General features: G+C 43.6%; 6 protein-coding genes across 11 annotated transcripts; 1 reads left to right on the forward strand and 5 right to left on the reverse strand.

Moving 5' to 3' along the window:
- Positions 1-29,687: 29,687 nt before the first annotated feature.
- SMC1A (structural maintenance of chromosomes 1A) lies at positions 29,688-68,500 on the reverse strand. The gene is made up of 25 exons (XM_032209967.1): positions 68,248-68,500; positions 65,275-65,463; positions 63,701-63,813; positions 62,155-62,358; positions 60,881-61,119; positions 58,949-59,207; positions 57,733-57,873; positions 56,303-56,385; positions 55,688-55,895; positions 55,371-55,556; positions 53,339-53,518; positions 51,135-51,281; positions 50,457-50,594; positions 44,451-44,567; positions 43,563-43,669; positions 43,299-43,440; positions 43,053-43,198; positions 40,547-40,700; positions 40,343-40,453; positions 36,482-36,638; positions 36,119-36,273; positions 33,363-33,514; positions 32,695-32,764; positions 32,482-32,592; positions 29,688-30,312 (listed from the first exon to the last, which is right to left on the reverse strand). The coding sequence occupies exons 1-25, from the start codon at positions 68,354-68,356 to the stop codon at positions 30,229-30,231; spliced, it is 3,702 nt and encodes a 1,233-aa protein (XP_032065858.1). The 5' UTR covers positions 68,357-68,500; the 3' UTR covers positions 29,688-30,228.
- Positions 68,501-68,774: 274 nt separating this feature from the next.
- On the forward strand, positions 68,775-83,328 carry RIBC1 (RIB43A domain with coiled-coils 1). The gene is made up of 8 exons (XM_032209561.1): positions 68,775-68,884; positions 69,133-69,267; positions 71,606-71,687; positions 77,789-78,133; positions 78,400-78,518; positions 79,119-79,346; positions 80,737-80,903; positions 81,741-83,328. Exons 2-8 carry the CDS (start codon positions 69,151-69,153, stop codon positions 81,820-81,822), a joined length of 1,140 nt encoding a protein of 379 aa, XP_032065452.1. The 5' UTR covers positions 68,775-68,884; positions 69,133-69,150; the 3' UTR covers positions 81,823-83,328.
- Positions 83,329-89,632: 6,304 nt separating this feature from the next.
- Positions 89,633-96,454, reverse strand: LOC116503271 (3-hydroxyacyl-CoA dehydrogenase type-2-like). Of its 5 annotated transcripts, none has more exons than XM_032209563.1 (6): positions 96,352-96,454; positions 95,033-95,152; positions 94,711-94,875; positions 92,383-92,511; positions 90,237-90,345; positions 89,633-89,861 (listed from the first exon to the last, which is right to left on the reverse strand). In XM_032209563.1, the coding sequence occupies exons 1-6, from the start codon at positions 96,385-96,387 to the stop codon at positions 89,668-89,670; spliced, it is 753 nt and encodes a 250-aa protein (XP_032065454.1). In that variant the 5' UTR covers positions 96,388-96,454; the 3' UTR covers positions 89,633-89,667. The 5 variants fall into 5 exon arrangements, with proteins under 5 accessions (XP_032065454.1, XP_032065453.1, XP_032065456.1 ...); XM_032209562.1 differs by having other exon boundaries at positions 94,988-95,152; XM_032209565.1 differs by lacking the exon at positions 96,352-96,454 and adding an exon at positions 96,122-96,250 and having other exon boundaries at positions 94,988-95,152.
- Positions 96,455-104,727: 8,273 nt separating this feature from the next.
- On the reverse strand, positions 104,728-109,100 carry LOC116503272 (3-hydroxyacyl-CoA dehydrogenase type-2-like). The gene is made up of 6 exons (XM_032209567.1): positions 109,010-109,100; positions 107,469-107,633; positions 107,191-107,355; positions 105,910-106,038; positions 105,549-105,657; positions 104,728-105,172 (listed from the first exon to the last, which is right to left on the reverse strand). Exons 1-6 carry the CDS (start codon positions 109,037-109,039, stop codon positions 104,982-104,984), a joined length of 789 nt encoding a protein of 262 aa, XP_032065458.1. The 5' UTR covers positions 109,040-109,100; the 3' UTR covers positions 104,728-104,981.
- Positions 109,101-110,165: 1,065 nt separating this feature from the next.
- TSPYL2 (TSPY like 2) lies at positions 110,166-118,802 on the reverse strand. Of its 2 annotated transcripts, XM_032209559.1 has the most exons (8): positions 118,712-118,788; positions 117,510-118,550; positions 116,828-116,905; positions 116,296-116,407; positions 116,058-116,203; positions 115,823-115,902; positions 115,451-115,563; positions 110,166-113,693 (listed from the first exon to the last, which is right to left on the reverse strand). In XM_032209559.1, exons 2-8 carry the CDS (start codon positions 118,290-118,292, stop codon positions 113,584-113,586), a joined length of 1,422 nt encoding a protein of 473 aa, XP_032065450.1. In that variant the 5' UTR covers positions 118,293-118,550; positions 118,712-118,788; the 3' UTR covers positions 110,166-113,583. The 2 variants fall into 2 exon arrangements, with proteins under 2 accessions (XP_032065450.1, XP_032065451.1); XM_032209560.1 differs by lacking the exon at positions 110,166-113,693 and having other exon boundaries at positions 115,473-115,724; positions 117,510-118,802.
- Positions 118,803-130,275: 11,473 nt separating this feature from the next.
- GPR173 (G protein-coupled receptor 173) lies at positions 130,276-136,714 on the reverse strand. Its single transcript, XM_032208651.1, has one exon. The coding sequence runs from the start codon at positions 136,635-136,637 to the stop codon at positions 135,525-135,527; it is 1,113 nt and encodes a 370-aa protein (XP_032064542.1). The 5' UTR covers positions 136,638-136,714; the 3' UTR covers positions 130,276-135,524.
- Between the last annotated feature and the right edge of the window lie 6,362 nt (positions 136,715-143,076).

Raw genomic sequence — 143,076 nt, forward strand, 5'->3', positions numbered from 1 at the left:
ATGGCTCATTCACACAGGCAAACCCCACATACACACTACAAAGTTGCACAAAACCAAGATGGGAACACAGCTGTATGACCTCCTTCCAACCCCGTCCTCACTTTTTAGTTAGGAGGGCCTTTCATGTTGCTAACCAAAATGCGTGACTTGGCAATTAATAAGATTTATTTTACTTATTGCACCCATCTGCGCCGCCCTACTGCCCGAATTCTAAGCAGCTCCCAAACACCACGTCAATGTTTGGTGAACTTAAATTGTGAGCGTTTCAGGTCAAACTAGACATTATGCTAAAACAGGTGGTGCTTGCTTGAAAAGAAGACAATCCTGGGTCCATTGCCTAGAATAGCTAGTGACAACTTGTGCCCATAACCTAATTTATTTAATTTAATTTAATAGATTTATAGGCCGCCAATCCCGGAGGAGTCCGGGCGGCTTACACAAAACAAGAAAAGAAAACAGACCAAAATAAAAATAAAGATTTAAAAATTCTCCAACACACATACGTTCAGAGTGGGGCTGGACCCTACATAATAAGGTCAACAGCCCCAGGCCTGCCGGAACAGCCAGGTTTTAAACAGCTTGTCTGAAGGCCATGAGGGTGGGTGAAGTCCGGACCGCTGGGGGTAGCTGATTCCACAGGGTTGGAGCAGCCACAGAGAAGGCTCTCCTCCGAGGCCCCGCCAGCCAACACTGTCTGGCTGACGGCGTCCTAAGGAGGCCCACCCTGTGGGATCTTATCGGCCGTTGGGAGGTATGCGGCAGTAGCGGTCTCGCAAATACGCTGGTCCTGAGCCATGTTATCTATCCCCTCTTTTTACCTTCTGTCCTTGACAGTGTGTATATGAGTGAGAAAGAATCCATTCATGGGGAGTCTTACGGGAGGGAGGGAGGGAGTTAGCAAGCTGGAGCACTTCTAGATACAGGCAGGTTTAATCAGCTCTTTGCCTACTCCTGTCAAATTATTACATGCACAAACATTGCAATACCAACAGTGGAGGAATGGTTTGTGAAGATGGTAGAATTAGCATTAAATTCTGATGGTTTGATGATTAGACATTTCAGGTATACACTATGGAAAGAAGGAAATTATGATGTAATCTTAGAGGAGGGGGGGGGAATATAATACAGTTATAATAAACATTGTTAAGATTGGAAGCCACTTCTTTTAAACCTTTTCCTTCCTTCTTTGCCTTCCTTATCTATTCATCATTTCATTTATTCTTTTGTTTCTTCTCTAAAATTTGTATTGTCTTTATATTGTTAAAAAACACTTCCATGAAAATTATTTTTTAAAAAAATAAAGCTGCTCTTTTCCTAATGTTAAGACTGGGTTAAAAAATGCCTGACTGGCCATATCTTCAACACCATGCTTACTATGTGACACATCCATTTTCTATTTTTATTGTGATCAAGGATTATACAAGCTGATTACTGGCATAGTGATTTTGCCTGAAATCCAAGCTCATATTTAATGTTAACAATGCGCCTACCTCACAATATATATTCTCTCCTAGAACAGAAGAAAGAAAGGAAACGGAAGTAACTGCTGTTTAAAAACAACATTCATATTATTTTGCCTGCTAAACCTAGCCATAAACTACCCGTATGGGTTGAGTTTGCAACATACACAAAGCCAACATGTATTTAGCTATGTTTTGATATGTTATGTGAGTAGGCTCTGTGTTTGAGAGCACAGAGAGCTACAGCACGCAACAGAGCCCGTGACCCGACAAAAGGGCAAACGACAAAACCGCGAAACGACCTACTAAACCGCATCGCTGACGTCATCAACGCGGCGACAACAGCCAGCGCGGAGAAAGAAGGGTGCTTAAATAGCGCGTCGAAAGAAAGCCGATTTAACAAGGTAAAGGTTAGGCTTAGCGTTAGCTTTAGGGTTAGGTTAAGGGTTAGGTTTAGGTTAAGGGTTAGGTTTAGGATTAGGTTAAGGGTTAGATTAAGGGTTAGGTTTAGGATTAGGTTTAGGGTTAGGGGTTAAGTTTAGGTTTAGGGTTTACAGCGTGCTTCTGTCTCCACACTGTTGTCACCCTGTTGATGTCAGCGACGCGGTTTAGTCGGGCGCGGTTTTGTCGTTTGCCCTTTTGTCGGTGAACCACAGAGCCCACAAACAGATGAACCCCAATACAACTGCAGCACTAACCCAATTTATAAACTCATTGTATTAGACAGGGCCTCAGCCTCCCACATTTCTTGCTATAAAGGATGCCTAATTCCCTTCGCCTTTTATCTCATGGTCTTGGAGTCAATGATCCTGTGATTCTCCAGCATTACATAGAGAACTCCTCAGAGTTCTGATAAGCTACGCACAACGGCAGCAGGGTTCCCAGGCAGAGAGCCTATTTTCCATTCATGTATTTGCAAGCCATAGCAGGAGAGTATCGCATCCAATTGATTGCTCCTCCCATGTCCCAAATCCAGCAAGGTGTGTTTTATGATGAACAGTTAGTTTCCTCAATTAGGTTTAGGTTTAGGTTTATTAACATTTATAGGCCGCCCTTTTCCCTGAGGGGACTCAGGGCGGCTTACATAAAATCAAGGGAGGGATATACAAACAGTAACGTAGACAAACATAGAATAAAATAATGAGCAACATTCATTCATCATTCGGGAGGGGCAATTATCTGAGCCAAGGTGGCGCAGTGGTTAAATGCAGCACTGCAGGCTACTGCTAGATCAGCAGGTCAGCGGTTCAAATCTCACCGGCTCAGGGTTGACTCAGCCTTCCATCCTTCCGAGGTGGGTAAAATGAGGACCCAGATTGTTGGGGGCAATATGCTGACTCTCTGTAAACCGCTTAGAGAGGCCTGAAAGGCCTATGAAGCGGTATATAAGTCTACTGCTATTGCTATTGCTATTGCTATTTGTCCCCAGGCCTGACGGGCTAGCCAGGTCTTAAGGGCTATGCGGAAGGCCTGGACGGTGGTGAGAGTACGAATCTCCACGGGGAGATCGTTCCAAAGGGTCAGAGCTACTACTGAGAAGGCTCTCCTCCTTGTAATTGCCAGCCGGCACTGGCTGGCAGATGGAACTCGGAGGAGGCCCAATCTATGAGATCTAATTGGTCGCAGGGAGGTAATTGGCAGAAGGCGGTCTCTCAAGTACGCAGACCCATTACCATGGAGGGCTTTGTGGGTGACTAGTAGCACCTTGAAGCGCACCCGGAGATCAACAGGTAGCCAGCGCAGCTCGCGGAGGATAGGTGTTATGTGGGTGAACCGAGGTGCACCCACGATCACTCGCGCGGCCGCGTTCTGGACTAGCTGGAGTCGCCGGATGCTCTTCAAGGGCAGCCCCATGTAGAGCACATTGCAGTAGTCCAGTCTAGAGGTCACAAGGGCCCGAGTGACTGTTGTGAGGGCCTCCCGATTCAGGTAGGGTCGCAACTGGCGCACCAGGCGAACCTGGGCAAATGCCCCCCTGGTCACAGCCGTCAGATGGTGGTCAAAGGACAGCTGTGGATCCAGGAGGACTCCCAAGTTGCAAACCCTCTCTGAGGGGTGTAGAATTTGACCCCCCCAGCCTGAGCGATGGAATACTGGTCGAATTGTTGGGAGGGAAGCACAACAGCCACTCGGTCTTTTCCGGGTTGAGTACAAGCTTGTTAGCCCTCATCCAGCCCATAACGGCCTCAAGGCCTCGGTTCATCACGTCCGCCGCTTCATTGAGTTAGCATTAACTGACTCTGGAACACAGGCTATCCACCCCATGCTCCTAGCAGATTACCCAGATTTGTCTACAAAAAGTTTATAAAAAGCTGTTTGTTAAAAAGAAAAAAAGAAAAACTGGGAGAGAAGATTTGAACCACATGTTTGTCACAGGCGGCAATCACAACAGACCAGTGAAAACGAATTTCCCTTGCAAGCCCTTCAACCCTGGGGATAAGATTCTAATTAGCCCCACCCGAATGTTGAATGAGAGTTGTGTTTTACTGTTTTATTTTTATTTATGCACTGTCTTGTGTTTTTGTTCTGCACCCCCCTTCCCATGTATTGTAAGCCGCCCTGAGTCCCCTCAGGGAAAAGGGCGGCCTATAAATCATAATAAACATAACAAACATAAACATAAACATAAACAAACATTTGTATGAAGCAGTGTAAGAGGCAGTAGAGAAAGACAGAACACCCTCACCCCAACCCCCACTGAGGTTGATAAGGACTGGGGCACTGGAAGACCTCCACTGCTCTCTGCATGCTGTAGGAAGCTATTATTTACAACACTAAGCAACCACCGATGAATGAATATTTATCAAAGCAAGTATTTTCTCCCTCTTCCCTTGGCCTTTTAAGATAAACTGGGGTTAAATATCTCCCTATTGCAAATGGAGACCCCCCAAAAAAATGAATATTAGTTTAAGACCACGGGAACGAGTTTAGAGCTGAAATGAAACAGGAAAGAGTTTTCAGGTAAGTCACGCTTTTAACTATTAAGCTAAACTAACCGCAGTCACTAACTAGACCTTAGAAGACTGAATCCTTTTCCCTGCTCGGAATAAAAACAGAAAGGAAAGTGATAGTTATTAGTGAGATTGAGGAAAGACAGGACTATCTCTAGTCATTTCTAGCTTTCTGCTAGCATGGAGAAAAGGATCAGTCATTCCCCCCCACCCCACTCGCATTGCTACTTCAGGCTTTTAAAAAAAAAAAAATCTCCCCAGTGTTGGTAGGGAGTGGGCAGGAATAGCAAGACACATTTGTGCTGATTTTAAGTCATTTGCAGCATCAAACCACTTTGCTAATTTCTAACCAGAGAAAGGAGGCGGCAGTGAGGGGAGAGAACAGGAATGGCTGGATCCATCAATTCCTACTCCACAAAGCCAGCCCTATCCTTCCATTCTTTCTGAGGAAAAGATGCTTAATTGTTCAGGCCTAGCTGCTTCTTATCTTTCAATCCAAGCTTGTGGACCACGAGAGTCGACCCTGTTCTGGAATCAAGGTCCCAGATGCAGTGCTGCTAGGAATTCAAACTCTTATGATTCTCCAGCTAGGAATTCATGGAGCACAGAATCTGGTGGCATGGCGTTAAATCAGACACCTTAGTGCAGCATTCCCCATACCGGTGGGCCTCTGGATGGGTCTGGCTGCAATCCCCATAATCCTCAACCAATCCTATATACATAGCAATGTGGTTGTGTCATTCGTCTCAAAGCTGGGCCTCTGATCTTCAGCAACAGATTGCCAAAGTTTCAGCTACACAGAGAGAGCTTAAATGAAGTTTAAGGAGGTGTACATGGCTTTGGAGTTTGTTCATTTCATCCCAGAGAGAAGCATGGACAAAACAAAAACCGATCTTTTTGTAAGGAGGTATAAGAAGATCATAGGTGCGAATGCTACCTCTGACAACAGCTCATTTTGAAGGCTTCAGGCACGTCACTGTTCTCCTACAAATGTTCATTAAGAATGTAGTGCTGCTGGCCTATCTTACATGGCTGTAGCTATTCCAGTAATAATGTAGATAGTGCCAAATGTGTGATTATTATAATTGATTCTCACACACTAGCAACTAGACTCGTTTTTTTTCAAAGCTGCTTCCCCCCCAGAATAGATATATTATAATTCCCAACACTTTGTGGCTGCATTGATATGGATGATGAGAGTGCAATTCAACACATCTGAAGGACAGCAAGATTTCTTGGCTCTGCTCTTTTCTAAAACTCAATAAAAAAAACGTTTTCAGTTGCACCTTAAATCAACTACATCTCTTCCCCACCCTGTGACCATATTTTGAACTCAATCCTCAGCACATGCCATGAACTACACAGCCCTTACAGAACCATCCCACGCCCACATCTCATGCATGCCTAGTCCCTTGTGCCTTAGTTCAACACCAACTGTCTCTGCTGGAGCTAACTGAAGTCACGTCCCACCAGGCCCAGTTCAATGTCCAGATTGGGAGTTATCCCATTAGAGCAGTGTTTCTCAACCTTGGGGACTTGAAGTCCTGTGGATCTCAACTCCCAGAATCCCCCAGCCAGCATAGCTGGCTGGGGAATTCTGGGAGTTGAAGTCCACAGGACTTCAAGTCCCCAAGGTTGAGAAACACTGCGTTAGAGGAAGCTCTGGAGAAAGACTAGCCGCTAAGGATTGGCAAGACAAAAAGGGACATGGATACAAGTGCGTAGGGCTACTGCAAACCGGGTGCGAAGCAGCAGGCCTGACTAAACATGTCCCAAACGGAAAAAAAAAGAAAGAAAGAACACAGTACTTAGCAGAAGAAGAGGATTTTACTCCACTGAAAGCTTCTTCCCTCTTGATTTCCCCCAGTATTGCCATTGCAATTAAAAAGAAGAATTCATCTCAGGATTCAATAAACAGAAGGTAGCTGGGGGTTGCTATGTGCTTTTCATTTAAGAATAACTCTGTGCCCTCTGTGGGTTTCTATGGGGAGGAAGGGAAGAGCCGTACAAGGTGTGGAGGGAAATATTTAGGCGCACCAATATGAAAAGAAAGGAATTCAGAGGTTTTTTTTAAAGAAGGTACGAATGTGGAATTTAAATTTGGGGTTTTAGAAGGGGGTGAACGCTGTCAGGCTGGCAAGAGAGAGCACTCCCCGGAGTGGCCCACTGCAGCGAGAAGACCTTTGGTGCGTCTTCCCTTTCTCTGCAGAAAAATAAGAAAGAAGCCCCAGGAAGGTATTGAAGGGAAAGAATCCAGGTTGGCAAGTTAGGAAAGAAAGAAAGAAAGAAAGAAAGAAAGAAAGAAAGAAAGACAGACAGACAGACAGACAGACAGACAGACAGAAAGAAAGAAAGAAAGAAAGAAAGAAAGAAAGAAAGAAAAAGACATGTGCTGAATCAGGGAAAGTGGTGCTTGAAAGTAAGTTTGAAGGGCCAAAGAAGGAGAATGGGCCACAGGAGCTTTTGGGCAACTAGCCAAGGAGCAGCCTGCAGTGGGGGGGAGGGAGGGAGGGGGGTCCCACGCCGGGTCCAATGCAGAGATCTAGTAAGGAAAATCAGACCCCACTGTGAGGGTGGCATAGCAGAAGACCCTCCACCTAATTATGGATGATGGAGGCAGTTGACGTGTGTCCATGTATCTATGGGGGGGGGGGCAGGGTTTAGTTGTTAACTGTGACCAGATCCAAATTCTAGACAGGAGGGAACAACATAGGGCAGAAAGGGGACAAGAGGGGGGATCTATCATGGTTTGATTCCCCCTCCCGCAAGCACTGCACCGCACCATCCTCCAAAGGGTTCCCCGTGGTCCCTTGTGATGTTGCACACACAGATTCTCTGACTGTACACGGCTCAGCGTTCACCAATGGTGGCCTCAACCCCAAAGAGCTCCTGGGATTTGCCTGCCCTGGGCCGGAAAGCTACCGGGAAGGAGAGGGAGGAGGAGGCAGGGCACTTGGGTCAGGGGGTTTGCCAAGGCTCGGGCCAGCTTCTTACTTTCTCTGCAGCGTGGTGGCTGGGCTGGTGCTGGCGCTGGTGCTGTGGCCTCCGCCCGCCCCAGGGCTGGAGCTCCGCGACGCCCCGCGGTTCAGCTGCCCCCTCTCCCTTTCCCGGGGTGGCCGAGGGTACTCGTGCTCCTTCTCCCGAGCCTGATGGCACTGCGGCGCCCGGTCTCGATGCAACTGGCAGGGCTCCCTGTAGTGGCTCTCCCGGTTCTGGTACTGCCCCTCGCGGTTTCCATAGTGCGGTAGGTCTCGTTCCTTGTCCCGGTGCTGCTGATACTGGTTCTGCCCTTCCCGTTCGGCTCTGCTTTGGTATTGACTCTCGCGCTCGGCTCGGTTCGAGTACGGAGCTTCGCGCTCCGTCCGGTTCTCGCGGTTGGGATACTGGCCTTCCCGGTTCTGGTACTGCCCATCTCGGTCGGTGCGGTTGGGATAGTGGCTCTCCCTCTCCTTGTGGTGATACTGCCCGTCCCGGTCCCGGTCCCGGTCTCGGTGTCGTTCCCGTTCTCGGTCTCCTTCCCGCAGGTCCCGGTTCTCTTGGCTCAGTTGCTCCAGCTGCCCTTCGAGCTCCTCGATCCGGCGCCGCTGGGTTTCCAACAGCTTCTGCTGGCTCTCGATGATGTTATTGAGCTCGAGCAGATACTCCACGGCGCGGTTGGGGTTTTCCGAACCGGGCAGCCCGGGGCCACCTCCCGCTCCCCCGTCCATGGAGAGCGAGAGGAGAAGGGGCGCGCGGGCGCTTTGCGCTGCGCCCGGCGCCCGGCGCCTTCGGCTCCCGATTGCTGCAAAGGGCACCACCCCACGCCAGCTACAGACCCGCCCCGCGGCCCGCAGAGGGCTGCAGGGCTACGGCCACCATCCTGCCGCCGGCGGGAGTCCGAGGGGGAGAGCAGGGAGAGGGCGAGGGGAGGAGTCGCCGCCGCCGCCAGCCGCCGCCGCCGCTGCTGCTTTTACTGCCGCCGCTGCTGCTGCTGCTGCCCCCGCCGCCTGCCTCCTCCAGCCCCGAGCGAACCGCTTGTCCCTTCGGCTCTTGCCGTCGTTGCAGAGGCACTGCGCACTCCGAGCGAGCCTCAGCCCGGCGGGAGGGGGCAGAGACGGCGTGGAACCTGAGGCCTGCTGGGCTTTTTGCCGGCGGACCCGCGGCGTGGCGAGCTTTTCTGGGATGTGGAGGAGGAGGAGGAGGAGGAGGAGGAGGAGGAGTGGTGGTTGGGGGGGGGGGCGGGGAGGAAGAAGAGGCGTCGCGGCGGTGGCTGACTTGGAAGAGACGCGCGCGGCGCGGCAAACTAAGTGCGGCCGAAGTGGGTGGGAAGGTCAGCTCCTGCCTCCACCTCCGCCTGACGAGCTTTGGGAGAAGGGGTCAAGCGACCCCAGACTATAGGATTGGGGAGGAAGGGAGCCCTCCCTGCGCGCGCTGCCTTTGGGAAGCCTCGCGGCGCGCTCCCCGCCAACTCCGGTTCCTTCCGCCAAGGTACGTGACAAAAGAATCCGAGTCTCCTTGCCCGCCTCCCGCCCCGCACTTTTCAACAGAGCCCGCAGCCAATCAAACCGCGTCTTGCTGGACTGTTACCTGCGGGGGGGGGGGACCCTCTTGTTGGGGAAGACGTTCAGTGCGTGGGCACTTTGTGGTAGGTTAGATGTCATAGGATGGGAGGCTAAGCCTTCTCCAAAGTCTGCACCTTCCAGATGCAACTCCCAGGACTTTCCACTCAGCACTGTCCCTTGGGAGGGTAGCCCAACACATTATGTTGTGCAAGAGACGCCGTTCTCATAGAAGAGAATATTTGAAGCTGGGGGTTGAGCTTGGTGTTCCCAAGGCTTGGCTGTTGGCTTGGGGACGTTTCATTACCACACTAGGTGACATTACTAAGCTTTAGCAATAGCAGTAGACTTATATACCGCTTCATAGGGCTTTCAGCCCTCTCTAAGTGGTTTACAGAGAGTCAGCATATCGCCCCCAACAATCTGGGTCCTCATTTTACCCACCTCGGAAGGATGGAAGGCTGAGTCAACCCTGAGCCCGGTGGGATTTGAACCGCTGAACTGCTGATCTAGCAGTAGCCTGCAGTGCTGCATTTAACCACTGCGCCACCTCGCCTTACCTTGGTAAGGATGAAATGTCTGCAAGTCAATAATCGAAGCCAGGAAGCGCCAAGGACTTCGCTGACTTCTTCATTTCATTTTTTTCATTTCCCTTTATTTGTATGCCGCCCTTTTCCCTGGGGGGGACTCAGGGCGGCTCACAGTTCAAAAAAAAGGGGGTGGGGGAAGGACAAACAATTTCCAACATAAAACAATACAACATATTAAGAAAACACAACAGTCACACAATTCGAGTGGGGTTAGAATCTTAACCCCAGGCCAGCCGGGACAGCCAGATCTTTAAAGCGGCGCGGAAGGACTGGAGGGTGGTGAGGGTCCGAATCTCCACGGGGAGTTCGTTCCAGAGGGTCGGAGCAGCCACCGAGAAGGCTCTCCTCCGGGTAGTTGCCAGTCTACACTGGCTGGATGATGGAATTCGGAGGAGGCCTAATCGATGCGATCGTATCGGTCTGGTGGAGGTAATTGGCAGTAGGCGGTCTCTCAAGTACAACTTAAATGTACAACTGCAAATATGCGACTCAACTTCAGTACAGTCCACCAGTCCACCTTAATATAATTTGAATCCCGTTGCCTTCAGTGGGATTCAATTAACTACGGCTTGTTGGACGGAGGAATATATCAAACATTTCGGAACTGAACGGTCACCATTTCAATATGCCTCATTTTGACGTCCCCCAAAAGCTGCTTCAAAATTAAAATCCCACTCACAACTGAATGGAATTGAATTGAATTTATTATATTTCTATGCCGCCCTATTCCCAGAAGGGACTCAGGGCGGCTCACAACCAGGTCAGCAATAGCAATAGTTAGACTTATATACCGCTTCATAGGACTTTCATCCCTCTCTAAGCGGTTTACAGAGTCAGCATATTGCCCCCAACAACAATCCGGGTCCTCATTTTACCCACCTCGGAAGGATGGAAGGCTGAGTCAACCTTGAGCCTGGTGGGATTTGAACAGCCGAACTGCTGAACTGCAGTCAGCTGAAGGAGCCTGCAGTGCTGCATATAACCACTGCGCCAGGGGGAGGGGAGGGGATACAAATAGGAAAAAAGGGACATGGACAAAGCAATACCACAATTTAAAAACAATCAACAGCCACACCATTCGAGCGGGGACAAGAACTCATCAGCCCCAGGCTGCTTCAGTCATTTTTGGAAGGGTTTTCAAGTTTGGAAAACAGTTTTGTACACGGGGATATACAAAGTCACCTTATTTGTATGGTTTTGTTGACATGGTTGGCATAGTGAGGCATTTGTCTCAACAGACTTCCGGGTCATGAAGATATAGCAAATTGTTTGCTATTTCATTAATCACATTTTTACCACCTAAGAGGGGGAAGAAAAATATATGGGCAGGTGCGCCACCATTAACAGAAACAAAACTCCTGGTTGTGATACAGTTCAATTAAAAGAAAAAAATCAAAGGAAGCCACATTAAACAATTCACATATTATTCATCAACAACCTGTCGTTTTCTAAGAGGAAAGCAACCTTATCTACAGCTTTTTGCCACATATGCATATCCATATATGTATTTTATGGTACCGATATTGATAAAAAGCTATTTCTATTTTTAGATGCATACATTTCCATTTGAATCATAGATATACATCTTTACAAATGTAAGATACGAGATGGTACAGAACAGATATACCCGCCCTATGTTACTGTGAAATACTGTGTTCATCAGCTTTACAATTATCAGGGCAAATATGCATGCAGAAGAATCACATAAGAGAGAGAGTGGTGGTGGGGGGGGGGGGGAGAGAGAGATTTAAAATATACACATCTATTACAAACATCTTAGGACATCTTGAAGTCCATTGCTTTCATCATTGTTTTTGAGGATCAAAATATAGTAGTTACATTTGTTGGCTTTTAAGGAGTATGTGTAGCTTTTTTAAAATATATATTCAATACTTTTTTGCCATGAAAGATTAGCACAGATACTCCCCTGGAACTGGAAAGTGTTTTTGATGTCAGAAGTGCACACATTTCATATATGGTGGACCTGCCAAAAGGTTAAGGCATTTTGGATAAAAATATGGTGGATTATGCAAAATATTTTTAAAAGAAGGATAAAGTTTACTCCTCAGCTATTCTTACTAGGTATAGGTACTGACTTTACAGTGGTAGAGACTAACTTGATTCTGCATCTAATAACGGCAGCAAGACTGTTGGTGGCGCAACACTGGAAGAAGGAAGACTTGCCTACAACTCAAGAATGGACATTGAAAGTTACAAACCTAGCCGAGATGGCTAAAATATCGGCATATCTTAAAGATCACTCAAATGAGAGATATAAACGAGACTGGAAAAAATGGATTGACTATATACAAAATAAATATGGGATCAAGAAATTCCAGTTAGCCTATGCTTAAGATCAGAAATGATTTAAATTGTTTAAAGTTGGTTCAGCAAGAAGAAGCTAAGGTCAATGTAGAATGTTATTAATTTTTTTTATTTCTTTTTTTTCTCAATAGATTTTAGACTGTGTTTGTTAAAAACCCATACCGTGTACAGGTTCTGGGAAGTCCGGGGGGGAAGGTGGAGGGGGGTTGGGGGAGAAGGTGGAGGGAGGGAGGGGTATATATTAGGCTAGACAAGAATTTGGTGGTAAACTAGAATTATTTTGATATACAAGAAATTGTACTTCGATGTCTTACTGATTGAGGAGTGATGAAATGTTTGCCTTAAAAGAAATAAAACTTTTGGAATATAAAAAAAAAGAAGTGCACACATACTGACTGTACAAAACTTTATTGATTCTGATTTTCCTGCATAGGTGTATACAAAAAAAAAAAAATCTGCAATTTTTCTTAAATATAGTCGTGTCCAACTTTGATACAAGATGATCTCTAAAGGGGCACCATGGCTCCGTGGTTAAAAACATTGAGTTTGTCAGCTGATAGCCCAGGTTCGAGACCTGACCAACATGCAATGGGTCAGTGGTGGGTTATGACCGGTATACCCCGGTACGGGCGTACCAGTGCCTGCTGGGAGCACCAGGTACCGTTCTGATATGGTGCTCCGGAGGGCCCACTCACCCACCCGTGCTCCTTACCGGTATTTGAAGTTTTGGGGGCTTCTGCGCACAAGCACGGAGTGTATGCGGCCTGTGCAACGCTCTGCTGAATAGCTGGAGCATATTAAGAGCCGAGGTGGCGCAGTGGTTAGAGTGCAGCACTGCAGGCCACTTTAGCTGACTGCAGTTCTGCAGTTCAGCGGTTCAAATCTCACCGGCTCAAGGTTGACTCAGCCTTCCATCCTTCCGAGGTGAGTGAAATGAGGACCCAGACTGTGGGGGCAATGTGCTGACTCTGTAAACCGCTTAGAGAGGGCTGAAAGCCCTATGAAGCGGTATATAAGTCTAATTGCTATTGCGGAGCGTCGCGGGTGGTAAGTACACATGCATGCGCTGCGCACATATACATGTGGTTGGCGGCTGGCCCCGTTGCAACACACCATTGAACAGGGTGAACTCCCATTGCTTGCCCCCAGCTCCTGCCCACCAAGAAGTTCGAAAGCATGTAAATGCAAGTAGATAAATAGGTACCGTTTTGGTGGGAGGATAATAGCATTTTGTGCACTTTGGCATATACTCATGCTGGCCACCTGATCGTCAAATTGTTTTTGGACAACGTTGGCTAATAAACAGAGATGAGCACTCCCTCCTAGAGCCAGACAGGACTGGATAAGGGAAACCGTTATCTTTTCTGATCTTCACATAAGTGTAGGGCAAGATCAGCTCCTTCAAACAAGACCATTTGTCTTAGTTGACATTGACAGTGAAAGGTTCAAAATGATGATATTTTTGCCTATTTCCTAGAGCTATCATACAAGAATGTCTTGGAGATGACACCATGTCTGGTTACTTAAAATTTACTATAGCACTTGCTGGAAGGAATTAGAGAGCAAGAAACCACATTCTAGCCCTAGCAAAACTATGGGTACAGAATAAAGGAAAGGTAAAGGTTTCCCTCCCACATATGTGCTAGTCATTCCCGACTCTGGGGCAGTGTTCATCTCTTTTTCAAAGCCAAAGAGCCAGTGCTGTCCGAAGACCTCTCCGTGGTCATGTGGCTGGCGTGACTCAATGCCGAAGGCGCACGGAACACTGTTACCTTCCCACCAAAGGTGGTTCCTATTTTTCTACTTGCATTTTTACATGCTTTTGAACTGCTAGGTTGGCAGAAGCTGGGACAAGTAACAGGAGCTCACTCCATTACGCAGTGCTAGGGATTCGAACCGCCAAACTGCCGACCTTTCTGATTGACAAGCTCTGCATCTTAGCCACTGAGCCACCGCATCCCTCTGGGTACAGAATACTGAACTCCTAATAATGGTTAGAATGTTTATAGGGAAACTTCAGATTTCCAAAATTCTTCACGAAGTTTCCTGCAACACTTTTCTAAAGTAACCCAATATTATTATTCCGGTATTACCACATATGGTGAATTGAGGCTGAAAGAAACACCGCTTATCTATAAATACCTGATTTAGTGTTGGCTGAAAGGACATTGGAAATGCCAACAAATTATATTATGCAAAGAAGGAAGCTGTCAAGAGTGAAAGAATCAGGTTAGATTTGTTTGTTTGACTGATTGATTTATATGGCTGCCCAACTCACAAATTGAGATTGGGTAATTAACGTAAGATTGAAACAGAACAACTGACAAAAATGAAAACAACAGACAACATTGCACAACTGAGGCCAAAGCACAATAATATTTCCAAATGATAATACATTGTAGAGGCTGTAGGCAGACTTGAGTTTAATTGTGTGTTTGCTTGTTTATTGGGTTCCACCACAAAACCGCGGATGACAAAATCGCGGTCGACGAAAGCACGTATGTGACATCATCACAGCGTGACGAAAAAGATAGAAAAATGTAAAAATAAAGCTAAAACCTTACCCTAACCCCCCAAACCTAACCCTAAACCTAACCCTAAACCTAACCCTTAACCTAACCCTAAACCTAACCCTAAACCTAACCCTTAACGTAACGAAAAACCTAACGCTAAACCTTAACCTAACGCTAAACGTAACGCTAATGCTCTAAACCTAACCCTTAACCTAACCCTAACCCTTAACCTAACCCTTAGCTTTATGTGAATCGGCTTGCTGTAATTTAATTTTTATTTCAATTTTTCGATCTTTTTCATCGCGTTGTGATGACGTCACATACGTGATTTCGTCGACCGCGCTTTTGTGGAACGCGGTTTTGACGGGTCACGGTTTATTGAATCTACATGGCTGCCCATCACACTTGCATGTAACTCTGGGTAGCATACACAATTAAAACACAGCTAACAATCAAAATATCCAACCCTTAAAACGATAGTTAATCAAAGTAAAACAACAAAAAGAGAAGGATACTGCAGTCTGAACTTACACACAGTGCAACAATTTAATAGATTCCATACCCACACGTTAAACAAGTTGAATTGTTGGCTCTTGATATTCTATAAGCTTGGTTGTCTTCCTGCAGATGTTTCATTAACAGGCCAGGTGACATCAGTGATGCAACTGCCAGAAAATGGCTAAGTTCAGGGAACACCAAGATCTTACAAAATGTTACAACAGGCCCAACACCTGGCCCTACATTTAGGGGCAAAGGTAAGTTTTCAAGGCTTATTATAGGGGTAACAAGATTAGTTTCATCCAAATCGCAGGGTGTTTGCTGTTCCATATGGCAGGAAGACATGCCTCCTGGATATGTTAGTATGTGTTGTTTGTTTGTCTGACTGTCATACATACATACATACATACATACATACATACATACATACATACCAGTGGTGGGTTTCAAAAATTGTTCGAACCTACTCTGTGGGTGTGGCCTCCTTTGTGGGAGTGGCTTGCTGCCCATGTGACCGGATGGGAGTGGCTTGCCGCCCATGTGACCGGATATGAAGATGCCGACGACACTTGTCAGAACCACCTTAAATTACCTCACACACAGCACTGGCATGCATAAGAATATGATGCAAACTTGTTTTTTAAAAGGCATCTTTGGTTTGCGTTAAAACAACTTCAACACACGCAATGTTCTGATTGCACCACAAACGCAGTCGTCATCCTTACCTTTCACAGAGGCACTGAGTTTTATAAATATGAGCTTCATAGTGTAGAATAATCCTATCCAAGGACCAGTGGTGGGTTTCAAAAAATTTTGGAGCCTCTTCTGTAGGTGTGGCCTGCTTTCCGGGTCCACTGGTGGAACCTCTTCTACCCGGTTTGGTAGATTTGACGAACCGGTTCTACCGAATAGGTGCAAACTGGTAGGAACCCACCTCTGATACATACATACAATCTGTATGCTGCCCATATCCCTTTCCAAAGCAGTTCTGGGTGGTTCTACCAAATGGCACGGTTTCATACAGGAGGGGGGACGTGAAGCATGCTCACCCTGTTGGATCTTGTAGAATGGGCAGAAACATGCAAGAGCCGAGGTGGCGCAGTGGTTAGGGTGCAGTACTGCCGGCCACTTCAGCTGACTGTTATCTGCAGTTCAGCGGTTCTAATCTCACCGGCTCAAGGTTGACTCAGCCTTCCATCCTTCCGAGGTGGGTGAAATGAGGACCCAGACTGTGGGGGCGATATGCTGACTCTGTAAACTGCTTAGGGAGGGCTGAAAGCCCTAGGAAGCGGTATATAAGTCTAACTGCTATTGCTATTGCTATTGCTATTAGAAACACAGATTCTTATTTGAACATATACCTGTAAACTGATTTGAAAAATGGATTAGATTACATTTGAGTATTTGAATCCACTTAGAAAACTGGAATAGAAAAATCAGTCAGAATCTCCACATTCAGATCTAGGAGGACTTGAACTACTAATCATCATGCATGTATGCAAAAAGCATCCAGGTCAGAATGGCTCCTTTGGCTCAATTGGTTGAATCATTATGCTCTGGATTGACTCTGAATCAACTACTTATACAAACTCAGTAAAAATAAACACTGATTCTGACTGGCAGTCACAAATCAAAGGCTTGTCTATAATTTATTATGCGTCTTTCCAATGATCTGAGGGCATTTTACAAAATATCTACACAATAGGCATATGTCTGGGAAGGCTTATTGCCCAGGGATAATATCTGAAGGCAAGATAAACAGGTAAACAGTATATGTTTTCTTCTTCACTCATTATATATTACCATTGTATAAACCAAAGCTCGCATTTTCAATAGTCCTCTCTCTTCCCCTGTTAGTCTCAGTAATCTGAAAATTGAATAAATTGAATATTGCATGGGCCACTTGTTTATAGCATTTAAATTGACTGGATTTATGTCTGTGTGCATTTCTATGTGGGAGATGGATAATCCCATTTCCAAGGCAGCAGGGGAAGCACCCAACTAGTTAATCCAATGGATGTCATAGTATTATAATTATGGTTTAGAAGAAAGAGATACTTGTTAGAATCAAAGGCTTCTAACACCTTTGCTATCAAGTTAAAGAGGCCATTTGAAGATTCCACACACCTCCAGCTATTTGTGAATACAGACCGATAGATGTTTCCTTCCATTTCTGAGAAGACAGCAGAAATCAAAGCCCACTCAGTGTTACCCACATTTGTTTATGCAGAAGAAGTGAGAAGCATCAGAAAACTCAAACTCACTGACAAATGTAAGTACAGGACAACAAGCTGGAAAGTTTTCTACTGTTGCATAAATGACCCACTTGCCAAGAGAAATCAGTAACAGACAGATTCAAGCCTTGATGATGTGCGGACGGGAGTGGGGAGGGAGCTGGAATCGGTTCTAAGCAGCATTGTAGAAGAGGTTAGAACTGGCAGGAACCCACCTCTGATTCTATGACTCCTCCTGATGCTGAAAAACAGTCCTTAGAAGAACGTAAGAATAGTTTTCTAACAGGATTCTGAGAGGCTCACACTGTAAATATGTACTTGAACCTGGTACTGGAAGAGGTGGATCTGTATCACTGAATCTTTAAAACTGCAGGGGGCATATATCCCCTCCTTCATTGTTTGGCTTCTTCCACATGTGGGGATGACATGTGACAGAGGTGGGTTCCTACCAGTTCGCACCTATTCGGTAGAACCGGTTCGTCAAATCTACTGAACCGGTTAGAAGAGGTTCCACCAGTGGACCCGGACAGCAGGCCACACCTACAGAAGAGGTTCCAAAATGTTTTGAAACCCACCACTGGCAAGGATCTTGTAACTTGACAGCTTTAAGACTTGCATGCTTCAATGCCAGAGTTTCTGAATAGCTACTTGGACCGACCTAAGTACTAATTCATAATTTCATATCCGGTCACATGGGTGGCAAGCCACTCCCATCCGGCCACATCCCACTCCCACAAAGGAGGCCACACCCACAGAGTAGGTTCCAACAATTTTTGAAACCCACCACTGACATACGAGTATAATTAATGAGAAAGTTGTGACTGGTAGGTTTTGACGTTGCTCACAGGATATTATGCGGTATCTGCTATTCCTACACCTAACTTTTCTGTGGCCTTTCCACTCTTTTAGTGTTGATGTGCCTCCTTGGTGTTCGGAAAAGCTGCATTCATAGAACAACCTATTTTTGATTTGGTATAAGATATTGCAAAATAAACAATAGAGGCTGTATTTGTGCAATACGCTAAGCCATGCACATACATGCATAGACACAAGGCAAAGTCAAAACTAACTAATTTTAGCATATTGTGCCTACGCAGCAGTGGTGGGATTCAGCCAGTTTGCACTTACTTGAGAGAACCAGTTCTTAACTTTCTAAGAGGTTCAGAGACCTGGTTGTTGGAAGAAATCTCCTTTTCGTTTTTTTCTGCTTTACAGGGCTAATCCTGTAAGGAAGACAGGAAGGAAACATTCTGGAGTTGTTTCTAGCCTAATCTTGATTCCCCTGTTTATAGAAACTGCCTCTCCGGTTAACCCTTATGACATTGCAACAGCTAAGGCAAAGTGCCCATCGACCTGAGGAGTGTTGAGTTGGCCACGCCCGCACAGTCACATGACCACTAAGCCACGCCTACCCACCTGGTCCTTACGACAGAGAACCGGTTGTTAAATTATTTGAATCCCACCACTGCTATGCAGCCATTGGTTGTAGTATGTTTTGGAAATTCAAACACTGAACCTGTCTCACCAGAGTTCCAGATTTAAGTGTGAGCGGGAAAGAATTCTTCATCAACACCCTTGTCATTCTTGGAGGTCTTTTTCCTCCTTGAACTGGTTAGAAGTACATGAACGGGGAGATATACTGTATGTACTCTGCAAGGCACCAGCCTAGAAAGCAAGAGTCCATGAGTTCAAGTCTCGCCTCAGTCACGACAGTCAGCTGAGTAACCTTAGGCCAGTTGTTATTGTGGGGAAAATAGGAGGAGGAAGGTATGTTGGATTTGTTCACTGCCTTGGGTTATTTGTAAAAACAATAAAAGGTGGGATATCAATAAACAAAAATTAGATCGATGTTTTTCATATATGTTGGTTGGGGAATTTTGGGAGTTAAAATCCATATATTTTAAATTTGCATTGTTTGAGAAACACCGTATTGGTGGTCTTTCCCCACAGATGTTAAAAAACAAACCAATATTTCCAACATGTCAAGTTCCAGTCAAATTATACATACATCCACATGGATATTTTTTGATCTGCTTAAAAGCAACCTGTGAATCCTAGTTTCCTTGGGGTTATTATGCCCTTTTGCTAAAGCGATAAACAAATCAGCCTACGGGTATCATTTCTTTATTTCCACTTGCCATGAAAACACCACCAATAACTCTGTAAACCCTACAATTGCCAGGTAAAGAGTTACCTCTAGATTGGAATGAGCTGCCCTGAGGCTGAAAGAATAGTGATTTATGTAAGGTAACTCTGGAGTTCACAGCTGAAATGAGATCTGAACAGGAGTCTATTTGATTCACAATTTAGCCTTCTAATTAAAACGCTACATAATCAATCTTTTATCAATTAGTCTTGGGCCATTTCCATGATAGCATATCACAGTATACTAGAATTACTTCATGAAGCCAAAATAAATTGCACTGTAACTCAGTGTGATTTGCAAACTCGGTTCATGTTGCCTTAATTACCAAACCATGGTTAAAATGGTTTATCACAATAAATGGATTAGGTGAGTGTATATGTAAATTATGCAAGACTATATTTGATAATCTTAGACTATTTGGCATAATCTGGGTGAAGATGCCCTTTGTAACCAGTTTATACAGTATAGGAGCACTTTCCTAAAAACAAAATATGCATTTCAAAATTGCAAGCAATTTAGACCTAAAATATCAGATTAGGATGGAGGTCAGGGCATTTTTCTGTTTCAGGCAAAAAATCCAAGCAATTATGTTCTTTCGCTAGACCTTCCATAACACCTTAGCAGTGCCACAGGCTGATAGCTTCCATGCCATGCCACATTGATTGATTGATTTGATTGATTGATTACATTTATATGCTGCCCTTTTCCCCGAAGGGGACTCAGGGCGGCTCACAATTCAATCAGGGAAGGAGGTACAGACAGGGGGATAAAAAAGACGAGACATAACAATACAAAATTTAAAAACACACAACAACCATACCATTCGAGAAGGGGGGCAAAAACTCTTTAGCCCCAGGCCTGTCGGGACAGCCAGGTTTTAAGGGCTTTGCGGAAGGCCTGGAGGGTGGTGAGGATTTGAATCTCCACGGGGAGCTCGTTCCAGAGGGTCAGAGCAGCCACAGAGAAGGCTCTCCTCCGGGTAGTCGCCAGTCGACACTGGCCGGCGGATGGAATTCGGAGGAGGCCTAATCTGTGGGATCTGATCGGTCTATTGGAGGTAATTGGCAGCAGGCGGTCTCTCAAGTACCCAGGTCCAATACCATGAAGGGCTTTATAAGTGACGACTAGCGCCTTGAAGCGTATCCGAAGATACATTGAGGCAGTAACTGCTGCAAAAGGGGCCCAAACCAAGGACTGAGTACATATGCATGCTTATATTTTTCAGACGTCTGATATTGTTCTATGTACAATCCTTGTTTTATTGATTGCATGTAATGTTCTAATTTTCTGAGATGGTGGATTTGGGGTTTTCATGAGCTGTACACCATAATCATCACAATTATGACAAATCATGGCTTGAACTACCTTGCTTTGCATCAGAGGTGGGTTCCTACCAGTTCGCACCTATTCGGTGGAACCAGTTCGTCAAATTTACCAAACCGGTTAGAAGAGGTTCCACCAGTGGACCCGGAAAGCAGGCCACACCTACAGAAGAGGTTCCAAAAATTTTTGAAACCCACCACTGGTGGGTGTGTAATGTCCCGCAGTTATCTACGCATTAATAATGATCTAGTAATATTTCCTTATACATTTTAGGGACCTTTCCTTACATAATTGGTGTTTTCTTTCATACTTTTGGATTTCTAATTTCTGTTTCCGTTAGTTGGCAATTGCTAAAACCAATCCCACGCGAAAAAGTATTCAAAGCCTCCTTGATTTTAATTGTCAATTTATTTATTCCTGCACATTGTAATATTTATTCATTTACATATCTCTGTTTTTCCACTGTTGTGCAAACACAATTCCAGCAGCTGCTAACATGTGTTAAATTAAATATATATTATACTCCCTTTCAAATAGCCAACAAAATATTTCTGGTTTTAATTCCATATCTTGCTTTACGATTGCTTCCAACTATTAACTTCTGAATAGCTACTTGGACCGACCTAAGTACTAATTCATAATTTCATATCTGGTCACATCGGCAGCAAGCCACTCCCATCCGGTCACATCGGCAGCAAGCCACTCCCACAAAGGAGGCCACACCCACAGAGTAGGTTCCAACAATTTTTGAAACCCATCACTGCCACAAGTACTACATGCCAGAAATCACGGTGAGCACAAGATAACATATCCCCAAAGAGATACGTTGCAAAAAAAAAAAGTCCATCTTTTGCCCCATTTTTATTTCCAAGGACACTTCCATGTCCCCCAGAAGCATTTTTAAAAATAAAAATAGCAGGTGGCTACAGCCAAATGCTTTGTTTTGGAAGGTGCTTCCCCCACACAATTTTCAGAAGAAAAGAGAACGGTAAGTTCAGAGCTTCTGATACAGAAGCTAAAGAAGGTGGCAGGGATCAAACCCACTAGTTTCGCCTTTGGATAATTTAGTGTTTTGTGACTGCTCATACAATCCACCCTCGTGCTCGCGTTTTTGTGAATAGGAGAGCCTGCCCATGGCAATCATTTTGTTAGAGTGCACGTCACTTTTGAGATGTGTTCACCAGCAAAGAGAGGTTTACCCCCATGGCCTAAAAAAAGAGCTCTCTCCAAGAGAATTTCTTACTGCCTCATTTTTAACCCTTGAGCCAATTGCTTCTCCTGTCCTCCAAAATCTAAAGGATGCCAAATTTATTACGTCTAGGAAAGTAGGGTAGAAAAGGTAGACTAAAAAAGGCCTTTAAATTATGGATTTTGCTACTTATTTACTGTATTTTGGCCTGGTTTTTTGAAATGTACGCACCGTGTTACCCTGAAAATAAGACAGGGTCTTATTTTCTTCTGCCCCCCAAAATGAGCACTTGGCCTTATTTTCAGGGAGTTCTTATTATTTTTGAGGTGCAGGAGGCTGCGAGTGTAGTCACTTCATGGGTGCTGCTGGGTTGCAATATTTTCGGGGAGGGCTTATTTTCAGGGGAGGGCTTATTTGAGCACATGCCTAAAATCCTAATTAAGGTAAGTCCCTCAAGAATCCATATTGGAAAGAAAAGTAAATGAATAGATTTCATTATAATGCTGATGCATACACTGTTTGAAAAGTCAGGTTGGGGACAGATTTTCAAGAGGTTCCACCTCTCTGGTTGCTATAAGTTGATCTTGAACTGACAGCAAGAGTTATGGTAATACCTACTTATTGCCACAATCATGTCTATGCAGCAGCTGGAACTGACCAGCTCTCATGTATCTTGCATCCTTGGTAACTTTTAGTTAAATTATTCAAAATATTTTGTGTGTGTGTGATCACAACAGAGGTGGGTTCCTACCAGTTCGCACCTATTCGGTAGAACCGGTTCGTCAAATCTACCGAACCAGTTAGAAAAAGTTCCACCAGTGGACCCGGAAAGCAGGCCACACCTACAGAAGAGGTTCCAGAATTTTTTGAAACCCACCACTGGTCCTTGGATATGATTATTCTACACTATCATGCTCCTATTTATAAAACTCAGTGCCTCTGTGAAAGGTAAGGATGACTACTGCGTTTGTGGTGCAATCAGAACATTGCGTGTGTTGAAGTTGTTTTAACGCAAACCAAAGATGCCTTTTAAAAAACAAGTGTACATCATATTCTTATGCATGCCAGGGCTGTGTGTGAGGTCATTTAAGGTGGTTCTGACAAGTGTCGTCGGCATCTTCATATCCGGTCACATGGGTGGCAAGCCACTCCCATCCGGTCACATGGGTGGCAAGCCACTCCCCCAAAGGAGGCCACACCCACAGAGTAGGTTCAAACAATTTTTGAAACCCACCACTGGATCACAACTTCATCTCTGTAGCACTGACTAATGCAAGGGAAGAGAGTTTATCAAGAACTATCTGTGGCCCAGAACATTTAAGTTTCTTGTCGGCACATTCTCCGTCACAAATTTAGTTCGGATATTTTCCCATTCTGTCAGCCTTGGCAAATACATATTCGGAGGTGGTCCTCTCGTCTTGCCTCGCGTTACTGTTAACGCTGCTGCCCTTCTTTCGTAAAAGTCATTGCAAAAAAAATAATAATGGTCAAGCCGTCTTAAAAGTCTGGCAGAATGGGAAGCTGAGTGGAGAGAATCAAATTAAGCAAAGCAGCAGGCGAGGAAAGTGGGCCGGGCCTGGGATGACTCAGAGCCTAGTAAGCTATAATCAGTGTCAGGAACCATGTTCCAGTAAGGCATATTTGCGGAGGCCCTCACCCTCACTCTCACTCAAAGGATGAGTAACAGAAACAGGGAAGGATCAAAGACCAGGTCGATAGCCATTTTGATTTCCCGAGTTTGGCAGCCAGCAAATCTCTCGGGGCCCCATTGAGTTTTTCGGAACCTGGAGAAGTTCCTAAGGAACTTCTATTCACTTTACTTGGGAATTTACTTGATTGGATTTTTGGGACAGTTGGTAAGAGGAGGAGCGGGATGATGCTTTCTGGATCATTCTCATCTCAAAAAAAAAACCAAAACGCTTTGACAAGGATAGCCTTTCTGCTTAATCAATACAATCTTGTGTTTTGTCATTGTGTCGAAAGGTCAGATTTCACACACACACACACACACACACACCCCACACACATCTCCTCCTGATAGCAGAGTTGTTCCGTCGTTATGGAAACAAGGCACACAGAATATTTTAGAAACATCAAATGTGCTAAAATATAATGAGTGGGAAGCCAGAAGATAATCAAGTCTCACCCAACACGAAGGTGTGTATGCATATTGGATGGTAGGGAGAAAAACTATTTTCCCCTAAATATGATAGGTAGTCCTGCTGAACTATCTTTTCAAGCACTTATCAGGTGAATTGAATTGAATTGAATTGAATTTATTTCATTTATATGCCGCCCTTTTCCCCGAAGGGGACTCAGGGCGGCTCACAATCCAAGTCAAGGGAAGGGGTACAAATAAAGAATAAAAAGACGAACAAAACAATACACAATTTAAAAAGCACACAACAACCATACCATTCGAGGGTGGGGGCAAAGGCTCTTTAGCCCCAGGCCTGTCGGAATAGCCAGGTTTTAACAGCTTTGCGGAAGGCCTGGAGGGTGGTGAGGGTTCGAATCTCCACGGGGAGTTCGTTCCAAAGGGTCGGAGCAGCCACAGAGAAGGCTCTCCTCCGGGTAGTCGCCAGTCGACACTGGCCGGCGGATGGAATTCGGAGGAGGCCTAATCTGTGGGATCTAATCGGTCTATTGGAGGTAATTGGCAGCAGGCGGGCTCTCAAGTACCCAGGTCCAATACCATGAAGGGCTTTATAAGTGACGACTAGCACCTTGAAGCGTATCCGAAGACCAATAGGCAGCCAGTGCAGCTCACGGAGGATAGGTGTTACGTGGGTGAACCGAGGTGCACCCACGATTGCTCACGCGGCTGCATTCTGGACAAGCTGAAGTCTCCGAATGCTCTTCAAGGGCTGCCCCATGTAGAGCACGTTGCAGTAGTCCAGTCTAGAGGTCACAAGGGCACAAGGTGGCCATTAGGATACCTGAGAAGCCACTTGAGAACTGAGAAGCCTGGGACCCACTGGTCTAAAGTTGAGAATGCTGCTGACTCTTAAATCTTACAAGGGGCTTACAACCATTCAATAAGCAACCGAAGTTATAATTAGGGTACTGAAAAAAAGTGACTTAGGACTGGTCCTCAGACTTATGGCTGCCAAGTCGTGACTGCATCCTTACAGTCAAGTGATCAAAATTGGGTGCTTGGCATCTGGCGTAAATTTATGACAGATGCAGCATCGCGCAGTCAAGTGATTGCCATGTATGACTTCCCAGCCAGCTTCTGACAATAGCAATAGCAGTTAGACTTATATACCGCTTCATAGGGCTTTCAGCCCTCTCTAAGCGGTTTACAGAGTCAGCATACTGCCCCCAACAACAATCCGGGCCCTCATTTTACCCACCTCGGAAGGATGGAAGGCTGAGTCAACCTTGAGCCAGTGAGATTTGAACCGCCGAACTGCAGCTAACAGTCGGCTGCAGTACTGCACTCTAACCACTGCGCCGCCTCGGCTCGACAAGCAAAGTCAATGCCCTCTTAGCTTTCTGAAAACAAATCCTCAGAATATAACTCTCTGGTGAAAATATATGAATGCTGCTGCTGAGCAGCCAGTGACTTAATTAAGAATTCATAAAGTCATTAATCTCCAGTGCCTGTTTCCACTTTTATTACCCAAATAACAAGCCTGTGCCAATGTAGTCTGTTACTTCTGCAAAGGGAATCTTATTTACAGTCCAGAGAAAAAAATATTAATGTTTAAATTTGCAGAATTTATGAAATAATCATCCTTTGACTATCCTGAGGAACACCTGAAAATTCCTTAAAGTGTTTTTAAAAATTGCATAATATGCTACATGTAACAAAGACAAATTAATGGGAATATTGCTTCAGTAAGCGTAGTTACATAATCTGCAAATTTTTGATGCTTTGGTACATATTACTTGGGAAGGATGGGGAAGTCTTGAGACACATCATCATGTTAGGACTTACTGAATCTCCAGTAATTCAGCCAAATTTTGTGATTTACTTTAGTGAGTGAAAAAAATAATGTAACTCTGCAATGTGCATTGAAAGATCCCATATTTTTTATATTCTTTAACATCTTCCTTGAACACAGTACATTTAGATCTTATTGGTGTAACACACAACACGATCATATTGTTCCTATAGTTTATCTGGTATGTGATGTCTCTTGGGAACAAAATCATGAATTACCTGCGAGACCGCCTATTGCCGCACACCTCCCAACGGCCGATAAGATCGCACAGGGTGGGCCTTCTTCAGGTGCCGTCAACCAGACAATGTCAGCTGGCGGCTCCCGGGAGGAGGGCCTTCTCTGTAGCCGCTCCGACCCTATGGAACGAACTACCCCCAGAGATCTGGACCCTCCCCACTCTCATGGCCTTCCGAAAGGCTATTAAAACCTGGCTATTCCGGCAGGCCTGGGGCTGTTGACCTCATGACTGAGGTCCAGCCCCGACCAGATTGGGTGCATGATGAGGTATTAATCTGTCTTCTATGTTTTTTAATTCTTTATTCTTTTTTGTAATTTACTTTCTGTAAGCCGCCCGGAGTCCCCCGGGATTGGGCGGCCTATAAATCTATTAAATACAAATACAAATTGCCAAATATAAATTTGTATTTAATAGATTTATAAGCCGCCCAATCCGGGGGGACTCCGGGCGGCTTATAAATCTATTAAATACAAATACAAATTGCCATAGCCAGTTATATTGCATCATATAGCCCTGTGGGCAAGAAAGAAGAAGACAGACCCTTTACGGGGGGGGGGGGGGGAAGAAATTAGAAATTAAGAGCAACAGGAAACATGTCATTATTGAAATGATTTGAATGCTAAGTGGGACTTATTTTATTTTGAATCAGATATTCCTATTTTAGACAAACACCGAAACAGAGCAGTTAGCACAAGTTCTAACCTCTGGCTACAGAAATTGGCAAATGCAATTTTAGGCTACATCAGTAGAAGTATAGTTTCAAATCACAGAATATTTGAATTTGAAAGTTTATTTATAGGCCGCCCTTTTCCCTGGGGGGGACTCAGGGCGGCTTACAACTCATGGGGAAGGGGATACCAACAATGACACATAAGAACAATACATAATTAAAAAGAGCACAACATTCATACCATTCGGGTGGGGGTGGGTTAAATCTTTAGCCCCAGACCTGACGGGATAGCCAGATTTTAAGGGCTGTGCGGAAGGTCTGGAGGGTGGTGAGGGTACGAATCTCCACGGGGAGATCGTTCCAAAGGGTCGGAGCTACTACCGAGAAGGCTCTCCTCCGCGTGGTTGCCAGTCGACACTGACTGGCAGATGGGATTCGGAGGAGGCCTAATCTGTGTGATCTAATTGGTCGCGAGGAGGTAATTGGCAGGAGGCGGTCTCTCAAGAATAGTTCCATTTGTACTGTTTTATCAGATCTCGTTCCAAATACTACCTTAAGTTCTGGGCATCGCATTTCAACAACGTTCAGAGGCCTAGAAAACTAAGTCATATAAAGAACCCAGAAGCATTTAGCCTTGAGAAATCTTGAGGCGTGATATGGTAATTCTTCACTTGCCTGAAACAATGACGCACAGGTCAGAACCTGTTCTTCAGCATTCTAGTGCTGTTGTTGGAATAATACATCTAAGTTACATGATAATAGATCACAAATGAGAGTGACCAAAAAAAGTTCCTAACACTGAAAGCAGCTGGAGAGTACTGTAGTTACTCAGCAAGAAAGCCAGTTTCTCTTTACTGCATGTCTTCTTCACCGGAAGGCGCTGGTAATGGTAGCTTTTCTGGACTAAGCAAGGAGTTGGATCCCATAGATTAGGCCTCCTCCGAGTCCCATCTGCCGGTCAATGTCGACTGGCAACCACGCAGAGGAGAGCCTTCTCGGTGGCAGCTCCGACCCTATGGAACGATCTCCCCGTGGAGATTCGTACCCTCACCGCCCTCCAGACCTTCCGCACAGCCCTCAAAATCTGGTTATCCCGTCAGGCCTGGGGCTAAATAGCAGTAATAGCAGTTAGACTTATATACCGCTAAATAGGGCTTCCAGCCCTCTCTAAGCGGTTTACAGAGTCAGCATATTGCCCCCAACAACAATCCGGGTCCTCATTTTACCCACCTCGGAAGGATGGAAGGCTGAGTCAACCCTGAGCCGGTGAGATTTGAACCGCCGAACTGCAGTCAGCTGAAGTAGCCTGCAGTGCTGCATTTAACCACTGCGCCACCTCGGCTAAAGACTGTAACCCACCCGAATGGTATGAATGCTGTGTTTTTTTAATGACGTACTGTCCTACGTGTTAAATGTTTGTTTCCCCCCCCTTTCGAGTTGTAAGCCGCCCTGAGTCCCCCCAGAGAAAAGGGCGGCATATAAATAAACTTCTAAGTAACTAAGTAAGGATTCTATTGTATAAGAAAATGCAAAGAATGACGGAAACAACTGAACCTCCCTCCTCCTGGCTTCTATAATGGCAGCAGGAAAGTGGAGATCAATCTCCAAGCTTAATGCCTCATTCCTAAGGGCTGGAAACCTGATGGGTTTTAAAATAAAAAGGGGAAGTGGCAACACCTGCCTTTTGCAAGAGGAAAATCACTATAAGCCACACAGGTTTTACATAGCATAAGAATATTTTTTATCCCAGATCATTTTATTACAATCCAACAGTTCTCAAAAGGATCCACATACAGATCTGCTGTACGGCATGGAGCAATGTTGGCAGACTTTCTCCTCTTTCACCTGACCAAAATAGCTTCTACCAGTAGTAATTAAGGTGCCATAATTTCATAAGAAGTGAAGGGTTTCTTTTAATTGAGCTTGATTTCTGGTATTTTCAGAGACCTGACCATGTTATTTTCTTAGGAAAAATACAAAGGTGATTTTCCATTACCCTTTAATATCCTTCGATTTTCTGGTGTTAAATGTTAGCCAGATTTAATTTTATTTAACTTTTCAAGATTGGCTTGGTAGGCTGATTGCTATATTTACTGTTATAAATATATGTGCTGTGAAGTGGCATAATTCCACAGAAGTTCAGAAAAAGTACTAAAAGTATTACCAAGGGGCACAGTTCAACTGAGAAGCTCAATTTTAAGTTTTGTTAAAAGAACGAATTTCAATCCTTTTGCCAGGAAAATATATCTGAAAAATATTCTACCTCAACCACAGGGCTGAGTAAATACGGTTTCCTATGGTTAGGAATAAGGCTTCAACAGACCCAAAAATTCCTTTCCCCTCCCAATTATTAGCAAAGTCAGGATAAATTAACAATGGGATTGGGGGGGTGGGGTGGGGGAGCAGAAAATAATACAGCTACGATCATTGTGAATCTGGAATTTCGCTTTGCTAGGAACATCACTGTCTTGCTAGGTAAAAAGCATTTGTTTTTGGAAAAGAAAAACTTGGAATAAAAATACAATATGATAATCCCTTTGATTACCAGGTCACATCAGAGATTGCAGTTTAGACCATCAGTGCTGCTGTTATTGGCAAAAACATATTAATAGTAAGTTGCAAGGCCGCTCAGTTTCTAACAGAAAAGAAAGAAAGAAACACGTGCATGTTTTCGTAGATTTTCACAGGTGTAGGTATGCTGGTCTTGTTGTATTCGGGTCTTTTACTCAATCTTACACGGGAAAAGACCCGAATACAACAAGACCAGCATGCATGTATACCTACATCCGTGTACACACACACACACACACCCCTTCCAGCACTGTTCGCAGAAGGACCCTGTTAGTAAATTGCTTCTGGCCCCAAAAGACTCATCAGCACCCACTCAAGATCTGACACTTGCGGGATTTATGGGGGCCACTGGGGCTGGAGGAGAATGTTCAAGAAGCTCGGTGACCTTGGCACCTCCTAGTGGAAAGAATTAATGCATTGCGCCAAGCCCCAACCTCACCAATGTTCCCTTCTCATTGCACCTTTGGCAAGGAAAAACCAGAACACGAAACGGAAGTGAAATATTTTAATTTCAATCGCACACAAAAACACACACATGATATCAGGCTAAAAAACGAACAAAATCCGGAGCCACGCTTTAGGCGACAGCTTGGCACGAGAAGAGTTCTCATGAAACCACCATTATTTTGGTCCTATAAAGAGTTTTATAAAGAACAGAGTAGGTTACACTGGAGAAACAAGATTCCTCCTTTCTTCTTCTCCTGTACAGCAATGAGACGCTGCCTTTGAAAAAAGAGGGATGGGGCAGAACGTAGCTTTGCGGCTACAGTTGTAGAGAGAAGGGAAAATACGTCATTGCAGATACAAAGATGACGGCCCCCAGTTTAAAAGTGGTGCCGCTTTGTCTTTCAACATTTAGGTTATTTTCACCCCCCTGCCCAGCACACACACACCTGCTAGCAGTTCCATAGGAGAAATAAAGGGCAGGCAATGGTTTAAGGCCTTGGTAGGAGGGGAAACGACAACAGCAACATGGGACTAGTAGAAGGTAAAGTTGGGAGAAGATAAGCAGAGGTTCAGTTTCTTCTACGTCTACTGATCATTGGGATTTGGGTTGGCATCAGGGTACTTGGTGAGATCGAAGGTCAAGACTTTGCTGATGACACAGTCTCCTTGCTATTGGGGGGGAAAAGAAAAATGGCACAATATGTCACCCTGTCCTTGTTCTGCTACAGCAGCTAGATTCAAAATCAAATATGAAGATTAAAAAAAATAAGTAGTCCTTGAATTGCAACTTTAATTGGGATGGAATGTCCATTACTAAGTGATGGTTGAGCAAAATATCATGTGACCACACCACTTAGCAACAGCAGGTATAGCTGTCCTGCTTGTGGTCTTTAGGCAAGGACCAAGACGGTTCCCCTGCCTGGGGCACCAAGTGCCCATATTTTGATCATGTGACTATAGAGGCCCTGGAATGGATGGAGCTTGAGGACTAGTGGTAGTTACCATTTTTTCTTTTATCATTCTACCTTTTTTTTTTAAACAAATACAACATCCTTCTTTACATGCTATAGAAAGTGTATCAGTTGGTTACAAATAGACTTTTGCGCATCTCTTCCACAGTCAAGAAACACAGTTCATGTTAACTCGAGCATTTTAACTCAAATATTCATACATGTCACCATCATCATATATCCATTTTCATTTGACTATAATTACTATTAAAAAAAATAGATAATGATAATAATAATTTTTGTTTCTTAAACAATACATGCCCACACCAGTGGGGGAAAGAAAAAATCGAAGGAAAAAAAAAAGACAAAAAGAACAAAACAAAAAACAAAAGAAAAACAAAAAACAAAAAAAAGGTAACACAGGTATATATATATATATAAAAAAAAGTATATCAGCTGGTTACGACATGTTTTGGTGCATCTCTTCCATTGATTCATATTATAATTAATTCATATCATAATTCATATTAATTCAAATATCTTAACTCATATGTTTACCATATTGACGTCATTATACCTCCACTTTTAGTTGACTACAGTTATTTAAACATCCTTCATCCTTAACTATGCCAAAGGTTTAGTCCATAACCACATGCTCACATCTCATTTACTTGTTTGTAAAATCCTCTATTAACATTACCATTTTTTCTTTGATGTCATGACTTTGAATGGAAAGGACTTTCATCCTTAATGAAAGGATGTAACTCAAGGATTACCTGTACATTCATTTTACATAAGGTTTTCTTGAACCAATACACGCTCGGCTTTTAAGATTTGTTCTTATCTTTAATTTAGGAAAAAGCCTCTGGAGAGACAGGAAAGTGTTGTGGCCTGGCAGGAGCCGTTGGAGCTGCTGCCAGACTCCGACAACGAGGGGTCTTATGAGTCAGCCCTGGAGGAGGTAGAGGACCCCGGACAGGGTGCTGACTCCGAGCAGGGCGAGGAGAGACTGGTTGGCCACCAGGTGGTGTCTGAGCCTTGGATCAGTGGGGAGGAGACAAGGGAGAGTGATCCAGAAAACACCTGTGAGTTGTTCCGGGATGCACGCCGTCAAAGGGCTACTCGGCGTCAAGAACGGCGTAATTACAAGAGGTGATTACGCTCAGTGATGCTCATTAAGATCCTCTCTTGATTATAAAAGAGACTGCTGGTGCCACGCCTTTCTGCAGAAGTCAACGTTAAGGACTAACAAGAAACAAACTTGGCAGGCTGGATTGCTGCCAGAGTTTGTTTGCATTGCTGCCAAGTTTTGTAGGACTTGCTGCCAGAGTGCTTATCTCTTTGTTTATGTGGCCTGCAGCCAACGAGAGTCTTGACTGATTAAAAGAAACCTTCTCATTTACGTTGGTTTCGGCTTTCGTTCCTGGACGGAGGAGGGGGGGGTCAGAACAGGAAAGCAATAGGGTTGACCGTCCCCCCCTCCATAAAAAAATTCTTGTTGGAAGTGTCATATTTGTTTTTATATCCCACCAAGTTTTTTTTTCCCTCAAGAAGAAAGAAAAGAAAATCTCACTCCTTCTTATTTTGGTCATCACTGATTTGCCTCAATGCTCACAGCTTCCTTGAAAGGGTATTACTGAGGAGGAAATCTCTATGCAAATTAGAATCCCAGCATTCTCTTGAAGGGAGGGTTTGTCTATAAGAGATTCCCAATACAACGTCCTTAAGCATTGCCTTTGGGTTCCCAAAATGCTTTCATCCTGCTCTCTAGTGGGGCTGCCTTAATAGGAGATCTTAGAAGTCCCAATTTCATTCAAGAGGGGGAGAAGCATAATATTGAAAGTAACACTATCTGAGATATACCTTCATCCACTATCCTCATTCTTACCTCAGGGTAAACACCAATGAGACTCTCAGCCTTGGTGTAGAACTCCTCCTTCAGGGAAATAACAATGGCTTGGAAGTTGCAAGTCGATTGTTCCTTGATGTAATTGGCTACCTGTTTGGAGAACAGGGGTGGGGAGAAAAAGGTGAATTGGCAGCCGTCCAAATCTTTCCCATGGAGGTAGTAAAATTTGCTTGTCCATTCAATCCTACCAACCTTTCCAATGTTGGTATTATCCAACGCAGCATCAATCTCATCCAAGACAAAAAATGGAGCAGGCTTGTAGCTGGGGACAGAAATGGCAAACGATCACATGAACACATAAGAGTTGCTTCAATGGAGATAAGCCTTTTTTCCCCCAACTACCTCTATGCCAGTGGCTCCCAAACTTGGCAACTTTAAGACTTGTGGACTTCAACTCCCAGAATTCTCCAGCCAGCTCCAGAGCTGGAGCTGGCTGGAGAATTCTGGGAGTTGAAGTCCACAAGTCTTAAAGTTGCCAAGTTTGGGAACCACTGCTCTATGCTATCCACATTCACCTGCACTAGAACAGGATGACATGTCACTTATGTTTGTGACTGGACACCTCATCTAGGCAGGGCAACATTCCATGGCACCTGTAAGATTCACAACCCGTGACCTCTGCATCTATCTGACCTTTCGAAGCACCGTCTCCAGGCTTCTACTCTTCCAGATCAGAAAACAATTTAGGCTAAAATGTAGACCCACACCAGAAAATGTAGACCCTTCAAAGTGTTTAAAGAACGAGTCGTCTCTACTATTCTGCTCTCCTCACCACCCACCCCTCTACTAATGTTCCAAATCTCAACTCTGGATAATTCCAACTCTAACCAGATCTTCCTTTGGAGCAAGTTTGGCCTCACCTGTGGATAGCAAAGAGCAGAGCTAAAGCTGCCACTGTCTTCTCCCCACCAGACAGATTATCCATTGGCCTGAAGCGTTTGCCTGGGGCTACGCAATTGTAATTGATGCCATCCAGGTAAGGCTCTTCTGGGTTCTCGGGACCTAAAAAGGCCTGCAGAAAAGAAAAAGAAAAAGAATGGAAGATAGCGAGGGAGACCACCAAATACCTTAATAACAAAATATTTATCATTTAAAGTATTATGAAATTACAACCATATCCAGGAGGGAAAAGGCAAGAACGCATATATGTGGTCTATTTCCAGGAATAGAGGGTGTCAGTGGGGTTCCATGTTCAGAAGATCAAGAATTGTGGCATTAGTTTTTTCAAGGAAGGCATTAACATTTGTAGTCATTACAGTTGGGAAAAAAAACCCCCACCCCTTCATTGATTGGAGGGCAAGAATGAGAGCTGCACTTATTTCCTTCTCTTCGCAAACAGGGGTGCTATTTCAATATAACCATTTATGTAGTTCTTCAGGCAGCAAAAGTTACAGGCAAACGTAATTAGTTCTGCGCAATTAGGACTCTGAGAGGGGATCAGACTGTTGCCAGGTGCAAAAACTGGGGCAACGGCAGCACAGGGGGCAGCAAATCAAAGCCTCACTCTTGGATAAATATTATACTTTGCATATGAATGAAAGAACATCCACTGGCCTTTGATCTGTTTTCTGTATGCTGAATGGCATTTTTGCAGACAATTCTGTTTGCAACTGGAAAGCAAATTTGCATGAATCCAATTTTTACCTGACTCCCATGAGAATCAAATTTTGAGGTCCAATTTGCAGCAAGCTGGCTCTCAATTACACTCTTTCCCAATCGAAAATTGGCTAATTAGGGAAAGAAAACAGAGTGCTTGCACGAACACAAATGAGCAAGCACACACACACACTTGCTATTTGTTGAAAGTTTCGTTCCATTTTAAGACACAGCATTCATTATAATGACTCATGAAATCTTGAGCCATAATAGACCTAAGGCAGAAATGTATACCTGAGGCCTCAGGATCATATGAGGTCCCTGAAATCCTTAGATGTAGCCCTCACTTAACACAAAAAAATCTTTGAGCAATGGGAGGAACTATTACATAACTAAATAATGGAGAGTAATCTTATCATCCGCATTTAATTTAGTTATACTAAAATGAATAACATCACTTTTAGAGCCGAGGTGGCGCAGTGATTAAATGCAGCACTGCAGGCTACTTCAGCTGACTGCAGTTCTGCAGTTCGGCTGTTCAAATCTCACCGGCTCAGGGTTGACTCAGCCTTCCATCCTTCCGAGGTGGGTAAAATGAGGACCCGGATTGTTTTTGGGGGCAATATGCTGACTCTGTAAACCGCTTAGAGAGGGCTGAAAGCCCTATGAAGCGGTATATAAGTCTAACTGCTATTGCTATTGCTATTACTTTTACATTTTTCCCCGTCCCACCTACTCACATGTCAAGACCCACAAAAGTATGCACTCTCCTTCATTAAGGTACTGGATTGGTGTGTATACTTTGATTCTGAAGAAGTGCTGAACTGTATATTTGATGTGGAGCTCAGCTTCTTCAGAATCCCTCACTTGCAATAAAAAAAAAAGATGCAGTGGTTAATAGTTTTATGGCTGAAAGGATCTGCCTTAGTGTCTGTACATTGTCTGCAAACGCACAAAAGAAAAAAGTTCCTCTGTAAAAGAGTGGGTGTATGAAGCATCAGGGCCTTACTTGCCTCTCCCCAGAAGTAACAAGACCAGAATAGTGCAAAAGAACATCTGTTGAAAAACATGATGCAACTTAAACAATTATGCAAAATCTCCCCAATTCACTTAAGTCACAGAATCCTGCTTTTTCTTGATTCAGTCATTAGATGTGCCGGCATGCAGCCTTCTTCCAAATTGTTTGTTTGCTTCTTTGTTTATTGGATTTATATGCCGCCCTTCTCCCAAAGGACTCAGGGCGGCGTACAACATTAAAAAAACACACATATTACAAAAGTTAAAAAAAATTAGATAAGAGTATCCAAAAAACAAACCCAATTAAGATTAACAATAACATTTAAAAAATACTCTGGTTTCTCTTCAGAGCCTATAAATCTTTCGCCTTTTACCTAAACATTTTTAAAAAATCGATTAAAATTAACAATAATCAATCATTTATTTTATTTTGTTCAGGCCAGGCTGGCTTGCTGGAAAAGCCAACTTTTTAGGGCGCGTCGGAAGGACCGGAGGTCGGGGATTATATGAAGCTCCAGGGGCAGCTCATTCCAGAGGGAAGGCGCTCCCACAGAGAAGGCTCTCCCCCCTGGGGGTGGCTAGCCGACACTGTTTGGCCGACGGCACCCTGAGGAGGCCAACTCTGTGGGATCGCACTGGACGGTGGGAGGCTACCGGTGGCAGTAGGGGGTCTCGCAGGTACCCTGGGCCTAAGCCATGGAGCGCTTTAAAGGTCATAATTAGTACCTTTAATCGCACCCGGAAGACAACCGGCAACCAGTGCAGGCCGCCTAAAAGGGGCGCAACATGGGAGCACATAGATACCCCCATGATCACCCGCGCAGCCACATTCTGGACCAGTTGAAGCCTCCGGGTGCTCTTCAAGGGCAGCCCCATGTAGAGAGCGTTACAGTAGTCCAGGCGAGAAAGGGCGAGGGCATGAGTGACTGTGCACAGAGCATCCCGATCCAGGAAGGGGCGCAACTGACGTACCAGGCGAACTGAACAAATATGGCATCCTCACCTGGGCGCTGCTATTTCGTGACAAAGCCTTGTAGATCTCATCGATGTTGGTAGCTACTGATTCGAAGCAGAAGTTGAAGCGGTCAAAGCGTTCCTTTTTTATCTGTTCGAAGGCCTGTTTGGCTTTCTTTGCACGTTTTCGGGCAGCCTCAAATTCTGGTAGAAAAAGGAGCAAGCATAAATCATCCCATCCTGTCAGCAGAAGGCCCACCATAAAGCTGGCCATTCCCCAAGCCGATGCCCTTCTGAAGCACTGGATATTAAGATGCTTTCTATAAATTACATGAAGTTGGAATCCAAAACCAGGAGGGCATCTGTTTGGGGAAAAGCTGAGATAGCCGAGAGTACAAAAGTGATTTGGTACCGTCGGAGGTCTCCTGGAACTTGTCCCTCACACTTTCCAGCTTCTCCATGGCCTTCATGTTTGGGGCAGCAATTCGCTGTAATATGCTCTGTTGCTCATTCAATTTCTGTTGTAGTTGATTCATCTCCTGTTTGATCTCATCATCAGACTGAACGTCCTTCAAGGAGGATTAAGAGAAAGTAGTATTGGGAGTCAGAGAACCAGCTTTTGCAAAAGAACACAGCACCGATCTTTCACTCCCAGAATGTAAGCGTGTTCAAGCAATTCTCCCAACCCCAGAGCAAAAGACATCGTAACCTTATCTGAACTCTTTAGGAACGTGGCACGACAAAACTGCGCTCGACTAAAGCGCGCCCGATTAAACCGCGTTGCTGATGTCATCAACAGGGCGACAACAGCGAGCGCGGAGAAAGAAGGGCGCTTTAATAGCGCTTTGAAAGCAAGCCGATTCAACTTAAGGTAAGGGTTAGGTTTAGGGTTAGGTTTAGGGTTAGGTTAAGGGTTAGGGTTAGGTTTAGGGTTAGGTTAAGGGTTAGGGTTAGGCTTAGGTTTAGGTTAAGGGTTAGGTTAAGGGTTAGGGTTAGGTTTAGGGTTAGGTTAAGGGTTAGGTTTAGGGTTAGGTTTAGGGTTAGGTTAAGGGTTAGGATTAGGTTTAGGGTTAGGTTTAGGGGGGTTAGGTTTAGATGTTAATTTTAGGTTTAGCGTTTACAGCGTGCTTGTCTCCGCACTGTTGTCACCCTGTGATGATGTCAGCTACGCGGTTTCGTCGAGTGCGCTTTAGTCGAACGCGGTTTTGTGGTGGAACCCTTTAGGAAAAGTGAATTACTAGTGAGACTTACAAATTGCGAACTCATCTTTCCTTTCTCTCAAGCACTCAAACACGGATTTCTGAGTAAGTTCACTCTCGAGTTTTAAGCCATGGCGTTAAGAAAATGATAACTGAGACTCTACATTTCGAAGTAAACAAGCAGTTACGTACGCGGTAAAAATCCTTTTTTTAAAAAAAATTAAACTCTCTTAAATTTATCTTTTAACTATTCTTTTCAAAAAATTTTGAAAAGCTCTAATCAAATGCCAATACCTTCACAAAACCTAACAAATACAAGGAGATGTCAGGAGCAATGAAAAAGTGGACTCAATTTGTAGCTGCTTTGATATCCGAAGGCCTTTGAGGTCCGATCCCTTTATCCCCTCAATAGTCCAAGATGCAGTATATCCTCTTCTTCTGACTACTCATCTTCTATGGACACCTAAAATCCATGACCCTTGATTGATCTTCTGCCTTCAACCTATTATCTAATGTAGCTATCTCTGTCATGTATCAGATATCTTATGGTCAAATCCAACCATATTTCAGCCCAACCCCTGTATCCAGATGAGGCAGCATATTTCTTTTGCTCCCTCAAGATGATAATCCTGTTTCTTGCCTTCCTGGTAAACCGTGACCCGACAAATGCGCGCACGACAAAAGCGCACCGACAAAACCGCAGCGCTAAAACTGCGACGTCATCACGCGACGTCATCAACGCGCCGACAGAAGCGCGATTTAAGGTAAGGGTTAGGTTTAGGTTTACAGCGCGCTTCTGTTGGGCGCTGTTATCGGCGCACTTCAGCGCTCATTCGTCGGTGCGGTTTAGAACTCGCGGTTTTGTCACCGCGGTTTAGTCGGGCGTGCTTTTGTCATTCGCCCTTTTGTCGGTGAACCTTGGTAAACATCTTAACAAACAAGTTCTAATGTTTAAGTCAGCCTGGAACAACACTCTTTGGCCTTTTGCATACATAAATCTATAGCATTCCCATAAGTGCTATTAATATGATATGCATCAGTTATCAAAAATCCTACAGATGACAGGCAACATAGGATGAACCTTACAGTCTTCCAAGTAGGCTAAGGTTTACATGTTGTGATTGTGGATCAGCCTCCATGATTCCCAGCCAGCATTTGGAAGGGATTATGAAAGGCTGAAGCCCAACACATTTAAAAGGCACCAGGCTGGAGAAGGTCACTCTAATCCTTTGGGCTAGACAAATAGATTCTTAGGGAGACAAACATTACATGCTCCACAATACTTTTCTTTAATCAACTCTAAAGCTTTGTAAGAAACTGTAAATCAGCGGCAATAAACATCCTTTCTTCTGGCCATTTAATAAATTATAGAGCCTAACGTTCTGATCAGATTTTAAATCAAAGGGTAGCAATAAAAAGAGATTTGAGAGAGGCTACATAATCTTATAAAGCTGGATTTCTTGTTTTGTATGCAACTTCTATTTTAAGTACTCAACAACGCATTAACCAAGTCTGCTTGAGCAAAGAGCCTTTCTCCTACTTTCTCTCTAATCATTAGGCCCTTAAGACTTGCTCTAGAGCAGTGTTTCTCAACCTTGGCAACTTGGAGATGTCCAGACTTCAACTCCCAGAATTCCCCAGCCAGCATTCGCTGGCTGGGGAATTCTGGGAGTTGAAGTCCGGACATCTTCAAGTTGCCAAGGTTGAGAAACACTGCTCTAGACGGTCTTGTACTTCTGTTCTAGATCCAAAGAGTGTCAACTGCCACTCCATGCTTGCCTTTTGATATCGCTCAGTGCAAGGCTGCCGTGATATCTAGGGGGACTGGATGGGAAGAGGGGGGGAGGATTCAAGGAAAATGAAAAGTTCATTGTATCTCCCTAAAACATGGTTTCAAGGCTGGAACGGAGTACAGCTCCATACCAACCCACGCTTGAACCTACCATTCTGAAAACATCATTGAATTCGATTGGACACTGTGGGGGGGGGGCGTATGGGGAGGTATCTAAGGGAAGAGAAGATTTGGGGATTTTGGTGTGCGAATTTCAGTTCTGGCTTTGCACTACTATATATTTCACTTGATCTCTAATAAACTATATACCTTTCTCAACAAATGGAGTTAGGGATCGTTCTTTCTTAAGAGGCTCAAGCTGAGGCAGGTCTGACAAAGAATTTTTATGGGAATGGAAGTAACGGGATTTCTCCAAAACTGGGGAACTATTCCTTCCAAAGTCTCAGAATGATTTGGGCCCGTCATCCTTACCTTTCACAGAGGCACTGAGTTTTATAACTACGAGCATGATAGTGTAGAATAATCATATCCAAGGACCAGCGGTGGGTTTCAAAAAATTTTGGAACCTCTTCTGTAGGTGTGGCCTGCTTTCCGGGTCCACTGGTGGAACCTCTTCTAACCGGTTCGGTAGATTTGACGAACCGGTTCTACCGAATAGATGCGAACTGGTAGGAACTCACCTCTGCTCTCTTCCCCTTGTTGCCCAAGGTCCCCCACATATTCTATTACAGTGGTCCCCAACCTTTTTATCGCCGCGGACCAGTCAGCCTTTGATAATTTTACCGTGGCCCGCTGAGCGCGCGCAGGGGTGGGGGGGCGTTGTTCGCGACGACACATTGATTGTTTATATATCAGATTGTTTTGATTAAAGGCGCAGGAACACCGGGGAGACGTCTTCTGAGCGAGGCGTTTTCTGTAGAGCCGCAGGGAGACTGGGGAGACGTCTGCAGGGACGCAGGTACACGTCAGCTTTGGGCCACACGTGCGTACCTGCGCGGGGCTCTCTTCCCTGGAGCCTTTGCGCACGGCCCAGGAGCTTTTGCGCACGGCCCAGGAGCCTTTGCACTGCAGCGATCATGTCCCCCGGCCGCTGCAGCGATCATGTCCCCCGGCCGCTGCAGCGATCATGTCCCCCGGCCGCTGCAGCGATCATGGCCCCCGGCCGCTGTGCGGCCCGGTGCCAGGTACTCCACGGCCCGGCACCGGTCCGCGGACCGGGGGTTGGGGACCACTGTTCTATTACACCTCCACAAAATGGCCAAACCCAGAGAGTTCTCCTTACCTTCAAATCCTCAGAGAGGTCACTGTAGTCCATCTCAATCAGAGCTTCTCGCGCATACATGTTGGAAGTCCTCTGTGAACTGCTGGTTGGCTCCTCCCCTTGGGAGCTGCCCTGAAATCAACCAAAAGGCAGACAGGAAGCTCACTTAACCCATACGTCCTGGCTCAGGATTCTTTCCTGTTCTCCCTGTAGTTATTCTATTACCTCCTCCTGGCTGATATCATCCATGGTGCCTTTGGAGAGGGGTAGCTTAATGTCTTGCATCTTGCAGGCTTGCAGTAAATTGTGGCGGTCGCTACGCTTCTGCTCCAGCTTAGTCTCAATGGCGGTGACCTCCTTCTGCAAGTGAGTCATCTCTCTGTAGAAAATGGCGCAGAGTAAAAGGACAATCCAGACAAAGCAGCTTCCACCTCTGTAAAGATCTTGAACTAGGCAACGCCAAGAGAATGATTAGAAATAGACATAGCAGACATTCTCCTTATGAGTCTTTTGGGACTGGAGACAGCAAACACCTTTGATTTTACTAGAATAAGATTCTTATAAACTCTTCTGATAGTTGAAAAGATGTCCGAGCGTAACCTTTGGCAGGGATTCCTAACCAATGGGGCCATCGCGTTTGTGCTCCCCTGAGTTCTCTCTCTGAGTGGACAATTATTATTATTATTTATTTGTCTTGTATGCCGCCCACTCCCGAAGAACTCCGGGCGGCTCACAGTAGACAAGGGAAGGGGGAAGACTAGACAAAGACAACACTTTAAAAACAAAACCACAACATTCACAATTTCCGCAGGGCTGGATGTTTCACAGGCCCCCCGGCCTGCTGGAGCAGCCAGGACTTGGTGGCTTCGCGGAAAGCTGGGAGGGTCGTAAGGGTCCGGATCTCAACAGGGAGATCATTCCAGAGGGCTGGAGCTGCGACAGAGAAGGCTCTCCCCCGGGGGGGTCGCCAGCCGACATTGGCTGGCGGATGGAATCCGGAGGAGACCTAACCTGTGAGATCTGATCGGTCTATGGGAGGTAATCGGCAGGAGGCGGTCTCTCAGGTACCCAGGTTGATGCCCAACATTTCAGATGGTTTGGGATGCTTTTGTGGAAGGAGGCGAAGAAGTGAAATGAGTGTAATTAGCTTATGGCATCCATAGCTTCACTCAAAAATGCAAGGTTCATTGATACATATAGTCATGTGATCACTGGGTATCTTTTCAGAATAAAATGTTAAGATATATACATGTGGGTGGGGGGGATATATGGGAAAATCTTATAATGTTAATGAAGTCCATGTAATGTTAATGTATTGTGATATACCAAAGCTTTGGAATATTTCGGCATTTCAGAAATTAAGCCACGATGTCTGTGTGTGTGTGTTTGTGTGTGTGACTGAAATAATTATACTGGAAAAAGTGATATTACAGGTTTATAAAATGGTTATTGCAAATAGGTGATATTTTGGAAAAAGCAGTTATTTTCTAACCAGAGGATGTGGCAATACAGGTTACTATGGCAGAGATTTTGTGATATTTTACATTAACATTCTGTACTGTATTGTGACTATTAATGCTATGATATACAAATAATATGTGCATCCACCCCTCTGTGTTTTTCCTCTTTGTTTACATTTAAAGTCTATTTTGATAATTATGTTAACAGTGTCAAATGAATTTAAAAACATAAAAAAATATACCATATATCAGTGGTTCTCAACCTTTTCATCACTACGGACACAGTTTTAATACCTTTTGTGGCGATGGATTATGGCCACGGACCCGCAAGACTTAAGTCAAGATTTAAATCATATTATTTCTTCAAGCCTTCATGAACCCCCTGTGAAGACATCATTGTCCCCCCTTCCTCCAAGGTTGAGAACCACTGCCATACATACTTCCTTTTCTCTCCAAACATTGTGAATACCAGGCCCTCACTGTTTCTGGTGATTCAGGAATGGAGTAGCACCTAGCTACTAATTCAAACCAAGCTCCATGGACCTTGGGTTAAAATGAAGGACTTGCAGTTAACCTCCATCAACGGCTATTGTGGGAGCAAAATAGAACCTTCCATTTTCAGCAGCAGTATATTCTTGATTGCTGGCGTGACCCGACAAAAGCGCGCACGACAAAAGCGCGCCGACAAAACCGTGTCGCTAAAACCGCGATGTCATCAATGCGGCGACAACAGCGTGGAGACAGAAGGGCGCTTTACAACAGCGCGTCGACAGAAAGCCGATTTAACTTAAGGTAAGGGTTAGGTTTAGGGTTAGGTTTAGCGTTACGTTTAGTGTTAGGGTTACGTTTAGGGTTAGCGTTACATTTAGGGTTAGGTTTAGGTTTAGTTTTACAGCGCACTTCTGTCGCCGCGCTGTTGTCGCCGCGATTCAGCGCTCATTCATCGGAGCACTTTAGAACTCGCGGTTTAGTCGGGCGCAGTTTTGTCGTTCGTCCTTTTGTCGGTGAACCGATTGCTGGATGTTGGGACAAGGGGGAAAAATTGTGATCATCTAATTAGGTTTCCCAGAAACATCAGGCTGGTGTTGGGGCTACCTGATACAGAACGCCGAGTGAGTCTTGCCTTTGCATCTTTAAAAATTCCCTCCCAAACATAAGACATCTTCAATTCATTAAAATCATAGGCCGAAATTAGTCATCAGATGAAGCAGGGGCAACGGTAGATATCTCTACCTTCCTGCTTAGATCTTGCCCTCGTAGGTCAGACTTACTTATTGGCTCCTCCCAGCTTCTTACGAATCTCCTCCATCTCATGGTTCTTATCATTCACCTCAGATTTCTTGGCCAGGTGCTGGTTCTTCAGGTCCTGCAGCTGTGCCATGGTCTCATCTATGATCTTCATATGCCGCTGTTCCTCCTGTGTGATCATCAACAGGGAAAGCACAGATGTTAAGTCGGTGGTGGTTTTTTTGTCACTCTAAATCATGGATGCTACATAGCGCTAGTCCCCAACGCACCTTCTTGAGTTTTTCTATCTCAGCTTCATCTTTCTTGACGGTCTGCTCCCACATGTGCACTTTGTCCTGATCTTCTTTCAGTTGGTTCTTTTCAAAGTCCAGCTGGATGCCTAGGCGGGTCTTTTGATTTTCAAATTCCAGCCTGGGAAGGGAAAAGGGAGAAACTTTGGCATCATCCAAGCCTCCCTCCCCATATTAAAAGTTAGCAAAAATCTAGCATCCTTGAATCTGGAAGTGCCAGGGTGACAGAAATGGGACCGATACCTTTTTTTGGCAATCTCGTTCTGGCGTTTCACCTTCTCTTCCTCAAACTCCCGGATATTTCTTACTCCGATTTCTCGGCAGAATTCCTCAAATACTTCATCTTCTACCTGCAATGATGGGGAAAGACTTATATAGGACTGGTCTTAAGTATAAAATGAAGGTGTGGGTATGTTAAAATGAATAAATGAACACTTTTTACCTTGATATAAGATGCCAAGCATCCTTAACCAACAAAGAATGTGTTAAAAATATGGTTGCACCCCCCCCCCCCCCCGTTTTTAAAAAATTGCTGCTATTTCTGCAATTTTCTAGGTTATCAACTTTTCAGGTTTCTATCCTATTATATACCCTGCAGTTGTAGGGTTTTTACAGTGAATCATCTGAATGGTCCTAGGAACTGAGGTTACACGTGTAAGCAAAAACTGCAGAAAATATTTGCCTGTCACTATTCTTTGCTTGCAGTGTTCCCCGGCATGGTTCGAGGGGACGGGATGATGAAACAAAGTATACCCTGCAACATTTTATTCACTCATTTGATAACACTTGGTTTATTCAGCTATTACAACGTGAAAGTTCTCACGTATGCCAATGATGTAAGGACTAACCAATTATTGTGCCTATTATTGGAGACTTGTTAACCAATAATGATATAACACGTAAAGTAGGTAGAACTCAAAGGAGCTGAAAACACTATAAGAATGATGTTTCATGATTAATAATTTTGCTGTTGATTCTCGTGTCAATTCTGGTTGCTCAATAAACTTCTGTTGGTTCAGCTATCCATGGATTGGAGTATTTCTTTCATCTCCAGCCTCGGGGACCCTAAACGCTACATGCCTTTCCCGTTCTAAGCCCTCTTTGGCTGCTCTTGCCCTGGATCCGCCATACCTGGTTCATCTTTTCCTTCAGCTCCTTCATCTCACGGTCTCGCCCCTGTATGATGTGCTTGATGTCGTTTATGCGGGGTCCAAAATTGGCAAGCTCACTTTCCAACTTGGACTTCTCCTGTTGGGAATAATACTGAATCAGGACAGAGCTCAGAAGAAATAAAGAGCAATAGCAGTTAGACTTATATACCGCTTCATAGGGCTTTCAGCCCTCTCTAAGCAGTTTACAGAGTCAGTATATCGCCCCCACAGTCTGGGTCCTCATTTCACCCACCTCGGAAGGATGGAAGGCTGAGTCAACCTTGAGCCGGTGAGATTAGAACCGCTGAACTGCAGATAACAGTCAGCCGAAGTGGCCTGCAGTACTGCACCCTAACCACTGCGCCACCTCCCTTTTCTACATGGAAAAAGTAACCTTTTGATAATCTGGAAAAATGGCATCCTATATCTTTTGAACATATATGCATAATATGCATTTCATCATTGGCATTTCTTCAGCTTAGCATTTTCCTGCAGGCTCTGTTTTTCAGATTAGTGAACGCCCTTTTACAGGAGCATTCCATCACTTGCAATACAGAATCTAATATACTTGCTAACCTTTTAAAACTTTGGCTATAGCTAATAGAACTCTTATTTTTGCACCACTGTCCATTTTTTTCAGCCATGAAACTATTTCACCTAATTTAAGGCTTGCAAAATTAAAAAAGGACATCACAGGATGCAAATAATTATTTTATTAAATGTAATCTCAAAAGCCTCTGTAGAGAAGAGGAGGCGAAGCAAGGGGTGGAGTTAAGCAGCCATCAGCTAATTAATGTCAGGCACAAAAAAAAAAGGATACCGTATATACTCGAGTATAAGCCGAGTTTTTCAGCCCACTTTTTGGGCTGAAAAAAGCCGCCTCGGCTTATACTCGAGTCTACAACTGGATCCGGCAGTGCTGTTGCCTGTTGGAGGAGGAGGAGGCGAACCAGCCTGCCATCGCCGGCCACCGCTAGCCCCGCCGCTCTTCCTGACCCCTTCCAAGCCCCACAGTCCAGCGGATGGAGCAGCGAAGCCCCGGGGCTTCGCTGCTGCTCCCCGCATTTTCTGCACGGGGATCCCTTGGAGAGGGGATTCCAGCCTGCCATCGCCAGCCACCGCCACTGTTCCCTCTAAGGTGCGCGCGTGCGCGGCCGCGCACATGGAAAGAAATCCCCGCGCAGAAGTTTCTAACTGCCGCGCAGAGATTTCTACCAAAGCAAACGTGGGAAGTCCTTTGCAGGCGGCTGGAACTGGCCTCCCGCAAAGGACCTCCCCAGAGGAATCTCATGTCCTGCAGCCCAAACTTTCTCCTCCCAGCAACTTGGCCTGTTGGATACAGTTGTGGCGGGGGAAGAATGGGCTGGGTGGGCTGGCTGGCTGGGGAGGAGGGAGCCCTTTAAAGCCCTGCTGCCGCGTCTTCCCAGCAAGACTTCCTTTCGGCTCGCGGTTTCCCTTGCCTGCCTTAACCAAAGCTTGGCGCCCCGCCTCTGCTTTCGCTCTCCCTCCCTCAGCTGTGCAGCAGCAGCAGCTCTCAGCCTAGGGCATCACGCAGGCTGTGGAAGGAGGGGGAGGAGGAGGGAACCAAAGAGAGGCTTTTAGGGGCCTGCGCCCCACAGCCAGGACCGTCCTTGCGCCTCAAGCCGCGTTTCTTCGTGCAAAGCCCTTCGGGCGTCAGGCAGAGCTCTCGGGTTGCCCAAACCAGTTCCTCCCAGGTTCAAAACTACGGAGGGAGGAACTGGATTGGGCAACTCGCGCTCACACACACACACATACACACAGAGAGAGATTCGGCTGCGTCCGGCTCATTTGCAAAAAGCCCAGAAAAGGAAGTCGGTCGGGGGCAGAGGAGGGGGGGGGAGACCCGTCGGAGAAACCGACGGTCCCGAGGCCGGAGGAGGGGGGTTCTTCCCCAGACAGGGCTCCCCAGGAGAGGGCGAGGCACCCCTCCCCCATCTCCCTACTGTCAATGTCGCACAGGAGGGCTGTTTCTATCTCGGTGCTTTCATGGAGAGTCAGCGAGAGATCCAAGCCATCCAGCGAAGGCAGACTGCTGTTTAGTAAGAATGTTTTAAATATTGCATTTCAGCTTATTTGTCATGGATTGGTGATCAACCTACTTGCAAATACAAATTCTTTTTCATATGGCGTGCTGGTGCTCTGCAGATTTTATTTGATTTTAGAAAAAGAAAATAAAGGCTTCTTGGTCCACCTGGACCGGAAAGTCAAAATCCAGAAAATTAACCTTGTTTAGGAAAGTTTTGCACTGATGGAAAAATAGTGTTTTCCAGTGAAAGTTTTTTCCCTACTTTTCCTTGTTTGCTTTTTTGGCCTCTATTCCTTCTCTACTCTCCTCTTTTCTTTCTTCCTTTTTTCTTCCTTTTTTCTTTCCTTCCTTCCTTCCTTCCTTCTTTCTTCCTTTCCTCTTTCTCTCTTTCTTTTTTCTGCCTCTTTTTCTTATCCTCCCACCCTCCTCTCCCCTTTCTTTTTCTCTTTCTCCTCTTTCCTTTTTTGTCTCTCCCTCTGTCTCTGTTTCTCTCTCCCTCTCCCTTCTTTCCTTCCTCCCTCCCTTCCTCTCCCCTCTTTGTTTGCTTCTTTAAGTGCTCCAATTGCTAATCTACATCAGTTGGTAATTTATTCATAACTTGCTAAATCACTGCAGACTATTGGATAGTAAGGGGGAAAGTATAGTCCTCAACTTACAACAGTTCACTTAATGACTAAAGCTACATCAGCACTGAAAAAAGTGAATTACAGCTGTTCTTCACACATGATCATTGCAGCATCCCCATGGTCATAGGATCAAAATTTGGATCTTTGGCAACTGCCTCATATTTATGACGGTTGCAGTGTCCTGGGGTCACCTTTTGCAACCATCTGCCAAGGAAAGTCAGTAGGAAAGTCAGACTGACTTAACAACCAGGTTACTGATTCAACCGCAGTGATTCACTTAACTGTAGCAAGAAAGGTTGTAAAATGGGGCAAAACTCACTTAACAAATGTCTCATTTAGCAATAGAAACTTTGTGCTCAATTATGGTTGTAGATTGAGGATTACCTGTATAGGGAGATTTTTTTACTTAATGGATATTTACATGGTAGAATTGAGTTTCAAATAACACTAATTTCGTTGTCTTGGGTGACATCTATGAAAAAAATCCAGGTGCTCAGGTATGAAAATGTGCTGCTCAAACACTATACTTTTCCGCTCACACTGAAAAAAAATTAGAGGGAACATTGGCCACCGCTAGCCCTGCCGCTCTTCCCACCCCCTTCCAAGCCCACTGGGGCTTGGAAGGGGGTGGGAAGAGCGGCAGGGCTAGCGGTGGCTGGCGATGGCAGGCTGGAATCCCCTCTCCAAGGGATCCCCGTGCAGAAAATGCGGGGAGCAGTAGCGAAGCCCCGGGGCTTCGCTGCTCCATCCGCTGGACTGTGGGGCTTGGAAGGGGGTGGGAAGAGCGGCGGGGCTGGCAGTGGCCGGCGATGGCAGGCTGGTTCGCCTCCTCCTCCTCCAACAGCACTGCCGGATATCCGCCCAACGCTGCGGGGGCGCCAGCGGGAGCTTTGGCGGCTTCACCTCAGCCGCAGCGCTGGGCAGCAAATGTGCTGGTGCTGTTGGAGGAGGAGGAGGCGGCGGCAGCAATAGCACCTGAGGACAGGACAAGAAGCAATGGAAACTTGTCAGAAGGAGACTCAAGCTGGAAATAACGAGAAATCTGACAGTAAGAACAATTAAAATCCTAGGAAAATGTCCTTTCATGAAAAATTACTTTTTCAGTTAACTCTGCCTGACATTAGTTGGGTGAACAGAAATATTAGTTAGCCAATTCTAAAAGGGAGCACCAGAAAGAACTTAAAATATTTTTTAAGAGAGCTGGGTTTTTCATTTATATTATATGTATGAACAGAATTAACACAAATTGCAGATACCAATCAAACATAAAGAAAAAAAGGATGAAATAATGCTCATTTTAAAAAACTCAGTGAAAATAAAAACAATATACCAAGAAGGTGGCATACTGGTTGTGATTTGATCTCTTCGGGGGATCCCGGGGATCCCCTATACAAGTATTTTAATATTGCAGACTTGCAGTATTATAAGTCATACTGATATTATAGAACACTTTAATTAAGCGGGTCCCTTGAATAAACATAACTTTGAGTTTCAAATAACACTGATTTTTTATTTTTGAAATTTACCGTAGCTGCTGCATTTCCCACCCTAGGCTTATACTCGAGTCAATAACTTTTCCAGCTTTTGGGGGTAAAATTAGGTGCCTCGGCTTATATTCGGGTCGGCTTATACTCGAGTATATACGGTAATTCGATTATAGCTCACGGAAATTTATTCAACTATGTCAACTAAAGTTCAACACTAAATTGGCGTCAGCGATAGCACCCAGACTTATATACCGCTTCACGGTGCTTTACAGCCCTCTCCAAGTGGTTTAGAGAGTCAGCATATTGTCCCCAACAATCTGGATTGTCATTTTACTCGGAAGGATGGAAAGTTAAGTCAACCTTGAGCTGATTGGGATCGAACTGGCAATGAGCAGAGTCAGCCTACAAAACTGCATTCTAACCACTGCACCATCATGGCTCAGATAAGGGTCAATGGAAGTCAGGAAGGATTGTACTTGGACCATTTGTGGGAACACAAAGACTCAAATCTGATGACCTGCTTAACTGTGCCCCCTAGCTCTGCCTGCTCTTTTGCTACATGTAAAGGTTCTGATTAACGAACCCAAGCAAATCAGAACTCTGAGATCAGCAGGCACTTCCTCAAAGAAATTATTTATTGGCTACATCGTATCGGCACACTTTGAAGGAAAGCCAACTTTGATATTTTTCCTGTGGTTACAATATAATTAAAACCATAATGACCCCTCCCCCCCAGTGTCATTAATTACATTGGCCAATTAGATTAATTGGTGGGTTTCTCCTGCAAATCATCTCCTCTTTCCTCCATCACCCAGGAGATGACCTTGGTAAGATGACGACCTTGGGTCTCGTGAGAAAGCTCCGTGTTATGTCTAGCAATACATTCCAACCAGTGGTGGGATTCAGCCAGTCTGCACCTATTCGGGTGAACCGGTTCTTAATTTTCTAAGAGGTTCAGAGAACCGGTTGTTGGAAGAAATCTTCTTTTGTTTTTTCCCCGCTTTACAGGGCTAATCCTGTAAGGAAGGCAGGAAGGAAACATTCTGGTGTTGTTTCTAGCTTAATTTTTATTGCCCTGCTTACAGAAACTGCCCCTCCGGTTAACCCTTATTCCATTGTAAAAGCTAAGGCAAAGTGCCCATGGACCTGAGTAGTGTTGAGTTGGCCACGCCCGCACGGTCACATGACCACTAAGCCCCGCCTACCTAGTCATTAGGACAGAGAACCGGTTGTCAAATTATTTGAATCCCACCACTTATTCCAACTCCCTCCCCCCTCCTATACAGTGTGGCAACATTCAACCAGGAAAATGGCTTCGGCCAGGTTCAGTTCACTGTTGACACTACATTAGGCGGCATAAATCAAATTAAACAGAGTGGTTGTGAAGAATCCTACTGATTTGTTTTTTTCTTATCAGTTCCTTCCAAATGATTTAAGGCTTCCATGCCAACTTCCTCCATCCTGTTCTCCCTCATTTGCCATTTGCTGCAAATGTTTTATGTTTCTCACGTAATTCATGGAATGGAATGGATTGGAGCAAGCAAGCAAACAAGCAAGCAATAGTTAGACTTATATACTGCTTCATAGGGCTTTCAGCCCTCTCTAAGCAGTTTACAGAGTCAGCATATTGCCCCCAACAACCATCCGGGTCCTCATTTTACCCACCTCGGAAGGATGGAAGGCTGAGCCAACCCTGAGCCGGTGAGATTTGAACAGCTGAATTGCAGAACTGCAGTCAGCTGAAGTAGCCTGCAGTGCTGCCTTTAACCACTGCGCCACCTCGGCTCATCTAAACAGAATCTAGTTCCAGCAAGTACTTGTCATACCTGAAGATTGAGAGCCAGGTGACGGGTCTTGGTTTGTTCTAAATCACTCTGGGAGTATTTCAAGCGCATCTGCAAGCCATGGGCCTGTGACTGGACCTGACGAAGCTCTGCCTCTTTACGCTTAGCCTTCATTTGTTCCTGGCGTAGAGAGATTTAATGACCCAAATTATACACATCCAAAACAAAAATGAAATGCAAAGACTGAGCTAAGGCAAAGAAGCGGTTAGACGTCAGGAATAATATCTGGACAATTAATAATGAATCATATAATAAATCATAATCAAAATCAAAACCAGATTTCTTTTTTCTTGCAGTTGCATGGCAAGAGGAAGTGCACGGGGCCTCTAAGCCACAATGATGGTTTACTGTTAACAATACAGAGTCAAAATTTTCTACAGTTAATATTTTTAACTGACTACAAAAAGGCACTGCACCCAATTACCATCAGAAGGAATAAAAATGCATCTAATGTTGGCTGCAGACTTTGAGGCCAACCTTTCCATTGAAAACACTTTCCATGGAAAGCAACGTTTCTTGAATAATCTGTCATATACCAAGATTCAGTTCAAAACCTTCAGAAGTCCACTACCCCCCCCCCCCCCGTCAAATTCTGCCCATTTGATGTTATGACACAAGCAGCCAGCCTGACGTCTTCTGCAACTCAAAAGCAGGTCCAACCTTAAGTTCCTCTGTCAGTCTCTCTTTCTTCTCCTTCAATTTATCCACAGCTTTTTCATCCCAGCGCCTGGCTTTGGCTTTCAGATCACTGGCCCCTCCTGAGATCACCCCCGACTTCTGGAACAGGGTTCCATCTAGTGCCACTGTCTGCAACAGAAGCAAGGAAACGAAAGTGAGAGAATGGAAAGCATACGGTAGCACTTCGCAACAAGGAAACAAAAAATGAGGTATTGGCTGACAGAGACCCAGGTAGCAAAGGCTGAAGACCCAAATTTCTCTAAAGATACTCATCAAAGGACCTGGCAAAAATGATTCTGCATCTCTGTACAAACACAAAATAGGGAACAGAGAACAGGATTCATCATCCTGTTTTACGTGTATGGACACTCACACATTCATAGCCCTGGAGAACAGCTACACTCAAATCACGTTCAACCATACACTGAGGCACAATCATTTCTTTAGAATACATGGGAATTTAAAATAACTGGTTACAATATATACTCTCTCCCTCTCTCTCTCTCTCTCCCACACACACACACACTCATTCTCACTTACCGACATCCTTCTCAACTAGACTGGGAGGGACTAGCCAGAGGGATGAAAGCTGCCAAATCTGGATTCAAAAAGGACTCCAAGAGTGGACAGACTTCAGAACTCTTTTACCTCCCAAAGTCCTTCTTCCTTTGTTGATTCTCAAGTCTGATAGCTGCTGATGGGACATGGGGAGGGCTGGTTGCATGTGCTCGGGCCCAATTTCTTTTGTCTGGCTCAGATGAGTTTTCTTTGATTCCTTAAGGACTGGATATCTTCCTAACTATTTCCCCTATTTCCTGCCTTTAATTCCACCGTGCTTACATGCTTGCTTCATCTTAAGTATGGCAGCTTCAGTCCAGTCTCCCAATTCTAAGTGCTTTGTTTTTAATTCTTTTGAATAAGAACAGCTTTCCAGAATGTTTAGCTGCAAAGGAAGAGAGCTGCAAATATATGGCAAACACAAGTATTTTCACTGGAGGTGATCTGCTTCATCTGCAGCTAAAAGTAAAAACATCGAGACTCCCTTGAGGTGAACTTTACTCTTGGAGGCCTTATAGATTTGTCTATTTAATCTTCTTGGCCATTGCTTTCTTACCAATTTATGCTGAAGCCCTGGGATTTTCAAGTGGTCCCTCACACAAGTATTAACCAGGTCTGCAAAAGTCAGCAAGGTGTGGACCCAGTGGATGATACAAAATAAACTCAAGCACATCTTCTAAGCATATATTCCTACAAGTCACAGAAACACACATATTTGAAGAAATAGAATATAAAGTTCGGGGAGAGGATTACGATCTTGTTGTGGCCCAGCAGCAGCTGTTGGAGCTGCCACCAGACTCCGACAGCGAAGAGCCCTATGAGTCGGCCCTGGAGGATGTGGAGGACGCTGGACAGGGTTCCGACTCTGAGCAGGGCGCAGAGAGGCTGGTTGGCCACCAGGAGGCGCCTGAGCCTTGGACCAGAGGGGAGGAGACAAGGGAGAGTGATCCGGACACCAACAGTGAGTTGTTCCTGGATGCCCGGCACCGAAGAGCTAATAGGCGTCAGGAACAGTTGCGCAGTTACAGGAGGTAATTGCACTCAGCTGGTGGTCATTAGGCTCTCTCCAGACTATAAAAGGACGGCTTGTGCACACGCCCTTTTTGCAGAAGTCAACGCATTAACTAATGTTTGATGAACAGTATTGTGAGCTTGGCAGGCTGCCGCGGCTTATCTATCCTAGTTTGCTGCCAAGGACCTGTCTGTCTGTGAATAAATTCCGTAAATTCCTCCCCTCGGGGGAGGACCTTCTCTGTTGCTGCTCCAGCCCTATGGAACGATCTCCCCGTTGAGATCCGGACCCTCACTACCCTTCCGGCCTTCCGCAAAGCGACCAAGACCTGGCTGTTCCGGCAGGTCTGGGGCTGTTGAATTATCCAGCCCCATCTTATGTTATGAATGTTGTTGAATTTTTAACTGTTGTTTTTTTATTTTTTATATCCCCCTTTCCCTTCTTATTTGTAAGCCACCCTGAGTCTTCCGAGAGTGGGTGGCATACAAGTTAATTAATTAATTAAATAAATAAATAAATAAATAAATAAAGTATCTTTGGCTTGGAGTGTTTTGGTGTGGGACGAGGGGGGTCAGAACAGATCTACCTACAGCAAGTTGGGTAAATTTGCTCTCACCTTGTGCCGCTGGTGGCCACCAAAGGCAATGCGACGGGCATCTTCCACATTGTCACACACAAGGGCGTTGCCACAGGCATACTGAAGGGCCTTCTTGATATGAGGCGGCTCATATCGAATCACGTCAATCACAAGCTTGGCTCCCTTCAGTTCTCGGAGCTTTTCATCTGTGGGTTTCACCTGGGAGTGTGTGAGATAGAAAAGGCATTCTTAGGCTGACCCCAATATACTGCATGGACAATCTAGGCTGGAGAAGGTCAAGGAGACAGAAGGAAGGAATTCATGCTCACTTATTGACTCCAAATAAATTTAGTTCAGCTGGAGAACTCAGAAGGGAGAGGCAGAATGCCAGTCTTTTATTGCTCCTTCCTTTTATTAAAGGATCTTTACTAAAACAATAGCATCAACCTATATATTTAAATTAAGACTGTCTGGGGAAGCATTTAGATTTCCATCTGCAGGTAGCAAAAGAGAAATGAGAAAAAATGTACTTTGCCAAAAATAAAAAAGTCAAATGCTTGTGCGAATTTATTTGTCAATAATCTCACCATTCTTTTATTGATAAACTGTGATTTTAAAAAAACGGAGCTTACTTCTTGTCCTCACCAACTCTTTTAAGCAAATTATGCTGAGAAATCAAGAATGTACCTCAGGTTGACCCCTAGGCTTTCAGTGTGAACACAAATTCTAATTCAATTTTTCCCATCCTGAAGCACCCAGGGTATGTTGGTAACTTCCACCAGGGGTGGGTTCCTGCCAGTTCTAATCTCTTCTATAGAAGAGGTTCCACAAATCTATAGTGACGTTTAGAACCGGTTCCAGCTCCCTCCCCTCCTGCCCATCCACACATCATCAAGATGAAGAGCGAGAGGAGGAATTCTGGGAGTTGAAGTCCACAAATTTTAAAGCTGTCAAATTTGAACACCCATGGTTTTTTCTTCTAAAGGGTTAGGGGTGCGAGGGTCTTGTAACTTGACAGCTTTAAGACTTGCACACTTCAATGCCAGAGTTCCTGAGCCAACAAGACTGGAGGAGGAATTCTGGGAGTTGAAGTCCACAAGTCTTAAAGCTGTCACGTTTGAACACCCCTGGGGTTTTTTTCCCTAAAGGGTTAGGGGTGCAAGGGTCTTGTAACCTGACAGCTTTAAGACTTGCGTGCTTCAAATGCCAGATTTTCTGAGCCAACATTTTGGTTGCAAAGCAAGAGCGCTGTTAAATGAGTTTCACCACATTTTAAAGTTGGCCACGCCCACCCAGTCACATGGCCGACAAGCCACTCCCACCCAGTCACATGGCCAGCAAGCCACTCCCACAAAGCAGGCCACACCTACAGAAGAGGTTCTAAAAAATTTTGAAACCTACTACTGTCTTCCACCCACTTTTTGCTAGGATTATGGAACTAAGAACTCCAATTAGTCCAGAATGCAGCCGCGCGAGCGATTGTGGGTGCACCAAGGTACACCCACGTTACACCTATCCTCCGCAAGCTGCACTGGCTACCTATTAGTCTCCGGATCCGCTTCAAGGTGCTGGTCACTACCTATAAAGCCCTACATGGCATCGGACCTGGGTACCTGAGAGACTGCCTCCTGCTGATTACCTCTCTCAGACCAATTAGATCGCACAGGTTAGGTCTCCTCCGGATTCCATCTGCCAGCCAATGTCGGCTGGCAACTCCCCGGGGGAGAGCCTTCTCTGTTGCAGCTCCGGCCCTCTGGAACGAGCTCCCTATTGAGATCCGGACCCTTACTACCCTCCCGGCCTTCCGCAAAGCCACCAAGTCCTGGCTGTTCCAGCAGGCTGGGGGGAGCTGAGAAGCATCTACCTCCACGGAAATTGTGAATGTTGGTTTTGTTTTTAATATGTTGTCTTTGTCTCGTTTTCCCCCTTTCCCTTGTCTTCTGTGAGCCGCCCGGAGTCCTCCGGGAGTGGGTGGCATACAAGACAAATAAATAAATAAATAAAATAAATAAATAAACTGGGTGCCTCAGTTGGGAAAAGCTCTAATCCAATCAGCCAAAGTTTGCCTCACCTCAAGATAATCAAGAGGCAGGAAGGTCTCAGGCTCTCCTCGCTGCTCTTTGATGTACTGGATACAGTCCCGGCCAGTTTTCTCTGAATCAACAATGATGGCGTCCATATTCTTGCCCAGCACCTTTGTGACAGCTATCTGGTATTTTTTCTGGGTGGGCTGGCAGAGGTCGATTAGTCGTCCGTACTGGGGAAAACAAGGAAAGGAAATGAGGAGATAGGCAGAGGAAATCACTCCAACCTCATTTTTATCCCGGAACGCGAAGCCCACACCCAACCCAAGGAGCTTTGGGGCTTTGGTTCTGAAGCATTGCCTACCACAGAGCCCGGGTAGAGACGTTTGATGCTTTCCATAATCTCTGCTTTGCGCTGCTGCCGACTGTTTTCCTGCCGGTCGATCCGGGCATCCCCCAGCTGCTCCATCACCTGATTTAACTCCTTATTGATCTCATCAATGCGGCGTTTAGCCAGTTCAACTTCCTCTGTCAATTCTCCCTCCAGCTTCTTTTGCTCTTCCAAGGACTGCCTAAAGGAGAAGGAAAAAGCAGCGGAGTTACTGAGTTCTAGGCACTCTTAAGCTCCTCTTTACCAAAGCGACCCTTTTAAGTCAGCTTAAGGTGGCGCAGTGGTTGGGGTGCAGTACTGCAGGTCACTTCAGCTGACTGTTATCTGCAGTTTAGCAGTTCTAATCTCACCGGCTCAAGGTTGACTCAGCCTTCCATCCTTCCAAGATGGGTAAAATGAGGACCCAGACTGTGCGGGGCAATATGCTGACTCTGTAAACCGCTTAGAGAGGGATGAAAGCCCTAAGAAGCGATATATAAGTCTAACTGCTATTGCTATTGCTAAGTCAAACTCCTCATTCCTTTCCATGCTGGGATTCAAACGCCTGCCCATATTATTACAAGGATTTTGGCTCTTCCTGACGCTTACTTGCTAGTGGCAATGTACTCCTCCAGCTTCTCAATCCGCTTCTGGTTTTCCTCAATTTCTCGCAATTTCTGCTTTATCTTGGCCTATGGAAAAGATTGAGTATGAAACACATTAGCAAATACCAGGACAATATCCATTAGTATCTACATGGGGTTTTGACCCCTTTGGATGAGAACTATCATTATAAGCTACATCAAAAGAATAAGAGGAGAATCAAGAATATTTAATCCTGTCTTTCTCAACCTAGTACCTCTAATTGTTTTAGACTACTGGGCCCTTCAATATGCTCCATGTGCCTTGGATTACAACTCCTTAGCCAGATCATAGTATGATGCTCCCTGATGGTGATAGGAATCGTATTCCAATCTACTTGGGCAGCACCAGATTGGGCAGTTACAATTAAAGTGGGTCCTATCAAAGGTATTATTTTATCCTTTTATGTTGGCAAGAAATAAATGGAACAAAAGGATGGAGCAAATAAGGACAACAATGGAGAAAATGTCATAAAAGGTATATATTATATCGTATTACAAGATACTGTCAAACATCCTTGGGAATCTGCTCAAGCCAATTCATCATTCTTGCAAAAACTGGGACACTGTTCTCAACAGATGCTGCCACAGCATGATGTGGATTCTCTTCATGCTTCCTCAGCAACAGCCCAGTCGTATATCTACTTTTGGTACTTTCCTCCAAAGCCTACGGGTTCTGCAGAACATTTAAGGCTGGAATGTTCGAAACTGGACATCAAATTCTTTTAAGAGCTAGCCACAACCCTACAAATCACTATGTGCTCAGCTGCTCTATTAACAGTGCCTCAATGACATTGGCCTAATTAAGACTGACCTACATTCAGCCTTTTCATGCTCTCAAGGTGGGCTGTCACTCTCATTTTTACCTACCATTTCAAATTATGTGTAGTACATATGCAAGTATAAGCAATTCATCGAACTTGTCGTTTTTGGAACACCTGGAAAGTTCGCACAACTTGGAAAACCACAGAAAGCAGATTTTAGGGCAACAATATATGAGTAGATTCCATGGAGCATTTTATGGGGATGTAGGAGAGAGATAATAAAATAAGGCACTTGGGAGGCATTCAGTTCCCTTTCTTCCCTTACTCTCCTAATTGTGAAGCTAGACTTCAGGCCTCAGAAATAATGCTATGGCTGGGGGCGGGCGGGCGGGGGGGGGGGGGAATCCCAATGATCTGGGGATGGGCTTCAGGGTCCTACTGTGGTTTGTTTTCTTCTCTGTTGGAATAAGAAAACAAATGTAAATTCAAATAAATGTGACTCAGTTTGTATAAAATAAATTCAGTACATCTGAGGCACTGAAACGGATGAACTGGGTGCAAAGTTTGTTTAATTTCAGGAAGAGTGCTTGCTACAGCAAGAAGGAAAGCTCAGGAAAAACACAAGAGGGCTGACCTCTGTTTCTACTTTCTTCCTCTCTTCTAGATCCAGGCGGTCTTGATCTGCCTTCTGATCGCGGTTGAACTTCTCCAATTCCTGAGCCAAGGTGGCCGCCCTTTTGCTGGCCTCCTCCTTCAGGCGATGGTATTTTTTTACCTGTTCAATATAGGATGAAAACAAGCAAAATGATTTATTTAGATCTCTTTCTTTCATAATTTATTTCACCCCACCCAATCTACAAAGAATATGAAAAGGCATCTTATTCTACAGTGAAACATACAAAGGGTATGTGCAAAATTCTGATTCAGTTTAAACTGCCTCTCAACCAATCTCCAAGATCCTTCTCTTATCCCCGAACTTGGAGATGCTGTCTCTGGGGCAGGAGTGGGGAGGGAGGATTAAAAACTTCATTTTATTGATAGCAATGGGGCCCAGAACGGCTGATCAAGGAAGAAACACCTCTTCTCTTCATTGCTGGATTTTAGGTAGGATTTAACAGCATTATTTCACAGCGTTTTGTTCTTCCCAACCAATTATGACTTTTTCTGCTTTTTGAAATCCAAATCACTCTTCTTTTCTTAGCTAATTAGTTAGGCATCATTGAGTTCAATTCAAACTCTTGAGATTCTGTTATAGTGGATTTTAATCCCTGAGTGTAAGATATATAGAAATACATACATTATTTTAAGTGGTTGGGTTTCCAAATATCATGGTCAAAAAAATTCTCAGAAAATCAAAGTACTTTCATCACAATCGCACATAACTAGCTCTTTACATCCCAGTTCAATATTAGGCACCGTTAGGCACCATTTCTCCAGGGACATTTCATCTCATTGTTCCAACATTAAATTAATTTTAGCCTGCTTCTGACTTGGACTGATTTTTTTCCCAGTCTGCATAAAATCATATGCTTTTTTCTAAGCAGAAAGAGAAACCTATTTTTTTTTCATGCTATGTGTTCTCTTGGGAGATAAGTGCAGGGTTTACTGATATCAACACATGCATAGAACCAATTTCCTCTCCCTCCACCTGAAAACATTAGAAATCACAATTCTACAGGCTCAAATTACACACACGCACACAAAATAAACCAATGTTTTTTTTTAATTAACAATCCTTTATTTCTGACTACTGGATTTGTAAGAAATCAAAACCAAAGGCTCTAAACCCTCTCCAGCAATAATATCATAGCGGGATCTCATTCAGTGGGTCCACAGGCCTTTGGCCGTACCTGATTTTCTTCTAGAGTGAGATCACGGCCTTGACTCTGGCTCTCCTCTTCCATGCGCTCTTCAAACTCCTGTCGGGCTTTCTCCACTGACAGCATCTCCTTCTCCAGCTCATCCATGTCACCCTTACGCTTTTTGTACTGCTTCTGTGCATTCTGCAGGGACTTTTTGGCAGCTTCCAGTTTCTTGATCTTATGAGAAGTATTTTCTTTGGCCTTGATATATTGGGGCCGCTTCTGATTCAATTCAGAATCCTTTTCCCTGTCAAAAACAAACAAACAAACCCTCTTTTCTTTAAAAAAAAAACACCCAATCTTGATAATTCTGTCTAATTTTGTGCATACACACATCACCACACTAAATTGTCACTCTAAACTAAATCTAGGCTATCCGTTTGTACCAGATGTGCTACCACACAAGCCATTGATTTAGAATACCTCCTCCATGTAAAAGCATTAGATATCATATTCTACAGGTCCAATTCTGTTATAATTTGTTTATTTCTAATTACTGGCTTTGTAAGCAATCAAAACCAAATATATATTTAAGAGGGTAGGTAAGTTCAGTGATCCCCAACCCCCGGTCCGCGGACCGGTGCCGGGCCGTGGAGTACCTGGCACCGGGCCGCGCAGCGGCCGGGGGCCATGATCGCTGCAGTGGCCGGGGGCCATGATTGCTGCAGCGGCCGGGGGCCATAGTTTCTTTCTGTATGCAAATTAGGGCTAACTGGCACAAGGGGTGTTACTGGACCGCTGGTGGCACTCTGACGTCACCAGCGGCCCACCGCCCCCCTGTGTCCAGCGCCGCCCTTCTCATTCCTTTTCAGCGCTTCAGCGCTGGCCGATTCCTGAAAAAAACCTAAGAGCGCCTGCGCAGCTACGTAGGGCTAGCGTAGACAGCGCTAGTAGCGTAGCCTTGCACTTTATATTTATGTAATTGTATTTTATTTTGTAAGGCATGTTTAAATACAATAAAATAAAAGTTGTTTAATCAAAACAATCTGATATATAAACAATCAATGTGTCGTCGCGAACAACGCCCCCCCACCCCTGCGCGCGCTCAGCGGGCCACGGTAAAATTATCAAAGGCTGACTGGTCCGCGGCGATAAAAAGGTTGGGGACCACTGGGTAAGTTGATATTCTCCAGATGTTTTGATCAGTTTCCATCATTGCCAGGCACCCTGGCCAATACAAGAAACAGAAACATCTGCTGCTATCTTTCCCAGGCAGGATCAGCAAGAGCTATCCACGCCTCCAAAACATAAAAATGCATCCATTTTTATTCTTCTTTTAAAATCAAAAACTGTTGCCATAGCTCTCCCCTAGTTATCGAAATCATACCAGCATAATACTAAACACACTTACAAAATTCAGCAGAGGACAAACTCAGGGTAACATGCAAAGATAACTGAAGTCTTAAGTCAACCACAATCATTTATGTATTGACTGGTCAATCAGCATAAACAGCAGTTCTAAACACATGCTTGTTAATACTCTTCTATGATAACTATAATACAACAGGCACTGCCTAAGAAATAGAAATGAAACGTTACCTTGGGATAAGATGGCCAGCAAATAAATTCAATAAATAAAACAAAATAAAGTTTCATTTTTTAAAAAATAACCACTCATAAACACTATAGAATTCTCTCAAACATACAGATGTCACTTTAGTTTCAGATCTGAACTATCCAATTTAGTAGATAATTTAGCTCAGTTTCTGGAGCTACTTATTCTGCACACTAACTAGTCTTTAAGTGTTTTGATTCTGCGCCACAGACAAAGACAAGCACAGACTGCAAATGGCTCAGAGTTCCCTGACCTGTAGATGAACTGAGCCAAAGTGACTTCTTATTCTATGAAGGGACCCAGAGTTGTAATATAAAAAGATGCAGATCCCGTGAGCCTGAATTCCGATGCCCCCTAAAGCTTACTTGATCTCCTTTTCGATTTGCTGTTGCTCTCTCATGACTTTGCCCAGCTCTTTCTTCCTGTCCTTGAGTTCATCCTCCACCTTGTCCATGCGCTTCTTATCCTTATCAATCTCTTTGTTCTTGGATCCCAGTTCCTTGTTTAGCTTTTCAATTTCAGCCTCATTGTGGTACAGCTTGAAGAGTTGGAGCTGGACTTGAGCTCGCACAACTTCATCCTTTAGACGCTGGTATCGATCCGCCTGGTTCCCCAAAAAGGAAAGCATTGAATATACCACATAGTCTAAATAAGATCAAATTACATTTAAAACAGCCTTCAAAAGAACCCTTAGCAATAGTAACCTCATACGCTTTAGACTGGGTCCACGTGTTACATTAAGCCACATTTTATTACTCCTTGGTAAGCCTTATGCTAAGCCATATCCCATAATTGTAACCTGCAGTGCCCAAATACTGCACTCATATCATATACTAGAGCAAATCCACCACCACAAACCAAAGAAGAAACCACAAACAGGAAAGAAGATGGAAACAGAAGGATAGTATAACATGGAACTAAGTTTCTACTTTAATCAAATGCAATGTAAACAGAGGGGATTCGCCACCCATCCACCAAGCACCATGGAAGTATGGGTAGTATGGTGCAATGGTTAAGATATCAGACTGGATCAGAGTCATGTTCCCACAGGCAGAGTGTCAGGCCTGCAGTTATATTCCTTTTAGAATTTTGGCCCGCCACACTTTCTCTTAATTCGTTATGCTGTTTCATTAGTATAGTTGATGGGAGGGGGGGATAGACAGGAGTAGGATTGTGGAATGTATTGTTTTTCATTCTTTTCTAGAAGACCAAGGTCATCTTTTGTCTCCGCACTTTTACACCTGACCGGAAGCAGCTGGGTGTGGATGCCAGCATGGAAGAAGAAGATTGGACCATGTGATGGATTTGTGGGTGTGGGGACAAGATCATGAACATTTAACTGGGTGGGATTCTGATGTCATTTCCAGAATTGGGATTAACACAGATGCGCTAGGATGTCTGCTTTATTAAATTGGAACTTTAAGGATCGTTTTGCCTTGGACTCTGATTTAATTCTACATGATACTTGGAAGGCTGACACAGAGCTCATTAGGTAATGTGAGCTAGTGATTTGGTTTTAGTCCACAAAGCTGCTGTAACGGCACCTAAAATGAGGAAGGAGCCTCCATGTGCACCTCTGTGAATTCCTAGATAAAATGTGGAATTTCACTCTAGTAACAAAGGCAGCTTATGACGTCACCTCCTCTTTCTCCTGCTTGGCCTCCTTACGCTCCGCAGCAATATTCTTCTTGCGATGGTAATTGAATTGGGTGTCTTCCTCTGCCTTGACCATCTCCTTCTTGCGCTTGTCGTACTCCTGAGCCAGCTCACCCGAGCGACTGATTTCTTCAAAGAGGGCCGTGCGTTCCTTGGGATTCTTCATTGCGATGGACTCCACCGCACCCTGGAATTTATTTAATTTATGAATATAATTGCCCATCTCATATATGTGACTCAGCTAAGAATATTTTAACAATGAAACACAATATTAGCAAAGTAGAAAAAAATGGGCATTGGTCACTGAAAATGAATCCTACAAAACAACCTGTAGGACAGTTGGTGTACACAATGATTAAGATGCTGGCCTAGAAAACAGAAGACTGTGAATTCTAGTCTCGCCTTAAATAGACACCTCTTGACAGGCCATCTAACCTTCCAATCTCCGGGCCCTGAAAAACATCCAAGTCTTCAGTATTATATGAAAGACCAGCAAAGTTAGAATCAATCTAAACTTAGTATGCGTAGGCTATTCCAGAAGGGCAGGAACGATGAGAGAAAAAACAGGCTTCTGAGATCCCATCAAATGACATTCTTTGATTGAAGAGACCTGGAACGAACCCTTCTGGCAGACCCTGTGGGGAGATAGGGAAGGCTGGCAGACCCTGTGGGGAGACAGGGAAGGCTGTCTCACAAATAACCCAGCCTTATGTCATGTTCTATATATTTTTATTTATTTGTGTCCTGCCTTTATTCTTTTTATGAATAACTCAAGGTGGTGAATATATCCAATGTAATTTCCTCCTCCTATTTTCACCACAAAACCATACTGTGAAATAGGTTGGAGAGAGTGTGACTTGTCAAGGTCACCTAGATGGTTTTCACGATTAAAAGCTAGAAGTTATAGTCTCCCACTTTCTAGCCTGGTGCCTTAATGATTAGACAATACTGGCTCTTTAGAGATGGCAATTAACCAGCATCTTGACTTGTACTCAGAAGTACATTGGGTGCCAAAGCAGCTTGTAAAACAGAAGTATAACACTGATTTACTGGGGTGCATTCATAACTGCTTCTACCGCTGGCATTCCACATTAGCTGCAGCTTCCAGCCTTCAATAATCCAAAATGATAAGATCAGACAATATAATGTCCTCCACATTCAGACTCATATTTATGACGATTGCACCAGTTGCAGTGCTGATCATGTGATCAACTTTGGCAATCTTTTGCTAAGCAAAGTCAATGGGACAGCTAGGTTCACTTAACAACTTACTAACTTAACAACTACAGCAATTCAACTTAACAAATGTGGCAAGAAAAGCCATAAAATAGGGCAAACTTCACTTAATAATGGTCTCGCTTACCAATAGGAATTTTGGTTGTAAGTGGTTGTAAGTTGAGGAATACCTATACAGTTCAGTTGCCATTGTTAAATCAGTAGGAGAGAAGTGTCAGTGAATTGGATTCTGTTCGATTGACGCTGAGAGACCAAGCAATTCAGTTGAACTCTAAATTCAAAAATACACCTACCTGGAAGACTAGGAAGTTCCTAGCTTTGATCAGAATGCCCAGCTTTTCCAACTCCTCACTGTATTCACTCAACTGTACCACTTTGTTGTTTATTTTGTACTCCGATGAGCTTCCTAAAAGATAAAGCTTTTATTTACCTTTGAACAAAAATATACTTATTTTGTTTGAATGTATGATGTACAAGGACAATAATGAACATAAGCAAACTCAATGGTTGATTGGTGGGATTATAGCTAATTGAAAACAGTGATATACAAATATAAATGGTTGGTAAATCTCTTTCATATCGGGATCTGTGATTATATAAAGGTATATTGTTATTAAACAGACAATCAAGAATGTAAGGGAATTAGGTTTATTGAAAAAATAATAATATTAATTGTAATTGAATATACACTGTACAATGAAAGTGAGGTATTTAGTTATACTAGAAGAAAAATCTGTGATTGTAAATGTATTTGAGAATATGGATGCAAAAACACTTGTAACCAAACGACATGCTGTATGTAATGGATGAGATCATTTTTTATATTGTTTTTTTTTAATGTTTAAAAAAAAGAGATTGCATATATATATATATATGTTTGTGTGTGTGTGTGTGTGTTATTTGTGCTGATAAATAAATAAAGGGAGACTAGTATAGATCTATTTCAAGCTATTTAGCTCTCATCAGCTAGCCATACCCTTACTGGGATGGCTGGCTGATAAGGAGTCGTTCTCTGTAGCTCAAATGGTTAACTCCCTGCCTGGGAGGCAATGGAGCATAGGTTCGATTCCCAAACTTGGGTATGGCTAGCTGATGAGAGCTAAATAGCTTGAAATAGATCTATACTAGTCTCCCTTTATTTATTTATCAGCATAAATATAACAAATATAACAAAAAAGGCAACAGTAAAAAATATTGGGTTTCTGTCTGGATGGTCTCTTGTGACGAGCCTAATGACAGAGAGTGGAAGTGTGACCTTCCTCCCATACTTGGGCATACCAGGGGTTGTGACTTTAAGTATATACCTCCCACCCTGGCTGGCTGATAAGGAGTCGTTCTCTGTAGCTCAAATGGTTAACTCCCTGCCTGGGAGGCAATGGAGCACAGGTTCGATTCCCAAACTTGGGTATGGCTAGCTGATGAGAGCTAAATAGCTTGAAATAGATCTATACTAGTCTCCCTTTATTTATTTATCAGCATAAATATAACATATATATATATATGTGTGTGTGTGTGTGTGTGTGTATGCATATGCATATATACTTATTTTTTTTACATTAAAATGTATATTTTACACTACATTTGGGGCTGTATTGAATAGAGGATTATAATGAACATTCCTCTATTCAATACAGTGGGACTCACTTCAGATCCCATATTCCATGGAATTGGCTTTCAATATCCTATTCCCCTTGAAACTGTAAATATTTCTCCGAGGTAAGTAACCTCCCTCCACCACTCCTTTAAAACAGGCCAGCCCTACCAATCCTTGAAATCCAACCACCAACGTTTTGCAACATGGGATAACGGATTCCCCCATCCATTCTAGATCTCCCAAGAATTTCTCCAACCTGTATTTAATGCTTACCCACAATGACTCTTGCAAAGGTGCGATCTTCGATACCATCTTCAGAATAGACCATGCTGACAAATGCCCGGTTGGCGGCTGGTTTCCCAACAGGAGCTCCATGAATCAAGTCTCTCAAAGTCTTTACTCTCAAGTTACTAGTCTTTTCACCAAGCACAAAGCTGATGGCATCCATGAGGTTTGACTTGCCTAGATGAAAGAGAGCAAAGAGAGAGATATTTTAATATAAATGTGTTTTGTAAAATAATGGACTGTGATTTGAATCAGCACTTGCCAAGCCTTGGTATTATAATTTTATTTGATGCTCATCATTTCAGAGTATTGTTTCTGAGCATGTGCAAATTATGAATTTCTCTCATGTAAAAAAAAATCTCCATTGATTGAAAAGTAGGTATTTTTCCAAACTCTCCATGATTTCTTCATGTTTTACTGATATGAGTTGCTCAATCCAGCCAATAATTATTACCTCCACCAGGGTGAAGTGACTTTTTTTTCTTCAGCATCAGATGCAACTGATATTTTCCTCTTTGCTCCTACGCAATGATTGAAATCTTATAGTAAAAAATTAAATTTGCAATATTTGGGTGAATCCTCCATACACATACTGTATACACACACAAGAAAAAAACTTAAGTACTTTTCACCAATGTCAATACCACATTATGATAAATCTCATCCTTTTTTTCTTTATTGTCCTAGTTATAAGACGCCATCTGATAAAGTTCAACTCCTAATGACTCCATAAACAAACAATTGCCAGTTCATCTTTTCTTCAGACCTATACTATCACGTTTTAAATCCCAAGAAAGCTAAACATTTCCCACAGCTGCACAACAGGCAGAATCGCAGCAGGGACAACTTTATGCAATTAAATACACCACCTCCTGGGACTTGGTCCAACACACAATTAAAAAAAACCCCTCAATCCGATATTTTATGAATGTTCCCGTTACTTCTGAATCCCAAAATTCTTTTAATGTATACATTTGCTCACATCACATCCCTTGTTACTATAGCTATCTATTTGCCCAGTACCTGAAACAGGTAGACAACTCCGTAAACAAGCAAGGATGAGCAATACTTTTAGCACATCTGAAACAGCATTAAGTAAATTCATAAGCAGAGATTTCAAAGGTGTTTCCTAGGGCATCTTCACATGAGCATCTTTCAAATATAAACATGTGCTCACAACTAAGACATATGCAAAAACAGAGGAGTGAGGTCTTGTGGAAGTGGAACATAAGGATAAAATTTACATTCAGATGAAAACCCAACCACTTTTTGACTCTATTACAGTGTATTTGTATACAGGTGAGTCATACAATACTGCTTCCTATTTAAAAGAAAAACACATCCCTACACAGATATTGTCACTCAGATTTTATCCTAAGCCGTCACCCTGCAATGCTAATTTTCTAAATTGTATGATGGATCATATGCTGGAGAGAAGTATTTAATCATACCTACTCCCTATCCCACAAAGGTTCATTACCAGTCCTTTTATACCCCAAATAATACTTCATTGAACTTGTACGCCACTGAACTCTCAGATTCTGGGTGGCACCGAACAATGAAATTACTAGGTATAAAATCAAAAAAGCAAAAAACCAAGATAGAAAGTAGCATGCCAGTTTTATTTACATATTATTAGTGTTTATATGGTAACGCTGCGCAGTCAGTTGGGGTTAGGTTATAACAAATAATGTTGCCAAATTCCAGACCTTTTTAACCATGGAACACATAATTTATCATGTCGTGTGAATTGAGAGTGTGCAAATATAAAAATATACAGTTCAAATATACAAATCAAATGTATACATAGGTAGCCCAAATACACAACTCACTGATCAAAGGGCTACACAGTAGTTATTATCCGTGTTCACTGGAAATTCTTCCCTTGCCCCCTTTTTCTGCAGCAAATCCCAACCAGGATAAACCATGCAATTTAGTGTAAGAAGCAGGCACCTCTCTGTGGCACACACACAGTGTGTGTGGTGTGTGTGTGTGTGTGTGTGTGTGTGTATCCAGGAGCTGACCATCTCTCTATATCAGGCATCTCCAACCTTGTCAACTTTAAGCCTGGCGGACTTCAACTCCCAGAATTCCGCAGCCTGCTTGTCAACTTTAAGCCTGGCGGACTTCAACTCCCAGAATTCCGCAGCCTGCTTGTCAACTTTAAGCCTGGCGGACTTCAACTCCCAGAATTCCGCAGCCTGCTTGTCAACTTTAAGCCTGGCGGACTTCAACTCCCATAATTCCGCAGCCTGCTTGTCAACTTTAAGCCTGGCGGACTTCAACTCCCAGAATTCCGCAGCCTGCTTGTCAACTTTAAGCCTGGCGGACTTCAACTCCCAGAATTCCGCAGCCTGCTTGTCAACTTTAAGCCTGGCGGACTTCAACTCCCAGAATTCCGCAGCCTGCTTGTCAACTTTAAGCCTGGCGGACTTCAACTCCCAGAATTCCCCAGCCTGCTTGTCAACTTTAAGCCTGGCGGACTTCAACTCCCAGAATTCCGCAGCCTGCTTGTCAACTTTAAGCCTGGCAGACTTCAACTCCCAGAATTCCGCAGCCTGCTTGTCAACTTTAAGCCTGGCGGACTTCAACTCCCAGAATTCCCCAGCCTGCTTGTCAACTTTAAGCCTGGCGGACTTCAACTCCCAGAATTCCCTAGCCAGCTTGTCTGAATTCTGGGAGTTGAAGTCTGCCAGGCTTAAAGTTGCCAAGGTTGGAGATCCCTGCTCTATATCGTTCTCACTGATGCCAGCCAACTGCCTTCAACCCGGGTCAAGCAGAACAGCGATTCATTCAGACATGCAAACACGCATCGCAGCCAGGCTTTGCTCTCGCCGAAGCCCACCGACCATAGATTGTGCTGGGCAAAATTAAACGGGGTGTTTGCTTTCCCCTCACCCACCCAGCTTCCCACCCGCGATACGGGCTTCCTTGTCCCGCCCCAGCCGAGGTTTGCCTCACCAGATCCATTGGGCCCGATGATGGCCGTGAAGCGCCGGAAGGGCCCGATAATTTGCCGCCCCTTGTACGATTTGAAGTTCTCGATCTCGATCAGTTTGAGGAACCCCATGTCGCGAAGGCCAGGAAGCGGGCAGGAGAGGCGAAGGGGCGGCAAGCCCCGACACGCGAACCCGGGGCGACCTCGGCTGCCCGCTCGGATAAACCCCCCCGCCACCCCGGGCCCCGTCCGCTCGAATCCCGCTTCCCACAAGGGCGGGCGAAAATCTCGCGAGACCTCGCCGCTACGTTCTCAACCCCGCAAACCCGGGAGCGCTCCCGCTTCAGCCACGCCTCCTTCGAAACACCAGAGATTTGATTGGCTGTCCCCTCCTCGAGGCGTTAGTATACACCAAGCTGTTCTCGCCTACCCCCTAGCGGTGGTCTCCGCCCAAAGGCGCGCTCGCTTTGCCGCTCGCTGATAGGCTTTTCACTTCTAAATTTGCATAAACCGACCTTCCGGTAGATCGACTACATCCGCTTGAAAAAGGGAGAGGAGGCGAAGCGGTTGCCATAGAAACGGGACATCAACACAACCTGCCGAAAGAAGATCGCGGGAGGCGGTTATATTTCAGTCCGTGCTCCCGGCTCCTAATTGCAGGTTATTTGAATTCGCAAACCGTCAGTTCGAAAGGATCGCAGACAGGCCTCCCCAGTGATCTTGTATTACTAGGGATCCGCCTAACTCTGAACTTCTGCGGGTTTTCTCATAAGCAAAGGAAATCTCCCCCCTCCTTCTCCCCCCCCCCCAAATCGATCGATTTGTCACTGGCACAGAATCCAGAGAAGTCGCTCGGTCGTTAGGGGATCTCCGAACGGCCGGTCAGACGTTTCTAACGTTTCTCGCAGCCTGTCCCGGGTGCCACGATGTATAAGGTGGACCTTCAGGCCGACCTGAGAGAGGCGGCTGCTGTTGAAGCCCGACGGAACCGGGAGAAGCAGAGACAGAGCCGCATCTTCAATGCCCGTTACCGTACAATAGGGGTAAGACACCCTGAGTGGGGTATGGGGAGACGGAATGGGACAACTGGCCGCGGCCAACTCGTTCTGGTCACCTCAACACAGCAAACTCGCCCAGGGACAATTTATCAATTCAATTTCATGATTTAAAATAATTTTTTATAGCAATAGCAGTTAAGACTTATATACCGCTTCATAGGGCTTTCAGCCCTCTCTAAGCGGTTTACAGAGTCAGCATATCGCCCCCAACAACAATCCGGGTCCTCATTTCACCCACCTCGGAAAGGATGGAAGCCTGAGTCAACCTTGAGCCGGTGAGATTTGAACCGCTGAACTAGCAATAGCAGTTAGACACATATACCGCTTCATAGGGCTTTCAGCCCTCTCTAAGCGGTTTACAGAGTCAGCATATCGCCCCCAACAACAATCCGGGTCCTCATTTTACCCACTCGGAAGGATGGAAGGCTGAGTCAACCTTGAGCTGGTGAGATTTGAACCGACGAACTGCAGTCAGCTGAAGTGCAGGTTTTTTTTTAAAAAAAAAATGTTTTCATTTTTGTCATTCAGATTTCATTTGGTCCCTCCTTTGGCATCCTTTCTTTAATGATCCTATTCCATCGTTAGTCCTTCGATATAAGTGTGTAACTCTTGTCTTGTAGTGAGTTGGCCGTGGCAAATTGGCCACAGTAAGTTAGCCGTGGCGACTTGGCTGTGGTGAGTTGACCCATAGTGAGTTGGCCACAGCAAATTGTCATAGACCAGTGTTTCTCAACCTTGGCGACTTTAAGTCCTGTGGACTTCAATTCCCAGAATCCCCCAGCCAGCACAGCTTAAAGTCGCCAAGGTTGAGAAACACTGTCATAGACTCATTGGGAAAAGGGGTGCCTCCACTGGAAGCCCCAGGAAAGGAGCTCACCAGGGATAGGAATTCATCTGCTTGCTAACCTTCCTGAATATGAACGTGGCTTTGTAGACAAATTAATGTTCAGTCGATGATGTGCAACGGGAAGCCACTGACTACATATATGCTTTGTTGGGATTGATATCTGAAAAGAACCCAGAAAGCAGTGTTTAATGTGCACCTTGCAAGCCAAGCAAACATGATTTGAAATGGGTTTCTGATTCTACCCTATACATGCCAACCTTGGTTTACTGATTTAAATACAGCATTGTGGAAAGCTGAAAAAAGGGGTTAAGAAACTCCATTTAAACTTAGATGTAAAGGCAGTGTATGGAAATCTATGATTCACTTTGGGCTGGAGATCTCTAAAACTGAATAAATGTACAGGATTACCATGAATTGGATTTTGAATGGAGAAAATGGGTTTCTTTGTGGCATGCCATTTGGATTTTGTTAGCGTTGAACTCATTGAAATAATATAAGAAGGAAATAGGGCTCCAATTTCACCTTCAGCATCATGAAAATTTAATGCAAAATTGAATTGCTTGAACTACATCTCCACAAAAAAGTGTAATAAAAAGAGATTGGGTTGATACACAGCATAAAGCCATTGTTTAATCAAGGTTTACTTATCTAAAACATTTATGTAACTGCCCATCTTGTAACCAGTTCTGGCTGGCTCTCAATCCAAAGTTAAAACAGTATAGAAAACTCTGTTAAAATTATAAAACTAAACACCTTACAAATGTTAAACCACAATTGGTTTGGTTCCTGCAATTCTTAAGTCAAAATCATTTTCTACTTTTAATTTACATTGCAAAATTGGCAGTTAAAGGCATTTCATCAGAAAAGTAAAGAGACTTGGAATTTTGAAATGCACTAAAGCAAGATATTGAAACGTAACTCACCACCAGCTGCAAAAAAAAAAAAAGTTAAAAATCAGGTCCAATGTGTTCTTGCCAAGCAAAATTCTAATGATGAGAGACCTAACAGGGCCTTTTAGGTGATCTGAAAGAGTAAGGCAAATCATGAAAGGAGGTGAAAAGTACTATTTTTTTAACTGCCAGATTCGTCTTTAACAAACTTTTGCACTGTAAACAAAAACACAATACAATGAAACAATTTAAAATAAAGTTAAACCCCAATCACCATTTCACAATCACCCTCTGAAAGTTCTGTCAACATCTTGGCCCAGGTACTTGGGGGAAAAGCCAGGTCTTCAGTGCTTTCCTGAAGACCAACCCAACTGTTCATTGCTGCCATGTAGTGGTTGTTCAGATTTTTTTAGATATGATGGCCCTAGATAAAGCAGGTCTTGTTATTTTGCCATAATATACAGTCTTTAAAATTGCTTTTACAGCAGTTGGATGAAGTGGGAGGGGAGCATCCTATTTGCTGAGGAGTTTCCTCACCTTATTTTGCTATTAAGCTGCATGGTCATTTATGTCCCTTGCCGTCAAGGTGGACACAGAAGGCTTGAAGAGGCAAGTGGAAGAGCGCAAACTGAGAGAGAATACAGAGAAGCGAAGAGAGGAAGCTTTTGGTAAGCCTGTCTGGTCCACTGTATTGAACCTGCCCTGGATTCTTGGTTAATTTTATGGAAAAACATGTTGGCAAAGTGAAATTTGTTTAACTCATTAAGAGCAGTGAGAAGAATCTTAAAGACTGACATCCTCGCTGACTGACTGAGTCTATGAGCGTTGCATTTAACTTGTGAGAATTATTTTGGAGTAGCCATACATAGAATTGTATAGTTTTAATTATATTTTTTTTTAAAGAAAAGAAGATTCTAGTGATAGCTATGAGAAACCGGTACAATAGGACCAGTCTACCATTTTGGCAAATGAAGCTGGGGAAAAATCTCCTGGCATGGTCTGCTGGAGAAAAAAACAGCAGAACTTTCCCCACATCCCACTTCTCTGTCCATCCATTAAGATTTGAAAGCAGGTTCTCTCTCTCGATCCAGACCAGTGGTGGGTTTCAAAAATTGTTTAAACCTATTCTGTGGGTGTGGCCTCCTTTGTGGGAGTGGCTTTCCGCCCATGTGACCGGATGGGAGTGGCTTGCCGCCCATGTGACCGGATATGAAGATGCCAACGACACTTGTCAGAACCACCTTAAATTACCTCACACACAGCACTGGCATGCATAAGAATATGATGTAAACTTGTTTTTTAAAAGGCATCTTTGGTTTGCGTTAAAACAACTTCAACACACGCAAAGTTCTGATTGCACCACAAACGCAGTAGTCATCCTTACCTTTCACAGAGGCACCGAGTTTTATAAATATGAGCATGATAGTGTAGAATAATCATATCCAAGGACCAGTGGTGGGTTTCAAAAAAATTTGGAACCTCTTCTGTAGGTGTGGCCTGCTTTCCGGGTCCACTGGTGGAACCTCTTCTAACCGGTTCAGTAGATTTAACGAACCGGTTCTACCGAATAGGTGCGAACTGGTAGGAACCCACCTCTGATCGAGACCCTTTGTGACAACTGCAGGGATCTCAAGGTGGTCCCTGGTACCAAGCAGACTCCAACTCTTTCAGCTTTCTCCAAAGCTGTTAAGACCTGTCTTTTTCAGTAGGCACTTGAGGCCTGAGAAGTTATATTTGTTCCCCCGTGATAGATGAATGTCTTATACGTGTGGCTAATTCCTTGATGTTGGGAAATTTGTGATGATAAGATTGTATGTTGTTTTAACCTAATTATTGGTTATAGGCCTGTAAAATGCTCGGAGCCACTTAGAACCAGAGCAGAATATCAGCCAAATAAATAGATAAACTCACTTCACTGTCTTCTGAGTTTTAACCAGAATTTTTCTAAGCTCAGCATCTGCATTTGAGGGTTTAATTTTAAAAACTAGTCAGCCTAACAAGAAAAATGTAGTTGGGCCTCACAATATTTCTTTGTTGTGCCTTACCATGTGAAATATGCAGTAAAAGCTGGTGGATGGTATCATAATGAACTAGTACTGAAATAGTTCCCAGAAAGAAGGAAGCTTTACGTCATATCAAAGGTGTATCACAGTTCTCAGGCAGAAGGATTTATTGGCAGTGAAACTTTGAAATAGCTTCCATGGAAGGTCTGGGGTCTCACTGTATATACTCAAGTATAAGCCTAGTTTTTCAGCCCACTTTTTGGGCTGAAAAAAGCCGCCTCGGCTTATACTCGAGTCAGTGAAAAATTTGCCCGAAATGGAGGAGAAAAAGGGGCGGGGCCATGCCGCTGGGTGACGCTCGTGAATGGCCCAGCGCCCCTGAGTTTCCCCTCCCTCTGTGTCAGTTTGCCACGCAGCGCGCACTGCACCATCCCCCCTCCTCACGTTCTAATGTAATGCAGGGCTGTCTTACGATTCCCCTTCCTCCCCCTCCTGCCGCTCTGCAACGATGTCCCACCTCCTCCTTGTTATGGCAAGCAGCCACATAGCGATGTCCCACCTCCTCTGGTACAGTGATCCAATGATAGGAATCACTGTGCCGTGTGTCATAGGAGGCGGGACATCATCATCACAGCGGGACATCAGCATCATGAGGTGAGTGAAGTATTTCATTGAATGCACCGGTATTGTGTGATAATAATTTGTTATGCAGAGCAAATTTTTACAATGGCTACTGTATATTTAATGGGCACAGGCAGGCTGTATATGTTATTCAATGGGCAATGGCATTATTGGTATCTATTTTTATTTTTGAAATTTATCGGTAGCTGCTGCATTTCCCACCCTAGGCTTATACTCGAGTCAATAACTTTTCCAGTTTTTTTGTGGTAAAATTAGGTGCCTCGGCTTATATTCGGGTCGGCTTATACTCGAGTATATACGGTACTTTCATTGTATATTGATAAAATAAGAAGGAATAAAGGCCTGCATTGTGGTAAGTTATGAACAACGAAAGTCACAACCAAAGTTCTTTGTGATGAGGTACATCTGAAGCATTTAATAAGAAAGCCATGACTTCTTGGGTTGTAGCCAAGCTGTGATGCCCTTCCACAGCAGCAAGTGCAGGGCTTCCTCCAAATATCTTAAAATACAGAGTACATCCCGGCAGAAAATTTTTCAACAGGTGTTTCCGCTTCAAACCTTTAGAGCCTTAAGTTTACAATAGTTCCATAAAGTATGCTTATTATTGAGGAAGCGGAGTTGAGACAGAGCAGCAGCTTCCCTGCTGAGCTCCTTATATTTTATTTCTTCTATCCATTATAAAAACAACCTAACTGCACTGTATTACCGAGCCATGCATTTGGGAAGTAATAAATAGATAAAATTCACTCGAGTTAGTTGAACATTTATGTTACCCTCGGGTATCATCATTGTTTTTTTCTAGGAGACACTTTTGGCATCTCCTGTGTTGGAGACAGCCTGAGTTAACTGATAATGGCTTTAGAATCATATTCTATGGGGAGGTGGTTGAATGAAATAAGGTTGAAGTGTGCTTCAAATCTATACATCTGTCTTTACAAAGCAGGGCGGTACCTCTGCTAACATTTTGCAGAAGTGCAGAAAGGTTGTAAATCTCCATTCTTATTTTGGAGACTATAAAATAACCTTGGCTTCTTACTCATTATAATTACAGAGACTTGGAAGTACAGTATGTAAGTACTTAGCTGGGACTATGTGAGCATCGTATCATCAAAATGCTCCAAATTAGAATAGTTCAGAAACGTCTGTGAGGTAGCTTCTTGGAAGGGACCATCAAGAAAATTCGGGCTCTTTTAAAATAGCAGTATACACAGCATTTCATATAGCTTTACATTATCTATACTGATTATTTCCTATGGATAAGCTCCATCTCTAATGTTTATTCAACAATACCCTAAGTAAAGCTCCTTTGCAGCATTGATAGCTTTCTCCTTTAGCTTCTGTTGCTTATTCGCTCAATAGAGCAGTGTTATTGTAGCCTGTAGCCCTATGGCAAACATAATTCTTCGTGAATTATAAATTAAGAGACAATAAAATGCAATAATTAGCACAGAGAAGGAAGGCACTAGGCCAGTGTTTCTCAACCTTGGCAACTTGAAGTCCTGTGGACTTCAACTCCCAGAATCCCCCAGCCAGCATAGCTATGCTGGCTGGGGAATTCTGGGAGTTGAAGTCCACAGGACTTCAAGTTGTCAAGGTTGAGAAACACTGCACTAGGCAATGAAAGGGTGGAGGAGCCTGCTTAAAGTGAGAATTCCTCATGTGAGGTGCCATAAGATGAAGTGCCCTTTCTTACACAACCTCCCTACCTTCATTTATCAGGAAACACAGTGCCCTGAACAAGTAGACAAAAGGAAAACTATCCCTTAAATATTTGGGCCTCAACCGTTCAAAACTGTAAAGATCAGCAAGGCCAAATAAGGTTGTCTGAATATTCACATAACACATAACCCATCAGCCTCAATTAACAGAACTATACTTAATTGTCTAAATCAGCATACGAAATCAAAACAAACCACATTATGACTTAATGTGAGGGCCCAGTTAATTCATCACTGTGATTTGTAAATGTAGGAATGAGCAATTCCTGGGTGGATGTAGTTAGCATCCCTATTTTTTAGAGCTTCTTGGGAAATCTTGTTGATAGTGTCATGTTGAATCGGCGTGGGTGAAATGTTCTGCCATTTGGGGAGGGGGGGGGAATGAGGTTAGGTGTGGGAGAGGGATAGAAATCTTTCTCAGCATTAACACCCACATACTGCAAAAGGTCAGCCGGGAAAAATGCAATCAGAATTCAGCCATGCAATCTCAGAATTGCAGCTTTAGTATGATATTCTGATTTAGTGCAATTTAATGTGTTTTCTGATCCCATCATTCCAATTATGGTTGAAAATCAACGGGGGGGGTCAGTGCAGATGACAAAACTACAGGTAGTTCTCAACTTGTAGCAGTTTGTTTCGTGGCCATTTGAAGTTACAGCAGCCCTGAAAAAAGTGACTTACGACCGCTTTCCACACTTACAACTGGTATAGCATCCCCATGGTCATGGGATCAGAATTCAGATGCTTGGCAACTGATTCACGTGTATGTTGGTTTCCGTGTCCCCAGGGTCATCATGTGATCCCCTTTTGCAACCTTCTGACAAGCAAAGTCAAGGGGGAAACTAGATTCACTTCACAACCGCGGTACTAATTTAAAAGCTTCAGTGATTCACTTAACAACTGTGGCAAGGAAGGTCATAAAATGGTACAAAACTCACTTAATGTCTCACTTAGCAACAAATTTTGGGCTCAATTGTGGTCGTAAGTCGAGGACTGCCTGTAATAAGGAGAAAATAAGTCACTTTTTGCATGGAAACAGGAAGTCATTAACGAAAGATCAATCAGTAACACCATTATTGCATTGAAAAGGAAGCAATTAGAAACAGACACTGTATAAAGAAAGCTTCTAATGATGGAGGACAGTAGCCCTTCAATACCTAAACCAGGGGTGTCAAATTCGATTTTATTGAGGGCTGCATCAGGATTGTGTTTGACCTGGGGGGGGGGGAGCTGGGAGGGCATGGCCAGCTCGACGTCACTTGTAGTGGCAGCCAGAGAGCTCTGCCAGCGAAAATAGGCTCCTGAGCTCCATTTTCCTTGGCAGAGGATTGCAGGAGGCCGTGGCAGCTGAAAACAGAGTTTGGGAGCCCGTTTTCGCTGGCAGAAGCACCACGGGCCGGTCCTTCGGTTTTCAGGGCTGCCCCGCAGGCCAGATTTAAGTACTCCGCTGGCCAGATCTTCTGTTGGAGAGCCTTTTCTGTTGCAGCTCCGACCCTGTGGAACGATCTCCCCGTTGAGATCCGTACCCTCACCACCATCCAGACCTTCCGCACAGCCCTCAAGACCTGGCTCTCCCAGCAGGCCTGGGGATAGGTTCTAATTTACCCGCCCGAGTGCTGACTGTTGAATGCATGTTGTGGTTTTACTATCTTATTTTTGGTCACTTATTGTTTGTCCCTTGTCGCTGCACACCCTTCCCTTATGATTGTAAGCCTCCCTGAGTCCCCTCAGGGAGAAGGGCGGCCTATAAGTCTTAATAAAAGCATTTAAAAAAAAAAAAAGGCCCCTGGGCCTTGAATTTGACACCCTGACCTAAGCTGTGACTGCATTTATATAACATCGTAAACTTTGTAAAAGGTGTGTATCTGGCTTACTGTTGTGTGAATCAAGCCGTGATTTATTTACATTGTTGGGCTAATTGGATAGTTAGTTTATCCAATATATTAACCTATTGATAAATTAACCGTAGTTAAGTATAATATATGGAGACTTGACAGTTCAAACTCAATAGACAGTTGCTATAATTGCAGTATAAGCCCCAAATTTCTACAGATCAATAAAGGTCATAGAAAACTGGATGCAATAATTTTGACAATGGGATCAACTGTATATTATTAAAACATATTTACAAGGGATGCAATACTCAAAGAAAAAGATAGAAGCCAAAGATAGCAGCTGCTGAATTATTTAAAATGAGCCCTCGGGCAAACAGCGTTGGTGTGCTTGGGAATTTGTTAGGTTTTCATTTCCATACAGTTTGGATTTTCTGCAGGTTAATTTTTTATTAATTTTGGTGCAGAATATCCACCCCACCTCTTCACTCAGAAGGCCCATCCTATTTTATTCCAGAGGGGCACATGGCACAAATTGTGCACTGCGTAGCACTGTCCTAACTTGTTTGTACAGATGCAGACAGGGTGCAGTGTGACAAGGTTGCCCAGATGTTAGAGGAAGAGGAGCAGCGGCGGAAGAAGCTGTTATGCCAGCATGTGGTGGAGTTCCGTGAGCGGGAGCAGCAGCCTTCTATGCGGCGGGAATGGGATATCCACGACCCTGAGGCGGTACGCAAAGGTCAGCCGGCCCGTGTGCGTGATGACGACCCACGCTGTGGCCCTTCTAGCTTGCAGTGCTTTGCTGGTGAGGATCTGAATGCAGTTGCCCGCGAAAAACTGCAGAAGGAGCAGAACAAGCAGGCGCTGGAGGAGCAGAGAAATGAACGGAATAAGGAACTTGCTGATCAACGATATGCGGGTACGTGTGAATTGGGAATGAGTAGCAGAGTTGTTCTTGGGAGGAACTGCCCGTCCATGAGGCCAACAAAAGGAAAGTTGCTCTGCAGCTGCCACTATGGAAAATAACATCCAGCTGCTCCCTCTGCTGGCTCTGCCACAAACCATTTGGGTATAGGCAAAGAACAATATCCACAGCTGTAATTTGATCATCTGTAATCCAACGGGATATGTTTTGTAGGGATTGTCTTTGCATTGCACGTGTTTTACACCCTCCCAACCTTGCAGATAATCTGGAAGGCAAGAAAAGAATCGAGCTGGATTTGCGAGCCTGGGAGCTGGCGCAATTGGAGGAAGAATGTCGCAGGGCTAAAGCCATGGCATTAGCAGACTTTAACCGAGCCCAGGTACTTTTGGGTTCTCCCAGCCGTTCCTCTATGCCCTGTCCCAGGACACTGCCTCGAGGAAGGTGAAAGTTGGAAGATTTCGTGTCCCTGCTGTCTCCCGACAGCTCACTAAGGGGGTGGGTGGGTGAAGGGAATGCGTGACCCGTCAAAACCGCATTCCACAAAAGCGCGGCTGACGAAAGCGCGTATGTGACGTCATCACAACGCGACGAAAAAGATCAAAAAATTGAAATAAAAATTAAATTACAGCAAGCCGATTCACATAAGGGTAAGGGTTAGGGTTAGGGTTAGGTTAAGGGTTAGGGTTAGGGTTAGGTTTAGCGCGTTAGCGTTACGTTTAGCGTTAAGGGTTAGCGTTAGGTTTTTCGTTAGGTTAAGGGTTAGGTTTAGGGTTAGGTTTAGGGTTAGGGTTAGGTTTGGGGGGGTTAGGGTAAGGTTTTCGCTTTATTTTTACATTTTTCTATCTTTTTCGTCGCGCTGTGATGACGTCACATACGCGATTTTGTCGTCCGCGATTTTGTCGTCCGCGGTTTTGTGGTGGAACCAAGGGAATGCCAGCCCCTTCGTAGCTCATCTCCTTTCTTTTGCCCCCTGAACCAGGCTGCAGAGGTTGCAGAGCAGCAACGTGTATCCCAGCAGCGTGAGCAGGATGATAACTATGCTGAGATCCATAACCACCTGACGGGCAACCTCCTGTCGGAAGACCCCAGCGTTGCGAAAAGCTCGTTGGGGTCAAACCGTGTGATTACCGACCGCTGGAAGGGGATGAGCCCTGAGCAGCTGCAGGCGGTGTGGCAAATGCAGAAACAACAGTGCCATGAAAACCAGGTGAGGGATAAGAAGGGGAGGGCGGAGGAGAACTAGTCCCTGTGGGGGAATGACCGCCAACATGGGAAACAGGGACAGGGAGTCCTCAACATACATAACCGAGCCTAAAATTTCTGTTGCTAAGCGAGACAGTTAAGTGATTTTTGCTCCATTTGATGACCTTTCTTGCCAGTGGTTTAATAAATCGCTGCAGTCTTTACATTAGTGACACCGTTGTTAAGTGAATCTGGCTTTCAGGTCGCAAACGGTGATCGCGTGACCCCAGGGCACTACAGCCGCATAAGTAGGAGTCAGTTGCCAAGTTTCTGGATTTTGATCACGCGACCATGGAGACGGTGTAATGGTTGTATGAAAAATGGTAGTCACTTTTCTCAGTGCTGTTATAACTTCCAATAGTTACTATACGAACTGTTGTAAATCGAGGACTACTAGTAATAGGTAAGGTTTTGCATAGTAAAAATATATTTGTGTTAGCCTGGATTGACCTGCACTCGGCTAATAATTCATAATCGATCAAGGTAGGAGGAGGACCTAGTTCTGTGATTATCCCATAAACATTCTTAGGAACTGCACGATACTGTAAGATCTTAATGGACGTGAAGATTCTTTTGTTTCCTTGGGAGGGAAGAATAATTCTGCCAGACATACGAATTGTTTGTACGGAGGCTTTGAACTTGGACTGAGAGGTTTAAGTGATCCTGGAGTTGCAATTCTCTCAGCTTATTTTAGGGCAAAAGTGTGTTCTCTCTGCATCCGAAACTTAAAATGTGTAGACTGGCTGGGCAATTCTGAGATCTGAAGTCTACACATACTGTATAGAAACTGTGAAGATTGAGAAACACTCTCTAGAGTCTAGACAATGTCTTAAACATGCAGGCTACTTGCTCTGTGAATCTACAGTTAAGGAAAAAGAATGGAGACAAATGAACCTAATAATAACCACAGCCTAATAAATGTCTCTCGTCTCTCTTCAGTAATGGATCTTTTTTCTAACAGTTATTTCGGGGAAAGAATATGGTCTTATAAAAGTCCTCATTTAAAGTATATTATATTTCCCTTTCCTTGAGGCTAGCATTATTAGTCAGTACATTTCCTTGGCCCATAATTGTATGAGAGGGGTGGGTGACAAAACCTGGAAGCCAGCTAATTCATTCTTACACATCTTGCAGTTTCAACTGTTGGAAAGTGCTTCACACCTCCTGTATCTCAGCGAATCCTTTCAAAAGCTCAGGTTTGTGTGAGCTCCGCCTAGATATGTGGCAACGCGGGGCAGAAGTTGAGAGTACAGTACAATAACTTGCTTACATCTCCTGTTTCAGTTCCTGGGGTGCTGAAATGGGGAACCGGGGATTGCCCTCCCAATGGATCTGTTCTCACATTTCATGCGCAGAGACTTCGGCAACTTGAAAGGCAACGGGATGCCGAGTGGGACAGACAGAGGGAACTGGCGGATCGTGCAGCCATGCAGATGGAGGAGCAGGAACAGCATTTCCGTGAGCAACTGAAGAAGAGCCTGGACGGTTACAACCACGAATTGGCTGAGGCACAGAAAGCCAAGTAAGTTGTCCAGGGGTAAAACATTACACAGAAGGGTGAAATGCATTTCCCTGGGTTTAAGCTAGGCGGGCAACAGAGTGAGAAATTGCTAAGATGGGAAAGAGCAGAGCTCTTCAAGCACAATCTTTGAACTCCTGTTGGGCATGCTGGGAATGCTTCCAATTAAATTCAGCCTTTCACCCAAAAGGCCTCCAGAATATGCCTGTTCTGTTGCAGCGTCTGCTGTCCGGAATGAGCTTCCCCAAGATCCAGTTCAAAACACACACACACACACACCCATCCTGCTGATATTTCAAAAGGCCTGAAAGCCTTAGTTACTTCAACTAGGCCTTCGGCAAGAATAATTAAAAGCCCCGTTAGGTTGTGTGGGCTTGTTTTTCTTCCTGTCTGCTTCGTTCTCTTTTATTCTTTCTTGTTTATTCCCATATTGTTTTATTAATGATGATGATTTGTGAACCAATTATACTCGTTGGGAGGTATACAGATTTCATTAATAATAATGTGGCTTCAAAATTAAGGTGCAGATGGGAAGGTGCATGCTTAAAAACAAAACAGGCAGACTGGAAGCCAAACATTAATTTTTATACCTTTTTTTCCTGAGCTGCATTTTGAAAAAAATATGCTGTTCATAACTCTCTAAAAAAAACCCACCTACTCAGCCAGGAAACCAGAGGCATCAAGATGCTATCTGTAGTTACTCAGTTATAGAAATGCATTATACACGTCTGGTTTTTATGTATTCCTAGATTAAATTCTGTCCATGAAGGATTTCAGCCCAGGGACAAAGGAGGTGATAATCTCTTCCATGAAATCTGACTACATTCTTTTCTTTGACAGCTTGAGGTATCTGGAGAAAGAAGTCTACACCAATGCGCCCACAGCCCACTATTATTTACAGTTTAATACCAGCAGCCGCTGATGGGAGATGCAGCTGGCAACAGCTTTGGTATGCAAAATAAAGTTGATTTTCTGATGGAAAAAGGACGTCTCCAGTGGCTGTAGAAGAGAGGTACCAGCCTGGACCTGAAATGTATCCCGGGCCTGTTTAAATGTGACCATGCAGAGCTTTGCAATTAGGGGATGGGTACTTTCAAGATCAGATGTTTGTTACATGAAACATTACACAAAACATGTACGTATATATACCATATTCAGAGAATCAAAATGTCAAATATCAATTGTTTAATGATTTTATAATAGTTTGCTTGTTATCTCCTTAACAAACAAGAGCCATCGTACAATCAAAGCTAACTATAACCCCGTAGTGTTTGTTTCTTGATCTCACGTGGGTTAAGTACTTCGTTTACATTTATCTGCATTTGCAACAAGCCAAAATGACAGATGCGTGGCGACAATATTATCCTGTAAATGCTGCAATTGTACACTTGCATATGAACTTGCAGGATACAAGGTGTAAAGTTTGAATTATGATGCATATTTTATCCACATTTGTGCTTATAGTATAGGCAGTTCTTGTTTAGCAACCACAGTTGGAATTGGCAACTCTGTCCTTAAGCAAAGCAGCCCCTAAATTGGGAGACACATGTGGGAAATGGTGTCTTCTCTTTTCCGTTCTGACCCCTTTGCCTGGATAGCCAACTTGAAACTGACAGGACCAATCAGTTTCACACTTAATTTGCCTTCTAACCATTCCCCCATCCTTTGGAATGCTCATCCCAGTGCTGGGATAATTAGCAAAAAGGGAATTAGTCATAAGACCAAAAAGCTATGTATTCATATAGTTCAATAAACCAGATGTAAGTAATATTTGTTACCATATATCTTTTATATGGCATTTGAGGGGGGCACTTCAGAAACCCTGAAAAATTGGGGCAAAGCTCTGTGCACTTTGAAAAGGATTTTAAAAATATACATTTAAACTGGCCCTTATTTTTCTCTTCATTAAAGCAACCTGACTGTTTTCAGGCTTCAGCACAAGCACGAAAAAGCAAATTTTCAGGCTGATTTAATGAGGATGTATTGGGCTTGCACCGAGTCCAAAGTGCATTTTTCAAATCACTTTCACAATACGTACATCTCTGAAAGTTGCATTTATTAAATACTGCTTTTAATCTCATATTTTTAGTGTAAAAATAGCAATTTATATTAACTCTCATCTCATTCCCTGCTTTTAAATATATTAGGAACTATGCCCAGAAAAAAGTCACACACCCCAAGAAGTGGGTCTGGGTTGCCAAAATACAGAAATTCAATAAGAGAAGATAGATATCATGACCCCAAGAGATTCATGCGTTAAAGTTATATGGTGATTTTTGCAATCAACAACTGCAAACTATGGTTTACAACATAGCCATTTGTCGATAACTGGACATTTATGGTTTGATAAACCACGAATTAATACCGTATATACTCGAGTATAGGTCGATCCGAATATAAGCCGAGGCACCTAATTTTACCACAAAAAACTGGAAAAGTTATTGACTCGAGTATAAGCCTAGGGTGGGAAATGCAGCAGCTACCGGTAAATTTCAAAAATAAAAATAGACACCAATAATGTTTTTGAATATTTATTTCAAAGAAAAACAGTAAACTAGCTCTGTAAGTGGAAAAGAGCGTCAATAAAAACAATATGGTATCAACAATAACTTTAAAAGTACAAAAACCTTAGCTCATTCAGCAACCAAGCTAAAACACAAGAGTTAAAATCCTTCAAAACTCATAGGCTCATAATATACATTCTACCAGTGTCCTGCCTGTGCCCATTGAATATACAACCTGCCCTGTGTCCATTAATTACAGCCTGCCATTGCCCATTGAATAACATATACAGCCTGCCTGTGCCCATTAAATATACAGTAGCCATTGTAAAAATTTGCTCTGGATAACAAATTATTATCACACAATACCGGTGTATTCAATGAAATACTTCACTCACCTCATGATTAAGGTGACCAGATTTTTAGATTGGTAAAGAGGGACACCTTTGACCGGGGGGGGGGGGGGGAGGGAGCTAGCCGCGGCGGTTACTGCCAGCCCACGGCCTTGCTAGGGACGTCTGGTCACCTTAATTATACACATCCTCTCTCTCTCTATTCACTATGTCACGGCACACTAGTGTGCCACGGCACAGTGGTTGAAAAACACTGGTCTAAGAGACAACATGCACTGCAACAGAAGGAGTGTTCCCATAAAGCTAAGGTTTTCAGGACCTACAATTTTACCATCCAAAACAAGAGTGTCAGCATCGGTGTGCACAGAGTATAAGGACATCCCAGCAGCTCTCCCATTCATTCCCCAAAGGATTCCCAATGACCCCATAAACCATTTTTACCATGTTCACACTCTTCCCTACCTATAAATACACACAGTGCTACAGTAATGCTAAGGGTCAGCAACTGTCACAAGGGCTTATAGACAAAACAGCTGAAAGAAAGGGGATCCGAGGTCAAGTCTGACTACCCCCAAAATGATGAATCAGCAGATTATCTGTTTGGGTCCCCCTTTTTCCTTTCCTCCCCTTAACCCTAGTTAGCCCCCATTCCTTTTTTTGTGTGTGTGTCTGTGTGTGTGCAGAGCATACTTATGGGTGACCTCATGTTGATGAGTCAGCAGTGTCTGGACTCTGCACACAGAAGGCTGCAGCCAGCAGATACAAGGGGGTAATTCAGTCCACCTCATCCCTTTGTAAAACACCCCCCACCCCCAGCCGCTCTGTGAAACACCCCCCACCCCCAGCCGCTCCTCAGCCCCACCCGTTCCCAGACACCTGATGAGTCAGCACTACTTGCCCAGATGGGGACAGCGCACCCAACGCTTAGGTAGTCCGAGAAGAAGCGGGGAAGGGCCCCACTTCTTCTTCTTTCCACCCCACCTCCGCAGAAGGAAAACTCAAAGCATCACGGCGATCCCGGAAAAAGAGGCGAGCCGGGGAGCGGCGGCATTTCTCTCTCTCTCCCTCTCCCTCTCTTTGCCGCGACCTGCCGCCGGCGGGCAACAAGGACGGCCACCCACGCCGCAGATCCACGTCCAGCAGGGAGGAGGAGGAGGGAAACCCACCCACCTGTCAGCCACGGGAGAAAGGAAGTCGGCGAGCGGAGGAAAAGACGGGGGAAAAGGAAGCTCGGCGGGTGAAATGCGGTCCCCGCCAGGATCTCACCTCGCCCTCTTAGCCTCCCCACCCTTGACACACATGCACGCACACGCACCCTCCGCCTAGCCCACCAGAACATTCCCGGGTGGGAACAGCCGGGGGTGGGGGGAAGAGAGAGAGAGAGAGACGCGATCGCGTTCCCGGCAGTCCAGAGCAGGAGGCGCTTTTTTCCAAAAATAAACACAGTGGATCATCTATCTCAGTGTTTCTCCACCTTGGAGACTTGAAAGTGTGTGGACTTCAACTCCCAGAATTCTGGGAGTTGAAGTCCACATATTTTCAAGTCTTCAAGGTGGAGAAACACTGATCTATCTAATTAATATAATTAGTTATAATTAGTTGGGAGGGAAAAGCGCTTGGTGCAAAGAAGGACTTTCTTTCAACCAGCGGAACCCCCTGGCGCAATCGGGCTGCGATTGGCGGCCGTCCTTGCTACAATCCGCGCCGAGCTCTGATGAGGGGGAAATTAGATTCCGGCTGATGCGGCAGGGGCTGCGCTGGTGGGGACGGGTGGAGGGGATGGGACTTGGAGTCCTACCATCTTGGCGAGTGGGGAGTCTCATCCCACCCCGCCCCGCCCGTCCTCGCCAGCGCAGCCAGGCTGCGATCGGCGGCCGTCCTTGCTACAATCCGCGCCGCCCGCCTCATCAATGGGGTAAAGTCCTTACGTCCAGCTCTCATGCGGGCGTAAGGAAAGTCCTCTCTTTCCCCCTCATCAGAACACAAGCCCGGGAAGCGAGTGGAAGTTCTCTGCGCGACTGAAACGGAAGCCACGGCAGGAGAGTGAGGCTGCTGCTGGCCATTTCACCTCACGCAGAGAACTTCCACTGGGTCCCGAAATGGAGGAGAAAAAGGGGCGCCCCTTTTTCTCCTCCATTTCGGGCAAATTTTTCACTGACTCGAGTATAAGCCGAGGCAGCTTTTTTCAGCCCAAAAAGTGGGCTGAAAAACTCGGCCTATACTCGAGTATATACGGTAAATCAGGATAATCATATTGTTACATGTTGTTACATACTTAGCCAGAAACAATTGTCTCTGTTTTTCAGAATTAGAGGGAAGTCTGTTGAAATAAATTGGAAATGCATAAAAAATATAGCTTTCTATATGGCTGTTAGTAATGGGGGCGTCAGGGGGAGCTTATACAGCAAGCGAAAGAAAAGAACAATATCTGACCAGTGATTTATATAGATCAGTGGTTCTCAACCTTCCCGATTCCGTGACCCTTTAATACAGTTCTCCTCATGTTGTGGTGACCCCCAACTATGAAATTATTTTCGTTCCTACTTCATAACTGTTTTGCTACGTACAGTTAGGAATTGTAATGTAAATATCTGATATGCAGGATGTATTTTCATTATTACAAATTGAACATAATTAAAGGATAGTGATTAATCACAAAACAATATGTAATTATATATTGTGAAATATTTATCATTTACATTTTTATTCCTGTGGGTAGCTGTAGGGGCCCCAGAACACTGCTTTGCCTAGGGGGCCCATAATGCTGTTAAGTTGGCCCTGTGAATGCCAGCTATCGACTTGTGCCATAGAGGATGCCAAGAATCTGTGGTGGGGTCTGAGGGCACCAGTTCCCATTCCTGGCCCTGCCATCTCTCTGGCTCACTAGCACACCCACCATATCCGTAAGGGAGAGAAATTGAAAACCCCCTTAGCCTCTCACGATGATCCCCGCTACTTCAAATCCACACTTTTCTCAGCCACACCGCCGATCTGCGGGCTGAAGGGAGACTGGGGCATCGTCGTCAGTAGGGCCCTCCCCGGATTATTGGCGGAGCACAGGCCCAAGAAGCCCTCCAGGGTGAACGCAGTGCTGGAAGCATTGTGGCAACTGAAACCAGTGCGCCTTCTTAAGCTTCGCGCATGAGCCCTCGATCCAAAATGGCGACCGCCCACCATGCGGTCCAATTGCCTGAGTTGGATTGGATTGGATTTATTCAATTTGTATGCCCCCTATTCCCGAGAGACTCAGGGCGGCTAACAATCGAAGAGGGGAGGGGGTACAGAAAAAATAAAAAGACAAACACATTTTAAAAAAAACAACAGTCATACCATCGAGTGGGGCTGAGAGATTCAGCAGCCCCAGGCCTGCCGGAACAGTCAGGTCTTAATGGCTTTGCGGAAAGCCGGAAGGGTGGTGAGGGTCCGGATCTCAACGCAGAGATCGTTCCAGAGGGCCGGAGCAGCCACAGAGAAGGCCCTCCCCCAGGGAGTTGCCAGCCGACACTGGCCGGCAGATGGGATTCGGAGGAAGCCTAGTCTGTGGGATCTAATTGGTCTGTGGGAGGTAGTTCTGGCTCTGACTGAGCCGCTCCACCCACGCCATCGATCCGTCACCTGAAGAATCCGCGTTGTCCTCCGGTGATTCTGTGATCCCACGTGGGATCGCCCATGGCACGCGGCCTGGGATCTCCCCCCACCAAATACCGGTGGCTTGGGGCTCGCTAGAGTGCAGCGAGCACAGATCGTGCTAAGGAGAGGCTAGAGAGGCGCAGGAGAGGTAGGAGGCCTCAGGAAAGAATTAGGAAAAGAAGTACCGTATTTATCGGCGTATAACACGCACCGGCGTATAACACGCATCCCCCATTTTAACACAAAAATTTGAGTAAAAAATTTTTTCATTAAAAATAAATGACTTGGAAGCTCGGAACTTAATGTTGGATTAAAATTTATAACATTAGAACATGAATTATAACATTAACTCCTCAACATAAAGTGCCTTCCTTCCTTCCCTCCCTCCCATCCCTTTCTTTATGTTTTCTTCATGCTTTCTTTTCTTTTTCCTCTGCTCTTTTTAAATCCCCCCCCTTCTTCTCCTCCTCTACATTTAGGTTGGATTAGTTTGTACAATGGTCATCAAACTTCTGAAGTAAAAATAAATAAATAAATCATATTTAAGAAGAAGAAGAAAAAGGAAGACGTTTTTAGTTAAGTCAAACGTTTTAATAAAAGTTTCATCTTTTAAGATTTGTCCAACACATCCAATTGTAACCTTAACAGTAAAGAATATCACCCCAGCTGCTAAAGGTTCAACCAGTCTGAGAACCATTGAAAAGACAACAGTGCAAAATCCAAAAGACACAACTTCCTCACCGCCATTGCTTTGGTACCAAATCTTTGAGGAAGGGGCTCCAGAAAGAAGGAGGAGGAGGAGGAGGAGGAGGAGGAGGAGGAGGAGGAGGGAACTAAAGAGAGCTTTTACCGAGTCTGCGCCCCACAGCCAGGACTGTCCTGGCGCCCCTCAAGCCGCGTTTCTTCCCCGCAAAGCCCTTCGGGCAACCCGAGAGTTCCTTTTGGCGCCAGAAGGGCTTTGCAGGAAGAAACGCCGCGTTTCTTCCTGCAAAGCCCTTCTGGCGTCAAGCGGAACTCTCGGGTTGCCCGAAGGGCTTTGCGGGGAAGAAACGCGGCTTGAGGGGCGCAAGGACAGTCCTGGCTGTGGGGCGCAGACTCGGTAAAAGCTCTCTTTAGTTCCCTCCTCCTCCCCCTCCTTCCACAGTCTGTGTGACGCTGCCGCCAGGCTGAGAGCTGCCGCTGAAACAAGTTTGGGAAGGTCCTTTGCAGGCAGCCAGTTCTAGCTGCCTGCAAAGGACTTCCCCACGTTTGCTTTGAAAGAAACCTCTGCGCGGGAGTTAGAAACCTCTGCGCGGGGGTTTCTTGCGGCCGCGCACCTTAGAGGGAACAGTGGACCCGGCGTATAACGCGCAGTATCGGCGTATAACACGCAGGCAGGGTTTCAGCTTACAATTTTAGTTTTAAAACTGCGTGTTATACGCCGATAAATACGGTAAAACAAGAATAGCAATCCGGAAAGTCACCGAAATAGCTCCTTTTGGGCCGAAGACCAAGTTTAATCTGGGGAGTCACCAAGCAGGCTCCCAAGAGGCAGTTCTGCCCCCCCATAATGCCGAGCCATGTTCCCTGCTTCCCTTCCCACGACGGTGGCGACGCAGAGCTTGGAGTGTTCACGCTGCGCTGAGCCCCAAACGTGGGATCCGTCTCCCACCTCCAGCTCCTTCCTTTGGGCTGCACCACCTCTTTCCCATCAAAGCTGGCAACTGCACCCGCAGCTCCGGCGGCTTTCCAGCAAGTGAGAGGCCGAGAACCGGAGCACGGAGGCCGGTGTCTGGTGCAAATCCTTTGGCCACGCCCAAGGAGGCAGCAATGGCGGAGGACACACATCGAGCTGGCACGGACCTAGAAATCTCCGCGTGGGCGGAGACAAGGTGGGGCTGGAGGGTTGTGAGAAAAGCTGCTCTAAGAACTAAGCCCGATTTCTCAGTTCGGAGGAGTAAGGAATGCTGAGGCTCTCTGTAAGCCGGAGGTTGTTCTTGGCGGGTAGCCGAGGGATGCGGAGGAAGGGCAGGGATAGCGCCGATGCCTCAATTACACCCGGGGCTGAAACAAGGGTTCACTTAGTGTTGTCTTGGTTCCTAAGACCATCGAAAATATGTGTTTTCTGATGGTATTAGGCGACCTCTGTGAAAGGGTCATTCAACCCCCAAAGGGACTGTTGAGAACCACTGATTTAGAGTCAGATGTTAAACATTTCTTTTACCAACCTTGATTTTAGTACTGTGATTATAATCCAAAGAGAACAACCTTTTTTTTTTTTTTTTTGCAGGGTTGGGGTACGGCTCAGGGATAGCTCAATCGGATAGCTCCATCAAGCCGTATTACCTCGCCATTTAGCATAGGATTCTCCGCTATGCATTGTACCAGATGAGCATATTCTTCTGGAGCCCCAAGACGACTTGGGAAAGGCACCTCTCGTTCCAAGGATGCCCGAACGTTTTCAGGGAGTGTCCCCAGTAGAGGCGTCTCAAAGAGCCCTGGAAGAAAGAAATGCTGCTCAGGGCTACTCCTCCTGGTGCTACACACTGCCACCCCTATTAAGCAGTAGCCCATAATGTATTGTCTGCTCCAGGAGTTAAGTAGGGAGTTCACTTTCCTAATAATCGTGTGCCAAGCACTACTGAGGTCTGAGACCTGATAAGGGATTGCTGAGGAGCCCTTTGAACTACTAAGCCAAACAAAATAAAGTAAATTAATGAAACAATCAAACTTGATTATGAAAACACATGTTTGCAAGGCTTCGGTCGGGGTGGGGTCCAGCAGTCGCTACTGCCGGTTCACTCATGTCCGAAGACCTTTTAAAAGGTTGACTTTTCTCTCCTAGGGCTTAGATTCAGAGTGGTTCTGGTTACCTGGTGCAATGGTAACAACACGAATGCCAATAGAGGCAAGATCTCGGGCGATTGGCAGGGTCATTGATACAATGCCTCCTTTCGAAGCTGAATAGGCAGCCTGTCCCACCTGCACAATGAAAAAATAAGGGCTTAATTGCCTCAAAATGACATAATAAAACATACTCACTTGCTAGGAGCATACAGATCGTCCTCCAAGTACGGCCACATTTGGGCTTGGAATTTACACTGCTAAGTGATGTGGTCATAAAGTAATGCATTGCATGATCATGTTCCTTAAGTATGGATGTGAGTGTGATATGGCTGCGACATCGGTCACCCCATTGATGCGTTGGTCATTGTGGGAGATGGAGGGAGTTCCAAGTAAGGAGCATGGGGATACCACGGGAGAGTGGGAGAGACGCCCAGCACCAGCCATGCAAGAGTTGGGGGGCATATTCTGCAGTGTGATACAAGCTCAGAGGCAGGGGAAAAGAGGATGCAGCATGCATGAACGCATGGGTGTAAACATAGGGAAGCTGGGAAAAGAATACACTGCAACTCCAAGACTTCTTGATACACACAGCTCTGGGGATACAAGAAGCCCCTAAGATACAACACAGTGCAAAGCCCAGCCCCAGTGTGGCTCAGCAGTGCAGCACAAAGCAGACTTTTTCACATGCCGTGGGTCATACCAAAAAGTAGAAACCCCTGAGCTGCAGCACAACCGCGCTAGTCAAAATCGTGGTGATAAAATCGCGGTGCTAAAGCCGCGACATCATCACCGCGGCAACAGAAGGGCGCTTTAAAACGGCGCCACGGCAGAAAGCCGATTTCAATTAAGGTAAGGATTAGGATTAGGTTTAGGGGTTTGTTTTAGGGTTAGGGTTAGGTTTAGCGTTAAGTTTAGGGTTAGGTTTAGGGTACTGAGTGCTTGGGAATGCGCGAATTTGCCCTCCGCGATTATGTCATCGCGGTAGGGTCGCGTTTTTCCTTAGCGCTTAGAACGGCGCGGATTAGTCTTTGCGCTTATGTCTCTGCGGATAAGGGCTTCGCGGATTTGTGGTGGAACCCAGCACAACACCCAGCCCAATCCAGCAGCATGATGTAAAGGGGCTTCTTGCTGTCCTGGGAAGCTGCAGCTGTCCTAGCTGAGTCCCAGCTTCAGTCACCCTTACCGCCCTGCACTCTACCACCCCAGCTAACTGTCGCCATCTTTCCTTACTCCGACTCCTGGTGAGGCCTGCCTGATTCTCCGAGGCAGCTGCTCGCCATGTGAGGCTCTTCCCCAGGTCTTGTCGGGAAACTGCTATGCACAACCCAGGGGAAAATGTGGCCAGCAGCTACTTTGTAAAGGGCCAAGGTGAGCATGCTTTGTCAACAGTGGGAGAAAGAAGATGGCAAAAATCAGTTAGGGCATTAAGGGCTGCGGAGTGCAGGGGACCCAAAGGGCAGATGGAAGGAAGAAAGATGGGGAGGAGGAGTTGAATTGCCCCTGTAATCGTAAGTGCAGGCAATCTGCCAAACTCCTGATTTTTGATAACATGCCTGCAGCGACGCTATAAACAGCTGTAATATTTGAGACCAGTTGTAAGCCCCTTTGTTCAGCCCCATCATAACTCTTAGCGGTGCCTGAACAAATGGTCATGAGCAGATGAAGTGTATTTTGAAACACAGAAGGAAAGTTCTGATTGGAATGTCAAACAGCATTGTAATAAAGTTGCTGGAGTTAAGGAGAGCCAAAGGAAAGGAAATGGCAAGAAAGAAAAAGAACTGGAAATAAAAGTGCTGGGGCCAACTAATTTCAAATGTAGGTTTAATGGCATTTAAAAATCACATGAGGCATGACATGCTGATACTCCACGCCAAGGAGCATGAGCCATGTCATTCCTTCTTCCCCAGCCCAATTGTTCTATTGTCCTTCAGGTCTAGAAGGTTACTTAACTGAGTTAATGGTTAATTCCCATTACAAAAATGCAAACTCCCTTACTATATTGATAGGATCACTTATTTTGCCCGCTCACCCCAAAATCTGGTTTCTGAAGCACCCATATTTTAATGCGCCTGTATTGTAAGAAGATTGACATGTCCATCTATATTCATTCTTATTTGAATTATGGATTCCTGGCCTTTGCCAATGAAGCTAGCGCGACCATTTAGCATTTACCTGAGCCTCAAAGGCACCCACGCTGGCAGTGTTGATAATCACTCCTCTCTGTCCATCTGAGTTTGGCTCATTTTTACTCATCACACCTGCAACCAGGCGAATCACATTGAATGTCCCAACAAGATTGACCTGCGAAACACAAATGAAATCCAAGAACTCAAAATCTTGATTATGTTTCCCCCATCCAAGCCAGCACTGCCAAGCAAGATCATTGCATTCCTAGTGGCCAAGGAAATACAATGCCTTCGTTCTGAATGGTCCTCTAAAAGAAAATTCAATTCTGCCAGTGTTTAGATAGCTATTATGAAAGCATCCACATCCAAGGAAGAGGAACTTGCAGGTTTGGGAGAAGGCAAAATACTCTCAAGGCAAAACCTGGATTAAAAAATGTACTGGAGCTTAAAAGCCATTAAAGCCACTAGTAAACTTGCTCAGATGATAAGAAGTAGAAAGGAGCTAAGAACTGGGTGGGGAAAGGGCGTAAAATAAACTATTCTGGAAAACAGCATACTAGTTGGCTAACGTCCTGAAGAGGAGCACTACGACAATTTTAATGCAATTTAACTGGTGAATTATCTAAGTCCTTTCTGCCAAGATGGCTCCCCCCCCCCCATTAGGTCTGGCAGGAGATCCATGTTCTGAGTCTGTTGATTAAGAATCACTATCTGCCAGGAAAAGTGTTTATTCTGTTATGGTACCCATCCTTTGGAAGATCATCCCCCCCAAAGATCACAGTGGTCCCAAACCCTACTTGCCTATAGCAAGGCATGGTTTTGTCATTGAGCTTGAGAATCCCAATGTGTGGCAGAGGCCATGCAATGTTTGTGATGGTTCAATTTTTACCTCAGCTGATGAATATCGCTGGGTTGTTTTTTTTAAAAAAAAATTATTTTTGAATAAACACAGACAAAACACAACGAACACCACAAAATATCTTCCATTACAAATTGTTAATTGGTTACAAACAGCTTTCCTGCATCCCTTCCACAGTCATCACCTACAATTCATATCAAATTATGTTTTAAATTAAATAAATAAATATATATTTATTGATAACGGATAACGGATAAGAGCCTGTGGCCTAATGGCTAAGAAGTCTGCCTAGTATGTAATATAGCCCAGGTTCAAATCCCAGTAAGGGTATGGCTAGCTGATGAGAGCTAAATAGCTTGAAATAGATCTATACTAGTCTCCCTTTATTTATATATCAGCACAAATACTATATATATATATATATATATATTATATATATATATATATATATATATATATATATATATATATATATATATATATATATATATATTACTATCATCATACCTCAATCTTCATATGACTATGATTGTTTTTACATCCCTTTATATAAAATATTCCAAAGTTTAAAGCAAAACCACATGATGGGATTCCGTTATCTATTTTCAATATCATCCAGCAACATTATATCTTTATGACACTTTCTAAATAAAAATTAATTATGTTTAATAACAAAGTTTCTAGACCTCCTTCCTTAATCACTCTTTACAATTTATATACAATTTCCCTTTTATCATGTCAATACAAATATTACATTATTATCATTATCAATCATTTATTTAACAATATCTATCATCATTTCTTTTTTTGGTCTTAGTTTAACTAAATTTGACTTACTCTTTTTATTTAATATTATAAGCTTTTATACATAAGAGTTTCTAAACTTCCTTTCATGATCACCATTTAGAATTCATACTAAATTTCCTCTTATAAAACCAATACATATGTGTACATTGTTATCATTTTCAATTATTTATCTAACTATATCCATTATGATTTCATTTTTAACATAATGCAATATAGCTTAATTTGGCTGCTTATTTTTTTTCTTTGCAAGTTTCATTAGCTTTGATTTTTTGGGGGGGCAGTCTCTTTTATAACAATAAAATTTCCTCACTAGATGAACACACTTTCTCTTTCCGCTTTCCTCCTGTTGTGGAGCTGTCCTAAGTTCAGCAATTTTTGGCTGCGATTCTGTCGCCAGCAAGAAGAGATTCTCTTGGATCAATCAGGGATTTTGCGATCTCTCTGAGATCAGCAATACATACTCTTCCCTGTCACCGTCTCTTTGGGATAGTTTAGGTCCAAAAGGACCATCCAACGGCAAAAGTATCGACAGCGATCTCAGAGCTCCGAGATCGCACGTACTGCTGTGACGTCAGCTCCTGTCTCCTGGGTTATTTTTATTCTTAAGGAAGCCAGGTTAATTTAAAAAATAATAAATTGGAAGTACTTGGAATAAGATCAAATAAAAAGGTATAATGAGCCACGGTGTCTGTCTCATAACATACTCACGTTGATGATTCTCTGGAAGTCCTCCAAACTATGAGTATGATCTTTATGCACATCGTACGTCTTCAATATCACTACAATCGCAGCACAGTTCACTGCCAGATCTATATGGCCAAATTTCTCCTTTGCTGTTGCCAGTGCAGCCTTCACATCTGACTCCGATGTTACCTGAATAAAGAGAGTTTTGAGAGTGTGATCCAAATCTACTGTTGTATTCTTTTTCCACATCCCTACTCACACCTGGGGAGAAAACCCCAGCTCCCCATCAAACCATCTTTACATCAGCTGGAGTAAAGATGCATCTGTCTCCCAGCGACTTGGCCACCTGTTCGCCATCAGACGTTGGCAGGTCCACAATCACAGCACTGCCTCCCTGTTGTATTAATCGTTCCACTGTGGCACGGCCCAGCCCAGAAGCCCCACCGGTCACAAAGCCAACCATGCCCTGGTGGGTAAAGAAAAGAAGAAGATTACTACCTCACATGGGGTATTGTTGTGGAGAAAATAGGAGAATGAAAGTGTGTTAGATATGTTGGCCACCATGAGTTATTTGCAAAAATAAAAGGTGGGACAAAAATAAATAAAATAACTACAGACTTGACAGGCAGTACAATTGGTAATGCAATACAATCCCATGTTACTAGATATGTGCCTCCAGACCCCCCTCAGTATAAAAGGCAGTCCAGTATTTCAAAAAGAAAATTTTGCTCTTTCGTCTAGTTTCTTTGCTTCAGAGAAAAGAGTAATGACTTTCAAGTCCTTCTTCCTCTCCTCTGCCCTGGGTCTCTTTCTCCAGGAAACAATGGTTACAGAACTGCCTCATGTGACCATTTGGGAAAACAGTTTCTTCCTGGACAGGTTTAGTGCAGAAAAGTGGTCAGTTTGTAAAATGACTATTTTCCCAGCAAAACTGTCTGAATGAGAAACAAAAACTAACTCCATAAACCTTTGAAGGGGGGGGGGGCTGCTTTTTATTTGCATTTGAAGGGCAGGAAAACATAACTTTCAGAAAGGTATCAGAGGTGGTTTCCTCCATACGTTTTACCAAATATGTATTCAGTTGGAAGAACCCTTCTTGGCAGTGGCAGGATTTGATCTATGGAGATTCTCAACTATCCAGGGTCACGGTTGTCCCAAAGATGCTTTTCCAAGGCAGCTGGGCTTTCCTTGGTTTGGCTTCTCATCCAAGAAGTGAAACGTTTGCAAAGAAAAGAAAACGTTGTTGCCAGTTGCCTTTTGGAAAAACACCGTTGCGTAATATTTGATCGGGTTAAATATTACCGAGATTAGGAAAGATTTGGAAAAATGCTTGAAATTTTGCTGCAGTTGAAGCTGACCTATGGCGTACCTATTGCATTTGCTGCGATTCTATTGCATTTAACTACTCTGGCACATTATTCCTTAGGATAATTGCCGGAACATAGGAAACTCCGGATTCTAAAATGAAACGTCTTCTTCAGAGCCTCCCAAGACTGGGGATTAATTCCTCTGGTCCCTTTCTCTACTCGAGGACGGTCTCCCGCAATTTCTCCTTCCCTGCTGCGGTCTTCCGTGGTGTTAACATGAATCCTCCCCCTTCCCTCCCCTCCCTCTGTAGCGAAGTCCATTGGCGGCGTCCCACATAGTCTCGCCCACTTATATTACCTTCAGGCTCCTCAATGACGACGAAGACGACGCCATGATGCTCTTCAAAACATCGACTCTCAAGCCCCGCCCCCCCAGAGGGGCGGAAGCGGAAGTGGCGGTCAGAGTTGATTGACGGTCCTTCAAGGTTGGCTTTGTGTTACCCAATCCTACCTGTAGCCCCAAACTCCTCTCCTTCTTTGGTTTTATGGTCCTCGCATCTACGTCCAACCAGATCTTGGTGAAGATCCTCTTCATTTGGCAAAAGGGCTGTTGTTTTTTTAAAATCTTGGGCCAGGACTTTAAAGCGCAATCTTACCCAGACAGCATTTAGGACGCTGTTGTTCTTTTTTGCAAGAGAGCCTCCAAGAGAGAGTTCAGCTAACTCAATCGCTCCCTGGGGAGGGGGTGCAAAATTATTAGACATCAAGAAACTCTGAAAGAAACAGGTGATGATGATTGAAGGGGGCCTATTCTGACACTGGAAAACTGTGCAAATTGAGAGCAGTTAGATATATTTGGCTGAGAAACTACAAAGCTAGACTAAAAAGTTTTTTTTTAAAAAAAAGGACTTATAAAAAGGCATTGGCAATCTACTTGTATATTGATGCTAAGGAAACCAAACAGAGGTGCCCAAAAAGATAACTAGGAGTGGAGCTTACATACAAGTCCATGAACCCAAAATTATGGGTTTGTAACTATTTTTATTCAATTGTATTCTTTTTCTCAGCAGTATTAATGCCTAATAAGCTTATGGCTAAAGTTAACAATAGAAGCCATGACATTCGTTTAATATATTTAAGTGGTCCTATTGGTGGCAAATGAGCATGCATTTGTAACCCCATTTTACATTAGATATCAGGGAGTTAAGATTAGTTAAGTTAAGGAAAAGTGCATTTCAAGCTATGGAAAAGAGTAAATTTATTATTTTGTTTTGTAACCAATTTTTGACTTATTCAAGCAGTCAGATGTATTTTTCAGGATGTATTACATATCCTCAGTTGCTCTACTTTATTTCCTAGGGAGGAAAAAAATGCTGGAACCGTCTTTCCAAGTTGAACCATTTCAGAAAAAAAAACAGACTGCATGTTTAAATGCTTCCCAATACCAACCTTCTCATATACTTGAAATACTAGTATCTCTATGAGAAATTGAAGATGCAATAGTTCATCCTAAAAAGCTTATGGCTAAAGTTAACATAGAAACCATGACATTCTTTTAATATATTTAGGTGGTCCTATTGGTGGCAAATGAGCATGCATTTGTAACCCCATTTTACATTAGATATCAGGGAGATAAGATTACCTATAAAGGTACATTAAGAAAAATGTATGTAAAACTTTATAAAAATGTATATTGAGATACTTAATGTACTGTATACCTAAATCAGATTTTTTCAGTTTTGCTTCATGACTCCTTGTAAAATTAGGTATTTAGTAGCAATATTCAGTCTAATTTGCTCAGTTGGAAAGAGGGCAAGGGAATGACTAAGGTTGGTTGTAGAAATTACTAGCTTTGCCCTTAAATGTTACTTACCGCAATATGCAACTTAGCAATAGCAGTTAGACTTATATACCGCTTCATAGGGCTTTCAGCCCTCTCTAAGCGGTTTACAGAGTCAGCATATTGCCCCCAACAATCCGGGTCCTCATTTTACCCACCTCGGAAGGATGGAAGGCTGAGTCAACCTTGAGCCGGTGAGATTTGAACCGCCAAACTGCAGCTTTAGCAGTCAGCTGAAGTGGCTGCAGTACTGCACTCTAACCACTGCGCCACCTCGGCTCTAACTTATATAGGAGACCGTAAATAAAATCATTAGTTGGGGTCTACAAATTTCAATCTGGATCACAATAGAGAAGGTAGGTATCCAATCCAGATGAATAATGCACTGTATCACTTACTGGCAACACAAAAAGTTTTTCTTTCCAATTTGCTTTTAAGTTGTTGTGTGGACTGAGTGTTTTGTATCATTTTATTCTCCTATTCCATCAAACTCTCTAGCTTAACTGAAGGAAAAACAGGTACATGTAACCAGTCACTGTGTCACTGGCTATTAGGAACTGGCAAAATTTGTAACTATAATCTAAATCATTCATGAAGTAGTGTGATAGCTGCAGCTTTCATTTACAATGAGTTTGATCTGTGCAACTGATTTCAGGACATATAGATGTATGAATGACAGCTGCTAAATTTGAATTGGTAAGCTATAGTATCCATCATTGATAGAGTAGTAGAACAATAGATTTTTCTAGTCAGGGATGCGCAAAGTTAAAAGGAAATAAACCATTATAGAGAACAGGATGTGCCAGTAATAAATGCACTTAATTATTCACTAGCCATGAAGTTCCACACACGTTTAAAAATGACACTCTATTCATAAATTGTATTAATACAAATTATAAAAGACAACCTTTCAAATGGGAAAAGTGTATTTCAAGCTATGGAAAAGAGTAAATTTATTATTTTGTTTTGTAACCAATTTTTGACTTATTCAAGCAGTCAGATGTATTTTTCAGGATGTATTATATATCCTCAGTTGCTCTACTTTATTTCCTAGGGAGGAAAAAAAATGCTGGAATCGTCTTTCCAAGTTGAACCATTTCAAAAAACAAAAACAGACTGCATGTTTAAATGCTTCCCAATACCAACCTTCTCATATACTTGAAATACTAGTATCTCTATGAGAAATTGAAGATGCAATAGTTCACCCTAATGAACCTGTCTCCACACCTATCTCCATACATCAAAAATATGCAAGTACATTTAGTCTGATGCTCAAGAATGATTGTCTTTTCCCTCCACTTAAAGACGCTAAATGCAATTTACTCTATAAAAAAGGCCACATTGAATCATTTCTAAGAAAGTTGTCGTGTCCAGGCTTTTTACATGAGGAATGCATTTCTCAATGAATATTTCTTTTTAAAAAGTACTGTTGTAGAATTTACTTTTTTTCCCATCAAGATTCCTGGTGTTCTGCAATTATGAGTTTACAAGAAGTTTAGATTTTTTTTAGTTCTTTACTAGTGAATTGTAGAATTGTATCAGCATTAATTCCAAAGCTCAGAAGAAAAAAATATAATTATACAGGTAGGCCATGCTTAACAACTACCCTATTTAGCAATTGCACAAATTTACAACAGCGCTAAAAAATTTTTATCACCTGTCATTTAACTGTCCCACTGTGCCTGCAATCATGTGATACCAAAACTTGGGGGTTGCAAAAATGGGGGTGGGTGGGTATGTACAATTGTCAGTGTCCCACTGTCTTGTGATTGACATTAGCTTATAACAAGTAGTCAATGGAGAAACCAACAGTAAAATTGCAAGTTGCTGTAATGCAGCTACTCTTAAAACCAACGTTGATTTGCTTTAACAACTAAATGGGAAGTGACAGCCTAAATCCCTCATGGATATGTTTCTCTTAGTAATGTTGTTGCTTACCATCAGATTTGCTGATCCCAATTACAATCGCTAAGTGAGGACTACATGTAATGCAAAATGCCATATTCATTTTTTTTCTTTCATAACTCATATTCTTCCTTCACTATTGACTCCATGCTAGTTCTCCTGACCAGAAACAAAACTGTAACAGAGTAAAGCATATATAGTATAATTTGTCTGTATACCCTCACTTACATATGCATTGTGAGCACAGTATATGAGGCTATAGATGTCCAAAATAAAACAGTCACACGCCAAGTTGGAAAGCGCTTTGTACATTAAGTGCTTTTTTTATAATAAAAAAAGTACAAAGTCCTGATACGAAATATACAAAAAAATCAGCCAAGGAAAATGGTTGCCTTTCTATCATACAATCATTCTATGATAAAATGAGCTCAAACTTTTGAAGAACCAATAATGTTGGATACATGGGAAAAGATTTGGGTAAGAAATGTAAAATTTACACAGGCCCAAAATATGAAAGAAAACTTTTATAAGATGTTTTATAGATGGCATTTAGATCCTAAAAAACTGGCTTCTATGTATCCGAATTTACAACCTAAATGCTGGAGATGTGATTATGTTGATGCTACTTACTTTCACATATGGTGGACCTGCAAAAAGGTGAAAGCATTTTGAATAAAAAAATGGTGGATTATGCAAAATGTTCTTTAAAAAAGGATAAAGTTTACCCCTGTTATTTTTGTTAGGTATAATTACTGATTGTACAGTTGTAGAGATTAACTTGATTTTGCATTTAATAACGACAGCTAGACTCTTGGTGGCTCAGGACTGGAAGAAGGAAGATTTGCCTACGATTCAAGAATGGACATTGAAAGTCACAAACCTAGCTGAGATGGCTAAAATATCTGCATATCTCAAGGACCATTCAAACGAGACATATAAATTGGACTGGAAAAGATGGATTGATTATATTCAAAATAAATACGGGACTAAGAAATTTCAGATAGCTTATGATTAAAGAATTTAAATTGTTTAGAGTTAGCCTAGCAAGGAGGAATTAAAGCTCAAGTGAAAGATCGTATCAACTTTTTTTTAAAGCTTATTTAGGCATGTTTTTGTTAAAGATTTATACCTTGTATTGGTTCTGGGAAGTCGGGGGGGGGGGGGAAGAGAAGGTTGAGGGGGAGGGAGGGAAGTAAATATTTGTAAAAGTTTGTTTTTTAAATTTTTCAATTAAAAAAAAAAAGAAAATGGTTGCCTTTCTACAAATATCAGTAGCATTGCATAGAACAGCCTCTGTGGGGTCTGCAGTTATACATAAAGAACACCGGAGCATAAAATCACATATACACGTTGTTGCTAGAAACATCTTGCCATTACTTTCATGTACTGGAGCACTGGAGAACGTATCGAACACAAGAATAAGCCATCATCACAGCCCTTTTCCTTGCATTATCAACCCCAAGGAAAATACTGTGCGCAACCAGAGAGTTATTATTGCTTCAGCTAAGCCAATGGGTGCAAGGTTGCCATTTAGATTAACAGGAGCTATTACAAAGTCTGTTTGAATGGCAGAGCCCTGCGTTGGCAATGGATGAGTCCCAATTGGTTAGGCCCGATCCTCAACGTGGGAAAAGCAAGGCTGGGATTATGCTTTGATGGCATGAGGCACTGGTCGGCCACTAGCAGGCATACTAAAGCTAAAATATATACAGGGGGAGTAGAATCCTTATAAGCAGAAGTTCAGGGAAGGTGCGAAAAGCCAGCAGCTTAATAATGCTGAATGGAAAAAGGAAACCCTGAGCTGTTTTAAAAAGGCCTCTGCGCAGACAAGACCCTGAGTAGCCACCAGGGGACAGGGCAAAGAAGCGTACAGCCCCCACACAGGCAGGTAGGAGAAGATGCTAAGCATCAAACAATTAAGAGGGTGCTTGCACATAGTGCCCCCAAAAGGGCAGAGAGAGGAATGCAGTCAATACAATAAATAAAGATACAAAATAATCTATGTCAGTGTTTTTCAACCACTGTGCCGCGGCACACTAGTGTGCCGTGACATAGTGTAAGGTGTGCCGTGGGAGAATTACTTTATATATAGTCAATATAGGCACAGAGTTAAATTTTTTTAACATTTTCTAATGGTGGTGTGCCTCCTGATTTTTTTCATGAAAAAAGTGTGCCTTTGCACAAAAAAGGTTGAAAAACACTGATCTATGTGACCGCTGCTGATACACCCCATCTTTTGCCATGTCCAAGTGCAATTGGTCAGCATCAAAGTGCCACTGAGGTCCCCACAGTAAAGTCCAACCAGATACACTGTTCTTTTAGAAGCTAATCTAGCCATCTTCTTCCACCTCGGGATCCTTCCCATCTGGCTCCTCTCGGGAGGACTTGGATCCAGCAATATCATCTTCTTGGCCACTTAATACCTCTTCTACCACTTCACCTGTGTTAGTAAATGAGATGCGTCAATATTTGAAGCAGCTGATGAAAAATACTCCCTCTTTACCCATCTTTCCAATATTTAAATGACGGAATCCTCCTTTATTTCTCAGTGGCCTTTGATACCATTAATCTTGGTATCCTTCTGGGCTGGCCCAGGGATTTTTTGGGGTGGGGTGTGTGTGAGGTGGAGAGACATTGTTCTTCAGTGGTGTTTCTCTTTCCTAATAAGGTTGATTCCAGTCAATGGAGCAGGAGAAAATCTGTTTGGAAGTCTCTTCTCTGATTTCTTCTCCCCATTTCCTTTAATCTTCTGTGAAGATTGAGAAACACTGCTCTAGGCAATGTCTTAAACACGCAGGCTACTTACTCTGTGAATCTACAGTTAAGGAAAAAGAATGGAGACAAATGAACCTAATAATAACCACAGCCTAATAAATGTCTCTCGTCTCTCTTCAGTAATGGATCTTTTTCCTAACAGTTATTTCGGGGAAAGAATATGGTCTTATAAAAGTCCTCATTTAGAGTATATTATATTTCCCTTTCCTTGAGGCTGGCATTATTAGTCAGTACATTTCCTTGGCCCATAATTGTATGAGGGGTGGGTGACAAAACCTGGAAGCCAGCTAATTCATTCTTACACATCTTGCAATTTCAACTGTTGGAAAGTGCTTCACACCTCCTGTATCTCAGCGAATCCTTTCAAAAGCTCAGGTTTGTGTGAGCTCCGCCTAGATATGTGGCAACGCGGGGCAGAGGTTGAGAGTACAGTACAATAACTTGCTTACATCTCCTGTTTCAGTTCCTGGGGTGCTGAAATGGGGAACCGGGGATTGCCCTCCCAATGGATCTGTTCTCACATTTCATGCGCAGAGACTTCGGCAACTTGAAAGGCAACGGGATGCTGAGTGGGACAGACAGAGGGAACTGGCGGATCGTGCAGCCATGCAGATGGAGGAGCAGGAACAGCATTTCCGTGAGCAACTGAAGAAAAGCCTGGACGGTTACAACCACGAATTGGCTGAGGCACAGAAAGCCAAGTAAGTTGTCCAGGGGTAAAACATTACACAGAAGGGTGAAATGCATTTCCCTGGGTTTGAGCTCTGCAAGCACCATCTTTGAACTACTGTTGGGCATGCTGGGAAGGCTTCCAATTGAAATGTATCACCCGAAAAGGCCTCCAGAATATGCCTGTTCCCTTGCAGCGTCTGCTGTCCGGAATGAGCTTCCCCAAGATCCAGTTCAAAACACACACACACACACACACACACACACACACACACACACACATCTTGCTGATATTTCCATACAATCTGACTACATTCTTTTCTTTGACAGCTTGAGGTATCTGGAGAAAGAAGTCTACACCAATGGCAATCACATGGCTGAGGTTTGGTACTGTACAAAAGGTATAAATGCAAGCATTGACTGTAGTTATCTTTTTCAGCGCTATCATAACTGTAAACAGTCACTGAACAAGGCAGTTGGTAAGCAAGAACTATCAGTATATGGAAATAGGTTGATGACTGGAACCAAACCACTCTGCTCCAGAGAAGCCACCATTCCCTCTTTTCAAGGAGAAGAGCAAGAGAGCCTTATGTGAAATCCCCAGATAAGATTTGAATTTTATTTCAAAAGAAAGATTTTCCTGAAACAAGATTGGAATTTTCTTGCCACGCATGTTTTGGAACTTCCCTTCCAATAGCTGCCGGTGTTTTTCCTTCTCTGTTCTCCCCCCGGTTTCCGTTGCATTTTGTTATCTTGAGGCATTTTATACTCACTCTTCTTTGAGAGAAATGAATAATAAATGAGCAGAGTCACAGCTGAGAAAAGTCATAAGACCAAAAAGCTATGTATTCATATAGTTCAATAAACCAGAAGTAAGTAATATTTGTTACCATATATCTTTTATATGGCATTTGAGGGGGGCACTTCAGAAACCCTGAAAAATTGGGGCAAAGCTCTGTGCACTTTGAAAAGGATTTTAAAAATATACATTTAAACTGTCCCTTCTTTTTCTCTTCATTAAAGCAACCTGACTGTTTTCAGGCCTCAGCACAAGCACGAAAAAGCAAATTTTCAGGCTGCTTTAATGAAGAGCAGAGAAATATTGGGCTTGCACCAAGTCCAAAGTGCATTTTCCAAACCACTTTCACAATACGTACAGCTGTGAAAGTTGCATTTATTAAACACTGCTTTTAATCTCGTATTTTTAGTGTAGAAATAGCAATTTACATTACCTCTCATCTCATTCCCTGCTTTTAAATATATTAGGAACTATACCCAGAAAAAAGTCACACACACCAAGAAGTGGGTCTGGGTTGCCAAAATACAGAAATTCAATAAGAGAAGATAGACATCATGACCCCAAGAGATTCATGCGTTAAAAGTTTTATGGTGATTTTTGCAATCAACAACTGTAAACTATGGTTTACAACATAGCCATTTGTCGATAACTGGACATTTATGGTTTGATAAACCACGAACTAATAAATCAGGATAATCATATTGTTACATGATGTTACATACTTAGCCAGAAACAATTGTCTCTGTTTTTCAGAAATAGAGGGAAGTCTGTTGAAATAAATTGGAGATGCATAAAAAAAATATAGCTTTCTGTATGGCTATTAGTAATGGGGGCGTCAGGGGGAGCTTATACAGCAAGTGAAAGAAAAGAACAATATCTGATCAGTGATTTATTTAGAGTCAGATGTTAATCATTTCTTTTGCCAACCTTGATTTTAGTACTGTGATTACGATCCAAGGAGAACAACCTTTTTTTTTTTCTTGCAGGCTTGGGGTACGGCTCAGGGCTGCATCCGGATAGCTCCGTCAAGCCGTATTACTTCGCCGTTTAGCATAGGATTCTCCGCTATGCATTGTACCAGATGAGCATATTCTTCTGGAGCCCCAAGGCGACTTGGGAAAGGCACCTGTCGTGCTAGAAATGTCCGAACTTTGTCAGGAAGTGTCCCCAGTAGAGGCGTCTCAAAGAGCCCTGGAAGAAAGAAATGCTGCTCAGGGCTGCTCCTCCTGGTGCTACACACTGCCACCCCTATTAAGCAGTAGCCCATAATGTATTGTCTGCTCCAGGAGTTAAGTAGGGAGTTCACTTTCCTAATAATCGTGTGCCAAGCACTACTGAGGTCTGAGACCTGATAAGGGATTGCTGAGGAGCCCTTTGAACTACTAAGCCAAACAAAATAAAGTAAATCAATTAAACAATCAACAATGGTTATGAAAACGTATGTTTGCAAGGCTTCGGTCAGGGGCTGGGTCCGGCAGTCGCTACTGCCGGTTCACTCATGTCCGAAGACCTTTTAAAAGGTTGACTTTTCTCTCCTAGGGCTTAGATTCAGAGTGGTTCTGGTTACCTGGTGCAATGGTAACAACACGAATGCCAATAGAGGCAAGATCTCGGGCGATTGGCAGGGTCATTGATACAATGCCTCCTTTCGAAGCTGAATAGGCAGCCTGTCCCACCTGCATAATGAAAAAAATAAGGGTTTAATTGCCTCAAAATGACATAATAAAACATACTCACTTGCTATGACCATATAGATCATCCTCAAAGTACAGCCACATTTGGGCTTGGAATTTACGTTGCTAAGTGATGTGCGCCTGTATTGTAAGAAGTTTGACATGTTCATCTATATACATTCTATTTGAATTATGGATTCCTGGCCTTTGTCTATGAAGCTAGCCCGACTAAAGGAAGTTTAGCTTAGCATTTACCTGGCCCTCAAAGGCAGCCACACTGGCAGTGTTGATAATCACTCCTCTCTGTCCATCCGAGTTTGGCTCATTTTTACTCATCACACTCGCAACCAGACGAATCACATTGAATGTCCCAACAACATTGACCTGAGAAACACAAATGAAATCCAAGAACTCAAAATCTTGATTATGTTTCCCTCATCCAAGCCAGCACCGCCAAGCAAGATCATTGCATTCCTTGTGGCCAAGGAAATACAATGCCTTCGTTCTGAATGGTCCTCTAAAAGAAAATTCAACTCTGCCAGTGCTTAGATAGCTATTATGAAAGCATCCACATCCAAGGAAGAGGAACTTGCAGGTTTGGGAGAAAACCTGGATTAAAAAGTGTACTGGAGCTTAAAAGCCATTAAAACCCCTAGTAAACTTGCTCAGATGATAAGAAGTAGAAAGGAGCTAAGAACTGGGTGGGGAAAGGGCATAAAATAAACTATTCTGGAAAACAGCTGGCTAACGTCCTGAAGAGGAGCACTACAACAATTTTAATGCAATTTAACTGGTGAATTATCTAAGTCCTTTCTGCCAAGATGGCTTCCCCCCCCCCCCCATTAGGTCTGGCAGGAGATCCATGTTCTGAGTCTGTTGATTAAGAATCACTATCTGCCAGGAAAAGTATTTATTCTGTTATGGTACCCATCCTTTGGAAGACCATCCCTTCCAAAGATCACACTGGTCCCAAATCCCGTGACCCGACAAAAGCGCGAACGTCATAAGCATGCCGACAAAACCGCGGCGCTAAAACCGTGATGTCAAAACCGCGTCGACAACAGCGCGCCGACAGAAGCGCGATTTAATTTAAGGTAAGATTTAGGGTTAGGTTTAGGGTTAGGTTTAGGGTTAGGTTTAGGGTTAGGTTTAGGGTTAGCGCGCTTCTGTCGGCGCGCTGTTGTCGGCACGCTTCCGGGCTCATTCGTCGCGCAGTTTTGTCGGCGCGGTTTAGTCACCGCGGTTTAGTCAGGCGCGCATTTGTCGTTCGCGCATTTGTGGTGGAACCCCCAAACCCCACTTGCCTATAGCAAGGCATGGTTTTGTCATTGAGCTTGAGAATCCCAATGTGTGGCAGAGGCCATGCAATGTTTGTGATGGTTCAATTTTTATCTCAGCTGATGATTATCGGTGGGTTGCTTTTTATTGTTAAGGCAGCCAGGTTAATTTAAAAAAATAATAAATTGAAAGTAGTTGGAATACGATCAAATAACAAATGTATAATGAGCCAAGGTGTCTGTCCCATAACATACTCACGTTGATGACTCTCTGGAAGTCCTCCAAACTATGAGAATGGTCTTTATGCACATTGTACGTCTTGAATGCCACTGCAACCCCAGCACAGTTCACTCCCATATCTATATGTCCGAATTTCTCCTTTGCTGTGGCCAGAGCAGCCTTCACATCTAACTCTGACGTTACCTGAATAAAGACAGTTTTGAGAGTATGATCCAAATCTACTGTTGTATTCTTTTTCCACATCCCTTACTCACACCTGGGGAGAAAACCCCAGCTCCCCATCAAACCATCTTTACATCAGCTGGAGTAAAGATGCATCTGTCTCCCAGCGACTTGGCCATCCGTTCGCCATCAGACGTTGGCAGGTCCACAATCACAGCACTGCCTCCCTGTTGTATTAATCGTTCCACTGTGGCACAGCCCAGCCCAGAAGCCCCACCGGTCACAAAGCCAACCATGCCCTGGTGGGTAAAGAAAAGAAGAAGATTACTACCCCACAGGGGTATTGTTGTGGAGAAAATAGGAGAAGGAAAGTGTGTTGGATATTTGAATTTGAATTTAATAACATTTATATGCCGCCCAATCCCGTAGGACTCCGGGCGTCTTACAATACAGAAATAAAATCAAAAATAAAATACAGAGAAAGAAAAGATAGATTTAAAAAACAACACACCATACACTCCCTTCTAGATGGGGATGGACCGTATTTTGGGGTCAACAGCCCCAGGCCTGCCGGAACAGCCAGGTTTTAGTGGCTTTCCGGAAGGCCGAGAGAGTGGGAAATAAAATAACTACAGACTTCACAGGCAGTACAATTGGTAATGCAATACAATTCCATGTGTCTCATAACTAAATATGTGCCTCCGGACTTCCCTCAGTATAAAAGGCAGTCCAGTATTTCAAAAAGAAAATGTTGCTCTTTCTTCTAGTTTCTTTGCTTCAGAGAAAAGCAAGAGTAATGACTTTCAAGTCCTCCTTCCTCTCCTCTGCCCTGGGTCTTTTTCTCCAGGAAACAATGGTAACAGAACTGCCTCATGTGACCATTTGGGAAAACAGTTTCTTCCTGGACAGGTTTAGTGCAGAAAAGTGGTCAGTTTGTAAAATGACTATTTTCCCAGCAAAACTGTCTGAATGAGAAACAAAAACTAACTCCATAAACCTTTGAAGGGGGGGGGGGGCTGCTTTTTATTTGCATTTGAAGGGCAGAAAAACATAACTTTCAGAAAGGTATCAGAGGTGGTTTCCTCCATACGTTTTACCAAATATGTATTCAGTTGGAAGAACCCTTCTTGGCAGTGGCAGGATTTGATCTATGGAGATTCTCAACTATCCAGGGTCACGGTTGTCCCAAAGATGCTTTTCCAAGGCAGCTGGACGTTCCTTGGTTTGGCTTCTCATCCGAGAAGTGAAACGTTTGCAAAGAAAATACCAAGAAAGGCCAGTTGCCTTTTGGAAAAGCACCGTTGCACAGTATTTGATCTGATATTTAATCTAGGAAAGATTAGGGGAAATGCTTGAAATTTTTCCGCAGTTGAAGCTGACCTATGGCGTACGTATTGCATTTGCTGCGATTGTATTGCATTTTCTACTCTGGCACATTATTCCTTAGGATAATTGCCGGAACATAGGAAACTCCGGATTCTAAAATGAAACGTCTTCTTCAGAGCCTCCCAAGACTGGGGATTAAATCCTCTGGTCCCTTTCTCTACTCGAGGACGGTCTCCCGCAATTTCTCCTTCCCTGCTGCGGTCTTCCGTGGTGTTAACATGAATCCTCCCCGCTCCCTCCGTAGCCGAGTCCAGGCGCGGCGTCCCACATGGTCTCGCCCGTTTATTACCTTCAGGCTCCTCAACGCCGCCGCCGCCATGATGCCCTGCAAAGCATCGACTCCAAGGCCCCGCCTCCCAGAGGGGCGGAAGCGGAAGTGGCGGTCAGAGTTGATTGACGGTCCTTCAAGGTTGGCTTTGTGTTACCCAATCCTACCTGTAGCCCCAAACTCCTCTCCTTCTTTGGTTTTATGGTCCTCGCATCTACGTCCAGCCAGATCTTGATGAAGATCCTCTTCATTTGGCAAAAGGGCTGTTTTTTTATCTTGGGCCAGGGCTTTAGAGCGCAATCTTAGACAGCATTTAGGACGCTGTTGTTCTTTTTTGCAAGAGAGCCTCTAAGAGAGAGTTCAGCTAACTCAATCGCTCCCTGGGGAGGGTGTGCAAAATTATTAGACATCAAGGAACTCTGAAAGAAACAGGTGATGATGATTGAAGGGGGCCTATTCTGACACTGGAAAACTATGCAAATCGAGAGCAGTTGGAGAGTGTGATCGCTGCAGCTTTCATTTACAATGAGTTTGGTCTGTGCAACTGATTTCAGGACATATAGATGTACGAATGACAGCTGCTAAATTTGAATTGGTAAGCTATAGTATCCATCATTGATAGAGTAGTAGAACAACAGATTTTTCTAGTCAGGGATGCGCAAAGTTAAAATGAAATAAACCATTATAGAGAACAGGATGTGCCAGTAATAAATGCACTTAATTATTCACTAGCCATGAAGTTCCACACACATGCTTAAAAACGACACTCTATTCATAAATCGTATTAATACAAATTATAAAAGACAACCTTTCAAATGGGAAAAGTGTATTTCAAGCTATGGAAAAGAGTAAATTTGTTATTTTGTTTTGTAACCAATTTTTGACTTATTCAAGCAGTCAGATGTATTTTTTGGCATGTATTAAATATCCTCAGTTTATCCCAATTACAATCGCTAATTGAGGACTACATGTAATGCAAAATGCCATATTCATTTTTTTTCTTTCATAACTCATATTCTTCCTTCACTATTGACTCCATGCTAGTTCTCCTGAACAGAAACAAAACTGTAACAGAGTAAAGCATATATAGTATAATTTGTCTGTATACCCCCACTTACACATGCATTGTGAACACAGTATATGAGGCTATAGATGTCCAAAATAAAACAGTCAGACGCCAAGTTGGAAAGCGCTTTGTACATTAAGTGCTTTTTTTATAATAAAAAAAGTACAAAGTCCTGATACGAAATATACAAAATAATCAGCCAAGGAAAATGGTTGCCTTTCTACAAATATCAGTAGCATTGCATAGAACAGCCTCTGTGGGGTATAGGGAATGGGCAAATCCAACTGGGTATGATGCTTTAGGAAACATTGCTAGAAAATTGTCTGCAGTTATACATAAAGAACACAGGAGCATAAAATCACATATACACGGGTAAAAGAAAATTTCATGCTAGCCAGAGGAAGAAAAAATAGAACAATATTTTGCTCTGTACTGTTTGCCAGCAAGATGAGCCACATGGTAAGAAAAACCCTCAGATGGGCCAGGAGGCTCCAACCAAATCTGACCCTTCAAAAACTCCCAAATCAGGTGTCGCACAGCCCTGGAAAGCAGCTCACAGCTCCAACAATACTTCTTCCCAGCTGAGACTTAAAAAGTCACCTCAGAATGCAATAACAACTCCCATTCCAATCTGCTATTCAACCCCTATTGTCAAGGAACAACTCAGGCCGACACTCTCTGCTAGAGCTTGTTGCTGTGCTGGTTGAATTCCTTGTTCCATCAGCAGGCTTCTGTTTTTGGAAAAGAGATTTTGACCCCTACCAACCTTCCTTTGAAGAAAGAAGAGATTTCTATCACACCTATTCGATGTAGCTGTAAGACCTTCATCAAGGGCCTTGTCTTGCTGTAAACTCCCCAGGTTTCGAAGAATCAACATGGAGGAGAGATATCTTGTTTGGCTCCCCTCTCACCAAGCAATGATATGAACGGCTCTCCTTCCTCCTGATCACCTTGGTCTTTCTACTCTAGAATGTCTTTCTGATGAAGTTTTTATCTCTGAAACCTCCCTTTGCGAAAGTCTAGGCCTTAGATTCCCAGAGTCAAATGTTCAGAGGGAGATGCTGCCAAGCTATCTGCCAAAGCATAGAAAAATTCCAGTTGAGTATCCCCATCCTAAACGGACCCTTCTTAATACTCATACTATTCTAGATTGTTCATCTAAGGAAGACTCACCCAAGAAGTATTTAGAAATGTTTTCCGTTTCTTCAACGTTTTCTGTTGAGGAATTCACAGAAAGCATAACAGGACCCTCACCTAGTCAAGATTTTGTCTCCCCAAATTGTAATGATACACCAGACCCCAAAATACTAAGCTCGAGTTATCATCTTCCAAGTTCTTCAAGGATGAAGGAAATGGTCCTCTCTGTATTTCATGATGTAAACCAAGAAGAGGAGTTACTGCTGTCTTCCAGGACCCAAATATATAGCACTATTGGATCATCTAACGCTTCTGCCTTAAGTCCAGAAGAAAATGTGCTGGACAGAATAGTTCTTTCTTTCACTGATTCTGGAAGTGGGTGTGACAAAGTTGAAGATTCACCTAAATATAATTCATGCATCTTTTTATGAAGCTGTACAAAGACAGGGATGTGGTAAAGAACATCAACAAGATGGGAAGTCAACCCTGATGAGTTTAGGCAGCAAAAAATTTAAGATGAAGGGTTAAAAGTTCATGTTGCATCAGCTGATGGATCTTATTGGGGTTGGGATTGATTTTTGATATTGCTAATTTCATCAAGGGCCTTGTCTTGCTGTAAACTCCCCAGGTTTCGAAGAATCAACATGGAGGAGAGATATCTTGTTTGGCTCCCCTCTCACCAAGCAATGATATGAACGGCTCTCCTTCCTCCTGATCACCTTGGTCTTTCTGCTCTAGAATGTCTTTCTGATGAAGTTTTTATCTCTGAAACCTCCCTTTGCGAAAGTCTAGGCCTTAGATTCCCAGAGTCAAATGTTCAGAGGGAGATGCTGCCAAGCTATCTGCCAAAGCATAGAAAAATTCCAGTTGAGTATCCCCATCCTAAACGGACCCTTCTTAATACTCATACTATTCTAGATTGTTCATCTAAGGAAGACTCACCCAAGAAGTATTTAGAAATGTTTTCCGTTTCTTCAACGTTTTCTGTTGAGGAATTCACAGAAAGCATAACAGGACCCTCACCTAGTCAAGATTTTGTCTCCCCAAATTGTAATGATACACCAGACCCCAAAATACTAAGCTCGAGTTATCATCTTCCAAGTTCTTCAAGGATGAAGGAAATGGTCCTCTCTGTATTTCATGATGTAAACCAAGAAGAGGAGTTACTGCTGTCTTCCAGGACCCAAATATATAGCACTATTGGATCATCTAACGCTTCTGCCTTAAGTCCAGAAGAAAATGTGCTGGACAGAATAGTTCTTCCTTTCACTGATTCTGGAAGTGGGTGTGATAAAGTTGAAGATTCACCTAAATATAATTCATGCATCCTTTTATGAAGCTGTACAAAGACAGGGATGTGGTAAAGAACATCAACAAGATGAGAAGTCAACCCTGATGAATTTAGACAGCAAAATTTTTTAAGATGAAGGGTTAAAAGTTCATGTTGCATCAGCTGATGGATCTTATTGGGGTTGGGATTAATTTTTGATATTGCTAATTTTTTCTGAGAAATGAGATTATTTTCTTGGAACGTGTTAGGAACCTAACAAAAAATTAGCAATATCAAAAATTAATCACAACCCCAATGCATGGTATGTAAATATAACACATATACACGTTGTTGCTAGAAACATCTTGCCATTACTTTCATGTACTGGAGCACTGGAGAACGTATCGAACACAAGAATAAGCCATCATCACAGCCCTTTTCCTTGCATTAACCACCCCAAGGAAAATACTGTGCGCAACCAGAGAGCTATTATTGCTTCAGCTAAGCCAATGGGTGCAAGGTTGCCATTTAGATTAACAGGAGCTATTACAAAGTCTGTTTGAATGGCAGAGCCCTGCGTTGGCAATGGACGAGTCCCAATTGGTTAGGCCCGATCCTCAACGTGGGAAAAGCAAGGCTGGGATTATGCTTTGATGGCATGAGGCACTGGTCGGCCACTAGCAGGCATACTAAAGCTAAAATATATACAGGGGGAGTAGAATCCTTATAAGCAGAAGTTCAGGGAAGGTGCGAAAAGCCAGCAGCTTAATAATGCTGAATGGAAAAAGGAAACCCTGAGCTGTTTTAAAAAGGCCTCTGGGCAGACAAGACCCTGAGTAGCCACCAGGGGACAGGGCAAAGAAGCGTACAGCCCCCACACAGGCAGGTAGGAGAAGATGCTAAGCATCAAACAATTAAGAGGGTGCTTGCACATAGTGCCCCCAAAAGGGCAGAGAGAGGAATGCAGTCAATACAATAAATAAAGATACAAAATAATCTATGTGACCGCTGCTGATACACCCCATCTTTTGCCATGTCCAAGTGCAATTGGTCAGCATCAAAGTGCCACTGAGGTCCCCACAGTAAAGTCCAACCAGATACACTGTTCTTTTAGAAGCTAATCTAGCCATCTTCTTCCACCTCAGAATCCTTCCCATCTGGCTCCTCTCGGGAGGACTTGGATCCAGCAATATCATCTTCTTGGCCACTTAATACCTCTTCTACCACTTCACCTGTGTTAGTAAATGAGATGTGTCAATATTTGAAGCAGCTGATGAAAAATACTCCCTCTTTACCCATCTTTCCAATATTTAAATGACAGAATTCTCCTTTATTTCTCAGTGGCCTTTGATACCATTAATCTTGGTATCCTTCTGGGCTGGCTCAGGGATTTTTTGGGGTGGGGTGTGTGTGAGGTGGAGAGACATTGTTCTTCAGTGGTGTTTCTCTTTCCTAATAAGGTTGATTCCAGTCAATGGAGCGGGAGGAAATCTGCTTGGAAGTCTCTCCTCTGATTCCTTCTCCCCACTTTCCTTTAATCTACATGAAACTGCAGGGAGAGGTCACTGACTCAAATATTAGGTATCTATGTTGTCTAGTTATATACAGATATCATCAAACAGATGCCATAGAAGTGCTGACTCAGTGCTTAGAATTTCTCAACCTAGGAATGGACTCTAACTGAATTCTTCATAGAGGGAACAACTTTAAGTCTGTAGGCCAATGACTTCAGGACATCATCCTTGGCTCTGAAGTAAGGCTATTTGTCCCTGCTCAGTGGTGGGGGGCAAATTGGTAGTCCTGCTGAATCAAAGCTTTTGCTCAAGTAGCTGTTGGCAACTATGAAAAGAAAGGCTATTTCCCAATTAGGGAAAATTAGGAATCTTTGATCATAGTCACCCATTGTCCCAGTCACCTCTAGTTTGGATTACTGTAGTGCATGCTATATGAGGCTTTGAAAAGCATTCAAAAGCTATTACTGAGGCAAAATGCAGCAACCTATGCAGGTATTTATCATTATACCTCAGTGACCACACTGCTTCAGGGCCTGCATTGGCTGCCAATTAGCTTCTAGTGGGATTCAAAGGGCTGACTGTCACCTTTAAGGTCTTCTACCATTCACCATTTCTATTTGAGATTGCTGTATGATGAAACCTAGCAAATGGGCGTTTTACTCACTGTTCCCACAAATTTAAAATTCCTTGCTCTACACTTTCTTTTCTGGATTTCAGGAAAACCATTAATGGCTTTCCCACTTAGCCCAGGAGGAAGACCTGCTTTGAATACAGTATAGGAATACATTTGATTTTGTATGTTTTTTTCTTATTTCTTGTGGTGTTAAGATTTTTCTTATTTTTCTATGAATGTATTATTTTTATTGAGAAGTTCCTTTTATGATGTCCCTGATTGTTAGCTGCTCTGAGCCTTTAGAAATGAAGAGCAAAGAACAGCTAGTTGTCGACTTACAACCATTTGTTTAGTGATTGGCTGAAGTTACAATGGCACTAAAAACAGTAACTTATTACTGTTTCTCAGTTACAACCATTGAAGTATCTCCATGGTCACGTGATCAAAATTTGGCCAGTTGGCAACTGGCATATTTATGACGGTTGCAGTATTCTGGTGTTATTGATCACCTTTTGCAACCTTCTGACAAGCAAAGCCAATGGGGAAACCAGATTTATTTAACAACCATGTTACTAATAGCTGCAGTGATTCACTTTACAAGAAAAGTCATAAAATGGGGCAAAACTCACTTAACAACTGTCTTGTTAGCAATGAAAATTTGGGCTCAATTGTTATAAGTCAAGGATTACCTGTATCAACATGTATTTATTTATTTATCTATTTGTTTGTTTATTTGCCTACTTAGACATTTAAATAGCTGCCCATCTTATAGCAAACTCTGGATGACTCATAATTATTCTGCATTTCAGATCCAAAGGCTGTATCATTTTATGAGGAGGAGTTGTATTTCACCATGACTTACCTTGCCCAGTCTCTTCTTCATCTATGATCTCATGGACATCTGCCACCCCATCTTCCTCATCTTCGCCATCATCATCCACAATCACAACAAAGTCATCACCATTTTCTGTCTCACTAAACACAAGGGAAGGAGGGAGTGTATCACCATTTATCTATCATCTTCTGCGGACTTCCCAGCTGTATACCACGAAGCCCTGTCTTCATGAAGTCCACTTCTCCTACGTCTCTTTAGTTCTCTCCTCCTACGTCCTGCTGCCACAAACCTAGACAAAAATCTATATCCACACACAATGGCAGGCTTAGATTCTTGCCAAAAATATCACTCATACTATAATCTCCATAACAAGGAACCACGTAACTGCCTAATTCTTACCTGTCTTCTTCACCATTTTCACCACCTTCCCCCATCAGGTAGTACTGAAGTGGATTGGGCCACAGGTCTTCTTTGATGATCTAGAGAAAAAGAAGAGTGTGACAGGTAAAAGGGCATACGGATGCAACAAACCTTTTAGAGGGTGCAGCCCACCAGTGCTGACAATGGTGGATGCTGAGGCTTGAACAACATTTGGGGAGCAAGTTCTCATCAGTGGTATGCAGTATAATCCCACCTCAGCAATGCGATCTCCTGCAGGAAAGCTATGGTCACAGAACCAACTGAAGAAGCTGCGGCTCATTTCAAAGTTCTTCTGGCCATGAGCTAGCGGATCCTGGCCACGCCACCAGCGAATTGGTGTAGAATGAGAAACTAATCTCCCTGAAAAGGATGGGGAAAAACCATACAGCTGTAAAGAAATGCATGTCAAATCTGACCTTTCATCCCTCAAAACTCTGTCCCCTTGTGCATACCAGAGGAACCACACTGGAACTCCTTCACAATGACCTCATTCTGGAAATAGGGATTGCTGCTGAAGTAGAACTTGATCTTGCAGCCTGACTTTGCATGGGTGAAATCCACAACCTACGTATCAAAGAACACCATAACCATAACATTACCAAGATACTGTCACAGGGTCTGGAAAAATGTTAGGATGCAAATAATTATTACTCTCAGCTTATTATTATTTGCCCTTATTCCTTCCGAGGTGGGTGAAATGAGGACCCAGACTGTGGGGGCAATATGCTGACTCTGTAAACCGCTTAGAGAGGGCTGAAAGCCCTATGAAGCGGTATATAAGTCTAAGTGCTACTGCTATTGCTATTAGCCTGAGAGTTCATCAATTCAATTTCAAACTAGTTTCTAGACTTAGACTAACTTTGTCTCTTTAAATGTACGCTAATTGGCATACGTTAAAATGAAATTTAGTTGCATACAGCTCCCAAAGGGTCACCATCTCCAACATACACCACACAAACACAAGCACAACTTCGTTGAAATCACCTGCAGATTAGTCATATAGCTCAAAATGTCTTCATCCCGGTCATTGATCATGGCTGAAAGCTGAGGATGGTTGAGAAACTGCAAAGTTAATGTCAAGGAGAAAAAAAACACTCAAAACTATTCCAAACTTTTCAGAAAGAGGGCAGGATGCACATATCATGCAAGCAGACATTCTAAACCTACATGCAGCACTGCCATGTACTGAAGTATGCTCTGCCCCCAAAGAACCCAAACTCCACACATTTGCTCTCTCCGCTTCTTTCTTTTGAGCGTAGCCCCTAATGAAATATTTTGCAAAGGAAGGATGTGGCATTAACCCATCGGTGCATGGATTAATGACCAACTCAGTATTAACACAGCTTCAAAATGTTCTTCCCAATACTGGACCAGTATTGAGGACCCGGATTGTTGGGGGCAATATGCTGACTCTGTAAACCACTTAGAGAGGGCTGAAAACCCTAGGAAGCGGTATATAAGTCGAACTGCTATTGCTATTCCATCCTTCCGATATGGGTGAAACGAGGACCCAGACTGTGGGGGCGATATGCTGACTCTGTAAACCGCTTAGAGAGGGCTGAAAACCCTAGGAAGCGGTATATAAGTCTAACTGCTAACTAACTGCTATATTTTCCTCCCATTTCTAGCAACCCTTTCCCAACACCTAGTAGCAACGACAGGATACAGCGGTGACCCAGAAACCGGGGATGTTTTGGATGATGACGTTGCGTCGCTCCAGATGTGGCCGCCGCATGTGACTGAACTTGGCTTTGAGCTGGGCAAAGGCACGGTTGGCCTGCTGGTTGACAGCTTCCAGTTCCAGCTGCACAGCCTCCAGGGCTTCCAAGTACTGCTCGGTTTTGCGAGCGGGTTGCCGTTTCCCCCCCTCTTCCTCCTCTTCTTCCTCCTCCTCCTCCTCTTCCTCGTCGTCCTCCTCTTCCTCCCCCACCGAAATGACGGAGCACTCGTCCTCCGCCGCTTCGGCTGCTACCTCGGCCGCCCTGCGCCTCTCCTTGGCGTCCTTCCTCTTCCTCTTGGCCTCCCGGCCATCCTCGTAGTCGTCGCTCGGCCCGACGGCGGCGGCTTCCGCGTTCCTCCGCTTCGCCTTGGCGGGCTCCACGCCCCCCGCTGCGCTTCCTTGGTCCTCGTCGGAGGACGCCTCCCCGTCGCCCTTCGCCCGGCCGTGCCGAGCCCCCAAACTCTGCCCCGCCGAAGCGCTCCGCTCCCCGGCCGCGGGGCCGGTGGTTTCGCGCGCCCCCTGTTGGCCGGCCGTTTCCAGGCTCCTCGGTTTGGCGGAGGAGCTTCCGTGCGCCCCCTGCTGGTTGGGGGTTTCAAAGCTCCCGCCGCCCCAAGCCGTCATTTCGGCCAGCGCTTGGGCTGCCTCCGTCTCCTTCTGCAGTTGACAAACCGGGTCTAAGCGCCGCTGCTTAGGGGACGGCGGGGCCCAGTCCTCACCGCCCTCGCTCATGGTAATTCAACTCCGGCCCCAACGGCAGAACCAAACCCGAAAAGGGCGGGCAAAGAGCCGCGAGTCGGCCCAACCGTCGTCGGCGGCGCGGCAGGAGGAGAAGTCGGGTGGGGGAAGGGCGCCAGGGAAACGGCCTTTTCCAACCGCCTCAGCGCGAGAACCCTGCGCAGCTCCCTCTGATTGGTCGGCGGCGATCGAGGGCTGGCCAATGGGGGCAGGAGCTGCCTCGCTCATTTGGATGATCCCAACGCGGATTGGCTGGCCCCGGGAAGCAATAGAAGGGAAAGATACCGCCTTAGGTTAAAACCAACCACCACCACCACCCCCCCCACGTGGGGAAAGTACGTTTGATAGGCCCGCGGTTTGCCAGACGTCGTTCCTTTTTCGCCGCCGGTGGCCTGCTTCCCCCTTTTACCGACCTTGTTTCGGTCGAGTCCGTCGCAGGAGAAGCCGTGACGCGGTTCGTTTCCCCCGGAGCGATCGTCTGAGCGGCGCATGCGCGGCGACATTTCGGAACGCTCTTCACCCCTTGGGGCATGCGCTCTGAGAGGCGAGTGCTGCTATCTGTCTAGCAGTGTTTCTCAACCTTGGCAACTTGAAGACGTCCGGACTTCAACTCCCAGAATTCCCCAGCCAGCGAATGCTGGCTGGGGAATCTCTGGGAGTTGAAGTCCGGACATCTTCAAGTTGCCTAGGTTGAGAAACACTGGTCTAGCATATGCCGAGTGGCTAAGCAGAGTTTGGACCGAGAGGTGGAGGGCCGCCTATACGCCGCCCTCCAAGATAGCAGGATGCGTCTGCAGAGATAGCAACGGCGGGTATTTTATCAGCCGGCGCCTCCTGGGTGTGGTGTGCTCACATGACTCCCCCAAAGAGATCATTGGGCGGGAGATTCAGAAACCATTTCGCCAGCAACGTGCATACATTAAAGCATTGACTACATTAAAGCATTAGCTATTAAAGCATTAACATTAAAGTGTTAACCACTGTATGATATGCGGATGGATGTCCCCTTTCATTGAGAAATGGGATAGGCAAATTCGTCTTCTTGTTTGCAACTGAACATCCAGAATCCGATAATAACGCCATCGGCATTGACAATAGTCTCACCAGTCAATTGCAAAAGGCAGCTTTACCTGGAACAGCCTACCTAAGGTGACCAGATTTTCAGATTGGTAAAGAGGGACACCATTGACCCGGAGGGGGGGGGGAGACAGGGGGCGGCTTGATTAAAAATTTTATATTTTGTCAAAAGGTCGCACAAGGCAATTACATGACCCCAGGACACTGAAAGCATCATAAATATGAATCTGTTGCCAAACATCAAAATTTGGATCACGTGACCATGAGGATGCTTCAACGGTCGCTAAGTGTGAAAAATGGTCGCTAAGTGTGAAAAATGGTCATCAGTCACTTTTTTCAATGCCATTGTAACTTTGGTCACTAAATGAACTGTTTGAAAGCTAAAGCTAGCTTGCATTATGCTAGCTTACATTTTCAAGAGAGAGAAGCTAAACTCCTTATTAGAATTGAAATAGAAATGAGTAGAGTAGAGTAGAGTAGAGTAGAATAGTTTATTAACCAAGTGTGATTGGACACACAAGGAATTTGTCTTCGGTGTACATAAAAAAAATAAAATAGAATACATTCATCAAGAATCATAAGCTACAACAATTAGTGATAGTCTCTCTCTCTCTCTCTCTCTCTCTCTCTCTCTCACTCACACACACACACACACACACACAAACACACACACAAACACACACATAGACACTCCTCCTCTGGATTCAATGGGACTTTTAGAAAATCCCTCCTCCTGTGCACACACTCCCTCTTTCTCTTTCGCTCTCTCTCTCTCTCCCCTTCTCTGGATTCAATGGGGTTTAGAAAATCCCCCCTCCTCTCTCTCTCTCTCTCTCTCTCTCTCTCTCTCTCTCTCTCCCTCTCTCCCTCCCTCCCTCCCTCCCTCCCTCCCTTCCTCCTCCTCCTCCTCCTCCTCCTCTGGATTCAATGCGATTTAGGAAATTCCCCCTCCTCACACACTTCTTCTCTCTGTCTCTCTCTCTCCCCTCCTCTGGATTCAATGGGGTTTAGGAAATCCCCCCTTCTCACACACTCCCTCTTTCTCTCTCTCTCTCTCTCTCTCTCCCCTCCTCTGGATTCAATGGGGTTTAGGAAATCCCCCCTCCTCACACACTCCTTCAGCCTCTTTCTCCCCTCTTTCTGGATTCGCTCTGACGTTTTTAAAATTACCTCTTCTGTAGAGACCAGGTTATCAGCCACGTGAGACACATGCTGTGTTTCTATCACATCATGCTTGTGGCATTCATTCTTTACTTCCCAGCTTCTTAGAAGTGTTCCCCTTTTTATCCCATTTTCACTTCGTTCTGCTAATTAACGTCTTCTGACGTCCCTTTTTTATAGAGCCTTGCTTTGTTTAATACAGGAGGTCCTCAATTTATGACCACACTGAAGCCCCAAATTTATGTTGAGAAATGACACATTCGTTAAGTGAGTTTTGCCCCATTTTGTGACTTTTCTTTCCAAATTTGCTAAGTGAATCACTGCAATTGTTAAATTAGTAACACCGTTGTTAAGTGAATCTGGATTTCCCGTTGACTTTGCTTGTCAGAAGGTTGCAAAGGGTGATCATGGGACCATTGGACACTGCAACTGTCATAAATGTGAGCCAGTTTCCAAGCATACGAAATTTGATCAGGTGATCATATGGATTCTGCAAGGTTCATAAATGTGAAAAATGATCATGACACATTTTTCAGTGCCGTTGTAACTATAAACAGTCATTAAACCAACTCTTGTAAATCAAGGACTACCTCAGTGGTGGGATTCAGCTGGTTTGCACCTATTCGGGAGAGCCGGTTGGTAACTTTCTAAGCAGTTCGGAGAACCGGTTGTTGGAAGAAATCTCATTTTGTTTTTTTCCACTCTACAGGGCTAACCCTGTAAGGAAGGCAGGAAGGAAACATTCTGGTGTTGTTTCTAGCCTAATCTTTATTGATCTGCTTACAGAAACTGCCTCTCCGGTTAACCCTTATTACATTGTCACAGCTAAGGCGAAGCGTCCATCAACGTGAGTGATGTTGAGTTGGCCACGCCCACCCAGTAACATGACCACCAAGCCCCACCTACTCTGCTGGTCATTAGGGCAGAGAACCGGTTGTTAAATTATTTGAATCCCACCACTGGACTACCTGTACAATATCACAGGTAGTCGCTGACTGCCTCATGCCTTAAATTGTGTTAGCAGATATGGTGGGGGGAAAAAAACCTTTTACTACTAATTCTTGCATTTACAATCATCACAGCATCCTGTGGTCATGTGATCACCATTAAAATGCTTTTCAACCGGCTTGTGACAAGCAGAGTTAATCGTTAAGGTAGAAATAAAATTGCAAGTCACAGCCATGATTTTTTGGGTTAGTAACTATGCTGCTTCACTTAATTTTTTTAAGGGGAAGTAAGGATGTAGGCCTATTACAGTGCTTTAATTTTCCATCTAGCGATCAGGCACTTAGCAAACGAGTCTTAATTGTAGTTGCTATGCAACATATAAGAACCACCTGTAATCCAGACCAGGAGAACTAAGTGGGGACTATTTGGGCAATTTACCATTTACCAAAAAAAGCATAATTTAAAAAAAGAAACATGTCCAGCCAGGAAAAAAAAAACATATTAAAAAAATGCCCAAGAAAAAAAAATCAACAAGGTCTTTGCAAACATCTTGACACTCGATCTGGGAGAATATCCAGGTTTTCAGAGACTTGTGAACCATTTAAAGCAGCAGTCCCCAACCTTTCCAGCTCTATGGACTGGCGGTTTTGTGCATGTGTGCGCCAGAAATTCAGCTTCACGTGCTTGCATGCTCACCCGCCGCCTGCACCGCCCGGTTCCCAACACAACCTGGCTCAGCAACGGGCTGTGGCCTGGGGATTGGTGACCTCTGATTTAAGGGTGGAGGAAATTGTTCCCGAACAGATGAATTGCAATAGGAAAAAAACAAAACACATTTGCCTTCATTTGTGAGAAAAGACAAAAGAGCCGAGGTGGCGCGGTGGTTAAATGCAGCACTGCAGGCTACTTCAGCTGACTGCAGTTCTGCAGTTCGGCTGTTCAAATCTCACCGGCTCAGGGTTGACTCAGCCTTCCATCCTTCCGAGGTGGGTAAAATGAGGACCCGGATTGTTGTTGGGGGCAACATGCTGACTCTGTAAACCGCTTAGAGAGGGCTGAAAGCCCTATGAAGCGGTATATAAGTCTAACTGCTATTGCTAACTGCTAAGACATACTTCCTTGATTTGTAATATGACATTTAACTGAAGGGACCAGAGCATGCACACACTGTGCAATCATACTGGATGAGCAAAAACAATTGGAGATAGGTGCTACTTTGAGTAACCTAATCCTATGCCACAATAGGCTTTCTAGGTGATGATCAGCATCTTGAAATGCACTCAATTGAAGCCAACGTAACGTATATAACTTGGTTCTGAAAGTTGCCCGTTGTAGTAAATAATACCGTAGATAGATTCAGGAAAAGAATGATAATTAGAAAATGCAACAAACCATAATTTCAACTTGTGCCATCTCCAGCAAGGTGGTCATTAGAAACAGAAGAGCTTTCCTTAGCTGTTCATCTTTGATGGATCATAATCTGAAATCACAGCCAACATAAAGTCCAATGGAGAACCCAGGTCACCAACCATCATCATAAATTCTACAAGAAGCAGCCAGAATTTGCTCTACTGCTGCATAAGAATAGGATGACCTACAGGCTGACAATAGACCATTTCCTATCACTGAGTTGTTATCCATTTTTAAATTTCATGGCATGAAATTGATTGCCTTCATTGGCAATCCTATTATTGCCTTTGTACCCAAGTCATTGCCAGGCACCTGGTTTCCAATATAATGATGGTAAATTCGAACAGTTTTTATACATCCGATTGATGCTTTTGCAAGAATAAGGAAGAAAACGCTACTTTAATAAAAGGTGACTCATGGGCTGAGAGTGAGATAAAGGCAATGTCATGGGGATGTGGTAGAAATAAAAGGTTGCCTGGCTATGTTTTGGTTGAAGTGAGGTACAAATAAAGGCTAGGCAAAATTAAAAACTATTTCCCCAATGCTGTCCTCCTTGTTTCCTCATGCTGAATATAATTGCAAGCTAAAGTATTTCGAGGCATGATGAAAACTGCACATTGAAATTAGATAATTTCTTGTTTCTGACTTGTGGCATACTTACAGAAATGGCTAGCTGCCAATGGCACAGAATTCTCTGCATTTGCTTATTGAAGCTTTTATAGGTGTAATGGAATGTGTGTATGACCTTGGGAGACAAGAAGAAGATATGCTACCTAAGAAACAACAAGAGAGGCAGGACCCCTCCCAGTGGATTAACAATCGGAGGAAGAACCTTAGGAAGGACCTGCCCTAATTGTTCAGGCTGTTACAGTGGCAACAAGAAGTCTGCACCTTCAGACTTGTGAGATTCTGTCAATGTAGTCTTACAATAAAGTAGATATTGTTCATCTAGTCTTGGATTATGTCTGGTTCACCCAGGCAGGCTGACAATATGCCCAGCTGAGCTGGGACAGTCATCCTAGGGGAACCTTGCCCACTCCGTCTCACATTTACCAGCCATCAGCTGAGCTGCAGGGAATGCAATATATTTGTTAGGGCAGCTAAAGAAAGCTATAGTTTCCCTTCCGCAACTCTAAAGGAGATCATTGAAAGAGAAGATGTGAACCTTACTCTCTCCCCAAGTTTTCAGAATATGTGAATAGGAGAAAACAGTCTAGCGTGTGAAGGTAAATATGCAATGCGGGTATATTTTAGCTGCACTGAACATCTGCATCCACTTGTGCTGCTTCTAAAGGGATCCATAAGATTCATTGTATTTGCTTAACGATGCAATTCCAAAGTGGATCAATATTAAGGAAATGACAAAATATAAAAACAGGATGATCCGTACTACCCTTTCTAAACCAACCAGCACAGCAAAACAAATTTCTTAAGTGTGTATTAAAACGCTGGAAAAGGCATTCATATAGAATTGGTCAAGACTGAGGGTTTGGTTCTGCCTTCCTAACAACTAAAGTGGAGTAATCAAGAAAGGAATTTGTTTGGGCAACAGAGTCCACAAGATGGCAATATGAGCCCAGGCTGCTGAAGCAGCTCATTTCATAGTATTGTAAAGGTTAGCCAAAATGTTTCCTGGGTTATCTCCACTGTGTTGGAAATGCGGAAGAAGGGATGGCACATTCTACCATATTTGGTGGTCTTGTACTGAGGCCACGAAATACTGGAGAAGGATTCAAAAATGGCTAAAAGAGGTTACCAGGGCAAGCATGGAATGGAAACCCGAGAATTTATTATTAAGCATAAAACCAGAAAACATGAGTAAATCAATATGGCGTTTGAGCCTACATATAATTGTGGCCGCAAGAATAACTTATGCACAATTTTGGAAATCTACTACCATACCGTCGGAAGATGCCATAATTAAAAAGATCTATGAATGTGCAGAAATGGACAGAATGACGGGTTGGCTGAGGGACAAAGGAGAAACGGAACATTATCTTAGCTGGAACCAGTGGTATATGTGGGTGACAAGGAGAACAGCAGGGACTTAAAATCGGGGAAAGTCAAACAGCAGTTGTCAACAATGGGAACTAAAAGTGAACGTGGGTACTGTAATAGATCCCTGAATTTTGTAACGAGAAGATGCGGCTTAGAGACTAAACAATGAGGAAGGGGAAAAAAAAGTTGGGCTGTGAATGACTGTCACAGCGGGGTGGTGGGGGTGGTGTATGTTTAAAATTGTATTTGTACTTGTATGTTTTGCTCTTAAAAAAATGTATAACCAATAAAGATTACTTAAAAAAAAAAAAACTTTTGAAGCAATTGCACCTGTTGAGAAGGTCACTTCGTTGGGACTCATTGTAGAGGGGCAAGGGAGACTGTGGAAATGAAAAGCAGTTGACCAGATTCAATACGCTGTTTCTGTTTCCTCCAGAGAGCTCAGAATTTATTATGCTCATTCCCAAAGGATTTTTTTGAGATAATATATGAAGGGCACGGAGCATTCAAATCTGCTAAGTACAAATTATTAAACACCAAATAAGTATTATTTGAAACAAAACCTCTATATTAAAAGAGCCGAGGTGGTGGTGCAGTGGGTAGAGTGCAGTACTGCAGGCCACTTCCGCTGACTGCTAGTTCAGCAGTTCAGCGGTTCAAATCTCACCTGCTCAGGGTTGACTCATCCTTCCGAGGTGGATAAAATGAGGACCCAGATTGTGGGGGAGATATGCTGACTCTGTAAACCGCTTAGAGAGGGCTGAAAGCCCTATGAAGCGGTATATAAGTCTAACTGCTATTGCTATATGCTCTAGTCAGGTTGTAAGTATTCAACATATGGGGTTCGTATTGAAATCTGTATAATTTTAGCCATTTTAAATGTTTTGAAAGGCAGTATTTTTCGTTATTAAGACACTACCAATAGAATGGCTTGAAAATGAGCAAAAGCCAAGCTGCTGGTATTCTGTTTGTGACATTTTGTCTAACGTAACACGTAATGTAAACCCATGGAATATTAAGAAAGAACCCAAAACGTATTGTTTCATTTCTTCTCAGAATCATTGGTGTTCTTTAAGCTATGTTTTGGGGCAAGGCAAAAAAATTGCAAAATAGCTGCTGAAGCAAAAAAAAGGTTTTTACTACAAAGCCAAAATCTATTAGGGAATTCAGTACTATTGATCTGTTTTTGAACCCTGAAGAAGCAACATGTAGGAAATTATGATTGGAGCCAAGGTGGCGCAGTGGTTAGAGTGCTGTACTGCAGGCTACTTCAGCTGACTGCTAGTTCGGCAGTTCGGCTGTTCAAATCTCACTGGCTCAAGGTTGACGCAGCCTTCCATCCTTCCGAGGTGGGTAAAATGAGGACCCGGATTGTTGTTGGGGGCAATATGCTGACTCTGTAAACCGCTTAGAGAGGGCTGAAAGCCCTATGAAGCGGTATATAAGTCTAACTGCTATTGCTATTGCTAATTGAGGAGAGGTTGAAGTGGCATATGTTCAGTCTTCGGTCCTGTTGCTTCCTCAAGCACTGCTCTGCTAACTGCTCCTAGATGGAATAAGTTAGACAAAACGGTGCCAAAGCAGTTGAGGGTATTATGTATTTACATATTATGTATTTTGCATTTTGTATTGATGGTTCTCAAAATTTGAACTTGGGGCCCATTTGTTCAAAGGACTGAGGATTACTGTTCAATCTCTCTGCCTTCCAAAAATCTAGACAGGTAGTCCTCAATTTACAACTTTTCGTGTATCACCATTTTGCACACTTTTGATGATTACAGCATCCCCATGGTCATGTGATCAAAAGTCAGAGGCTTGGCAACCCGCTTATATTTATGACAATTCCAATGTCCCTTTTTGTGACCTTCTGACAAGCAAAGTCAATGGGGAAGCCAGATACACTCAACGGTGTTACTGGTTTGTACGGTGATTTGCTGAATCAGTGTGGCGAGAAAGGTTGTATAACAGAGCGAAACTCATTGAACAACTGTCTTAGCAACAGAAATGTTGGGCTCAATTGTGGTCATAAGTTGAGGACTACCGGTACTTTGCAAAACTACCTTGCTATACCTTTACAAAGTCTCAAATGTTAACCACATTACTAAAGGCCTTATCTGAAAATTGAGCTTTTTTTAAAAAAATTGCTAAGCAACCTTGAATATTTATCTTTGTTGGCGAAAATATTTTTTCAGTGACCACAATTTTACCCATAGTTTGATGAAAAATTAAATTATATTTGTATAAAATATAACAGCAAATCAGATATCGATCCACTCATTTAGTCCTTTTCATTTCAGGCAGGATATCACATTTTTTTTTCCAAACAACATTTGTACACAATATGTGAAAATATTATTATTAGGTGGAAATTCTGTACTGTCATCATACTTGCTTCCTGGTTTCCTGTGCCCCCCCCCCTTTCTTTTTTAAATAAATGCCAATATTGGTTGGTTAGCTTTAGCTTACCACTACTGTTATTCCCAGTGTATATTCTCTCAACGTGCTGTTTTTCAAGCAGAAAAATATATCCCTCATTGCTTTGGAGAAAATGAGGAAAGATGGAGGGCAGCGCCGTTAGGTGGATGCTAGAACAAATGCAGGTAGTCCAAAATGTTTAACTCTTGAAGCAGAAAGCCTTAATGGCACACCCTCCATGGTGAACAGCACCACTTGAGATACCTACTTAATTTGTCTCACAGTAGTATCAAGCATTTATTCCTGGCCTGGGAGTATGTAAGAATCCTAGAACCCTTTCTTATCCTTTTCATGTTGGGTTCCCTTAAGACAGTGGTCTCCAACCTTGGCAACTTTAAGACCTGTGGACTTCAACTCCCAGAGTTCCTCAGCCAGCTTTGCAAAGCTGGCTGAGCAACTCTGGGAGTTGAAGTCCACAGGTCTTAAAGTTGCCAAGGTTGGAGACCACTGCACTAAAGAGCTTGTATTTCTTCAACTCTGAGAGTTGAAGTCCACAAGTCTTAAAGTTGCCAAGGTTGGAGACCACTGCACTAAAGAGCTTGTATTTCTTCAACTCTGAGAGTTGAAGTCCACAAGTCTTAAAGCTGCCAAGGTTGGAGACCACTGCCTTAAGCCAATCAAAACTTTCGTTGTGGTTTCCTGTGTTAATTAAACCAGATTGATCACCATAGCACCACTAGGAAACTAGGAGCCGATTTGCCAGGACCAGATGTGGAACTTTCAAGGTTTTCCAGAATGCTCATGGTGTGAGGGGCTAGGGGAAAATAGCATGTAAAGTCAGTAGATTCAAGGTACGGTATCTGGGCCATGTTCAATGTAAGGTGACTACTCCCTTCCCTCGTTTAATAGCAGGTTCAGAAGACTAAAAAAAAGTCTTGAGAAGAAAAATATACTTGAATGGGTTAAAGAATAGTGTGCAAAGGAGAATTGCCTTTAGTGAAGTGTAGCATGTGAGGAAAAAGTCTTCGGGGTGACCTACATGAAGCAAATTAACTCTGGTTACTCGGAGAAAAACAGCAATCTTTTTACTTGCTTTTTACAAATTCCCCTTTGGAGAGCATTGGAAGCAGTGGGCTTCCTGGCTAATTGCATTGCCGGCAGTGCCGAGGTGGCGCAGTGGTTAAGAGTGCAGCACTGCAGGCTACTTCAGCTGACTGCAATTCTGTAGTTCGGCTGTTCAAATCTCACCGGCTCAAGGTTGACTCAGCCTTCCATCCTTCTGAGGTGGGTAAAATGAGGACCCGGATTGTTGTTGGGGGCAATACGCTGACTCTGTAAACCGCTTAGAGAGGGCTGAAAGCCCTATGAAGCGGTATATAAGTCTAACTGCTATTGCTAATTGGTCCTTGTCAGTTCAGATCATTTGAAGTTTACCGTCAAGCGATCCCTGAAATCATTCTGAATGCATCCAGAATTATAATCTTTTCTAATTGCGATTATCCCAATATACACATATCAATAAATACAGATGGCATTTCTATATTTTGCTATTAAGTTTTAACAATAAATAAATAAATAACATGAATAAGTGCCCAGGGGGCACGAGGAACAGGACAGGAAAAACTATACAGATCACAGCCTGATGTACTGAGGATTCTGTACAGGCCTCAGTGGAAATACCTGCTTTTCTTACGATGAACGGCATTCCCTAGATTGTGCTTCCACCGCACCTTTCTCATTATTACCTTTTACAGGTAGTCCTTGACTTGTGACCACAATTGAGCCCAAATTTTTAATTGCTAAACAAGACTTTGCTAAGTGAGCTTGGCCTAGTTTATGACCTTTCTTGCTTATAGTTGTTAAGTGAATCACAGCAGTTGTTAAGTTAGTAGTAACATGGTTGTAAAGTGAATCTGGCTCCCCGTTGACTTTGCTTGGCAGAAGGTTGCAAAAGGGATCACATTAGATTAGATTAGATTTAATGAATTTATAGGCCACCCAATCCCGAAGGACTCCGGGCGGCTTACAACAAATACATTTTAAAAAGTAAAAAAATGAGGAAACACAGATTTAAAAAAAACCACATCATACACCCAGTCTAATCGGGGCTGGACCTCAGTCATGAGTTCAACAGCCCGAGGCCTGCCGGAATAGCCAGGTTTTGATAGCCTTTCGGAAGGCCATGAGAGTGGGTAGGGTCCGGATTTCTGGTGGTAGTTCGTTCCATAGGGTCAGAGCAGCTACAGAGAAGGCCCTCCCCCGGGGAGCCGCCAGCCGACATTGCCTGGCTGACGGCACCCGGAGAAGGCCCACCCGGTGCGATCTTAAGTGCCCCGGGACACTTCAACTGTCATAAATATGAACCAGTTGCCAAGTGTCTGAATTTTGATTGCGTGGCCCCAGGGATGCTGCAATGGTCATAACTGCGAAAATCGTTCGTATATCACTTTTTCAACGTCGTCGTATCGTCACTGAATGAATGGTTGTAAGTTGAGGACTACCTGTGTTAGGAGTTCAACGTTAGACTCCCAAACACCTGGGCCTGCTATTACAAAGGGTTGACCAAGGTAGCAGATACCATGTTACGCTGTGTCATTTCCTGGGCTTGCCTACTGCCTTTTAGGTGGGCAGAGGGCTTTGGATGATAGGTTTACATGCCAAACCCCGTTAATGTTTTCATGTGGCATGGAAGAATATGCCATTTTTTTTATTTGACGTTAGGCAAGAAATCTGGGGACAGCCCTTGTCTCCCCACCCTTAGTCTAAGGCCGCATCGTACTAAGCTACACTCCTCATTGTGTAGCTCTGAAGTTAAAAACAAAGGTACACAAACTTTTTCAGGCTGTGGTGTCAGAGAAAAATTTGATGTAGTTTAATATCAGTTAAACACAATTCATATGAGTACTTTCAATATATGTAATAACTTTCCCCTTATATCACATGAATTTTTTTTTTTTGGAAAAGCTCTGTATGCTGAAGGCTTTGTGGAATTACATGCAGATCTGGAGCCACACTAGTTGTGTACTCCTTGCATAAATATGGTGGGCATATGGTGGGCATTTCCTTGTCACCTCAACACAGAGCAGCAGTTGGCAATGTTTTTAGTGCTGTGGGGGGGAGATTTATAATATTGATAATATACTATCATAATGACATAGTAGAAGTGGTTGCTTTCTCACAATCTCAATTGGATTCTGGGTGCTTCCACATAAGGATCTTGTGTAGTTCGGCAGGTTCATATGTGTGTGATCCATGCCAGCAGCTGGATTTAATAACATACCAATTTTATTTTTGCTTCAGCTGCGGTTTTCTCTGAAACAGCAGTAAAACCAATCCCTCCAATGTTGTAGCTCTATGGAGCTTGTGGGAGCTTGTCTCTCCAGTTCCTGAGGACTTTCGGGGAGAAAGATGGTGTGAAGCCCATCACGTTCCTTCCCTTCTCCCAGGAACTGTTTACGTTTCTTTGCATATGAACAAACAAATATCACATAAAATAAAAACAGGAATGGGGGTGGGTGGGTGAAAGACATTTTAAAAACCTTTGCATTTGCATAGTGTGCACGTAAGGGCATTTGTGTTTCTCCAGGACCTCCAATAAGTAATTCAGGGGCGGGCAGTGATTTCTTATCCCTTTGCTCTCATTTTTTGCAAGTCCAGTACAAAAAAGCAGGGATTGTGGAACATCTTGGAAGTGAAAAGAATGGCAGTGTGGAAGTCCTCATGGATATTATTATTTTTTAATTTTTAAAAACGGGTTTAGTGGGCTTCAAAGGTAGTCAAAGTGAAGTGAGATAAAAGATCCTCAATATGAAACAGCAGAGCAGGTTTTTTTCCCAGGAACGGAATCTGGCAGCAGATCTAGGGATGAGACATCTTTCCTACTAGGCATGCTAAAAAGCTTTTCAGCCCCGATTGTGCTGGTGACCTTACAGAATTTGATTTAATTAGTTGGAATGTTAACATAATGGAGCACATTTTAATTCTAGTTTCAGAATTGGAAGTAAGTAGAGTATGCTTCCTCTGTGACAGAAGAGACCAAAAAAAGCATGTTATGTGAAATAAGTTTGTCCTTTCAGAACTTATAGATTTGCTGTGTCTATTCTAATTTTTGAGGTAAAATGTATTGATTTAGTTATTAAATTTATATGCCATCCAAAACGTTCTAATGTGTAGAGCAGGACTTCATTATGATTTTCATCTGTAAAATAACTTACCTAGAAAAATCTATACATATTAAAGATGGGCAGCCAGACCTCTGGAGACCCCGAAAAGCTTTCCTTCTAACTCTTAATCTAAATTATGTCTCTCCTTCCAAACAGGCACATAATTAAAGTTATCAGACTTTTTAAAGCAGGACGTTGGGCCAAAATGGATTTCAAAGAACAAGCGAAGCTTTTAGAAAAATCTATCTTTACAATGCACCTCACTGGGCAGTCATTCCCATGTTTAAGCTGCAGAGGCTGGGTTCACACATCATATTGTTTCTAAACCGATCCAGTCCAACCACATAATGGTTAGTGTGATGCGAGAATCAGTCTCAAAGAGATATGAAGGGAAATGGTTGTAACTGCCAAGGTGCAAAGAGGTTTGTCAAAACTGCTGTTACTCAGCAGTAAGAATAGAGGAATAGAACAACTTTTGGGCATATTTTGACAGATCATGAAGTGAATCAACAGAGGCCCATGTTGCTTGGCCTATTAAATAGTGGAACTCACCTTGCTAGGTCTCTTAACCTGAAATGGTTACAATTTTTTTTAATGTAATTGTGCTGATTTTTTCTTTTCTTTTTTTTATGAAATAAGAGAACTAAAATCTTCCCTGTGATAATTTTGTCATCCAAACCAAGAGTCTAGATATAAGATGAGGGGAAGATAGCAGAGATGCCTCCTCTTCTACCAGTGTACATCCATGCAAATATCATTAATATAATTTGATACATATATTTGTGCCCTAACACTGAAAGCAGATGTGCAGGTTAGTAGTGACAATACTTTTTTTTTGAATTAAAACATGTCTCAGACTGCAAAATACAGTTCAGAATTCATTTTAGATCTGTCAACTTGTCAATACTTACTAGTGGGCAGAATTGTACAGGTAAAATTAGAGGAAATGTTGTGTGTATATAACTTAGAGCAGGGGGTACTCAACTCATACAAATATTCATTCTGTCTGTAAATGATACTTTTTCAACAAAGTCAGCACTACAAAACTTCACATTTTTTTCTACCTTGCTCCACTCTTGGAAAATATATTCTGTGTGTATACAGAGGTCGAGATTACAATCCTAACTTTCATGCCTTCTTTGTTGACAATGGTGGCAATACATTTCTAGAAACAACACAAGGTATTTTTGTTCCCCCCAGGATCAAATCAACAAGGACCTTCAATCTGGGGGACATGGGACATTAATCCTTCCCTCATGGTATCACCTCGCTTTCTGCCTCTTAGCTATAAAGAGTGAAAAGGATATTAAATATGTGTTCTTTCATGGTTTAAGGGGCTATTTTTATTAGAGAACTGGTGCTAGGTGGAAAGAAAACTCCTACTTCCACAACTGCCATTTAGATTAAAAGTAGATGTTAGGAACTTGGGTCATGAATTTCACATCTGGTTTTCTTTGTTTATATTTGGTCTTGCTTTTCATTAAAAAGAACCACCCAGGAATTTTGCATTTCATAGCATTTCATATGTATATTAAAAAAAATCAAACCCAAACCGAACAAGAAAATCCCCAGAAAAAAAGGGAAGTGGAAACAATTTTTGACACAAAAAGTGGTGGTGGTGGGGTAGGATCAGTCTGAATCCTTATCCCAAATCTCAATTTCCACCCACAGAATTACACCCCCAACCCACTATCCCAAGCTGTCCCATCGGAAAGAAATTCAGAAGCATACATTTCAGGGGACACACATCCGTCTGTCCTGTGCCCCCCCACCCAGCCCTCCCTCCCTTGCTGTAGTCTCAATTTCTTTATTCATTTCCCCCTTTAAAAAAAAAAAACAACAACAACTTTGTTCATGTCTCTTTCCAGAAGAAGCATTCTGGAAATAATCTGTTCATTTGCCATATTTTTTTTCAAATATGGTTCTCCATGGGGTGGCCGTAATGCTGGCCAGTGATTAAGGCCATACTGTGGTGGCAAGACCGGAGGAGGGTTAAGACGAACAGTCTTCTTCAGTGGCAAAAGTAAACATCAGAGTCCTTTGGAGGGAAAAAAAGGTGGGGGGAAACCCCAATCTCTGCACTAAATTCATCTGGTTCTTCCCCATATCCTGCCCCCAATCCCAGGCTCTGACTCTTCCATCTCCTGAACTAATATTCCCCCCCAGTTCTTTCCCTGACATGTAGCCCTCTTCAAGCGTCCCATTTGCCTTTCTCACACAATGCCGGCAACGATGCCTCTTTTCCAGGAATCATTCTCCAACATTTCCTTCCCCCTAAATCTTTTCTCCCAGCCCATGCCTCCCAATCCCATCCCATAAGGAGCACTCCATTGCAAACGGTAACCATGTCCATGTCAGCGGGATCAAACTCTATGGCTAGGAATTGGTCAGGTTGAATTTGGAGAGTTCCTGCTTCAGAAAACGCAACAACAGGGCAGGTGGGTCATATAACTAAGTATGAACTCAAACATAGTTTCTCCGGTTCCAAACCCCAAACTCTATTCATATTTTGGGATGAAGAGAATCAGGAAATTAGATTCTATCTTTTCACTGCCCTTGCTAAAAATTAGGGGTAACATTTTCTCTCCCAGTTGTGTAACCAGTACACTCATATTTTCTTTTACAAGCTGTCTACCTGCCTCCCCACATTTTCCTAGGTCTGATTTCCATTGTAGGGTTTAGAACTAGGGTGCCTTTCCTAACTCAATAGACACCCTGTCCTCTTTCTATCAATAATCCAAAGACCAATAACTTGTCTGCTGAAATAATCCTGAAATATGGGACACTGGATTTGGGCAGGTTAGCATCTTACTTAAACTGTAAACATCTCCCAACAGGTGCAGAAAATGCTGTCGTATGTGGCATGGATAGGATTTACTGATGTTTCACATGTTTTGAATGTTTGCAAGTAGGAAGGGGAGGGGCTACAGAAATACATAAACCTCGTTTGTTGCCTTTCATCTTAGCAGAGAGAATATGTACTATGAAGCTGACGTCAATGAAACTGACATCAGGCCTTATGATTTCCACGCAGCCACCCTACATTCATCTGCAGCCTTGAATGCATTCTGCTTTGCCTATCGATATATCGTTTCCCACTCTTAAGGGAAAGGTTTCTTCTCCCCCACCACCGCTACAGGCCTCTCCCCACCAAATGCTTCTCCTGCATCTTCTTCCTTGCATTGTTCCAGAGTGACAGGGTCTACGGGGGTCTTGGATTGGTTGCTGCCATGGCAACTGAGGTGGAGTTTCCAAAGCTCCCTGGTTACTGCTTCTGACAGACGAAGAGCTAAGTCAAGGCTAACTCAAGGCTCGCTCCATGGCTTCCCCTCGAACAATTCTTCTCTGCTGCTGCCTCCTTTCCTCCACACCCTCTCTCGGCCCGTTCCTCCATAGCCCCACAAATTCTGAGATCACGTGGAATTTGTTTCATTGATGGAGTTACTGGATCAGAAAATTAATCTCCCTTAAAAGCACATTCCATCAATAGGGACCCCTTTTCATTGTCACCCTTTAGCTCCAAACAAAAACCACTGAGTGCAAACTATTTCTGCTCCAGTAAAGTGGAATAGTTTTGGCTTCGCTCTGGGAGACCAAACCCCAAATATCTAACTCTGGCCTACTTTCAATGCAATGATGGGCATTAAGAAGCTAGGGATAGAGTTTTATAGGGACAGTCTTAAATGATTTGATAGAGTTTGGGGATTATAAAACCAGGAAAGCATAGAATTATTTTTTTTCACCTCTTCTGAGAACTGATGGGAATACTACTAGTGACCAAATACTGTTTGGCGTATGGCTCTGGATTTACCCCAGAGGAACACAGACCAGAATCCAGCTCTGGTTCTCATAGCAGCTAATGGATGGTTTCGAGAATTGCCCTTAGACAAACAGAGAGATCGGAGTGTTTGTGATACAAGGACTCTGGGAGACAGTGACCCGTTGCAGGGGAAGAAAAACCTCATGTGACATATAAGGAAAAAGAAAAACAAATCCAGTTGGCGTGCGTGTGTGTGTGGGGGGGGGTGCATTCTAGCCAACCTTTTAGCATTCCTTACATCACACAGTAAGGCTCTCTGGGCAATTCAGGCTCTGTCCTCCAGCAGGGAATGTGGGCAATCAAGCCTTTCTTGAGGTCTTTGTTGAGTAGAAAGCAAACTATAGGATTGACAGCAGCTTGGGCAAAGCTCATCCAAACAGCTGTGGAGAGGTAGCGATGGGGGATGCTACAGGCTTTGACAAATACCCTCCAATAGCAGGCCACAATGTAGGGTGACCAGAGCACCAAGAAGAGCAAAGTGATGACGTAGAACATCCTGCCTAGCTTCTTCTCAGCCTTGAATTCTTCCATGCCCAGCAATCGCCGGTTGGCAGCGTGGGCGTTCTGCCGTATGCCCAACAATGTCGGAGGCATAGGGCCACGGCCAAAACCAGCAATCCAGTTGGCTGCAGCTTGCCCAGTGGCTCCAGGTCCATGGAACGTCCAGTTCTGGCTGATAGCTGGAACCATTTGGACAGGCTTCATCTTGCGATGGCGGTACTCAAAGAGCAGCAGCTTTATATAAACCACGTGAGTGGCAAAGATCAGCACGGCTAGCATCAGCATGAAGCCCAGGGTGTCGTTGGCTTTGAAGTAACGGTGCTCAAAGATGCACTGGTCTTCCTCGCGGATGAACTTGTAGGTCCCAACATCGAAGACAGGCGGGAAGGCCATCGCCACTGACAAAGTCCACACCATGCAGATGACAGCGATGCACGTCCAGAAAGTCATGCGCTTGGCATAGAAGCGGTGGTGAGCCACAGCCATATAGCGAGTGACGCTGATGCAGAAGAGGAGGAAGGCAGCATGGAAACAGAAGAGAACAGCCATGAAGGCCACAATCTTGCAGCTCAGTACGCTGTAGGTCCAAGCAGAGCCGTGGCGGATCGAGACGAGAACAAAAGGGAAGCAGACAGCTGAGCGGATCACATCCGCCAGGCACAGATCCAGCAGGAAGTAATAGGGGGCCTTGTGGAGGCCGCGCTCTTTCAACACCAGCAGCGAGAGAGACAGGTTCCCCGCTAGACTCACACAGATGATGAAGCCCAGGAGTAGCAGCTTGGCGTAAGTGGAAGCTGCACTGGGTGCTGAGCCATGGCCCTCTTCAGTCTCATTGGCACTGGCCATCTTTAGGCCGGGGAAGAAAAGGGGGAACCTGGGTCAGCGGCAGTGTGCCTGGTGATGGCCCATGTCCCCGGTACTAAAGGGAGGCATTGTCTGTAAGGGAAAAAGTAGGGAGAAAAATACAGAGAAGAAAGAATTAATCAGTTGTCATAGACATACAATAACTTTTACTCACCATGCGGAAAGCAAATCCCTAAGATTTTTTTTATTCTGGAATAATCAACATCTCACTATTCAAATGAAAGATGACTCAGTCTTTATAGGAAAAATCGGGGGTGGGTGGGTTGTGGATTGGGGTGTTTTTTTTAAAAAGAAAAAGATAGCAATAGCAGTTAGCAATATCAGTTAGACTTATATACCGCTTCATAGGGCTTTCAGCCCTCTCTAAGCGGTTTACAGAGTCCGCATATCGCCCCCACAGTCTGGGTCCTCATTTCACCCACCTCGGAAGGATGGAAGGCTGAGTCAACCTTGAGGCGGTGAGATTAGAACCGCTGAGTTGCAGATAACAGTCAGCTGAAGTGGCCTGCAGGACTGCACCCTAACCACTGCGCCACCTCGGCTCTTATGCGGATGATGAAAATATCTGCACAAATTAATATTAAAGTGATCTCCAGGACATTTTCATGTTCTGAAGATTTGTAAAGTTGCAGGGTGTTTGAGAGCTTGGTCGGGGTTTGCGGGGAGGGGAGACCCTGGTACCAGATGCAACTAGCAACACCGAAATGCTATTTCTGGCCTGTGGAGGACTCAGTCAGTTGTGCCACCCTGAACATCGTGAATTTTCTTACACACACACACACACACACACACACACACTCCGTTTCTCTCTCTCTCCCCCCCCTCCTCTCTCTCACACACACTCACTCCTGCCCTAAAAGCTTTTTATACATAATATTCTCCTTTAATCTCACAATACTGCAATTAAATTTAAAAGAGACAATTTATTAAGCCGTGATGTCATTAATCATAGTTCATTGCATGTCATAAACTATGCGATCCTCCACAACTCTAATTTATAAACTGTATTTTATCAATTGAATTCCTGGATTCATGTCCAGTTAATCCATAAACACTTCTTTTTCAAAACAAGCCATGGCTTAGTAATATGTGAATGCAGTCATTGATTGGCTTAGTAGGATTTTACATATAACGCAGAGGTGGGTTCCCACCAGTTCGCACCTATTTGGTGGAACCGGTTTGTCAAATCTACCGAACCCGTTAGAAGAGGTTCCACCAGTGGACCCGGAAAGCAGGCCACACCTACAGAAGAGGTTCCAAAATTTTTTGAAACCCACCACTGGTCCTTGGATAGGATTATTCTACACTATCATGCTCCTATTTATAACACTCAGTGCCTCTGTGAAAGGTAAGGATGACTACTGCGTTTGTGGTGCAATCAGAACATTGCGTGTGTTGAAGTTGTTTTAACGCAAACCAAAGATGCCTTTTAAAAAACAAGTTGACATCATATTCTTATGCATGCCGGTGCTGTGTGTGAGGTAATTTAAGCTGGTTCTGACAAGTGTCGTCGGCATCTTCATATCCGGTCACATGGGTGGCAAGCCACTCCCATCCGGTCACATGGGCGGCAAGCCACTCCCACAAAGGAGGCCACACCCACAGAGTAGGTTCGAACAATTTTTGAAACCCACCACTGATATAACGATAACTTTATAAACTGGTTCCTCACTGATCAGGGAACCTCCCTTGTCAGCTGCAGTTTCTTATTCTATAGAAGAAGAATTTCATCCATTCACTGTCACTTTAAGTCAGTATTGGGAACGAACGAACGTTTATAAACGTTTATAAATGTTTATAAAATGAGAAGGATTGTTTCTATCCTGGAAGTATTTTGCATTAGAATTCCTCTGAGATTGATCAATATTTTTTCCCCCACAAGACCTCATTTCCAAACTTTCCAAAAAAGTCAAACAGTCTTCAAAACTAGCCACTAAGATAGGCCTGGTACAGATGCAAACGACAAGAAGACTGAGAAGATCTAGGATTTATCCACTCCACACATAAAGTTACATCAAAAACAAACTAATAGTTAGGGGAGAAGGGAGATAAGGCGCAGTCAGAATTCTCAGAAGCCATAACTTCTAAACTGGTGTGGAATAAATATCTGTTTGTCATTCTGGAGTACATGGTTTTTGGGACATGTAGTTAAAACTGTAGACACCAGTCAGAGGTGGGTTCCTACCAGTTCGCACCTATTAGGTAGAACCGGTTCGTCAAATCTACCCGACCGGTTAGAAGAGGTTCCACCAGTGGATCCAGAAAGCAGGCCACACCTACAGAAGAGGTTCCAAAAATTTTTGAAACCCACCACTGCTAAAGGGTTAGGGGTGCAAGGATCTTGTAACTTGACAGCTTTAAGACTTGCATGCTTCAATACCAGAGTTTCTGAATAGCTACTTGGACCGACCTAAGTACTAATTCTTAATTTCATATCCAGTCACATGGGTGGCAAGCCACTCCCATCTGGTCACACGGGTGGCAAGCCACTCCCACAAAGGAGGCCACACCCACAGAGTAGGTTCGAACAATTTTTGAAACCCACCACTGACACCAGTTTCCTTGGGTTTCCCATTCTGCCAAGCTGCTTCATATATTTTGAACTGCATGGAGTCATCGGAAACATAGAAGAGAGGTGTTTATGTATTCAGATCTGTCTGGGAAATAGTTAAATCTTTATAAATGCAAAACTAGGAGTTAATATATGTTACAATTATTGGGCAAAATTCCCAATTTGGGGATGAAGACAATTAAAAGCAATGCCATTAGTCAGTAGCAACAGTTTATAATTCTGAGTTTTTCCAAATTCAAAACTTTTTTTCATTCACAGCAGCTCATTTTTATTAACTCTGTGGGAATTAGTACCACTATAAATAAGTAAGCACAAATGGACATGTTTACAGATTTTTCCCCTCTGCAATGTGGGAATTGCTCAGTTCCTTGGCCAGCGTTAGATGATTAGGCAGATCTGTTAAGAGGAAGACAGAAATCTACCTTATATTGAGTCAGATCGTTCATCCAGCATTAATGTATTAGATTTAAATGGTCTGTTATAGTAATTGGCAATACGTCAGACAGGTGCCTTTTCCTACCAGTAGAATGATACAATTTGTACTTTGGTCTATGGAAGGGATTTTATCAGGAACTGCATATCTATGAAGATTTTATTTATTTCCTGAAATGCCTTTTCTTAAGCAATTCTGAATGAAAATCAAAGGCCAAATCCCTGTTCATAGTTGGTCACTCCAGAATAGGAAATGTAAATGTAGTACTGTAAGAAACAAATTAAATATTTATCTTCCTGTGAATCTTAAATGTCTACTAATACACGAGGCTTCCTTTTACATGAGCGATGTATAATTTAATAGTTGGCAGTCTTGATGTTGAGGCTACCCTTGAAAAATCAGTAGGGCCAGGACAAAAGCTGACATTTGTCTTATTTCATTTCCATTTAAATTATGTCTGTGTTTGCTCATTTGTATCTCCCCCCCCCTCTCTCATTAAGACACATGCAAAAGAATTTGATGACTTTTCTAATGCAAATTTGAAACCATCCAATTATTATAAAGGGCCAGATCAGTCTCTAAAGGATCAGTAATCAGTGAGATGGATGGTTGCCTTTTATAAAATGCTTCTTACATAGTCATAGGTATGTACATAGTAACAAAATCATCACAATGCCCACAAGTGGAAAAATCAGGAGTCAGGTGACACTTGTTCCAACTAACACCTTATATTAAAAGACCCAAGTTTATGTTTTTAATAAAAAAAAAAAGTGTTAGTTGAAAAGGTGTTACTAGACTCTTTCTGGTGTTTTGCTATCATACATTCTTCCTACAAAGCAAAGCAATTATTGACTGAAAATGCCTGAAATTAGGCCGGGATATAATTTTTAAGACAAGCTACTATGCAGTTTAATTCTAAAAGGGCATCACATTTTGTTCTTCTTCGCTCATTGTTTATTTTTCCATCTCCCTCTTCAAACCTCAGTCTTGTCATGTCCTCTAATGGCATTTGAACTGCACTGTCTCTAGTACATAAGAGACATATTTATTTATTTATTTGGGCAGGATGGGGGTGGAGATGACAATAGATAGAAAGAACTGTGATTTCCCCCACACTTTATTTACTTTGCTGGTAAATGGAAAATATGAGGACAGGTGGCCTTCGTTAGTCACACTCAAGACTAGCAACCACAGGTAACAAAATTATAGCAATAGCAATAGCAGTTAGACTTATATACCGCTTCATAGGGCTTTCAGCCCCCTCTAAGCGGTTTACAGAGTCAGCATATCGCCTCCAACAACAATCCGGGTCCTCATTTTACCCACCTCGGAAGGATGGAAGGCTGAGTCAACCCTGAGCCGGTGAGATTTGAACAGCCGAACTGCAGAACTGCAGTCAGCTGAAGTAGCCTGCAGTGCTGCATTTAACCACTGCGCCACCTCGGCTCTATTGTTATCTATTATGGATAACAAGATCTTGAAAAAACATACTTTGTGCATGCCCATCTGCTATTTTGTGTGCAAAGTAAGAAGCCAGCCCTAAACCACAGATGCAGGAAAATATTTAATATGCATATCAAGTTCTGGCCTCTAATGAAACCATGGATAACAAGGGTCACCAATGTGTCTCCCTGGGTATTAAATTAAATTAAATATATATTTATTTATTTGGCTTTCCAGAGGTTTGTTAAAACTTGCCTTTTCCCCACGAGTTAATGCCAGGATGTTAGGGGAGATTACTACTGGTAGTCCTTGATTTACAACAGTTGGCTTAGTGACCGTTCAAAATTACAATGGCACTGAAAAAAGTGATTTATGAACATTTTTCACACTTACGACCATTGTAGCATCCCCATGGTCACGTGATTTACATTCAGATGCTTGACTACTGACTCATAGTTATAGCAATAGCAATAGCAGTTAGACTTATATACCGCTTCATAGAGCTTTCAGCCCTCTCTAAGCGGTTTACAGAGTCAGCATATTGCCCCCAACAACAATCCGGGTCCTCATTTTACCCACCTCGGAAGGATGGAAGGCTGAGTCAACCTTGAGCTGGTGAGATTTGAACAGCCGAACTGCAGAACTGCAGTCAGCTGAAGTAGCCTGCAGTGCTGCACTCTAACCACTGCGCCACCTTGGCTCTCTGACGGTTGCAATGCCCAGGGTCATGTGTTCCCCTTTTTTGAGCAAAATCAATGGGGAAATCAGATTCACTTAGCAACCCATGTTACTAATTTAACAACTGCAGTGATTCACTTAACAACCGTGGCAAGAAAAATAATAAAATGGGGCAAAACCCATTTAACAAATTTCTCACTTATAAATGTTGGGCTCAATTGAACTTGTAAATTGAGAACTATCTGCATGTGTGTCTCATAAAGCATTATATAGTGCCCCCCCCTTGTATGAATTACACTTCTTATATAATACTCACCACCCAAATTATATATTCAAGTGGCTATATAGATTTAATAAATAAATAATCAAATAAATATCAGATTAACAGAATAGTTGTGAGCAATTGAAAAACACAGAATTCTTATGAAAACATTTCTATTAAAATTTCTTGGCAGTTCAAATAATAATGCCTGCCCACCTCTGTGCTGTTCTATTATTATATACATCATGGAGATGAGCAATGTTATATAGAATGAAGAAAAAAATTAGAAGTACTAAGCAGGATCAAATCAAACATGTGGGAAAAGGAAGAAAATTAAATGTTATTTGGACTAGCACTTACTATATTCTACCATATATTTCTATTTTTCCAAGCAAACCTTGTTTTCTCTTTATCCATGCATTACTTTAGAGGTTGCTTTTTATTCTTTAAACATTTCAGCTTTTTTAAGGGTCTCATCAGTTCTATACAGCTATAATGTCCTCAGTCTTCCTAGTCCTCTCAAAAATCCATTCTTTTTCCTGCATTTATTTATATGATTTTCATTTATTTTTGGTATATAATTAAACCCTCTCAACGTACCTCTTCAGTTACTAAAGACTCACTTCTGTATTCAGTTCAAAATCATACAGCATTCATTCATTCTTGATCCTATCTTGTTTACCATATATGCAATTTAAGTATCCCATTACTATTTTAATGTTTTTCCTTTTACAATATACCAAACTAAGTAGAGGTTTCTTTTATCTGACCGTTTTCTTGCTTGTGACTCTTCCTCCTGTTTCTCAAGGTTATTTCCTTCTGCCTATTACATCAACTAAAGAAACACATCATTTTCTTACTTTCTTCGATGCTGAATAATTTACTATTTATTCTCATGTAGACTTCACTTCCATCACAGTCTATTAATTACATTCTGCAACCAACCTTCAAAATTTAAGCCTGTTCACCTTATGTTATACTTCCTGTAAATCAACAATCTTGTGTTGTCAGCTCCACCCCCTACACATATAAT

Source organism: Thamnophis elegans, chromosome 2 (genome assembly GCF_009769535.1).
Source record: "Thamnophis elegans isolate rThaEle1 chromosome 2, rThaEle1.pri, whole genome shotgun sequence".
In the NCBI taxonomy this organism is placed as follows: domain Eukaryota; kingdom Metazoa; phylum Chordata; class Lepidosauria; order Squamata; family Colubridae; genus Thamnophis; species Thamnophis elegans.

Bases quoted from the DNA above. Each gene is read 5' to 3' on its own strand.
- LOC116503271 (XM_032209562.1), bottom strand. From the start codon at position 96,387: ATGGCGTCGTCTTCGTCGTCATTGAGGAGCCTGAAG. The intron at 95,153-96,351 runs GTAATATAAGTG...TTTACCCACCAG, and splicing joins CGTCATTGAGGAGCCTGAAG to GGCATGGTTGGCTTTGTGAC. The intron at 90,346-92,382 runs GTAAATGCTAAA...TTCATTGTGCAG, and splicing joins TGGGTGCCTTTGAGGCTCAG to GTGGGACAGGCTGCCTATTC.
- TSPYL2 (XM_032209559.1), bottom strand. From the start codon at position 118,292: ATGAGCGAGGGCGGTGAGGACTGGGCCCCGCCGTCCCCTAAGCAGCGG. The intron at 116,906-117,509 runs GTATCCTGTCGT...TTAACTTTGCAG, and splicing joins CCGGTTTCTGGGTCACCGCT to TTTCTCAACCATCCTCAGCT. The intron at 115,903-116,057 runs GTGGGATTATAC...CTTTTTCTCTAG, and splicing joins CAGGAGATCGCATTGCTGAG to ATCATCAAAGAAGACCTGTG.
- SMC1A (XM_032209967.1), bottom strand. From the start codon at position 68,356: ATGGGGTTCCTCAAACTGATCGAGATCGAGAACTTCAAATCGTACAAG. The intron at 57,874-58,948 runs GTACGGCCAAAG...TATATTGAACAG, and splicing joins TCACTCTAGAAGAAAATCAG to GTAAAAAAATACCATCGCCT. The intron at 33,515-36,118 runs GTGAGGATGCCA...TCTTTTCTGCAG, and splicing joins CACGAAATAGCAGCGCCCAG to GCCTTTTTAGGTCCCGAGAA.
- GPR173 (XM_032208651.1), bottom strand. From the start codon at position 136,637: ATGGCCAGTGCCAATGAGACTGAAGAGGGCCATGGCTCAGCACCCAGT.
- LOC116503272 (XM_032209567.1), bottom strand. From the start codon at position 109,039: ATGGCGGCGGCGGCGTTGAGGAGCCTGAAG. The intron at 107,356-107,468 runs GTAAAGATGGTT...GTCTTTATTCAG, and splicing joins GCATCTTTACTCCAGCTGAT to GTAACGTCAGAGTTAGATGT. The intron at 105,173-105,548 runs GTAACCAGAACC...TCTTTCTTCCAG, and splicing joins TGTTGTTACCATTGCACCAG to GGCTCTTTGAGACGCCTCTA.
- RIBC1 (XM_032209561.1), top strand. From the start codon at position 69,151: ATGTATAAGGTGGACCTTCAGGCCGACCTGAGAGAGGCGGCTGCTGTT. The intron at 78,134-78,399 runs GTACGTGTGAAT...CCAACCTTGCAG, and splicing joins TGCTGATCAACGATATGCGG to ATAATCTGGAAGGCAAGAAA. The intron at 80,904-81,740 runs GTAAGTTGTCCA...TTTCTTTGACAG, and splicing joins GCTGAGGCACAGAAAGCCAA to CTTGAGGTATCTGGAGAAAG.